The sequence below is a fragment of the Diabrotica virgifera genome, chromosome 8 (assembly GCF_917563875.1).
Source record: "Diabrotica virgifera virgifera chromosome 8, PGI_DIABVI_V3a".
Classification (NCBI taxonomy): Eukaryota; Metazoa; Arthropoda; class Insecta; order Coleoptera; family Chrysomelidae; genus Diabrotica; species Diabrotica virgifera.
The window spans coordinates 121632515-121776693 of record NC_065450.1 but is presented as its reverse complement, the minus strand read 5'-3'; the positions used below and the strand labels follow the sequence as shown (position 1 = coordinate 121776693).

The 144179-nt window shown below is 32.7% G+C and overlaps 1 protein-coding gene across 1 annotated transcript; it reads right to left on the bottom strand.

Moving 5' to 3' along the window:
• Nucleotides 1–95305: 95305 nt before the first annotated feature.
• Nucleotides 95306–96067, bottom strand: LOC126890252 (micronuclear linker histone polyprotein-like). The gene has a single exon (XM_050659108.1). The coding sequence runs from the start codon at nt 96065–96067 to the stop codon at nt 95306–95308; it is 762 nt and encodes a 253-aa protein (XP_050515065.1).
• Between the last annotated feature and the right edge of the window lie 48112 nt (nt 96068–144179).

Below are 144179 nucleotides of genomic sequence, written 5' to 3'. Positions count from 1 at the left end.
CTTCTTCTTCTTCAGGTGCCATCTCCGCTACGGAGGTTGGCAATCATCATAGCTATTTTAATTTTTGAGGCAGTAGCTCTAAATAGTTGTTTCGAGCTGCATCCAAACCACTCTCTCAGGTTCTTCAACCATGAAATATATATTTCTCTATATAAATATATTTCTCTATTATACCTAATTCGCCAGTTGTTATTTTCACTTATTGGGCCCAGTATCCTACGTAACACTTTTCTTTCAAACACATCTAATGCATTGGCAGATTTCTGTGTCACCACCCATGTTTCGCAGCCATAACTTACTATGGGCCTGATTATTGTTTTATATACCCGGAGTTTTGTTTTCCGGTGTACGTCTCGCGATTTGAATATGTGGCCCATCGCAAAATAGGCTATATTTGCCAGCACAAGCCTTCTATTTATTTCCGGTTCTTCTTCATTGCTTGCAACCAGATCCATTCCTAGGTACGTGAATCTATTCACATGTTCTATATCGTCAATAAAGTGTTGTTGCGCCGGTCTATTTGATCTGGTTTGTATGAGTAGTTTTGTTTATTTGTATTTATTGCTAGCCCTACTGCTTCTGCACTCTGTTTCAACTCAACGTAGGTTTCTTCCGCTTCATTCATTGTTCTGCTCATTATGTTTATATCATCTGCGTATGCTGCTAATTGGGTAGATTTGTTTGTAAGTATGTTATTTCCGCTCACCGTCAACCGTCTAATTACATATTCAAGAACAAGATTAAAAAGCGTTGGAGCCAGTCCGTCGCCTTGTTTCAGTCCTTGCGTTATCGTAAACGCATCAGTGATCTGTCCTTGAATACATACCTGTGCTTCTGTTTCTGTCATTTTTATTTGCACTAGTCGTATTAATTTTGATGGTATGCCAAATTCTTCCAATATATTAGGTAGAATTGTTCTATCTATTGAATCATAGGCTTGTTTAAAATCTACAAAGAGATTGTAAACGTCCACGTCATATTCCCATGCTTTGGCTAGTATTTGTTTAACTGTAAATAGTTGGTCAATGGTAGATCTATTTTGCCTAAACCCTGCTTGATATTCCCCGATGATTTTTTCCGTGAGAGGTTGAAGTCTTCGATTAAGGATGTTTGTGAATATTTTGTATCCCGAACAAAGTAAAGTAATGCCTCTATAATTCTGACACAACAGTTTGTCCCCTTTTTTATGAATAGGGCAGATTATACTTTTCTTCCATTGTTGGGGGATTTCTTCTTCTATCCATATCTCTCGTATTAGCTCGTACATCTGTTGTGTCAAATTTCTTTCTCCTTGCTTGAGTAGTTCTGCCGGTATTTTATCTACTCCCGGTGCTTTACGGCTTTTTTGTATGTGGATTGCCGTTTGGACCTCCTCTAGCGTTGGAGGTCTAGTTAATTCATTTTCTTCTCCATCTTCCCCCAGCTCTTGTTGTTGTACCTCCTGCCGTGCCAGCTGCTGCCTCTGCTGTTGTAATGGTGGTTGTGCCCCTTTGTTTAATACTTCCTTAAAATATGTCATCCAGGTTATCTTAATTTCGTCCATATCGCTAATGATTTCACCCTTCTTATTTTTGCAGAGGCTAGTCTTCGGTTCCCTATCTTAAATGTTTAATAAGTTGGTATGCACTACGTGTTTCGTTTTCCTTAAACTCCCTCTCTATGTTTAGTATCCGTTGGTTTTCATACTTTCTCTTTTTCTGCCTGCACAATTTATCTGCTCTTCGTCTTTTGTTCTCAAATTCTGTTTTTCTCTCTCTAGTACGTCTGAGTATATAATTCTTATGTGCTTCATTTCTTTCCTGTATAGCTTGTTTGCATTCTTCATCGAACCATGTTTCTTCTCTCCGCTGTGTCTTTGTTCCTAGGACTTCTTTCGCTGTGTTTAGTATGATACTGCTTATGGTGTTCCATTGATTTTCTATTGTGGAGTCTCCTCTGTTTTCTTCTAGTAATTTTTCATCCATTGTTCTCTCAAATCTTTCTTGTACCTCAGGGACTTTTAAGTTATCTAAGTTTAGGCACTAATCAAGTAGCTGATATTAATACGTTTGGATCATGTCCCTTGCAAATTGCACATCCTGCAAAATTGGACGATCCTGAGAAATACACGGGACATGCGTTTAGAGTTTAGATGTACGCCCGCTACAATTATGGCGAGCAGTGGCATGCCAATCTGTATATCAATCCAACGACAAGTAGGATAGAAATCGGCAGCTGGGGTAATTGGTTACGTTGAAGAGAGTATTGCTAATAAGAAGAATGTTTTAAACATTACTGATATCAAATACATACGTAGTTAAATATATAAGTATGTAAATACATACGTGCGTAAAATATTAACAAAAACATAAAATATTCTATTTAGTTGGCTGTAGCACTAAATTCGCAAACATTTGAATTATACTATCTTTATAGTATAATTTTGCTTTGTTAGCATTACTAATATGAATTTTTCTAAAGAGGAACTCATTAACCCATTAGTTCCCAACGTATTTAATTTTATTTTTTTTTTAATATATGTCTACTTGGAATAACGTTTTTATTGCTACATTTTATTTAGAACAGAACATAAAGTATTAATCTAATAAAATATTTTGAAATAATTAAAACGGTATATGTATTTTAATTTAATGAATATTGAAAAAATCTTAAACTCTTTTTTCATATATTTGTCGATGTAATTTCTATACTAAACGTAAAATTGTCCTTCACATTACATTTCGAACATTTGTACTTATGGTAGTGGTATTTTCGGGCCGCTGATCAGAGTTTAATCAAGCAGAAGAAGAAAAAAGAAGATTACCAAGCTTCTTGATACGTGACGTGTGCGCATCACTGTTTTTTTATGTGCGTGACTGATCACAAGTGTTTTCCAAATAGTTTTATAAAAATTATTAGAAAGTGTTTAAAATACCAAAAAAGTCATCAGAGAATAATAATTATGTATCCCGAAAGAGACGGAAATATGAAAAGTTACAACAGAAACTGGTAAAGTTAAGGTATTTATATGATATTTTTGGGTTTTATCAAAAAATACCAAGGTAATTATAAGATATTTTTGAATTATTTTATGTTAGATAAATTAAATTATGTGTGAATAAATCGAACTATAAAAAATATTAAGTATTTACGAAATGACAATTTTAATCAAATTCAAACGTTGAGTCCTTTTTTGTTGTTATCAATATATTTCTCTGTTGTCATAGTTACTACATCTCGCCACCTTTCCTATTCGAAATACTCAAAACACACAGAGATATAACAGGCGCTATGTTGCCACACTGCACTGGTTTTTCTATTAATGTTTATTTTGTAGCAAAATTCGTGCATATCATGTCCGACAGACATGATATGCGAAAATTTATATTTTTTGTGTTAATAAGGGTACCTTAAGGTAGCCCAAAGTAATACAGACTAAATTATTAGGGGTTTAACAATAAAATTAGAGCAGGGGGTGCTGTCTGTATCTGTAGAGTAGGGAGTGTGAGTCAAGTCCCACAGCACTTAGGCCACAATTGACCCATTGTACATCCTCCCAGGGGGTTGTCGTCCTTAGTTCATTATCCATCCTGCCATTTCCAGGAAGGTGGACAAATCACCTGGTGACATATCCCCTATATCGGCAGGTGTAGGCCAAGGCTCGCCGAACGCATACTCTCGTATTGACGATAACTCCGGACATTCACATAGGACATGCTCGACAGTTTCGTCATCTCGTTCACACCTCCTGCATAGAGATGTGTCTACTAGCCCCAGTGTGTGGAGGTGTTTTCTTAGTTGACAATGGCCAGTTAAAAAACCAACGGTCAAGCGTAGGTTTTTCCTGGTCATTCTCAAGTAATTTTCTGATGCTGACTTCCCAAGGTTCCTTAGTGTTACCTTGGCAAGTCTACATCCTGGCCCTTCTTCCCATCTTCTTACGGTTTGCGTGTGGGAGTGACATTTGACAGTTTCCGCGATTGTTGTAGTCGACAAGCTAAAAAGATCACAAGGTCCTAAGAGTCTTAGGCCTGCTGCCCTTCTAGCCAGCTGGTCAGCAATGCGGTTGCCTTTATTTCTGTTGTGTCCTTTAACCCACCTCAGGATGATGTTGTTACCATCCGAAGCTTGGGCTAGTGATTCATGACACTCCATTACTAGCCCTGATATGACGCGACTGATAGTTTCTGCCTTTTCGGAACGATTTTTAAAAACAATTTTTAAAAATACAAGTGCGAGAATTTAATGTATTGCGATCTAATAGTTACAATATAAAAATGCGACTTTACTCTACAAAGAAATATATCAGACTGAATTATATTCAATGAAATGAAATACATTATACATTTGAAAAATAAGCAATAATACACAGGTTGCAGTTTGGAAATAAGGTCGACCATAGTTCAGGTGCTGACACATCGGATTCAGGGTATTGGCCTATATGGGGTCAATGGATATAACTCCTCCACCCTTAGTTTCTGGAATTTTTCATGGAATTGAAAAATGACCTAGGTTGGGCCTCTGGTAGATTTTCTTCAGGATCATCTTCTTGGATGTGAACATTCTCCATGGGACTATCGCCTTTTCTTTGTGATTTCGTTCTTCTTTTTATAAGTTTAATAACAAAATATGCAAGAATTATTATAATCAAAAATATTACTGTTAGGTTCCAAAAATTAGGATGAGTGATTTTTGAGTTTTTAAGTATTACTGTTTTAATTTCTTCTTGTTTCTTCTTAATTAAATTAATCTTGTCCAGTTGAACATCTTGGATATGGACTTCGGGAATCTCTTCTTGGTGGGTATGAGGAATAACTATATTCGGAAGTAATAGTGGCTGACTTTCGGAAATTAGACGATTATTGCTAAATGTTTGATCTTCTGTGCTAAACTGGCATTGGAAAGGAACAGTGATGAGATAATTTCCAGAAATTAATTGAAGGTCTGTGTTAGTACAGTTCATTTGGATTTTGGTTTTGGTTACCAAAACAGCGATGTAGTGGGATTCATCTATTTGCTGGATCATATTTCTTGAAATGTGAACTTCTATTCTTTGGCATCTCGTAGGATTGGATTTTAGTTGAAGGAGTTGAAATAGACAGCCTTCTTCACTTTTGCTTCTTAGAGGATTTTCGGGACAGAAGAATTTGGGCTTCAGGTTTGAGCATGGTACAGATGTGTATTGGTAAAAATTTTCATTCATTATCAGATAAGTGTTAGGGGGCACTATGGTAGTATGATTTACAGTAGGAATCGAGTATAAATGATAGTAGGAAAATTCGTCGGGATAAGCTATTGGAACATGGACAATGAAAACAATCGTCAAGTTAGAGTAGTACGCTTCTGTCTCTAAGATATTATAATAATTATGTATGTCTGATGTGATATTTGGATAAATTAGTTCGCTTCTTGAATGATATTCTAAAATTTGTGATAATATTGACTTTAGTTCATTAATTTTTACTATACTACTATTTAAAATACCTAGTCTCGCAAATGTTATAGAGTTTTCTATATCTGTTAGTAACTGTACTATAATATTTATACTTATACCTAATTGATCTAAAATATTTCTAGTTATAAGAAAATCTTCAAAATTAAAAATAAACTTATTAAGGTTTGAACGAATAGATTCTAAACCAGAGAAAATTACTTGTTGGTTACTTTTTATGAGAGAAATAGTATTATTAAAATTCTCTACAATCTCAGTCGATAATGAAATTTGTTTATTAAGTTTAGTTACAATTTTATTTTGGTTACTTTTTAGTTCTTCTAGTGCGCTATCATAATGTTTTGCGTCTTCTGTATCTAAGTTTCCTGTGATACATTTAATTATTGAGCCTAGTCCGTCTATAAGACCTCTTTTTGCTCTGTGATCAGGTAAGAGTGATTGGAGTTTTTGTTCAGCTAGTTGTAGCTGGAAGAAAAGGGCGCGATCAAAATTTTCTAATTCGGAATAATAAGGACTACTAAGGCCGTCTTTAATTGCAGCTGTTACATTTTGGTAGGAAAGTCTTAGAGTATTAATTTCTTTTTGAATTGGTTCTAAATTAACATAATGGATAAATGAATGAGTACTAGATTTAATTTTTGCAGTGCCTACTTTATAAGGAAGTATTCCGGGATTATCTTTGAGATTCGTAAAGGTGATTTCTTTATTCTCGACTTGTTGAAGGCCCAGGATCATCATCGTTGTCATTAGGAACCTGTAAGAGTTTTTTCCGGTTAGTTTTTGGTCGTCTTAAATTTTGTTTGTGTAAAAGTCTTTTTGGAGTAGCAACTTTAATTTTTGTATCTTCAACAACTTTATCTTTCATAAATTTGGGATTAAGTTTATTTCGTACCAGTGTAGTATTTTTCCTGTAAACATCACTTCCTTCTTCATATGTGAGTGGTTCATGTCGATCTCTATTATTATATTCAATACTTTTGTCTTTTTGTTCGATCAATTTTTTATTAAGTTCTTTATAGATTTCTTTGGTCCTATCTCTATGTTTTTCTATGTAGTTATTAATTAGTTTTTGGTTTATATTTATATCAAAAATTTCTTTAGTGTTAATGTGGCCATTTATAATATCTATCGGCTTTTGTTGAGTTACGGAGTGTATTGAGTTATTATAGCCTAAAATAGCATAAGGCATTTGATTTAGGATATCAATTTTTCCATCAGCTTTGCTTCTAATTATTCGTAGATGTTCTATTAGAGTAGAATGAAATCTCTCTATAGCTCCTTTAGATTGGGTACTGTTTGTAGTTACATAATGAGTTTTTAGTTTATGTATGTCGAAAAATTCTTGTACAACGGAGTTTTTTAATTATGTGCCTCGGTCCATAGTTACAAGATCAGGAATTCCATGGTGTGTCATGAAGTTTAGAAAAGCTTTTACGATTTCAGTACTTGTCAATGCTGAAAGAGGGTATGCTTGACCGTATTTAGAAAATGTGTCTATTATAGTAAGAAACTTTTGGCCTTGGCTTGAAAAAGTGTCTGCAAATATTATTTCGAATGGTTTTGAAGCTGTGGGAGTAATCATTAGTTTTTGACTTGGCGGATTACGATCATATTTATTTACTTGGCAAATATTACAATTATTTATAAAATCTGTTACATCTTGTTTTATTCCTGGCCAATAATAGGTGCGTTTGATCCTAGTTTCTGTTTCTAGAATACCTCGGTGATTGGTTTTTCCTTCGTGAAATGACCTTATTTTTTTATGTTGTTCATCTTTGTTTACTATATCTTTTAAGATGCTGTTACATTTTATTAACTTGTAGGCAGAATTTTTAAAAGTGTTTTTTAAAGTTTCTAATATTTCTGGTATAAAAGTGTCTTTCTTGAAGTACACAGCGTATTTGTATTTTGGGTCAATGTAATTTTTAAATATATTTATAGTTTCTTCTACAATATTATTTTTTGAAATTTGGATATAAAGTCTTTTTCTGTTAGGAAATATTTTTTCAATTTTTGGTTTGACGGCTGAGTGTAAAACGAAATCAATTACAATTTGGTGATCAAAAACATTAAGATGCTTATCAGAAATGAGCATTCCTAGTATTGGATCTTCTAAACTAGTATGTACAGTTTCTCCGTCATCATCATCATCATCATCATCATCTTCTTCAATATCGTTGTCTTGGTTATTTCCATGTTCTGTGTTTTCTTCGTTAATGTTGTCGTCGACATTTACAGCCATCGAATTGCTATCATCATCGTCGTTTTTCGGAGTTTTATTAATTTCTTCCATATATTTTAAAAATTCATTACAATGAATCTCTATTCGAGATAGGGAGTCTGCATTTGCATTGCAACTTCCTTTCTTGTATTCAATTATGTAATCAAATTCCTCTAATTTTAAACGCCATCTCACTAATCGTGAATTCGGTTCTTTCAGAGACATAAGCCACTGTAAGGGTTTATGATCTGTCATAATTTTAAACTGTCTTCCAAAAAGATAAGGTCTAAAATACTTAGTTGCCCATACTATCGCGAGAAGTTCTTTTTCTATAACACTGTAGTTTTGCTCGGACTCATTTAATGTTCTCGAGGCATATGCTACTGGTTTATCTTGACCATTTACTAATTGAGATAATACAGCTCCTACTGCTACATTACTTGCATCTGTAGTTAAAATAAAATCTTTATCAAAATCTGGATATTGAAGTATAGGTTCATTAATTAATAGATTTTTACAATCTTCGAAACATTTTACAAATTCTGGAGTGTGTTCTATCTTAGCATCCTTTTTTAAGCATTTCGTTAATGGTTTAGTTAATCTGGCAAAATCTTTTATAAATCTCCTGTAATATCCTAGCAATCCTAAAAATCCTTTTATTTCGCGTGCAGTTTTGGAATTGGGTATTTTTTGACAATTGCATTAATTTTATCTGGGTTTGGCTTCACACCTTCTGTAGTTACAATGTGGCCAAGATAGGCTACTTCCTTTCTGAGAAATTCACACTTATCTAGTTGTATTTTAAAATTATTTTCTTGCAAACGTTTAAAAACTTTGTCTAAATTTACAATATTCTCTTGAAGTGAGGTAGAAAAAATAATTATATCGTCTAAGTAGACAAGACAGATGTCATCTTGAAGACCTCGCAGAATATCGTCCATAACTCTCTGAAAAGTTGCAGGAGCATTTTTGAGCCCAAATGGCATAGGAACATATTCATAATGACCATTCTCAACATTGAATGCTGTCTTGGGAATATCGTCTGGGTGCATCTCAATCTGGTGAAAGCCACTAGCTAGATCAAGTGTACTAAAATAGTTGCATCTGCCTAATTTATCAAGTGTATCGGTGATATTTGGTAACGGATATTTATCTGGAATTGTTTTTTCGTTCAGCTTCCTATAGTCTACAACAATTCTCCATTTCTTTTTTCCTGACGCATCTGCTTTTTTTGGGACAACCCAAATGGGACTACTGTACGCTGAATTACTGGGTCTAATGATTCCTTGTTCCAACATTTTGTTTATTTGACTATTCACTTCTGGTTTATGAACAAAAGGATATCTATACGATTTACTATAAATAGGTAGTTCATCCTTAGTTTTAATAACATGTTTAACTCTATTGGTAAATGTAAGGGGTTTATCTTCGCTATGAAAAAGATTAGAGTATTTATTGCAAATTCTTAGAATATTTTGTTTTTCTTCAGAGTTCATATGAGAGGTGCGGATTAAATCTTCGATATTAATATTTTCTGTTTCATCGGCAGGCACTATGTCTGCATGGAATAATTCATGACAATTTTCGTCACAAGGGACAGTATCGATTGGAGCATCTAATGTGACAAAAATCTCATCTTGGGTTCGGTTAAAGATTTCTACTAGGGCAAAACGGTCTATTGCATTCGAAAGACATGCAGGGATTACACATTTTTGGATTGTTTGGTCAGGGATAAATATACATCCTGATTTTTGGGAAACTGGAATTTTGGCTACACTACAAGATAAGGGGTCCAATTTTTGTTTGAAGATTATCTTTAGATCAGATTTATAGTATGTTATCGGGATACTGGAATATGGAGTAGTTAATTGGGAATTTACGAAATCCAACTTAGCGTTTAGATATTTTATATTATCTAGTCCTAAAAGACCATCAAAATTTCTATGAAAATCAAAAAGGTGGAATTTAATCTTACCTTCCTGATTGAATTCTGAAAAGATGGGGATTTCTGCACAAAAGTCCTTTTTTGTACTTTGAAATACTGCAGAGACAACAAAGGGTTCGTAATAGATAAAATTTTTATAAAAGAAGTTAGCTTTTTCTGGATTTAAGAAGGATTTAGAGGAACCGGTATCTACCAGTAATTTTAAGGGAGGATCTTAAATTTGGATATAAGGCAGTTCTCTTTTATTTGTGGAAAAATTTAATTCTATTAGGTCTGTTGATTTTGAAAGAGGCTGTCTTGAAAATTTTGATTATGCTCTTCGTTAGCATCATCATAAGCTTCTTGATCAGGGGTATTTTGGGTATTTTGATCAATATAGATGGATTCGTACTCGGTATTATACAGTTCTTCGAATGTGAAATTTTGATTTGGATTTCTGGGGTTGTGGAAATTATTTCTGAATCCTGGTGTACTATTTCTAGTATTCGTACTCATGGGAGTAGATGTATTTGGGGAAAAATTGGGATTTGGTCGCCAAGTATTATTTTGAGCTGGCTTGTTAAAGGTTTGAAAATTATTTTTGAATTGGGGAGTACTATTTCTAGTAGATGTACTCATTGGAGTGGGTCGGTTAGGAACAAAATTTGGGTTTGGTCGCCAAATATTTTGAGCTGGCCTATTAGAATTATTTTGGAAATTAGGCTGAAAGTTTTGGGGAGTGTTATTTTGGAAATTAGACTGATAGTTTTGGGTATTGTTTCTTTGATACTGATTTGATTGCGAAGGTTGAAAATGTCTATCATTGCGAGGATCTGTTTGAGAATTTGGATAAAAGTTATAGTTTGCGTTTCTAGATCTGTTACTATTATTATTATTATTATTGAAATTTTGATCTTTTTGTAGTATTTAATGTTATCTTCTTCTTTAATGAATTGAACAGCTTGTTCAATGGATTTCGGCCGCATTGCCCTAATTATGGGCCCTAAAGGTTCTCTTAAACCTGCTAAGAATGTTTTTAGTGCTTGTTTATTAAAAAATTCTCTTTTATATGTGCGCTCCTGACCAAGATGGTGTAAATCAATATAATTACATATGGAATTTAATAAATCGAGCACCTTCTCATGAAACTGATAAGGTGATTCGTTTGGTTTTTGTTTTAAATTAACAAGATCTTGATTAAGGCAATTTTCATCTCTTTGGTCGGCAAAATTTAAAATTAATGTATTTTTTATACCATCCCAATAGCCGCTAATAGCAATAATTTCTTCAGCTCTTCCTTCTAACTTATTTAAAATTCCGTTCAATAGCAAACATTTTTGAAAACTACTAGGGTTATTTGTATCGAAATAATGTCTTAAGATTGATTCAGTTGCATTTATGAATCTGTAGAGTTTATTTGTATTTCCATCAAAACGAGGAATAATCGCCAAATTGGCAATATCTAATTTAGGTACAATAATAGTACTATTTGAAGTACTTTGTGAAGTCATCCTATTTTTATTTACTACTTTTCTTTCCTATATACTAATCTATCAAAAAATAAAATAAAACAATAACTAATACTACACTTGACTATTATTTTCGCAAAAGGATTCAATAGACAAGGGGAGTCTGATAAAAATGAACAAAAAATTTTTAGCTTACCACATGTATGCACTTCTGCTTGTTCCTGGAATCTGGATGTCCGAATGGAGCCCAAAATCACTGACAGTTTAAAAGTTTATGAAAAACGGAAACCCGGTTCTTTTTTTCGTTTAAGAGTTAAAACCCACGAATATCCGCAATGGAATTCGACGAAAAATCCACTAAGACTGCGCCACTGATAGTTTCTGCCTTTTTGGAACGATTTTTAAAAACAATTTTTAAAAATACAAGTGCGAGAATTTACTTTATTGCGATCTAATAGTTACAATATAAAAATGCGACTTTACTCTACAAAGAAATATATCAGACTGAATTATATTCAATGAAATGAAATACATTACACATTTGAAAAATAAGCAATAATACACAGGTTGCAGTTTGGAAATAAGGTCGACCATAGTTCAGGTGCTGACACATCGGATTCAGGGTATTGGCCTATATGGGGTCAATGGATATAACTCGCGTGGTCTGTTCAGGGTTAGTAGCGCTTGTCTGCTGTCTGTGCAGATTATTACAGTTTTGCCGGCTATACCTTTCCCGATTATCTCTTTTGCGGCTATGGAGATACCAGCCAGTTCAGTCTGAACTACGCTGGCATTTTTGCCCATGCCCCATTTTATACTAAGGTTCAATGATCTGGAGTATATTCCACATCCTGAGCCTTCTTTCGTTTTGGAGCCATCGGTGTAGATGCAATATGCATTTGCCACGTTTGACTCCCTATGTTGTCTTTTACGATTTTGTAGGGTTTGTCGAAGACAAACGTAGGTTTAATTGAGTCGCATCCATGGCCCGCATGCAGCTGGGGCAGTGACTCCAGCTCACCCCGCCAGAAACGACATCTCAATTGTCCCATTCCTACATCAAGGTTTGCACCCGCTGAGCGTACCCTCATCATCGTCATCAGCGCCACCCCTCTGACATATATGTCTAAAGGGGTAATGCCAATGAGCAACTCCATTGCAGCAGTTGGTGTTGTTTTCATGGCACCTGTTATATTTAGGCAAGCCATCCGTTGAATATGGTTTAGTTTGTTGATCGCTGTTGCCTGTAGCACTTTAGGTACCCAAGCAATGGCTCCGTAAGTTAGCATTGGCCTAATGACAGTAGTGTAGATCCAGGCGACCAACCTGGGCGAAAGGCCCCAAGTGCGTCCGACCGTTCGCCGACACTGTTCATAGGCAATATATGCTCTTTTAGCTCCACTATCTAAGTGAGAGTTCCATGTTAACTTCCTGTCAACGGTAATACCAAGGTATTTCACCTCTTCAGAGAAATTCAGACTGCAGTTTAGAATCCTAGGGGGTATTAAGCCCGTGATCCTTCTTTTTCTGGTGAAGAGGACCATCTCTGTCTTTTTTGGATTTATAGACAGTGAGTGTTCCTTACACCATGTTTCTATTAGTCTGAGAGCAACTTGTAATCTCTCGCATAGTGTGTTCTCAAACTTACCGCTTTGCAAGACGGTTATATCGTCTGCATAGGCTATTGTGTAGAAACCGTTCTTGCTGAGTTGGTAAACCAGGGTATCCAACACTATGTTCCAGAGGAGTGGTGATAGCACCCCCCCCCCTTGTGGACATCCCCTCGTAACCATCCCTCTAACCAAAACGTCTTCTACATTTATGCTTACTGCACTATTTGACAGCATAGTGAATATCCATTCGCTCACGGCCAGGGGGACATTCCTGACATTGAGCTGTTGGGTGATGGTTGGGAAAGTTGTTTTATCAAACGCTCCCTCAATGTCTATGAATATACCTAGGGTGGATTCTTTATTATCCAGCGATCTTTCAATTCTTCCCACTACTTGATGAAGTGCAGAATCGGTAGAGCAGGGGGTGCTTTTTAGTACCCCAAAAAATCTTTATGATTATTTGACCTTCTTCTATTCCTCAGAGGTTCTCTACAGTAGCCCACAAGTTTAGAATAAAATAAAATAAAGGGTTTAACAACAAAATTAGAGCAGGGGGTGCTTTTTAGTAGCCCAAAAAATTTTTATGATTATTTGACCTGCTTCTATTTTTCAGAGGTACTCTACAGTAGTTTAGAATAGAACAAAATATATTAATTTACCTGCTTTTGTAAATTTTACTTCGATTTCATATTACAAGCAAGTTTACTTGCACTAAATTATTTGTTCGGTTTTGTGTTTAAACAATAAAACCAGAGCAAAAGTATTTTTAGTAGCCCAGACAATCTTTATGATCATTTGATCTGCTTCTATTTCTCAGAGGTATGTTACAGTAGCCCAGAAGTTTAGAATACAATAGAATTATATTTATTTTACTACTTTTGTAAACTCTACTTCGATTTAAGATTACAAGCAAGTTTAATTACACTAAGTTTTATTAGTTGGTTTGTCTTCAAACAATAAAACTACAGCAGAGGGTACTTTTTGGCAGCTCAGACAATCTTTATGATTATTTAATCTGCTTCTATTTCTCCGAGGTACTTTAATGTAGCCCAGAAGTTTAGAATACAATAGAATATATGTATTTAACTACTTTTTGCACATTTTGCCTTGATTTCATATTACGAGGGTAGTAAGTTTTCCTACACTAAATTTTTGTTTGGTTTGTCCTCAAACAATAAAACTAGAAGAGGGTACTTTTTAGTAGCCCAGAAAATCTTTATTTTGAGCTGCTCCTATTTCGCAGAGTTACTTATAGTAGATCAGAAGTTTAGAATAGAATAGAATATATTTAACTACTTTTTGCACATTCTACCTTGATTTTTATCATGTACCTTGATATTACAAAGTTAGTAAGTGTACTTACAATAAACTTTTGTTTGGTTTTGTCAAAAATATTAAACAAAGATACAAAATCAGCAGCTTTATTAAGTCGTCTCTATTACGAAGCCACAAAAACAACTGTTTATCCAAAGACTGTACCACAAAGCCAAGCTGCTGTTTCCACTCAGCATCCATCAAGAGTTCTTTCAGAATCTAGCAACTTTAATCAGCAGCGCTTAAAATTCAATCCAACCCCGAGCAGTCCAAGATTTGGACAAAGTCAGTACTCAAATCACCCTCAACTAGCATCGAGATACAAACAATCGAACAGACAGCAGTACCAAAACCAAATGAGAACAACCAGGATGTCGTACTAAAGGTAAATAAAAAATTAATATGGTAATATGGCTAACTGTATTAAAATCTGGAAAGAGATTATTTCAGACAAGAAAGTTTTTAGTTGAGTCTAAGGTTTTATTATTTTATTTAAAACAACACCCTCTGAAGAGAGAGCACCAAATTTCTCATAGACCCAAACTGGGAGTATGACTTATAAAAAAAAATTACTTGAAAAGGGAGCTATTTCTCCTTCTTCACATACAAAAGGACAATTTCTTTCTTCGTAGTTTTTGTGCGCAAAAAGGACGGAAATCATAGATTTTGTTTTGAATTTAAAACAATTAAATTAAGACTATAATAGGTCAGTCCTCAAGCTCATTTTCAAGGGTTGTTTTATGGCAAAAATAGATTTAAAAGTTGTTTATTTTGCTATTCCTGTTCTAAAAAATATTTAAAATTTGAGTACAGAACTTTTATAATATATCATTTAAACTGTTTACCGTTTGGTTTGAATAATATCTCGGCTTTTATATTTACAAAAACTTTAAAATCAGCCCTAAATAATCTGACAACAGGAGGCTTTATCTATCTATCAATCGGTTTTAAAACGTCTTGCGACGTTGTCCGATGCCTAATTTCCATGACACTCTATCATCCCATTGACCCTCTCTAAGATCTCTTGCGCTCATCGCCTTCGTTACTCCCTCTCTCCAAGATTTCTTGGGTCTTCCTCTCTTTCTGCGGTTTGGTGGTACCCATTGCATAATTATTTTAGGGAGTCTTGAGTTATCCATCCTCTGGACGTGTCCGTACCATATCAGCTGTTTTCTTTCTATGTCTGTTGTTAGAGAGCCGTCAACCCCCATTCGCTGTCTTATCTCATCATTACGTATTCTCTCTCTGCGTGACACTCCTACTGATCTTCTAAAAGCGTCCATTTCTACTGCCTCCAGTTTTCTTCTGTTGTTTTCGGTTATCCGCCAAGTTTCTGCTCCGTACAATAGACTGCTTTTAATAAGAGATTCGTAGATATTGTGTTTTCTTCTTTTTCCTATTTCATGATTCCACAGTACGCTGTTTAGACAACCTATTGTTTTTCTGGATTGTGTTATTCTTCTCTTTATTTCTTCATCATCTTTCCCCGTTGTGTCAAAAACGATTCCTAGATATGTGTAATGGTCGCAGGGCATGATGATTTCATTATTTTCTAATGTGATGTTCGATAGTTCGGTACCTATTGGCAGGTATTTTGTTTTTTCTGTATTAATTTCTAGTCCCCACTTTCTATATTCTTCTTGTAATTTCCTTGCCATGTACTCTAAATCATCTTTATCGTTTGCTATAACAACCTGGTCATCAGCAAACTGCAATGTATATAAGCAAATCTCTCCAAGGTCTACGCCCATGCCTCTGCATTTTCGTTTCCACTCTTTCAATGCTTTTGCAACATATATTTTAAATAAGGTCGGTGATACACAACACCCCTGACGTAGACCTTTATTAACCAGGAAGCTTTGCGATAATCTGTTTCCAGTTTTTATTTGTGATGTTGACCCTTCATACAAATTTCTTAAGGCTTTTATTAAGGTGACACTAATATTCGTCTGTCGTAACACGTTCCAGAGTTTGTTTACAGGAACTGTATCGTACGCCTTCTGCAAGTCAATAAACATGAGGTGGGCTTCTTGATTTGTGCTTAATTTTTTTTCTATTAGTTGTTTGAGGCAGAAGATATTATCAGTACAGCTTCTTCCTGTTCGAAAACCGGATTGTTCTTCTTCCTCTTGGTCTTTGTACTCCTTCTCAATGCGGTCTCTAATTATTCGTCCATACAAACGGCTGAATGTACTAGTCACTGATATCCCTCTATAGTTTTCACATTTAAGCTTATCTCCTTTCTTATGGATCGACGAAATATAAGCAATTTTCCACTCGTCGGGTATGGGAGAACCATTTATAAATTGATTTATGCACCAAGTGACGGTTTCAAACAATTTTTGTGATCCACATTTTATTAGTTCGGCTGGGATATCGCCTGGTCCTGGCCCTTTATAGATGACCCTTTATTAATTTCAAAATCATATTTAAAATGTAAAGAAAATATTGTTTAAACATTTTCTGTGTTTTTCCGCTTGGGATTTACTATAAATAAAAAAAAAGAAAGAAAAGTCTACTTTCACCCACACAAAATATAACTTTTATTGGTTTTACGTTTGATTCGAACCTGATATATGTTGCACCTGCTGCCAAAAAAGAAAAAATATCTTAATAGTATTCAAACCATCAAAAATAAAAGTACATGTAAAATAAGATCATTTGCAGCCTTAATCGACCAGTTTGTAACAATTTGTTAATATATGAAGTTAAATATTATAAATGTAAAATCATACTAAGAAAAATAAAATAAAGAAAAGTAGTTCTCTTTCTAAAACTAATAATTATAACACTAAAATGAACAGACCATACCTAAATACTTCAAAACGATTACAATTGGTGGTTCAATAACATACCAATTAGTGAGCAAAATATAAAAGAATCCAATTATATATTTGAAATATTTTGCGATGCATGTCTTTTAGCATGGCGGGTATGCTGTAATGATAACAAAACTCATGGTTTTTGGAGTCATGAACAACAACTACATATAAATGTACTTGAGTTACTAGCAGCATATAATAGCTTAAAGAAATCCTTTTTCAAAAAATATAGGAATTATAACATTTTGCTAGGAATAAATGACGCAACAGCTATATCTTGCATTAACAAGATGGGGAGAGTACAGTACTCCAACAACATTTGTAGATAAGTTTAATAATTCTGTGAAAATAGGAATTTCAAAATATTTGCATCTTATATCAGTAAAAAAAGCTTTCGCTGACTCGGAATCAAGATCTTTAAAAATAGAAACAGAGTAGGTATTCTTTAAGTGATAATTGTGTTACTATAATTTTTTAGCAGCTTCTTATTCCAGAAATCGATATGATTCCCACATATCCTAAAAAAAAATGTGCAAAGTATGTAATTTGGAACCCTGACCCCAGATCAGAGAAAGTCAATGCCTTCACTCTAGATTGGCATGGATTTAAATTTTATGCTTTTCAGCCTTGGTACACAACCTTTGACCACCACACCTTACACAACCAAAAAGATCATTTTAGGACCTGATAAAAATTTAATCTAGAACTCCTTTTGGGCTTTTATATCCAGGACATCCTTTGGGTTTCCATATTCTTGACAGGCAAGTTTTTTAAGAAAATGCATTCCTGAGGACTCCATCCCATCTATTACAACAAATCACTAAATTTGTATGATACAGTTTTCAACAGATTGTGGAGGTATAGTATAAAAATAATAACCATTTTGCTTATGAATCATCGAATTTTAATTTTATTAAATCTATCGTAGAACAGAGTTATAATTATAGCTCTATAAACATTCACACCGCTGCATTGGCGTTAATAAAAGATATCCTAGAAAATTATAAAAACATTTTTTTTACAAATGTATATTGATGTGATCTTTATTATTGATATGAGATAATATTCTTATATGTTACTTAATTTAATCAATGTATTAATACTAATCTAATTAATTAACCAGATCACATATCAATATGTTTTCAATCTCAGGGCGAATTATAAATTAATTACTTACTTCCGTGGCTTCTAAATATTTCTTAATGGTTCCTAATCGGGATAGAAAAGAAAAGAGTAAAAAAAATACACCTATGGGTTACAATTATAATCAAAATATTTTTTATTTTATTTAAAAAGGCAATCAATGCTTAATATTTGCTATTTCTTATTATTCTTAAACATAACATTTACAAATGGGAATCTTATTTCCTTTTGGTTTTCAATTGAAAGTTTTTATTAACATTTAACTATTAGGAGTTATTAGGAACAACTCTATTTAAGTTTGATGAAGCTTTTCTGATATTATTGATTATGTTATTCAATTTTTTATGTGGAATTTAATACGAAAACCCATACATTCATGTCCAAACAAATGAGACTGACCTTTTCCTGGTGAACTGAAAATGTCCTCACACAAGACCCTTTCCTGCTATCCTTGGCTGCGATCAAACCTCGTCCTGGCTTCCAGTGCTGTTCTCCTTTGAAAAACTAGCTCGAATAGCTCTCGTTCCTGCTTTTGTCGTGATGCTGTGTTCTACTTTTTTCGAAACTGCTTCTGATACACCGGCTTTCTCACTCCTCGAACACTACCGTCTACTACTCGACTTCACTTCTCGACAGCTCAAAACATTCTGATCTCTATTTCTCATTCATTCCCCTACTTTCTAAATATCCCTTCCAGATTCACAAATCAAACTTCCACCACCAACTCTCATTCGCAGTATTCCTCAAAACCAATTTTTAAACTTTCTAAATATGCTTAATGGATTTCAAAAGAAAAATAGTTAATTCCCATTCTAAAATTACTTTCTACTAATTACAAAATTTTAATGACCTATTCTCTATTTCTACTAAGTCTTATTTAGCATCGGCTAATGATCGAAACCTTCCGCGAAAAACGATAATGAACTATCATCTATTTCACTGAGTTTATTTAGCATAGGCTAATGATCGACCTTCCGAGAAGAACGATAATGGTACGCGTCATTCACTTTGTTTATCTAAGCACATTGTTCCGAGTTTCGTACGCTTATTCTAATCACTTCTTAAAATTAAATATAACAATTTGTTGTATACAGGTTGTTCTAAATTTATATGCCCGAGGTTGAGAAAATTAAAAATATTTTATATTAAAGTGAATTTTGTTTATAATTATCAAATTTTAATTTTTATATCAAATAGAAATATAACAAATCCCCGCCTTGTATTCGATAAAATTTATCTGCATTTTTAAATAAATTTTCTCGAGGCAAAACCAACTCCCTGTATATTTCCTTACTTTAATCTACGTCTTATACCCCTTCTTCTTGTATTACTCTAATTAGTCCCACCTGTAGAGTAATTGTTTCCTTATTTTCAGTGTCCTCATCCTGTATTAGAGTGTCGGCTATTATGTTGTCTTTCCCTTTTTCCCATATTAATCTTCTGTCTTTTTCCTCAGATTTTTCACATACTTTTATCGTGTATTCTGCATCCTCGTTTTCATATGCCTCCTCTTCAAATGCCACTGTTTCGATCATATCTTTTTCGCTTTCATTTTTTTGCTTTATTTCTTCTTCTCCTGAGCTCGTCTCTTCTTTTGAGGAATCCCAGGTTTCCTTTGTTTCTGATACTCTCAAATTTTCTTCTTCTGGGCTCAACTCTTCTTTTGAGGAGCCACAGGTTTCATTTTCTTTTGTCTTTTTCTGACTTTTTCTCCCTTTTCTTCTTTGTCCTTGCTTCGTTGCCAAATTCATTTCCACTGTTTGTTCTTTACCTGATTCGTCCGTATTTTGTTTCTCCTGTTCCTTGTCCTGTTCTTCTTCTTTTTCTTCTGTTAGATTCATCGTATTATTTTTAAAATCTATCACTACATGTTTTTCTGCCAATTCGTCAACTCCTACTATCATGTCATGTGACATGTTTGGCATTATTACACATTGTAGTGCATACATCTTCTTACCCAGTCGTACCATTACTCGTATGCCTTCATTTATAGTTGCCAATGTCCGTTTGTTTGCGCCCACTAAATTTACCCTAGGTATTTTGTAAATTAAATTTGTTAAGTTAACTTCTTCTATTAGTTTTCTGTTGACCAATGTTATTTCAGATCCAGTGTCTATCATAATTTTAATTGGTTTCTCGTTGATAAATCCATCCACAAATTTTAAATTAACTCCATTTTTCTTTTTGTTGTTTCTTGCCAATTTAATAAACTCCTTGGGGTTACAAAAGATTCCTGTTTGATTTTTGGTTTTTAGTGAGCGCCGTCGTGAAAAAACGCCGGTTGCTCATCGTTGTTTATATTTTCGTCATAATGTCTCTCTCCGTCATATCCATCTGTCTGGGTATTATTTACTTCTCTTCTATTTTCTCTTGGTCTGTCGGATCTGTTTCGGTTTTCTTGATATCCCTGTTCATTTTGTCTACCATTATTTCTGTTTTCTTGATTTGAGCGTGTGGTGTTTCTATTCTGGTATTCTCGATTTCTGTCCTCATTCCATTGCCTATTTCTTTGTTCATAATTTCCTCTTCCGTTGTCTCTATTTTCGTTTTCCCTTCTGGGATTAAAATCTCGTCTTGTATAGTCCCTCCTATTTTGATTTCTATCTCTGTAATCCTGTGTTTCTCGGGGCCTGTAATCTTCTCGCGACCTTCTTGATTTTGTTTCTCTTACACGTAATTCTCTTATTTGTAGGAATTGGCATAAACTATCTATGTCTTTGTAGTTTTGCAATGTGATATGGTCTTCCAGCGTTTCTTCGAAATGTCTTGCAATCAGTTCGACTAATTGTTCCGATGAGTAATTATATTGTAAATGTTTTGCGTTATAGTAAATTTGTAATGCATATGTCCTTTCTGATATACCCATCCTATCATTGTATTTCCCATTTTGCAATTCCTTGTTAATTTCCAATTGTTGGACTTTTCCCCAGAAATAATTCAAAAATTTTTGTTCAAATTGTTGCCAACTGTCAAATTCTTCTTCTTTGCAATCGAACCATAGGCTTGCTTCATTTTTGAGATGGTTTCTGATAGTTTCTTTTGCTGTTTCGAAATTTCCGATGTGCTGTATTTTCTTTTTCAGGCTATTTATGAACGGCACTGGGTGTAATCTTCTTACATCCCCGCCAAACCTTATCTTCACGTCATCTGTGCTATGTATAACCATTTCTCTTCTTTCTCCGACATTTTGTTGCGTATTGATTTCCGCAATCTTTCTTTCCACTTCTTCTATGTCTGCTTGAATAGCGTTTTGCAACTTGTTTTCCAAACTTTCCATTTCTTTTTTCTGGCAATTCGTTAACTCCTTCATTTTATTTTGAATTTTCATTTCTTGTTCTTTCATGTGGTCCTTCATTCTCATTTCTTGTTTTTGCATGTGATCTTTAATTTTCATTTCATACTTTTCTATGCGTTCCTCTATTTTCTTATTGTTCTCTTCTATCGCTTGTTTTGTTTCCTGTTGATTGTCATCCATTTTTTTCTCCACTTTATCCATTTTCTGATCCAATTTTTGTTGTGTTTCATCCATTTTTCGATCCACTTTTCGTTGATTGTCATCCAGTTTTTGTGACTGGAGTTGCATCAGTTGTAATATTTTATCTATTCCTGATAATTCTTGCTGTTCTGATGCCATGATTGTCGTGTCTAAAATATCTTCTTGGTCTGAATGTTCTTTTTGTTTTTTGTTGTCCTTGCTTTGGCTTCTTGTCACAGACATTTGTTTTCAAGAAGTATTATCCCCGCCAAATATGAAATTTTACTAGTATGTTACCAAGACGACTTTTTTTTTACCCAAATATTATAAATTGTCAATAAATATATCAAATGTAAATATCGTAAAAATAAAATATTAAATCAGTTATGTAAAATTTGTACCTAAAGAGATCTAAAATTTTATGTTATCAAATGTAAGTATCTCACTTTTTACCACAGGCATATAAATTTTCAAATACCGGCTTTACTCTTTCTATCCTTCAAATTTGCCACTAGAAATACTTTACAATGCTTTCCACGTTGGACGACAGTTGATGTGATCTTGATTATTGATATGAGATAATATTCTTATATGTTACTTAATTTAATCAATGTATTAATACTAATCTAATTAATTAACCAGATCACATATCAATATGTTTTCAATCTCAGGGCGAATTATAAATTAATTACTTACTTCCGTGGCTTCTAAATATTTCTTAATGGTTCCTAATCGGGATAGAAAAGAAAAGAGTAAAAAAAAATACACCTATGGGTTACAATTATAATCAAAATATTTTTTATTTTATTTAAAAAGGCAATCAATGCTTAATATTTGCTATTTCTTATTATTCTTAAACATAACATTTACAAATGGGAATCTTATTTCCTTTTGGTTTTCAATTGAAAGTTTTTATTAACATTTAACTATTAGGAGTTATTAGGAACAACTCTATTTAAGTTTGATGAAGCTTTTCTGATATTATTGATTATGTTATTCAATTTTTTATGTGGAATTTAATACGAAAACCCATACATTCATGTCCAAACAAATGAGACTGACCTTTTCCTGGTGAACTGAAAATGTCCTCACACAAGACCCTTTCCTGCTATCCTTGGCTGCGATCAAACCTCGTCCTGGCTTCCAGTGCTGTTCTCCTTTGAAAAACTAGCTCGAATAGCTCTCGTTCCTGCTTTTGTCGTGATGCTGTGTTCTACCTTTTTCGAAACTGCTATCAGCTACCGGGACACTCTGGGCTCAAGGAGGTTCTTTTACTCTCGACCTGGCCTACTTCTCGTTCCACGATAGATACTCCACACTCACGGAACTACACCGGCTTTCTCACTCCTCGAACACTACCGTCTACTACTCGACTTCACTTCTCGACAGCTCAAAACATTCTGATCTCTATTTCTCATTCATTCCCCTACTTTCTAAATATCCCTTCCAGATTCACAAATCAAACTTCCACCACCAACTCTCATTCGCAGTATTCCTCAAAACCAATTTTTAAACTTTCTAAATATGCTTAATGGATTTCAAAAGAAAAATAGTTAATTCCCATTCTAAAATTACTTTCTACTAATTACAAAATTTTAATGACCTATTCTCTATTTCTACTAAGTCTTATTTAGCATCGGCTAATGATCGAAACCTTCCGCGAAAAACGATAATGAACTATCATCTATTTCACTGAGTTTATTTAGCATAGGCTAATGATCGACCTTCCGAGAAGAACGATAATGGTACGCGTCATTCACTTTGTTTATCTAAGCACATTGTTCCGAGTTTCGTACGCTTATTCTAATCACTTCTTAAAATTAAATATAACAATTTGTTGTATACAGGTTGTTCTAAATTTATATGCCCGAGGTTGAGAAAATTAAAAATATTTTATATTAAAGTGAATTTTGTTTATAATTATCAAATTTTAATTTTTATATCAAATAGAAATATAACAATATATAACCTCAAACCTTAATTGCCCAAATATCAATTAACTTGGGACCCTCCACCAGTATTACTTTATTTAGAAACATTATTTCGTCTCACGAGCCTTTCCCTGAAAGAACTTACTTACAAAATTATAATGTTGATTGCACTTACTTCAGCTGAGAGGTTGCAAACCCTGTACCTAATAAAAATTTAGAATATTTTCATGGATCAAGATATAATTGAGATTTTGATACCAGATGGGATAAAGACTTCCTAAAAAAATAATAATAAATAAACAAATATCAACCTATTAAAAAAACACAGTTTAGAGTGTTTAGAGATTTTTAAAACATTCGTCCTTAATCAGAAGACAATTTGTATATAACTAAAAAAAAAGAGACGTATAAAGCAGCATCTACCCAGGCGTTGAGTAGATGGATATAAGATTTTTTTAAATTAAAAATAGAGACACTAATATTTTTAAAGTGTATAGTGTCGGACATGAATCTACCTCAGCGGGAGTTAGAACTGGATTATAGAAGATATTAAGAGACGGCGAGATGGACAGAAAATTCTCAAGTATTCAATATTTTTTATAATAAACGTCTAGCAAAAGATTACGGACTCTTTGCAAAACCGTATTGTCCGGTGAGTCCATGTAATTGTATGCTTCTTGGTTGGTTTATTTTTGTTATGCGTTTAGTAATTATATTACATGTTTACTAATATTAGTAAGAACATTAATTTTCTTATTATTTTTATTTATACCTGGCTAAAGGTACACATCTCATATAATAGAAACATAAACATTAATCTTAATTAATAATTGTTCTATGTTAGGTATATATTATACATTTGTGAAAAGTTTCTAAAAAATTGCTAAGTATTCATTTTTGGATTGCAATGTTCTTTTGTTTATTTATCGCACAATATTGTTTAATATTTCAACAGCCTACCATAAGTACAAATGTTCGAAATGTAATGTGAAGGACAATTAATTGATTGGTTGACTTACCTGTTAAGGAGGGACAATCATAATTGTCCTATCTTACATTTCGAACATTTGTACCCTCCCCCCCATTGATTCTTTTGAACCCACCCATGTCTTGTGCCATAAAAATAAAATAAAAAAAACAGTGATGCGCGCACGTCACGTGTCAAGAAACTTGATAATTTTCTTTTTTCTTCTTCTGCTTATTTAAACTGTGATCAGCGGCCCGAAAATACCACTACCATAAGTACAAATGTTCGAAATGTAAGATAGGACAATTATGATTGTCCCTCCTTAACAGGTAAGTCAACCAATCAATTAATTATATTTCTAAAATTATCAATTTATATTGCTGTATATATTAGTGAAGAAGATCATGTATCAAATTTCAAAAATATTTTTAAATTTGATTTTTGCATACTTATTCGATTTCAATAATGTTGCGTTTGCGGGACGCGGACGTTGGGATTTCCCGTGAGAAGGAGCCGCTGAGTCGACTGACTAACTTTAGCGCCGACGGATTTTGATATTAATTTATATTTTGATTTTTTTCAGTTTTGTATAATAATTCAAGTGAAAAAAAGTAAAAAGTTTCTCATAGTCTATCAATAGATGAGTAAATAGTGCCATATTTTGGATTATATAGATGTACATAAAGGAAAGCCAATTAGGTTTCGGTTCAAACTATCGTCTCTATGTAGATCAAATGGTTATTTATTCAAATATTTACCTTATAGTGGAAAAACAAGTTCTTATGTAAACGGATTGGAGAAATACATGGAGAATTGGCCAAGATTTTACGCTACTGGAACAATCGGCGAAAGCCGTACTTGTAGTAGTACAATGGAAAGTGTAAACAATATAAAGAAAATATCGTGGTACTTACGGTTTTTCTTACGATACTGAACAAAGTGTATTGTTAGTTAGATGGAATGACAATTATGTAGGGACAGTTGCAACAAATTGTTTTACCATTGAACCCCTCGCAGGCGCAAAAAGATATAACAGAATAGAAAAGAAAACCCAACTAACCTCAGTCAAAATTTATAGCTGCGTATAATCAACATACAGTGCGTCCATAAAGTAACGCATAAATTCGTTATTTCGTAAACCGGCGACTTTAAGGAAAAATCCCGAAACAGGTCGATTTCTATTTTTAAATTATGATTTTTTGGTATATATATCATACTAGTGACGTCATCCATCTGGGCGTGATGACGTAATCAATGATTTTTTCAATGGGAATAGGGGTCATGTGATAGCTGATTTGAAAGGGTATTCAATTCTCTATCCAATAATATAAACATTAACAGTTATTTTTACAGGGTGTTCAAAAAACATTTTTTTAAATTAAAATAAGAGACAAAAAGAAGAATATGTATATGTAATTTATTTAATTCAAAATACATTTTACTACTGTCAGTAAACAGAAAAAAAAATTATTTGACAAATAAACATTGATTTTCGTTTAAACGAAATGTTTAAACTGCCAAGAGACAGGTGGGTGGCAGCTTTAACATTGAATTTAAGCGAAAAACAATATTTATTTGTCAAATAAACATTTTTTTCCTGTTTTCTGACAACAGTAAAACGTATTTTTAATTAAATAAATTACATACATTCTTCTTTTTGCCTCAATTTCTTTTAATTAAAAAAATGTTTTTTTGAACTCCTTGTATAAATAAATATGTTAATGTTTACATTATTGAATAGAGAATTGAATACCCTTTCAAATGAGCTATCACATGACCCCTATTCTCATTTAAAAAAATTATCGATTACGTCATCATGCCCAGATGGATGACGTCACTACTATGATATATATGCCAAAAAATCTGAATTTAAAAATAAAAATCGACCTCTTTCGGGATTTTTTCTTTGTATCGCCTGTTTACGAAATAATGAATTTATGCTTTATGAATGGACGCACTGTATAAGTGGATAGGTGGTGTTGATTTGCATGATAACGGCATATCTACTTACAAAATAAAGGTAAACGGAGAGAAATAATAGTGATGGCCCTTTTTATAAATTTGATTGATAGTGTTATTGTCAATGCGTGGAAAATATATGACGTGATAAATAAAACCAAAATGTCATAATTAGATTTTAAGTATTACATAGCAGTTACCCTTATGAAAATGGAAGCAGGGCCGCCGAGAGGGCGGCACAGCCGGTACATTTTACCGGGGTTCGGCGATGTAAGGGGCCCGGCGATGTAAGGGGCCCGGCGTCGACCAGACCAAAGACGTAATTTTTCCCGTTTTTTTTGCTCTGTATTTTATGTCCATAATGCGTTTAATTAATGCTCGGCTATATTTAATATTATGACCTTTAATCGATTTGGTTTAAAATTTTAACAGCAATAAATCACAGGAGTCAAATACTACAGTGCAGTAAGATAAAACTATGGTATGGATATGGAGATTAAAAATATATCAGAGCTTCTAGAAGGTTTACAAAAAATCAGAAGAATCTATGTTGAAGAATCTAAATTAGTACCAGAAATTATGAATCAAATCCAGAATTTACGTCAAATAAAGAAAAACGGCTCAAAAAGCCTGCAAAATTTTTTGATGATTTGTCTGGGCCTAGTAGTGATGCGATTGATAGTTTTGAGCCCGACTCAATATTTCGCTGGGAAATATTTAATATTGTCATATAATAAGCAATTTAACCAGAATACTTAATGCGGAAAATACAATTCATTCGCTATTTAACATTTTATGGATATTCCGAGATGAAGATGACAATATTAAAAAAAATGATATGATATGTATTGCGCGAGAGCGCGAGTTTTATAAAGAAGACATCAGTGAATAATTAATAGATCAAATTTTTCATTTGAGAGCGATATACAAGGATAATATTGGTGAATCTCAACTTTCTCCAATAGATTTGCGTAATAGAATTAAACATCTCAAATTTGAGTCGTTATTGCGTTAATAATATTTTGCACATTAGCAGTCACAGTCGCAAAAGCAGAAAGATCCTGTAGTTTTCTTTTTCGCATAAAAAATACTATGAGGTAATGATGAAACAGGATCTGTTAGATGCCTATCAACTTTGTGAATTAAGAATGATTTGGCAAAATCATGCGATTTTTCGAAAATAAGAGACATTTTTGCCAATCAGAAAACTCGAAAAGCACCTGTATTATAAATAATTTCCCTATTATAAATATAACCAAAATTTAATAAAATTTATATCTGAAATGTTTCTTATTATTTATTTTAATAATTTTATTTCTATAAAAATTAAACATTTTTTTCGCCCTCCACTTTTGCCGGGGGCCCACCTTCCACTTTTTACCGGGGCCCGCTCACCCCTTTCGGCGGCCCCGAATGGAAGTACCGCTGATCGAATATAACGTCCAAGGAAAGGGATATTGGCTTCAAAGATCAAATCAAGAATCCTACAAGACTCAATTATGAACGACTATCCAGAAACAGTTTGTTTCTGTATGCAGACAAGCAAAAGTACAACTGTATATGTGTGTGTAAAGTGTAAAATCCATTCAGGTACATCCAAACTACCTTCAACAACTTCACAGTAATTAAAAATAAAAAAAAATGTTCTGGGAAATCCCATCGTTGCGTATACGAAACATTTTGTATGAAAAAACGAAGGACTTTTATTTATTTTTTTAACTTGATAGATGAGTTATTAAGTATATGGTTAACAAAAAATGCAATAAAAAAACACAATTTATTTTTTTTCCTAAGCTTAGGAACTAATGGGTTAATATGGTTTTTGTGCTAAGTGAGTATAACAACAATGTGCTACTAGCAATAAGATTTTATCATCAGCAATTCCCTGGTTAGATAGACGAAAACCAAGAAGAGAAACTTTTGAAAGTATACTAAAACGGTTTCAACTGATTAGACACTTAGGTATAGGGAATGCTTAAGAAATAAAAAAGTACCATTAAATATCATTTCATTACAATACTAAAATATAGGGTGTTCCATTTAAGAAAACGCAGAAAATACTCATCTCGCGTCTCGACCAGCCCTGTATATTAGAATTAAACATTTCGCTATATCCATCATGTTTAACAGTAGTACACTATAATATATTTTTTATATTCTCATATTATATATTAGGTTTGTTCTAGCAAACAGTAAAACTAGTCAGAAACCGTCAGCAAACAGTTGGTCAGTGAGAAAACATAATACAGTCACCAGTGCTATCCCCTCTACTCGCGCTGGTCCATATTCGCTGATGGTTTCAAACCGTTTGAAACTGATGCTAGAACAAACCTAACATGTCAATTATGATGTCACTACCTGTATCATAATGAACATACAGATTTTCATTATGATACAGATTTTTAACCAATAGAATCGCGATATGGCATTCGCGATAAAGGTGGTACACGCGCAGTGACCAATGGCGAGTGAAATACATACGCTTTGACAGTTCTCAATATGTAAACAAACCGTCAAACTGACAAACTACTGAATTTATTTGTGTTACAAAATTAATAAATTTGAATATATTTTTTGTTGTGAATGATCATAGAAACAATAGTGTAAACAACTTGCATTTAATTATCATTATGAAGCTCGTACTCTATACGAAACTCGCCGCATACGGCTCGTTTCGTAACCCTCATACTCGCTTCATAATGACCATCATTAAATGCTCGTTGTATAATATTAGTACATTATATACCGCGGGACTGAAGTAGTACATTTAATCCTGAAGGTAAAGTTTATGGCCCGACCGCAGGGAGGGCCATAATTTACCTGAAGGATTAAATGTACTTCAGTCGCAAGGTATATACGATACTTTTCGTACTTCCGGTATGATTTTATTAATTATTTCAATAATTTCAATCAGTTTTTTCTCTCTTCAACTCATTTAATAAACTGTCTTTAAAATAAGTTACCATAGTAACATTGCGTTGTGACAGTTATAATTTAGAAACATTGTCATTACTAGTGTCATTGTAAAGAAACATTGTTATTGATAATTATTGGTATCATGAGTGAAGAAGGTGTATCTGATATTGATAAAAGAGCAGCCGAAGTAGGTGAAGAATTGTTACCACCGAAATCTAGAAAACTATACGAGCAGCAGTACGATGCTTTTAAAAAGTGGTGCCGCTTAAAAAATGTGAGACAACCTACTGAAAATGCGCTGTTAGTCTACTTCGATGATAAATCAGAAGCGGTTTGTGCCTCAACTCTCTGGGCACATTACTCAATGCTGAAATCGGTTATTAACATTAGAGAAGATATTGATATATAAGTAAATTTCCAAAATTATTAGCTTTTTTGAAGAGAAGAAATGAGGGATTTAAGCCAAAGAAGTCAAGAATTCTCACGTCTGAGCAGGTAGATCAGTTCTTACGGGAGGCTCCGGATGATAAATATTTAATGCTTAAGGTAAATTTGGAAATTTGTTTATATTCAGAAATTTTAAGAAATCAATTTTTTTGTAGGTTGCACTTATTTTGGGCGTTGCGGGAGCTTGTCGTGGAAAAGAGTTGGTTGATTTAGAAATCGACGATGTGAGAGATTTGGGCGATTCCTTCCTAATTGCGATTAGAAACACCAAAAATAAAATTGACCGAAATTTTGTGATCAAAAATTCAGAAAACAGTGCCATCAGTTTTGTGGCGATATTTCGGAAATATGTGGCATTGCGAAAGACAGGGACAACTCATTCAAAATTTTTTGTTCAATACATCAACAAAGAATGTACTACGCGAGTAGTAGGAAAAAACATGTTTGGTACAATTCCACGGCAAATAGCAGCTTTCTTGAAATTAGAAAATGCGACGTCTTATACGGGACATTGTTTTAGACGCACATCTGCGTCTTTGTTAGCTGATTCGGGAGCAACAATAGACGTGCTGAAGAGACATGGAGGATGGAAATCCTCCAACGTGGCCGAGGGATATATTGAATCGTCTATTAAAAATAAACAAAAAATTTCAGATAAAATATTTGGTCAAGTCGCCGATTCGTCCACTATAGTTATGCCACAGTCCTCATTCTCGCTTCCTGTTTCCGCAGGATCTTCGAAACAAACACCAGTTCAATATGAAAAGGACCTATCTGTTACTCGTCAGTTACCTGCTGCATTAACCCAGGAAAGACTGGTCAATATGACGAACTGTCACAATATTAATTTGAATATTAACGTTAATTACCATTCTAATTAATTATATTTTTCAATAAAATATCCCTTAAATTCGTTTGTTTGTGATTTAATCGTTCCGGGAGTTTCGTCAATATTTAATCCCGGAGGGATTAAATGTGACACTTTAGTACCTGTCACAAGGGAGTGAAGTTGTCACTTTAGGCCCGGAAGTACGAAAACTACATTATTATTAAAAATTGTTTGAACATAAACAGACATTTTGATGTCAAATCACTACAATTCCATAGGGTATGAACATTGCTACGAATTTAACAAAAAACGTAATTATCTCTTAAAATACCTGATATAATATTACAAAACCCTATATTTTAAGAAAGAAGACATCGAGGAGAATACAAAAAAGTTGAAATATACAGGGTGTTCTATTAAAAAGCAGAAGTTGGTCCCACCCTGTCAATAAAGGTGGGCCTGTATATTTTAAAATATTTTTATATTATGGTCCTATCTGTGCCACAACTTTTACCTGAATAATTTTTTTTCGTATCTCTTCCGACAAACGAGTAATTGGGACTTTCTCGCACTAATGCTCCACTCTGTATATCTACCGCATAGGCGTAACCAGGGGGATTTTGGGGGTTATAATCCCCACCCCCAATTGGGATGTACTTTGAGCTCTATACGCTTAACATCATAGCCCTCAGAGACCTTCCAGTAGTTGTAACCCCCCCTTAGGATCATCCTGGTTACGCCTATGATCTACCGTATATAGTACGTATTTTAGTCCTTTGGAATTTGTTATTATTTAAAGAATTCGTGTATTTCTAGAAACCACAACCAAAAATTATCTTTAATTTAGTTTAAGCACGTAGTGTGGTCAAATATTTTGTTAAAAGGTTTATTACGACTACGAAAATGAGGGCCGTACACAAAGGAGGAAAATTAAGTTATTTGCATGAATTAACACGCCAACTCAAATAAGCAGTACATGAAGTGAGATTATGTTTTGATTACGTGAATTGAAATTTGAAAATTTCAAGAAGGAACTAAATATAAAAAAATGTATGTGTACTTTGTACGCACGTAAGAAGCTATACTTTCATTAGATGATTTCAAAGAAATAAATATATTTTCAATAGTTTATTTGTATTTTATTTAAATAATAAACTAATTTTAAAACTTACTAGTTTTAAAACAAAAATATTAAAACCATACCAAAATTTGAAATAAAATAATGTGTTCCTAAGCGATTACCCATCTAAAACCTTAACCGCGCTAAATATTGCTTGACTATGGTTATCGGGTGACAACCCTGTAAGTCAATGTGCTATAGTTGTAAGATTGATACCAAATAGAATTATTTTGACAGATTGTAGAAATGATATTCATAATGCCTTTTAATCTTCTTTTCATCATATTGTAATACTTATTTTCCTATTCCCGACGAAGACAAAGTCAGACACAAAAATTATAATAAATATATTTAATAAAAACACTAATACGTTTTTTATATACTTTAGTTGCACGCAATATTTTTTTTATTTTTATGTCAATTTTTAACAATGCGTAGAAATAGCAGAATACCAAAAAGACATGATAGTTTTAACACACATAAAAATAATAAAGCATTAACTTAAAACAACAGAAACAGATAACCGGGAATACTGAATAATACAAATGGGAAACTTGTTTTGAATAGGTACTAACGAAAAATTGAAGAGATGGTCAAAATACATAAATGAAGAAAATAGAACAGAGCAGATGGAAGAAGTAGAAGATAACATGGTTTTAAAGATATTAAAAGAGGAATAATTTAAAACTGCAATAAAAACAGCAAAATGGTAAAGTAGGTCCAGACCAAATCCCAGTAGAAAGTTTATTCCAGCTCCAATTTACATCTTATTGGATACGCTGTTATAACCATGCATTTTTTTTAGCCCAATAAAATAAAATAAAATCAAAATGTAATTCCGTACAGGTCGGAATAATTTTTTTATCAAAGTTTAGGTCAAAACAAAAGATAATTTTCAAGAAAGTATATGATTCATATGAGGGGATCATTGTTTAAGTAATTAAAAATTATTAATTTTTGCACAAAATTTACTTTTTTAACTGCTGCGGCAATTCTTGTTTTTATTAAGAAGTTTACAATTTTTTCTGCAAAGATGAAGAAACAATATTTTATATGAGACTTACTAAATTAAATTTGACCTTAAATTTATTTAAATAATTGTAAATCAAAATTGAAAAACAAATTTCCAAAAAAAAAATATTATTTGCAATATAAATAAGCAAATAAAATATTTTGTTTTACAGAAAAAGTTGCGCTATGATATCACTATAAATTGCCAAAAAAATTGGTTGATAAATATTGGGTAGTTATTGAGATATTTAATTTGTTTATAAAAAATTATCATTTTTTCAATTGCAAAAACGCGGTTGTTGCCGATAGGGTATACAAGTTTTAAAGCTCTTATTATGTTTGCTTTTATGTATATTTCCGATAAATATATTGACAAATTAAAATTTTAATTAAACACCCTTTCAAAATGGCGTTTGAAAATTGGTGTAATTTGTTAAAAATTTGTTTTTTTAATAACATCACCGGGATTAAAAATTTTGAAATTATTTTTGGATATTCGTGTTCTTGGTAGTTTTTGACACACTTACAAAAGAAAAAAATTTCTAGACCCATGTTTTGCCGAGATAGCTTTTCCAAGTTTAAAAATTCATAATTTGTTTATTTATCAATATTAATTAACATTTTAAAGTGCGTGAGTACATCTATCAACCCTACTACTTAACAATGTCATATATACATAGAGTTAAAATTTTGGAATATTTTAAAAAATAATCATTTTCGTAGTGACCATAACTGAAAACTTTTTGCATGAAGATTGGTGCAGTAGTACTTTGCAATATCTTCGTTAATAATGAACCAATTATTTCAATATTTATTTTAGTTCATGGTAGCTTGTAAAAATAGTAACATCTAAATGACACTTTTAACAATAAATATTCGTCAATTTGTTATAAACAATTTTTTTTCAATATTTTTTCTCTAGATGTTATAAATAAGTTGACACAAAAGATTTTTTATAAAAAAAAATAATACTGAATTAGCATTAACAATTTGTTAAAGACATTTTTCATTGTACAATGTTAATGTATATATATTTTACATTTAATTTTAACATCTTTTTAACAGGTAATACACTAAAAATAGTAAAAATTGTGTATGTAATTGCTAATTTATATTCACTTATATTATATACATTTATTTATACAGAGAGAGTCTGTAATTTGGAATAAATTCAATATCCCAAATACTAATTGTTTTTTTGACAAATCCTCCGATCCGTCGATTAGATTTCAAATTGTCCTTTTTGACATACAATAATAACGTATACAGGGTGTCCCAATTTAGAGATTTGACGTCATCGTTGATTTTCTTAAATGGCAACACTGTCATTTTGATAGCTTTTTTATACGGTGTGTAAAGTTATACACAACTGCAAAATATCAAATTTTTATTCTCTACCATTTACAAGATAATAGAAAATAACAAAGTTATGCCTGTAATTTGGAATAAATTCAATAATTATAATACTAATTGTTTTTTTTTGAAAAATGCTTAGACCCGTCGATTAGTATTTCAAATTGTCATTTTTGACATAAAATAATAATGTATACAGGATGTCCCAATTTAGAGATATGACGTAATACCTTACGTTTTTATAATCCAGACCCAAAAATGCTTAAAAATTAAAAACAAAAAAGTTATGCGATAATATAACTGTTGCCCTAGCCAAAACGTACGCCTATGGCTAGTACTAGAAATTTGAAATGGATGGAATCGATTTATCTTTGGAAGATAAATATGTGTACTGGATAGTACATAAATATGTGATACATAGTCTGGATATATTTAAGAAAAACTAATTACCAGACGCCCTTTTAAAATAGCTCTAGCTCCTTTACGAAGCATTTTCGGACTACATGAATTGGGTTAAATTATCTTAAAATTATCTGAGGGATCTCCTGTCTTCGTTTGTCGGTAGAGTTTCTGGACACCCTGTATAGAGGTTGTCCCCCATTTTTTTTATATATTATATTTTGTATTCACATTATCTTTGTGAGATTTTGCCAATGATTTGTACAAAGAAAAAAGTTTTTTTGATTCTTTAACAAATTTTTACTTTTTTGTTAAATTTTTACAATAACAATTTGTCTTAATACTCTTTTGTGATTATCTTTGGTGCCAACTTTTATTTATCACAAAACTAGAGAAAAAAATGTTTGAAAAAAAATTGTTTATAACTAGTTAATGATTATTTATGGCAAAAAGGGTCATGCAGATGCTATTATTTTCATATGCTACCCCAAATTAAAAGAAAACATTGAAATTGGCCCATTATTAACGAATATATTGGAAACAATTTCTCCGCCAATTTTCAGACCAAAATCTACGTGTTACGAATATCATCATTTTTCAAAATAATCTACAATTTTTATTATGTGTATAAATGACATTGTTAAGAAATAAGGTTAATAGATGTACCCACGTACTTTTAAATGTCAATATTGATAAATAAACAAATTATGAATTTTTAAACTGGGAAAAGCTATCTCGATCAAAAATGCTTCTAGAAATTTTTTATTTACTTGTGGATATGTCAAAAGTTACCAAAAATACGAATATCGAAAAATAATTTTAAAATTTTTAATCCCTGCAATGTTATTAAAAAAATAACTTTTAAACAAATTACACCAAATTTTAAACGCCATTTTGGAGGGGTGTTTAATTGAAATTTTGATTTGTCAATATACTTATCAAAAATATACATAAACACAAAACAAATGAAACCTTAAAAACTTGTATACTCTATTGGCAACAACCGCGTTTCTGCAATTGAAAAAATGGAAATTTTTTATAAACAAATTAAATATCTCATAAACTGTTCAATATTTATCAACCAATTTTGTTGTCAATTTATAGTGATATCATATCGCAACTTTTTCTGCAAAACAAAATATTTTATAGCGCTTATATATTATATTGCAAGTAATATTTTTTTGGAAATTTGTTTTTTAATGTTGATTTACAATTATTTAAATAAATTAAGGGTCAAATTTAATTTAGTAAGTCTCATATGAAAGACTGTTTCTTCATCTTTGCAGAAAAAGATTGTAAAATCCTTAATAAAAACACGAATTAACGCAGCAGTTAAAAAAAGTAAATTTTGTGCAAAAATTACCCGTTTTTAATTATTTAGACAATGATCCCCTCATATGAATCATATACTTTCTTGAAAATATTTTTTGTTTGGACCTAAACTTTTATAAAAAATTTATTCCAATTGCCAATTACATTTTGATTTACATGTATTGTAATTTTATTTGATCGGTCTATTTGGGAGAATCAAAATGTTAAATTTATGTTAAATTGGTGCAGCATACGTTGTAAATCGTCTTCACTTTAAGAGATTAGTATTGCATCGTATGCACAGCAGATTATTTGAAGTTATTTTTTTTTCATATTTGGTATCCTTTTTTAGTTCTTACATATTTGTTTTGTGTGTACGTTACTTTTAACTGTTCGAACCCATTGATTCTCCCTCCTTCCTGTCATACGTCATATTTATGTCATACGTTATTATTATGTACCAATTATACATACCAAATTTGTATATTTAATATTACACGACATTATGACAAGTGCCCGAAACCAATGAGAAGCGATAAAAAGCCCTATTGGCTTCTTGTATCTGTCATTTGTCAAGAAACAAAAAGAAAATTAGAAGCTGACAAAGATCTGTGATATTTATTTAATATGGTGGGAAATTTGAAAATATGCATAAGTCGACGATATGTTTACACTTTGTTACTAATTGGAAAATACTTATCAAAAAAAATATGTGTGAAAATAGTTATTTTCCTAACTAGTGCGGAAAGTGGTACTTTCACGCATGAGACTGCCGTTGATCCGAACGAAGGGATAGCGGAGATCGGGCAAGCAGTAGAGTGCGGGGAAGACACTTTCCGCATGAGTTAGGAACAATATTTTTTTTTGAGCCTACGTTTGGAAAAAAAGCCACAAAAAATAGAGTTATATCAATTTTTATTTAGAAGTGAAAGTACACAAATTAATTCTTTGACAAGGTTGTCAAAACCAAACTTTCAATATAATGGGTTACCACGACGACGATGTTGGTTTCCATGACGACGATTCAAAACCATTGTAATTGTCTACTGATATGACTTTTAAATATTATGTCAAAATAATTTTATTTCATCGAATTATCAGTAGCAATTGCAAAAGAGCTCTAAAATTCTATATTAATTTTAGAGTTCGAGTGCAATTTGTTGCGATTATTTCATGAATAAAACTGTTCAAAACCAAAATTTTATTGTAATTTATTTATGTAAGTACAAATTAGTACAATTAAACACAAAGTTTTTATAAATATTTGACGATTGAAAGTCATCACTTTTATAATTTTTAAAACATTAATTGTCATTAACGTCACTGAATGTATCTTTTCGTAGCAACGAAGGGCATCTGACGTAATATACTTAACGACGGGCAATTATCAAAAATTATCGATTTAGTTCAGATTTCTGTAGCTTTCTATTGGTCAGAATCTCATATGAATGAAATAATCAGTAGTAATTGCATAAGAGCTCTAAAATTCTATATTAATTTTAGTTTAGAGATCGCGTGCAACTTGTTGCGATTATTTCATGAATAAAACTGTTCAAAACCAAAATTTTATTGTAATTTATTTATGTAAGCACAAATTAGTACAATTAAACACACAGTTGTTATAAATATTTGACGGTTGAAAATCATCACTTTTATAATTTTTAAAACATTAATTGTCAATAATGTCAATGAATGTATTTTTTCATAGCAACGAACCTCATCTGACGTAATATATTTGACGACGGGAAATTATCAAAAATTATCAGCTTAATTTTTATTTCTGTAGCTTTCTATTGGTCAGAATCTCCTATAAATGAAATAATCGCCCTAATTTTATTAAAACATGAACACAATAAGATAAATTTAAAATAAATTAGTAAATAATATCTAAATATTAGTTTATTGCATGTATTATAATATATTATAATGCCATATTACAAGATATTTTACTTTTCCGCACGCCGTGCGGGAAAAAGCGCAACTTTCGAAAACGAAATGCGTGTGAGAAAATGGCTCTTTTAGCACGGCCATAGAAAATAAATATTTTCCTAACTAGTGCGGAACGTGATACTCTCCCGCACGCGATTGCCGTTGACACGAACGACTCGAAGCGGAGTTTGGGCAAGCAGTCGAGTGCGGGAAAGACACTTTCCGCATGAGTTAGGGATAATATTGTTTCTAATGCCACACTTTTGAAAAAAAAGCCTCAACAAATATCAATTTTTATTTACGAGTAAATACAACATACAACAATATTTACGGAATACAAAATTTTAAGTATCAATTTTAAACGTCAGATAAGGGGTTACAACAATTTACATTTATGTCGAGCGATCAGTTCAAATCCATATCATCTTCAATCAATCCAACTACCAGTTTATTACAAGCTAATCTCAATACACAGGCCCAATTCAAGAAGCAACTTGCATCAGTGATAAATTTACAAAATGTCACGAATTGCTCGTTTACATTTTTAATATTACCATACAATAAGTAACCAAAAACATTCTTGTTTTCAAGAATTCAAAACCATTGTTATTGTGCACTGATTTTACGTTAGAATGTTATTTTAAAATAATTCTACTTCAAGGAATTATCGCGTTAATTTTATTAAAACATTTAAAAAACAAAATTTAAAACAAAGTAGTAAATTATACAAGTTATTCTACTTTCCAGCCTTAGTGCGAGAAAGTGCAACGTTCGGAAATTTGAATTAACTTTAGCTATTACCTATAGTAGAGGAGGCAAGTATGCTAAATTTGCAGTTACGCGAGCGTTATGGAGACCTATTGGGTTGTGAAGATTAAATCCCAAAAAAGTTAGGTTTTCTATATTAGTGGGGACTTCTCATTTTTTAATTTAATTTTCCATTTTCAAAAATTATTTTTTCCGATTATAGCGCCATCTATCCATAATTTGAAAAAAATTTCATGAATAAAAGTTACTTATTTTTAAGTAAGGAATCCAAATCTGCAATAAACAATGGGGGCTCTTATTTATAATTTTAAAGTAATCCCCCGCCCCATTTCCGTGGGTGATCGTGTTTGATGTCAATCGATAGATTTAAAAAAATACTGAACACGTATTTTTCAGTTTTTTGAACTGATGATCATTTCGCGAAATATCGCCGGATTCGTATTCAAAATTTTAAATTTACCCCCCACCCCTCTCCGTGGGTAGTCGTGTTTGGTGTCGTTCGATAGATTTTTAAAAAATATGGAAGACATATTTTTCAGCTTCTGTTTCACGTTCATTTCGCGAAATATTCGCTTTTTTTGTGAAAATTTGTGACTAACCCATTTTCTTACGCCCCGCTCAAATTGTCAGATTTTTAATGTATCTTTTATATGCCAATCTTTTGTATGTACAGTGGAACCTCGTTAACTCGGATTAATCGGGACCGCGGCCGATTCGGGTTATCGAAAATCCGGGTTAGCCGGAGAAAATGGTAAAAATTAATAAAACACGGTATACTTACCGATAAACTCCGTTATAATTGAAATAACATGAAATATATATGCAAAGTACACATCTAAATTACGTATCAATTACGCCTTTATCAATTCTACCCAATGCTCTTAGTTTCTTTTCCATTGTCACTACAACATTTTTAAGTTTTGTTGCCATTACGTAGACAAAAAAACACGCAAACACAACATCTGAATAGATTTACGAATGATTACAGAACGAAAGCGAACAATACGACTGTTTTTTTTGGAGGTCGTCTGACATATGTCTCCGATGGCACTGCAGCCTCATGGGCTTATTGTGCCAACCATCCTACCTTTTATGTCACCCAGTCCACAAGCTTGGTTCCACGTACCAAATTGTACATCCCTAGCATTGGTTGGGTGGCATATTCTGCTGGACTTAATTTTGGTTGTCCATAAATAGCATGCCTCTTGTGATCCAAAGCCTCACAGTCGTACAGTACATGATATGCTGTTTCAGTTCCCCTATTGCACAGTTTGCAGTTAAGGTTCCCTTCGTACAGCTCAATTCTATTCAGATGTCCTTTCAGGGCACAGTGACCCGTGAGAAGACCTGTAATTATGCGGAGCTGACTCCTATGTAATTTTATTAGTTCCTCAGCTCTCCGTTTTGAGGGTTTCCTTATTAAGGGCCTCCCGTGTCGCTGACCATGTACGTTCCCCAGTATTCTTTGTGTTTGTTTTTGACCCATTCCCTGACTTGTCCCCTAATTATTGTTTTAGGTACTCCTAGAGCAGGTTCTGGGCCAAAATATGAAGTTGATGAACCGTTCCTTGCCAGCTCATCTGGTTTCTCATTACCGTCTATTCCGGTGTGTCCTGACACCCAGAATAGAGTTACACTATTTCTTTCAACCAGTTCTTCCAGTTCTTACCGGCATTCCCATACCAGCCATGAGGTCACTTTCGGGCTCATTAGTGCCTTCAGTGATGCTTGGCTGTCTGTGAGTATATTGATCCGTCTATTTTCATAGGCCCTCAAGTTGTTCATTATGACACACTGCAGAATTGCGTACATTTCCGCTTGAAACACAGTTGTGTATGTTCCTAGTGAGAAACTCAGTCCTACATTCTCTGTTTCACTAAAAATAGCGGCTCCAGTGCCTTCATCGGTTTTTGATCCGTCCATATACCAGATCGTTCCCCTGATTTTGCTACTGATGCTGTTCCACTCCCTTCGGTCATTGATTTCTATTCCGAAGTTCCTATTAAATGTTTATTTTGGTACCATGTGGTCAGTGTATGTATCAGATATACTTACCCCACCTTGGTTCCAAATCTGATTATGCCTAAGGTTCTCGTATTTATCCCTTGGTTTTCCTTGCAGCCTCTATGCTCCCATCCTCGCTTCCCCTTTGATGAATATATCAAGAGGGGGTAGGTCTAACAGGGTTTCCAGTGCCGCCGTACGACTTCCTAGTGCAATACGACTGTACTACTCTCTCAATCGCAACTACAAATAAAATGGCACCTTTGGATGGTGAAATGATTGTGAAAAGCAATAGTTTTAAGTACCTAGGATCGGTATTAGAGAGTAATGGAGAAATAGATAGAGATGCATGCAGTAGAATTAGGGCTGGATGGATGAAGTCGAAAGAAGCGAGTGGTGTGTTGTGTGACAGAAAAATTCCAATGAAGCTGAAGGGAAAATTCTATAAAACAGCCATAAGACCGGCTATGATGTACGGAACTGAATGTTGGGCAGTGAAAAAGAAAGAGGAACAACGAATGCATGTGGCGGAAATGAGAATGCTTAGATGGATGAGTGGAGTGGCAAAGAAGGATAAAATTAGAAATAAGTATATTAGGGGAAGTCTAGGTTTGGCACCAATTGATGCCAAAATGAGAGAGCATAGGTTAAGATGGTTTGGTCATGTTCAACGTCGAGACGTTAATCATCCAATACGAAGAATAGCTGAAGTGCAGATTCCTGGAAGGAGTAGGAGAGGAAGACCAAAGAAGACCTGAGGGGAGACGATAAGGCAGGACATGTTGGTAAAGGGGATTAACATTGATATGACCCAAGATAGAATTGTGTGGAGAAATGCAATTAGGGAAGCCGACCCCGCATAGGGATAAGGCAAAGAGAATGATGATGATGATATGTAGTTCAAATTACACAAATACCCATTATCTCTCGAATATTATATTACATACATTTTTATTGTTGAAATATTTGTCTGATAAAGATCGGTCCAGGTTAGCCGGACTTCCGGGTTATCGGGGGCAGACTTATCGGGGTTTCACTGTACTTAACTTACTTTATCTTAATCTGACGATTTCGAGTATTTCTAAGGATATATTTTTTTCGGACCGCCTTAACGAACTCCCCTGTATTAAGAGCCAATATATAGGAGAGGTACATTTTCAGGGTAAAAGGTTTCTCCCCATGTAATAATCTGACCCGCTCGAGTAACTGTAAAAATCCTCGCTTGGGCTCCCCTACCATAATAGCAAATAGAATACCAAAATGTTAAACATAAAATAATAAAATAATAACCAAATCTACTCAACTTCAAAGAGAGCTATGTAGTTTTCGTTCCTTGTTATAAAATGATGTAGTTCCCATGTATTTTGCATCAAATTACACCCTTTGTGTATTTTTAATTATATCCTTATTGTTAAAATTAAAGGACAATTGAAAAATTACACTCTTCATGTTGCTCAGAAAAATAGGTCGCCCTAAGTCCTGGATAAAACCGTGGAACATGCTGTAGTGTTTCTGTCATATCGATTTTTGTATACACAATGAAAAATAAACCGGTCTCGTGTTATGGCTGTTTACAAAGCGAAAGTATTTTTAGGAAGATTTCAAATTATACAAAACGTAAGACAGACAAACGGAATTTTAAACATAGTATTTTTATTATCCTCTCGCCAAGAAAGGGATTATGCAGTGGGAAATTAACAAATTTTTTATTGGAATGCCGAAAAGCAGGGCCGCGTTTAGGTCAATTGACGCCCTAGGCAATTCTCTAGTAGCCGCCCTTCAAGCATGTACAATTTTTGCGAAAAAATATGCCAATAGATTTTTTTATTTAAATAAGAATACATAAAAATTGTCATTCCAGTTCGATCACATCAGATTTCTTTCTTGATTTTTCTTTGGAAAAATCATCTATAATGTCGTCATAATTTATCGTCTTTGTTACGTCACTTTCTATGGACAAAATCGACAAATTGCTAAGACGTTCTTGCGTCCATACTTGATCGGAAATTATTTTCATGACTACTTATTTTAAATTCTTGACATTTTCCAAAATGACCTTTCAGCGGACACGTTGGCTGAAAACTAGGAGGCAAAAATAAATGCGCAAAGCAATATCAAAACTAGGAAAAATATCTTTATAGATATAGATATTTATTTATTTATCATAATAGATAATACACAAAACAGAAATATTGCACTCCACACCTGTACAAATTACATAAGAATTGTCAAGGCAAGGGGCGCTGTATAATTATCATAAAGTATTACAAAAATTTTTACAAAAATTACAAACATGAGACTAAACAAATAAAGAAATAAGCATTGTCAAATTAAATTAATCAGAAACATTCAATATATAAATAAAAAAAGAAAAAATAAAATAAAAATAAAAACACTGGAAGTACAACAAACATTGCCAATTGGTTTCTAGGTCTTAGTTTTAATATAATGGACTAATAATCTCTTAAAGATAGTTGCATTATGGCTATTTTTAATGTGATAAAGTATATTATTGAACTGTACAATTCCTTTATGAAGCAAGCTTTTAATTGAACTGGACTTGTTGGTTGTTCTAACATAAAAATTTATTGAATATGCAGCTCTAGTGCTATGCTCATGAACATTTGTTATCGGGACCAACTGACTGTTCAAATACTCAGGCAATAAATGGTTTACCATCTTAAATAAGAATGTCATAGATTGGACATACATAAAATGTTCAACTTTTAACCAATTTAAAGTTTTCAGCATATCTTGAATTCGAGTATATCGATTGCATCTCAATATTACTCGCATAGCCTTATTTTGGAGAATTTGAAGCCTGTCATAATTAGAACATCCTGTATAAATCAATGAACAACAATATAAAAAGTGAGGTAATATTAACGAATTATAAATTGTTAATTTAGTTTGAAATGTCAAAAATGGTGATACTCTTCGAAAAAAACCTATTCTTTTCCCTATCTTTTTGCAAATGTAATCAACATGTTTACTAAAAGTTAGTTCCCTATCCAATATGAATCCCAAATACTTTATTTCCTGAACCATTTCAATTTTTTCATTATTTAATTTAATGTGAACATCCAAACTTAAGAATTTCCCGAAAAGAGTATTATTACCAATAAACATGTATTTGGATTTTAACTCATTGATTTTCAATTTGTTTAACTTGAATCTTTCAGTTAATAAATGCAATTCACGATTCATCGTATCCACTACATCAACAAAATCTTCCCCATAAAAATATATTAATGTGTCATCAGCAAAAAGATGAATTTCACATTTGCTTAATACGTTTCCCAAATCATTAATGTATAATATGAAAAGTAGAGGTCCAAGTACACTGCCTTGCGGCACACCAATATCATTTAACTGTGGATTTGACATTTCACTATTTAATTTAGTCCTTTGGTACCTATTTGACAGATAATTTTCCAGCCAATTAAAAACTGTCCCGTTAAAACCATATTTCTTTAATTTCAAAAGAAGTATATGACGATCTATTGTTTCAAATGCTCTTTTGAGATCTATAAAAACTGCGCATATACCGACCCCTGTCGTATCTAAAATACTTTTCTTTCATTTCTGAGACAACTAACTGTAATGCGGTCTCACATGAATGAGAATTTCTAAATCCAGACTGGTAATTATACAGGATATTATTTGAAGTAATAAATTTAATCAGCTGATTGTACACCACAATTTCTAAAACTTTTTCACAAAATGGGAGCATATTTATTGGACGTAATTGATCAAGTTTATTAGTATTAGGAACTTTTGGAACAGGAATTATAGTTGATATTTTAAATTGCTTGGGCACCAGGCCCTTCTCTAAACTCATATTAATTAAATTTAATAAAGGATAACCTAACACATGAAATAGATTTTTGATAATATCAAGACCTACTTCATCCGTACTATTTTTTTATATTGTAATTTGATTATATCATATAGTTGGTTTAGTGATATGCTCTCAAAAGTTTCAAAATTTACATCAGATGAAACAACTGTCTGCAAATTTAAATTAATATCACTATTTTGGTCAAAACTTACAATAATATCTTTAATACTATCAACATAATATTGATTTAATATGTTTGCCAAATTTACACTATATGTTACACCTTCATGTTCAAGACTTTGAAATTGTGATATAGTTTTATTAGTTCCTACTAACTGTTTGAGATGTTTCCACATTTGTTTAGAATTACCCCTATTCCCATCAATATTTGACTCATAAAATCTAATTTTAACTTGTTTTAAAATTCTAACACAGTTATTTCTTTCAATTTTATAGTTATTCTAATCTACGCAGTCGTTTGTAAACAAAAATCTTTTATAAGCAATATTTTTATTCTTAACTGCCAATTTACAAGTGTTGTCAAACCATTTATTACCAAAGTTCTTAACTTCCACAGTTTTAACTGGTGACACTCTATTCAAAACATCTACGATATTATTGACGAAAGTATCAGTAACTTCATCGATGTTTACCGAAGAATATGCCCAATCTTTTTCAATCAACATGTTTACCATATTATCATATATTATTTTAGAACGAATTTGTTTTGTTTCAATGACTTCACTTTTAGTTACTTTATTATTGAGCACATGGACAATACAGTGATCAGATATTATGTAATTTTTTTCTACATGAGCAGTTAACGTATAGTCATTACTTATGACAAGATCAATCATAGATTTTGAATCTTTAAAAATTCTTGTATATTCATTTACAAGTTGCTGCATTCCATTATTTTCTATTTATTCTTTCAATTTACTTTTACCCTGACAATTTTTATCATAATGTATTTTGAAATCTCCAGCAATGACTATACTACAACTACTATGTGATTCATAATAATCATCCATCCACTTGAAAAATACATCAATGAATTCACTTATACTACCACTTGGCGATCTATAAATACCCTCTATTCCATAATATAATCCATTAATTACAATATCCAAAGACTTAACCCACAAACTCTTGTCAATAATAAATGTTTTGATATTATTGACTTTTATGTATTCTTTCGTATAAATTAGAACTCCTCCTGTATGACGACTACTAGAATCACAACGCGCCATTACATATTCAGGGATCTGTAGCACAGAATCTGAAAAATCGCTAGTGATACAAGTTTCCGTTAAACATAAAATGTGTGGGTCATATACCTGAACATAAATTTTGATTTCATCGCAATGTTTATAGTAACTTTCAGCATTAATACAAGAAAGAAGAAGATTATCTATACACTTTTTACTTGTGCGTGTAATATTTGAAGGCGTCTTTGTTGGCTAGATATTATACCCTATTCTTTCTTTGGCTTTTAATAACTGTCTTTGATAACTACTACAATTTCTATCAAATACATTATGGTTATAATTAACATGTTTAAGTTTAATAATTTCATTTGCATATTTACAGTTAACACAAGTAAAATTATCATTAGTAATTCTGCACTCATCTTTTTTGTGTTGACCTCTACATAATGGACAAACATCCTGTGAAGTACATTTATCTGCAAAATGTCCAAACTTCCAGCACCGAAAACAACGAATAATATTTACGTGTTCAAAAAATCTGTAGCTATTCCATCCTATATGTATTTTTTCCTTTTCATTAACTAGATAATTAAATATATCTGCTGAAATTTCCACTATTACATTAAGTGCATTACGGTTATTAGTTTTCGATTTATATTTACGTAATATTTTAATGTAAGTTTCTATACCGTCAATCAAATTTTGTTTTTTAAAACTATCAACAAAGCTGTCAATATCTTCAATGTCTTTTTCGTGGACATTTATGATCTTGATCTTAGGTTTAGATATACTTGCAATTTTGATCTCATAATCTGCTTCAAGAACTTTTTCAGCATTAATTTTCAAATTATCCAAAGACTTCTTAATATTACAATGAATTGCAATCGACCCTTTAGCACAAGATTTAACATTTTCAACCGACACATTTATATCGACTGGACTAAATTTTTGTGCTAATACAGTTTTTGTTGTTAAACAATCTTGATTTTGATTTTTTGGTTTTATAATAAGTGGTTTGGTTTTTTTCGTTTTTACAACATCGCTCCATTGACGCTGACTCTTTGTTAGTGTACCATTATTTTCAATAAGATCAATTAACTTACAAGTTTTTTCCAATACTTCTTTTGTTTTCTTTTCATTAAGTTGATATTCAGACTCGTTTTTGTTAAGTCTATTTTCAGCTATCGTGAAACAATTGCCACAAAACCACTTTAAATTAACACAATCTTGTTTAATTTTTAACACTTGATCTTTCACTTTAGCACATTGCAAATGATATGGTTTAATACACAAATCGCAAACGATATATTTATTATTTACAATAAAATTATCAGCACATTGGACACACGTCTGTATGCCCGGCGCCATACTTTGACTACTTCTTTGACTACTACTTTCAATCCATATCTTCTTTAAATATTTAGATATGTCAATTATTGGTGATTGGTGATTTTATTGTAGTATCCAAATGAACCTTTAAGTGAATGCATTCATGTATGAATGATGTAGGTATCTATTAGTTCAGTCAGTGAGGATATTTGGCTCCGAATTCCATCCTATTGCATAAATTTACTTGATATTTTCACTGTAAGTAGGGAATAGCTCAAGAAAGAAAGTCTACGCTATATCCTATGACGCTTTTAACTTAGGGGTGGTTCCTACCCGTTCACGGTGGTGGAATTTTTTTTATCAAACTAACATTGAAAGTTGCCAGATAACCTAATTCTAAGCAATAACTGTTTTATAATTTTTTTTTGAAAACTCAATACTTTTTGAGTTATTCGTGGTTAAAAATTTGCCAATTTCATTGAAAAATGACACTTTTCGGAGACTGTTTTTTGGGAGTACCATAAAAATTGTGCATCTAACGAAAAAACTATATAAAACATATTTGTAGTTTATGAAAAATCAAAAAGATTCATTTTTTCATAAATCTTCTAGTTTTAATAAAAAAGAGATGGTAGAAAAAAAAGATTTTTTTGGTGCATGCTGAAATCGGTGTATTCAACTTAAAATAACAGAAATTGTCAATTTTAGGAGTATAATGCTACGAATACCTTTTATAGTGCTTGAAAAGACCTCTACAAAGAGAACTGTTAAATGTCGGTTACAGGCACGTAGCCAGGAAATGTGCTTGAGGGGGTTCCAAACACAACTCAAATTTTGGCGCTCTCTGAACTAACTAAAATAAGACTGCTCTTATTTCGATTCACAACGAAATGATTATTTATTATTTGTATTAGTTCTACTCCTATTCTGAGTATTGGGAACTAATCTTTGTTTGAATTTTGCCGTGCTGGACAGGCGGGTAGTGAGATGCAACTTGATAGATCTCCCTCTTCACTCCGGCGATTCGTTGGCTTGCAAATTTTAGAAGCCACGAATTGTGTAACCAGAAGATTAGTTCTGATAAAGTTTTATTTTTAATATTGTTAATATTAGTAAACTTTCCTTCGTCTTTAGCAAATGCCACCACGGCATGCATATCATCATAATCTTTCGTGTGTGGGTAGAGGCTCACAGCAAGAATTTTAGTGGTTCAGAGAGAATCAAATATGTGTTTTTTGAAGAGACTCTAACAAGAGTCGAAACTAATTAGAGCACTTTTGGCGCTCTCTGAACTAACTAAAATAAGACTGCTCTTGTTTCGATTCACAACGAAATGGTTATTTATTACAACTCAAATTTTTTGTTAGATTAGACGGTAAAATTTTTCAAATTTCACCTAATTTCACCATTGTATCTTTAATATCATTTAAGCGGTTCTGATGATGTTAGTCATCACATATAACAGGGTTAAAGTGGAGATTTGCGGTCACAATACGAGACAGGAAGATAAAAGATCAAATGCTACAATACAAAACTAGAGGCCGTGATAGGAAGAAGAGGAAGAGGAAGACCTCAGATGCGATGAAAGAACGATATTGTATAAGCTACAGGAACTCACTGGAAAAGCGCAGCCAAGGACAATTTATATGGAAAGATTTGGGGAAGACCTATGTCCAAAGCTGGATAGAAGAGGGCTAAAGAAGAAGAAGATAATGATCTTAGAGACTACTTTGCATAAAGAAATATAGGATTCCATAGAAAAGAGTACATCTGGTCTTTTATTCAGTTGTCGACCCAGTCATTTTTGGTTATTTGATAAAAAATGTACTTGGCTTTAACTCAACATTCCAATGAACGGACCAAAGAGCCAATGAATGAGTCTTTCGCTTTCGTTTCCCATCTTGTTTCCGGGTGAAGTTTTTACTCGATTCATTGTTGAGAACGAACGTTTTACACTGGCCGTTGTGACAGGGATAGTTGCCAAAATTGTAAGGAATTTGTAAATTTTTGGAAAAAAATCTTTATTACAATGTTCATTACGCGGAGACTTTCGGTATTTGGTTCCAAAGATGATATTGTGTTACAGTTATACCATAACATATTATATTCAGCTTTTATTGCTGTAAGAGAAATGTCGTGGGAGTAATAGGCAGACAAATTTTCTAGCAATTTTGCTTTTTCTGTAGAGGCAAATCCAGGTAAAATAATTTAAAATGTTGATAGAATACTTTTCCTCGTGGTAAATCTGATTTTTAAACTGAAACGTACACGGAATAAAAGCAAATAATCCTAGTAAAAAATAATAATAATTTCGTTTTTTTTTCAATAATAATAATAATAACTTGGGGATAAACTTGCTGCTTTGGTACCAAAGCCGAGACAGTTTTGGGAGGGGTCCGGACCTTATGGACCCCCCCCCGTTGGCTACGTGCCTGGTCGGTTACATTCAAACTAAGCGAGATATGATGAACTATTTAGATGGGAAAAAAATGCCACAAGGAATAGCTTCAGAATAACATTAAGCGAGATACTTATGACGAACGTATTTGAAGGAAAAATGAGAAGTATATTTAATTTAACCCCTCATCCACCAGAATTTAAATGCATCGTTTTTCTTCTAGAATACCTTTTACTATAGTGTTATTTCTATATTCAAAAAGTTGGACGGGTTTAGAATGAATGGATTTTGAAAAGAATAAGATATCAAATTATAGAGTGCATTTTTAAATTTTCTTAAAAATCTTCTTTTCTCCATGCAATTCGAAAGTGATAAGAGATACGTAAAAAAATACCTTACAAAAATGTAGGTTTTCTTTTAGATAACAATTTTATTTTTCTTTAATTACTGTATCTCATTATCATTTTCGAGTTACATGGAGAAAAAGGAAGATTTAAAAAAAATTTAAAAATGCTCTCTATAATCTGATCTTATTTTTTTCAAACACCGTACATTTTAAACCCGTAAAACTTGTTGAACATAGAAATAACACTATAGTAAAAGGTATTATAGAAGCAAAACGATGCATTTAAATCTGGTGGATGGGGGGTTAAAATATACATAGTTCGCATTTTATCTTAAAATAAATTAGTCATCCTTTTTTGTTGCACCATATCTCGCTTAGTTTGAATGTAATCGAAATTTAAGAGTGCGGTCGTTTTAGAGGTCTTTTCAGGCAGTACTTACAAAAGATATTGATAGCATTATACCCTTAAAATCGACCATTTCTCTGTTATTAAGTTGAACACACCCATTTTACATTTGAGCATGCTCAAAAAAAAATTCTTTTCACCTACCATATATCTTTTTATGTTATCACTAGAAGACTTGTGAAGGAACGAATATCTTTGATTTTCCATAAATTACAAAAATGTTTTATATAGATTTTTTCGTTAGATGCATGATTTTTAAGGTATTCGCAAAAAACCGTCCGAAAAGGCGACATTTTTCAATGAAAATGGCAAATTTTCGACCACGAACAACCCAAAAGGATTCAGTTTAAAAAAAAATTATAGAACAGTGTGCCCGCCACCTTTGCCTTTGCGGTGCTGCCAACGGCCCAATAATCCCTAAATTTACGACTACTGTCCTTTTTGAATTGATAGTGTTAAAAAAATGCAATTTGTTTTCTAGAAATGAATGCCCACTTATATTCCATTGATGGATGTACGATGTACTTAAAATGTTATTCGATTTTAATTTTTATATACAAATATTTTTTGTTCAGTATTTTTGCCGCCCCCTCATAATTTGCCGCCCTAGGCAACTGCCTATATTGCCTAATGGATAAAGCAGCCCTGCAGAAAAGTGTATATTTTCTACAAAAATAAGTTTCAAGTAAATATTTTAATTTGAAAATGTATATTTTAACGTTTATACATCACAAATTTATGAGTTTTAGAAAATTATCATCATCATCACAACCCTTTATCCTAGTGGATTATGGCAATATCGAGGCATATAGTAATCCTTTTTTCTAGGTGGATTATTGCTGTTTAGTAGTTTCTTTATTATAGCTCTATATTGGTCCTTGCAGCGTCGGTTATGTATTTCCAATCTTTTCTGTTTCTGCATCTTATCTTCCAGTCTTTTATTTTCATTATTTTTATGCCTTCTTCTATCTGGTTCCACCATTTTATCTCCGGTCGTCCTCTTTTTCTTTGTCCCAGGGGTGTCCAGTTCGTGATTATTTTTATCATTTCTGTGGGTGCTCTTTTCATTAGATGGGCTTGCCCATTCTAGTCGTTCTGCTTTTACGTATCTTGATATGTTCTCACCTCTTATTTCTTGTTGTACTTCTCTATTGGTCTTCAGTTTTGTTTCTCCTTTGCTCATTCTTTTTGGTCCCAACATTGATCTCATTATTTTTCTTTCTACTATTGTAACAACTAGCTGATGATTTTCTGTTGGAGTGAATGAAAAGGGAGTGGTAAACTCCAACAGAAGTAGTAAAAAGAAGAAGATCTACTTAATGTAGCCAAAGGACAAAAATGTGTGGCTTCTCCGTTGAAGAAGCTGGAGTAACTAAAATACAACTTTGTAGTAGTATTTGTATGGAAGGATGCCAAGACAAAGAATATCGAATTGATACAGGACTAGAGATGAGAAATCATTAATAGATAGATATAACTTGAATGGCTAGCTAAATATGTATGAGAAGGGCCACTTGACACTCAAGGAAGGATTCGGCCAATTTGCACGGCTATTTTTGGCCAGACAATAGATTAAAGGAAGTGACAATGATGGCTCGAAAAGAAGATATGAAGATAATGTTCAGAAAATAGATAGAGTAAATATAATAATATACTGAAAATAGAATGAATTTTTGGGCGCCAGAAGAAGGATAACTAGGTTAACGCTCTTCCAGGTATTCTACGCTGCTATAGAGTATGTTAAATTTGTAGTACAAGTATGTGAAAAGTTATTAAAGATTATTAAATTATAAAATATACTACTAAAAATAAAGGAGTAATAAGAAAAAAAAAATCACAATAAATGTATATTTATTGAATGTAACTACTAGATCTTTTTAACAATCTCTGAGTTAGGACAAGTAACTAGTGTGTAACTCTAACATGACAGGAAAAAGTGATACTAGTGAAAGTCAATTACAAAATCATCATACAACTATGATCTAAGAATACTCTTTATAAGGTTAGAAAAACTGACTACGGGTACCTCTAATACAGGAAGTACAACTTACAACTAGGTTAGTAGAACCCTCACCAAATAATAATTGTACGTTTATAATACGTACACCTTAATTAAATACTACCTGATACTATATATAACATATAAATACCTCACTGTGAGTGGGACAGGCACAAGCCTTATTGAATAAATAAACCTACGAGTGGATACACAGATCCTTTTCCTAACTCGTGGTTTATAATAGTAATAATAACAAGTGAAACCAAAAACTAATCTGAGGGATTAGAATCCAGAAGTTCATATGAATTTAATAAATTAAAGTTAAAGTTAAATAAAGTTAATAAGTTAAAGTTAAGTAAAGTTAATAAGTTCAAGTTAAATAAAGTTAATAATTACAATTTTGACTAATATGTGAAGTTAATTTTTAAAAATTTAATTAAACATATACTAAAATAATGGAATGAGTTTAAATAATTCTACAAAAGTGGAACACAGCCTAAAAATAATCAAGATAAGAGTACCGACTACTATTATCAGGGAAAATATCTGAGCTCAGAAATTTATACCTTTATAGATTGCAGAGTGTTGGGGAACGCTATCAATTAAATATTATGTTGTAAAGAAAAAAACCTATAAAAAATATAAAGCAGGAAAAATGTGTGTGCAATTGAACTATAAAAAAAAAATGTACTAAATATCACAAAACCAGTCTGTCTTTAATAAGAGCACAGTAAATGTTCCCAAACAAACCACTCTTTCCTAATCTTGAAGTTGATGTAATGAGCACCCAAGGGTGCTAACTCTCGCTAGCAGCTGTCCTGCTGGAGGTACAGGAGAGGAAGACTGGTAGAAAGCAGCTGAAGGTACTCAAAACTGTTGGAAAGCAGCTGGAGGTACTCAAAAAAAAGAAAATGTGGAAATAATCCAGGCTGGTCGCCTATTGATTGTTTCTCTCTGTGTGGTCTGGCCTTGGTGTTGTTGTAGGGTGGCTTTAAGATTTCATGGTAGGTGCTAAAAAAAAACACAGTGTGGTGTTACTACCAATCTACCAATGTCAAAAAAAAGAAGCAAGAGATACGAGGAGGTGTTTTTATTCCTATGGGAATAAGAAGAAATAGGTCATTAAGTCCAAAAACTTGAATGACTAGACAGCTTGACCTTTTATCAGGTTGCTATCAGATGACCTTGGTCAAATAACACAAGTAATTTCCAATTGAAATACAAAATATAATTACTGTGAAAGAATATTTTATTATAATATATACACCGGTATATAGATATATTATACAAGGATGAAATATAGTAAGACTAAGCGATGGATACTTATTTGATCATCGTTCAAAAGATAGGAGTTCTGTAGACTTGAAAGGAATATAAAAAATGGAGTTTAAATTAGCTCTATTTTCCAACTGGAAGCACAAATTAACAACGAATATTGAATTATCTCTAGATGAGTTTGATCCATGAAAATAAAACATAAAAACCATGAAAATAGACTATGTGAAACTTAGTTAGCAAATGTCAAGGACTTCCAAAATGGCTGAATAAAATACTTAATAAAATGTGTATTTACCGGGGTAGAACTCATTGGATATAGTATGCTCTAAAATTCTTCAAATCCACTGCTGCTGGATAACTTCACTATACTTTTATTGTAATATTTAATCAATTTGGAACTGAGAATTAGAGGTGAATAATTGAGTCTAATGACCCCGCACACTACGATTCAGACCGAACACTCGAGAAACAATGGCAATCCAAGGCTCACGTTCACAGCTGAATCCTTCGTACCCCTCTACTAAGCATTGGCTGTCAAAGTGGGGAAACCAATGTTGCCACGTTTTAAATGTGACGTCATCAAGCATTTAAAAATTCTGAGATGGGTTTAAGTTCTATTTGAATAAACATTGAAAGAAAATAATTCTGAAAATAATTAAATAATATTTTGGATAGTTAAATAATATCTTCCCATCAATAATCGATTCTATAAGGGGCGGAACGTCACATTCCCTTTCAACCACCAGAAAAAAAATTTTATTTAAAAAAAATTTTTTTTTTTTTTTTTCAAAATATTAAACTAGAGTAGTAGTGCTTAGTGTATCATTCCCCGTTGATTCGCAAGATTACAAATAATCACCACTAATAATCAAGGGAAAGTAGGATGGTCACTGCAGCAAATAACGGAAATTGCAAAATATGACCCGAAGTCCTAGTAAAAGTGCTAAAGATGAGACATAATTTATAATGACAAATAAGTGTCGAATTGGCAGTAAATCCAAAGTTGAACTATCCATGGACATCAGATTTATAAGGAGTATATCCAAGGACGAACAACCAGGCAAAGGTGATAGCCAATTCATACCATAACGCAAGTACATATACTAAAGTCACCAATGAAATCAATAACTATAATAAGTGAAGAATCAAACACTCAATCCTAAATTGGACTAGCAATGGACACCAGATTCGTAATAGCATATCCAGAGAAGAACAACTAGGAATATTTATAGAATAATTTTCACCAATACCAACTAATATAAATAGTGAACATACCAAAGGAATGCAAACACATTAACCAAAATAAATGTGGAATCAGACACTCAATCCAAAGTCAGACTATCAATGGACAACAGATTCACAAAAGCATATCCAATGAAGAACGACCAGGAAGATTTATGGACCAATTCACATCCATACTAAATCATATAAATAAATTAGGTCTACGTACACCCACATCCGGTAATACGAACCTATACAACCAAATAAACAAAATAAGTGAAGAATCGGACACTTAATCCAAAATCGGACTAGCAATGGACACCAGATTTATAGGAGCATATCCAAAGAAGAACGATCAGGAAGATTTATGGACCAATTCTCACTAATACTAAATAACTAACTAAATTAGCTCTAGATCTACCCTCATCCGGTAATATGAGCCTATCGAAACTAAATAGTAAAAATAAAGGATGAACTTATAAGTTCTATGACTCCATGGTAAATACAAAATATGACGGGAACGAGCTCCCAATCTTTCATAAGACTGTATATTCATGTGAACATACATAGGATTATCCAGGAGATATTCCTGAATCTAAGCAACAATTAATGCCTAAGGAAAGAAGAGGGAATCTACTAAAAAGAAAATCAATAATTTGTCCCAGTGGGTTAATCACTAACATTACGACTCTACGTCTATGGAAAGTCAAGCATCAATATACTATGAACTAAGAGACATAAAATAAGCAAACTAGACTTCCCTATTATCGTGTGAAAATGTGCCTGGAATATTTGGAACAATTGCACAAGAATGGTTAGGAAGTGTTGTACACCATTTCCCAACCAGAAATATTATCATGGATAAACATCTGCCTACTCTGACAAGAAAGACATGGATTACGAAATCGGATAGCAGTGATCAGTTGCTGAACTTCGAACCCACGTATTCACCAACTTTGAGCATTAACAGACTAGTTCATAAGAAGAAATATGAAGGACTCAAGAATTCATTTATAAATCAAAATTCCAAATTCATTCCAGAATCATCCTGTGGAGGAAGTAAGAATCCGAATTAATATAAAGTATTTAAGGTACCTGTGACAAATATCAATAAAGTAACCCAATAACAAATTAACAACCACAACTTCTTTCCAATATGGCAAATCCAATGACATGATATAAAAACAATAAAAAAAAAAAATAGGTATGTAATCAAATATCCAAGATATAACACATAATCTAAGATATGGTAGTGTAACATAGCTCCATCTATATTAAGCAAGAATACTTGTATGAGCCCACACATCCAAATATCTTAATATATAATAATCAACAGCCCTTTTATTCTGAGAGGTTGAGTACAAAACTAAGAGTACAAGTGGTGGTTATTAACTTGGTAATACTACTGGCTGGATTAGTATTTGAGAATATTTGTCGATAATGACTCAAATGCAATCTATAATACAAAAAAAATAATAATAAACTCATACAAGCGGTATTACCCAAGAATTCGGTACCTAATAACTAATACGTGAGAAATCATCAAGCCATGCCGAAGGATAAAAATTGCTATGGTCAGGCATTATCTGGTGATTAACAATTTAAACTAAAATACTATACCATAATAAAACTAATTAAAGGCAAACACAGGAAGATATTAGCTTAAACAACCCTGTTAAGCTAATCTTCTTCCGATGAAGTTGAAGAATCCACATCGTCCATGGTGTTGTCAGGCAGTAAATCCTTTACATGAAATTGACCAATTCGCTTATTAGTCGAATTGTCCTTTAATTCATAAATCAAAGGAGATATTACCCTTGAGACAGTACATGGGACATATTTCTGGCAAAACTTTGCAGAAATGGCATCACCCTTATTGGATTTGACAAAATTGCGCTTTAAGACTCGATCACCAACAAAGAATCGCAGATCTCGTTTCCTCAAATTATAGTGCTGCTGGTTCCTTAGGTAAGAAGTTTTTAACTTCTTCCTAATGTCTGCGAAAATATGAGGTAACGTCTGGAGATCATCTAAGCGATGAAGTTTCTCAGATATTTGAGGAAGATTTTCGGAATTGTCTGAAATTACACCAAAATAATCACCTGATAAAGCCACATTCCTACCAAAATTCAAATATGCTGGAGAGCACTGGGTAACTTCATGGACAGAAGTCCTTATGGCTTGAGCTATGGAATGAATATATTGATCCCAAGCTCTGTGATCAGGGTAAGTATAGGACCTTAGAGCTGTGACAATACTGCGATTTACTCTCTCAGTATGATTTGCTTGTGGATGGTAGGCAGCATTATAAAAGGTCTTTTGAACCTTATATTTAGCTAGAAGATCTTTAAAGGCCTTCGATACAAACTGAGGACCGTTGTCACATGACACAATTTGAGGAACACCATACACCAAAAAGACTTGTTCCTCCAAATATTTTAAAATTGCTGGAGTTGTGGCCTGGCGAAGGGGACAAACTAAAGGAAATTTAGTGAAATAATCCACAACTACCAGGCAATAGGTATTACCCTTGTAACTCCGAGGATAAGGTCCAATGAGATCCATTGAGATCATCTGCCAAGGAAAATTTATGTTCCTGAAGGAACCCATAAGTCCAGCCTGTGGTAGGTTACTTGGTTTACAAGTAGCACAAACCATGCATTTAGAAATGTACCTTTTTATAGACTTCCGCATACCAGGCCAATAATATAATTCGGCAATACGGTGATAAGTCTTATAAAAACCAAAATGACCCGCCGTAACTTCATCATGATACATATGCAGAATATTTTCCCTATTTGGCGTAGGTACAACTATTTTCCACTCCGACATATTGGATAAGGACTCTATCGGACTTAAGATGTGTTTGTACAGAATATTATTCTCTACCTTAAAATCAGGATATTTTTGTGGGTCTTGAGTGACCCTATCAATCATATTCTGATACCACATATCAGGACTTAAAGAGGACAGATCTAGGACATTAATATCATGGACACGTGAAAGAGCATCTGCGACCACTACCCCGTTTGCCTTTCTATGGACAATCTTATATGAATAGGCAGCCAGTTTGCATATCCATCGAGAAAGCCTCTGTGAAGGGTTTTTCATACTATGAAGCCATACTAAGGAACTATGATCAGTAATTATAGTGAAATTACGACCTTCCAGATAATAACGAAAAGCTTCTAACCCATGGATGATAGCTAAGAGTTCTTTCTCCGTAGTTGAATAGTTTTTCTGGGCCTTGTTCAACTTCTTACTAGTGTACGCTATGGGGTGTTCGGAGCCATCTTTCAACTGAAATAATACGCCTCCAGAAGCTGTATTAGAGCAATCTGTCATTAGATAAAAATGCTCATCAAAATTAGGTGACATCATAACCGGAGCGCTCGTTAAAGCATCTTTAACGCGCCTAAAAGCTTCGTCAGCCTCAGGAGTCCAAGTAATGGTCTGTCCCTTTTTCCTGTTCTTCAAAAGATCAGTAAGAGGTGACAACAAAGTAGAGTAGGACGGTACAAATCGCCGATAATAGCCACACATTCCCAATATCCTACGGACTTGGGTGGTGGTCTTTGGTATAGGAAAATTTTTGATAGCAACTATTTTCTCAGGATCAGTCCTCAGCCCCTGGTTATCCACAACATAACCCAAGAACTTAAGACTAGGGCGACAAAACTGACATTTATCCAGATTGACCGTTAGATTAGCTTCCTTAAGACGTAAAAATAACTTATCTAAAATTTCCATATGAAGGGAAAAATCAGGAGTGACAACCAAAATATCGTCTAAATAATAGAAAACATAGGGCTCTAACGGTGGACCAATGACTAAATCCATCAGACGACACATTGTCTGAGGAGCAGAAACAAGACCGAAAGGCATGGTGACAAACTGGAATAATCCTTTACCACTGACAGCAAAAGCAGTATACTTCTTGCTCTCTTCACTCAGTGGGATCTGTAGGAAGGCCTTAGACAAATCAATAGAAGAGATGTATTTGGCATTCTGAAGTTTGCTCAAAATCACATCTATTCTGGGAATAGGATAAGCATCCCTGTTAGTTGTGATACTGTTTAGTTTTCGACCGTCAAAGCAGATCCTGAAGGATCCATCCTTCTTCTTCGTTAACCAGAGCGGAGAACAGTAGGACGATGTTGAAGGTTCTATGATATTTAAAGCAAGCATCGAATCTACTTCCTTTTCTAAATCTGCCTGCCAGGCTTGAGGTATGGGGTACTGATATAATCTGAAAGGAGTGGGATTTCCCACTTCGATAGTGTGAGAGATTAACGACGTACGACCTAGTTTGTCTTTTGAAGAAAGAGTAGTAAATTTAGAGATCATACTCTCTAATTGCCTTTGTTCAGAGCTTGATAAACTAGCAAAATCGTGAATAGCACTAAGGGTAGATAAATTAAATTCAGATATGGAAAAAGAAAAATCAGAACAACTTAAGGTACTATTGAAAGCATTGAAAAAGTCCATACCTAAAATTATAGAATTCTGCACGGAAGGAATAACATAAAATGTAATTTCCCTACATAAATCTGCCACTGTGATTTTAATTTGGAGTTTGCCCGTAATGGACTGAACTGTACCATCTGCAGTAGATACTTGCAAAGATGAAATGGGCATAATGGGAATACTAGAATTTTTCAATAAATTTAACGAATGTGCCCCTATCAATGAAATATTAGAGCCACTATCTAACAAAGCTAAACACGATTGTCCTAAAATTTGAATAGGAAGATATGGCCTATTATCATTTTGTTTCCTAACTAATAACGAATTAATATCTAGATCTAAAGTATTTGGTTGTCTACAACCGTTATATGGAACTAACCCAGACGTATCATCATCATTAACAAAACTAGAATCTAATATAGATAATGGAACCACATTACTATCACAATTATTATTGTTACGTTGAACACTACCAATCAAAGAAGCGTTTGTAAATGACCATCTGTGATCATTTGAATCAAGCGAATCTAACGTATTATCTATAGAAATAAATTTCTGGTTTAATTTTGTTTTGTGGTGTGTGCTGCTTTCTTGAACGACACCCCTTTCCCTTTTCGTGAAGATGGGTTTGGGTTGCTGGATGTGCTTGGTCCAGCAGTTTCGTTTGACGATGGGGTTTGATTCCCTGATTGGATGTTGGACGGAGAAACGTTCAGGGGACGGACCTCCGACGTGTCGTTTCCCGAACACTTAGAACAGTTTCTTTTAAGGGTGTTCTCTCGGCCACAACCATGGCAGAAAATACGATTTTGAGGAATCCCACAATTGTAAAATGGGTGACCAGGCTGATCACAATTCCAGCAGACAAGAGAACTAACAACCGAAACATTATGTTCATGACCCTTATTTAGCCAAGAACGTTGCCTAAAGGAAGTTGGCTGAGAAGAAGAGTTAGAAGAGGATCGAGATGTGGATGGAGGTTGAGAAGACCAGGATAACGTTTCCTCCAAACGTTTGCATTTTATAGTAAGGTCATCAATGTTCTGAATGTCCATAAGAGCTAATTGTTGATGATAAAAGGGCAATAGACATTTAAGGATGATTTTAATTTTAGCTAAATCTGACAAAGGAGTGTCTAAACGACTACACATACCTAATATAGTATTAATAAACATAGTAACAGATTCCCCAGGTTTCTGCTTATGATTCTTAATTTGATCTAATAAATCATCCTGGAATGAATACGGAAGAAAATCCGACTTCAACTTTTTAATCAGATCAGACCAACAAGAAAAATTACCCCTGTTATTCATAAACCATGTAAAAGCGGTCCCGGTGAACAACTCAGCAGAAGCAGCAAACAAATCCTCTTCAGAAACACCTCTAGATATTCGAAGACATTCAACCCTTTCTAAAAATGACATCACATCAGTGTGCTGTTTTTCACCTGAAAATGAAATACCCCATTTGTGTACTTGAACAGGTTTGGAGTACGTAAAGCTAGGTACATTGACTGAAGCATTAGGAGTAGAGGTAGCAATGGGGTTAACTCTAGAATCAAGTTCACCCTCTAGTGTTAATATTTTAAGAGAAACAGACCTCTTGAACGGTTCCTGTTCTTCAGAAGGACAGTGTAGCAAGTGTACACGGGCAGAAATATGGCCTAGACGAGATGTTAATCGCGCATACTCTGTATCCTTTACAGTTCCCCTAAACTTTTCGATTTTTTTAGACAAGCTGTCCAATGTTTCAGTGATTCCTTTTTGTTGTTCCTCAAAAGGAAGGGATACAGCTGAAATTTGGAGAAAACTTCTATTGCCAGCTTCTTGTTTCAAAGCACCTCTCAAAAGATTGCGTTTTTTATCGACAGTTGTCGACTCCTCTGGCATTATGTCCCGAATCTTTAATTCATAATCCAATTCATCCACCAGAAGATGTTCAGCTTTAAAAGCACACATGATGAGAGCAAAGTTATTGACAAATAGTCCAAAGAACAGAAATATGAAAAATATGAAAATATGAAAGTTTGCACGCAAAATATATATAATATAAACCGAGAAAATATCAGCAACACACCAACAAAATCAAAATAGCCAGCAAAAAAAAAACATATATATATAATGCAGTATATAATCTAATAAATAAGATCAAATAAATATATAAGATCAAATAAATGGATAAATAATCCAATAAATATTGTATACTCAAGTAAACCTACTACCTAAATACTGGAAGTAAATTTTTTTATTTATATGTAACTTACCACCACTCTAGAAAAAATATATATCTATAATAATAATAATAATAATCAACACTTAGTTGTACCTCCAACTATACCACTATTGACTGAAGAAATAAAATTGTTATATGAATTATATTATTAATAGCAATATTAAATATAAGTTCCCAATAAAAATTCAAAATCTAACCCAGAATGTAAGCTGCACAAACATATACTATAATGAGGTCCCAAAATATAAACAAAAATCAAAACAGCGTTTAAGAATACCTGATATGTATCAGAAATTAAAAATAAAATAAATAAGTAACAATATGTGTATAGGATACCAAACGGAAATAACAAAGAGATTTCAGATAAAAGAGAAGAATTGACCTAAATGAATACTGTCTCAGACCAAAAATAAAGCCACCACGTTGGAAAGCCGATGTAACAACTAGCTGATGATTTTCTGTTGGAGTGAATGAAAAGGGAGTGGTAAACTCCAACAGAAGTAGTAAAAAGAAGAAGATCTACTTAATGTAGCCAAAGGACAAAAATGTGTGGCTTCTCCGTTGAAGAAGCTGGAGTAACTAAAATACAACTTTGTAGTAGTATTTGTATGGAAGGATGCCAAGACAAAGAATATCGAATTGATACAGGACTAGAGATGAGAAATCATTAATAGATAGATATAACTTGAATGGCTAGCTAAATATGTATGAGAAGGGCCACTTGACACTCAAGGAAGGATTCGGCCAATTTGCACGGCTATTTTTGGCCAGACAATAGATTAAAGGAAGTGACAATGATGGCTCGAAAAGAAGATATGAAGATAATGTTCAGAAAATAGATAGAGTAAATATAATAATATACTGAAAATAGAATGAATTTTTGGGCGCCAGAAGAAGGATAACTAGGTTAACGCTCTTCCAGGTATTCTACGCTGCTATAGAGTATGTTAAATTTGTAGTACAAGTATGTGAAAAGTTATTAAAGATTATTAAATTATAAAATATACTACTAAAAATAAAGGAGTAATAAGAAAAAAAAAATCACAATAAATGTATATTTATTGAATGTAACTACTAGATCTTTTTAACAATCTCTGAGTTAGGACAAGTAACTAGTGTGTAACTCTAACATGACAGGAAAAAGTGATACTAGTGAAAGTCAATTACAAAATCATCATACAACTATGATCTAAGAATACTCTTTATAAGGTTAGAAAAACTGACTACGGGTACCTCTAATACAGGAAGTACAACTTACAACTAGGTTAGTAGAACCCTCACCAAATAATAATTGTACGTTTATAATACGTACACCTTAATTAAATACTACCTGATACTATATATAACATATAAATACCTCACTGTGAGTGGGACAGGCACAAGCCTTATTGAATAAATAAACCTACGAGTGGATACACAGATCCTTTTCCTAACTCGTGGTTTATAATAGTAATAATAACAAGTGAAACCAAAAACTAATCTGAGGGATTAGAATCCAGAAGTTCATATGAATTTAATAAATTAAAGTTAAAGTTAAATAAAGTTAATAAGTTAAAGTTAAGTAAAGTTAATAAGTTCAAGTTAAATAAAGTTAATAATTACAATTTTGACTAATATGTGAAGTTAATTTTAAAAAATTTAATTAAACATATACTAAAATAATGGAATGAGTTTAAATAATTCTACAAAAGTGGAACACAGCCTAAAAATAATCAAGATAAGAGTACCGACTACTATTATCAGGGAAAATATCTGAGCTCAGAAATTTATACCTTTATAGATTGCAGAGTGTTGGGGAACGCTATCAATTAAATATTATGTTGTAAAGAAAAAAACCTATAAAAAATATAAAGCAGGAAAAATGTGTGTGCAATTGAACTATAAAAAAAAAATGTACTAAATATCACAAAACCAGTCTGTCTTTAATAAGAGCACAGTAAATGTTCCCAAACAAACCACTCTTTCCTAATCTTGAAGTTGATGTAATGAGCACCCAAGGGTGCTAACTCTCGCTAGCAGCTGTCCTGCTGGAGGTACAGGAGAGGAAGACTGGTAGAAAGCAGCTGAAGGTACTCAAAACTGTTGGAAAGCAGCTGGAGGTACTCAAAAAAAAGAAAATGTGGAAATAATCCAGGCTGGTCGCCTATTGATTGTTTCTCTCTGTGTGGTCTGGCCTTGGTGTTGTTGTAGGGTGGCTTTAAGATTTCATGGTAGGTGCTAAAAAAAAACACAGTGTGGTGTTACTACCAATCTACCAATGTCAAAAAAAAGAAGCAAGAGATACGAGGAGGTGTTTTTATTCCTATGGGAATAAGAAGAAATAGGTCATTAAGTCCAAAAACTTGAATGACTAGACAGCTTGACCTTTTATCAGGTTGCTATCAGATGACCTTGGTCAAATAACACAAGTAATTTCCAATTGAAATACAAAATATAATTACTGTGAAAGAATATTTTATTATAATATATACACCGGTATATAGATATATTATACAAGGATGAAATATAGTAAGACTAAGCGATGGATACTTATTTGATCATCGTTCAAAAGATAGGAGTTCTGTAGACTTGAAAGGAATATAAAAAATGGAGTTTAAATTAGCTCTATTTTCCAACTGGAAGCACAAATTAACAACGAATATTGAATTATCTCTAGATGAGTTTGATCCATGAAAATAAAACATAAAAACCATGAAAATAGACTATGTGAAACTTAGTTAGCAAATGTCAAGGACTTCCAAAATGGCTGAATAAAATACTTAATAAAATGTGTATTTACCGGGGTAGAACTCATTGGATATAGTATGCTCTAAAATTCTTCAAATCCACTGCTGCTGGATAACTTCACTATACTTTTATTGTAATATTTAATCAATTTGGAACTGAGAATTAGAGGTGAATAATTGAGTCTAATGACCCCGCACACTACGATTCAGACCGAACACTCGAGAAACAATGGCAATCCAAGGCTCACGTTCACAGCTGAATCCTTCGTACCCCTCTACTAAGCATTGGCTGTCAAAGTGGGGAAACCAATGTTGCCACGTTTTAAATGTGACGTCATCAAGCATTTAAAAATTCTGAGATGGGTTTAAGTTCTATTTGAATAAACATTGAAAGAAAATAATTCTGAAAATAATTAAATAATATTTTGGATAGTTAAATAATATCTTCCCATCAATAATCGATTCTATAAGGGGCGGAACGTCACACTATTCTTAGATCTTCTTCACCTTTTTTTGTCATCGTTGTAATTTCCATTGAGTACATGATAACTGGTCTGATTAGTGTCTTACATATTCTGATTTTTGTTTGTCTGCTGATGTTTTTGGATCTGAGTAATTGCTTATTCCTTCCAAAAGATTGATTACCCTTCTGGAGACTCTCTTGTATTCTATCTTTGCTGCTGTTTCCTATTGTTACACCCATAGGTGTAACCAGGATGATCCTAAGGGGGGTTACAACTACCTGAAAGGGGGGGTTACAACTACTGGAAGGTCTCTGAAGGGTATGGTGTTAAGCGTATTGAGCTCAAAGTACATCCCAATGGGGGGGTTATAACCCCCAAAACCCCCTGGTTACGCCTATGGTTACACCTAGGTAGTTGAACTTGGTTACTTCTTCAAATTTATATTTTTCCGTTATAATTAGTCCCCTTCCAGCTTTCCCGTTCAATTTCGTGTATTTAGTTTTGTTTTCATTATTTACTAACTTCACCTTTTTTGCCATCCAGCTTGTTTATGGCTTTTATTAAGGCTTTTTTTCTGTGCTACAACTGTTAAATCATCCACATAAGCGATAATTTGTGTTCCATTTAGGATTATGTATATCCTTTCCGTTTAGTTTTGCTTCTCTCAAAACATGCTCCAAAATTAGGTTAAACAGCGTGGGAGAGATTGGGTCTCCTTGCTTCACACCACTAATGATATTAACTTTGTCTGATATTTGAGCCTGAAATTTGATTTTTCTTTGGGACTTCTGCAGGCATATCTGCTGTAATTTTATCAGTTTGTGTGGGATTCCTATCTTCTAATGCTGTATTTGGTTCTATTTATGGAGTCGAAGGCCCTTCTAAAGTCAATAAAAGTTATATGTGGGTTCTTATTATATTCCCTATATTTCTCTATTATTTTTTGTTCTACTATGTCTATTGCGTTTATGGTTGATCTTCCTGGACGGAAACCGTTCTGATAATCTCCTATTATATTCTTTGCCTGTGCTTTTAGTTGATGGTTTACTAAATTGGCTATGAACTTGTTGACTGTATTAGGTAGTGTAATAGTCTTATAGTTGGAATATTTCTTTTTGTCCCCGTTTTTGTGTATTTGAGTGATAATTCCTGCCTTCCATTCTACCGGAATCTCTTCCTTGTCCCATATTTGTTTCAATTGAAAAATTACACTCTTCACGTTGCACTGTGGTTCCAGATGCCGAAAACGTGGTCATGAATCTTTAAAATTGTATATTATTTTTATTTTTATAGACATTATTTTTTTGAAAATCAAATTGGTCGATCCAACATGGCGGATAAAAATTTCAAATATCAATCAAAATGCATATCTATTTGTTAAATTTGGTAATTTAAGGTCATTGATTACAAACCGAACATTATTTTTTTGAAAAACAAAATGGCGGCTCCAATATGGCAGAAAGAAATTCATCATCATCATTTGGATCTACAACTCTATGTGAGTCTTGGCCGTGTTTATTATTTCCCTCCATTGTTGTCGGTCCTGAGCAGCTATTTCCCATTGCTGTACTCCCATTTTGCGTAGATTACTGGCTACTGCGTCCTTCCATCTATTTCTTGGGCGACCAACTGACCTTTTTCCATCGGGCCTTTCCCATAATGTGGCGTTCAGAAATCTTTCGTCACTTGATCTTAGCACGTGACCCGCCCATCGTATTCTGTTTGCTTTAATGTAGCGTACTATATTTTCATCTCCATATATTGTCTGGAGTTCATCATTGTGTCTTCTTCTCCATTCTCCTGCTGTTTCTTCTCTGCAAGGCCCACAGATAGTCCGCAGTATCTTTCTTTAAAATACCAGAATTTTTGTCGTTTCCCGCTGATTCAGAGTCCATGTTTCGCTTCCATACGTTATTGTGGGATGAATTATTGTCTTATATACTCTTATTTTTGCTGGTCTTCAGAATATTTTTGATTTAAGTAGGGTCCTTAATGAGTAATATGCCCTGTTTCCTGCAATGATCTTGGCTGCCACGTCCTTTTCATATTTATTTTCAGATGTTATGATTGCTCCCAGGTACTTAAATTCTTTGACGAGTTCTTTGATGAAAGAAATTCGAAAATCTTATTTAAAACGCATATTTTTTGAAATTTTATATTATTAGGGACTTTGGAAATTGCTGATTACCAATACATTTTCTTTTTGAAGTACAAGATACACAACCCATTAGTTATGTACAACCGCCCACACATACGCAACAATCGCCAGCATCATGTAATATGCGACATTTCACACTATTATATTTAAATAACTGCCAGCAATGCATAGGCCAGGGCTTCCCAAACTTATTCGTACTGTGACGCCCTTGAGACTTTGCTATTTTTTGCGACGCCCCTCAACCCAACCCACAATAATACTTACCAATTTCAGTACTAGCCTAGTAGCAGGTTATTTATAATTTTTATAGAAATTAAGAAAGAAATCAAAACATAGGCACAAAAATAAAAAGGGATATTTATTTATGTAACTGGTTGGATAATGTAAGGGATGTGCTTGCTTTTTTTAACCATAGCTTATGAAACCGGGGCTGCAATTTGGAAATTGTCACTCTAATTTCTTTTTCTAAGTTTATGTTTGACCTGTACTTGTTTTTAATTACTGCAACTGCAGAAAAGCCCGTTTCGCACAAGTACGAAATCGCAAATGGTAATAAAACCTTTAATGCAGCAGTGCTGATGGCATGATAATTATGAGAAACTGAGCTCCAAAATTCAAATAGGTCCTTGTCGTGTTGAAGCTTTAGGCTGGAATCACTGGACAATTCTGGCGGTTGTTCTTCTTCCTCTGTTGAAAGTGTCGATGGTGTGAATGACTAGGGAGGGATTCTGTCTGACTCAGTCCTATTGCTCCAGATTTTTGGGAAAACATTTCTCAGTGTTCGTTCAATGATAACATGTGTTGTGTAAAAATATTTTTTAAAGAGGAGCCGAGGATTTCTATCGATTGTTTTGTAGAATACCTTGTAAAGTAGGAAAACAGTCAATTTCTTAATCTTCTAATTTTCTCTTCCATAAGACAACTTCCGAAACCCAGTAATTTTATCTGCCAATTGCAGGATATGAGTATTATTTCCCTGTAAATACTTATTAAGATCATTTAATTTGTTAAATATATCACAAGTCACAGGGGTATGCTAATTTTATTATAAACTCTGAATTAATAAAGTTTTGCGCATCATTATGCGATTCTGCATGACATGCAGATACATGTAAAATTTCATTTTTTTAATTCATATACACGTGCGAGTACATTGCCTTTGGACAGCCAACGAGAGTTGCAATAATAAATTAAAGAGGTGAGTTCGGCCCCCATTTCTTCACAATGTTTATGGAAAAGACTCGATTTCATGAGTCATGTTTTAATGTAGTTCACCACTTTAATAATGCTATCCATCACAACACTTAATTCAGGTGTAATGTTCTTTACTGCTAAGGCCTATGTATGACGCAATGTGTCCATTTTACACTTGAAGCCTTGGTTTGGATGAGAGCTTGTAGTCCTGCATACCATCCAGACAAATATATTTTCTGTATTAAAAGTCCGCGCTGACACGCGACGCCCCTGAGACAACGCCGCGACGCCCCAGGGCGTCGCGACGCATAGTTTGGGAAGCCCTGGCATAGGCAATTAAAGGCAGCTGATCCAATGTGATTCTGTATCTTGTGACTATACATTTTGGGATTAACAAAGATTTATCGCAGATTTATGCAGAATTATGTAGGTACTTTTTGAATGTGTTTTTACAAAATTTTGAATATTTCAAGATATTTGTACTGTTTGTTCATTAACAAATTTGATGCGTTTACTGTTATCAAATCTTTAGTCAACCTGTATCTTACATTTATACTTACTAGAAAAAGAAGAATCTGCTTTACAGCAATAAAATTGATAAACTACAAAACGTTTTACAGGGTTTTTAATATACGCGTTCTTCTTGACTTTCACTTCCGGCCAAATAAAGGTCATACATTTTTCACTTGTCCCGGAGTTATGAATAAGCATAGATCCGGTCCGTTCCTTATACCTGAGTATTACGATTCTACGATAGTATGAGAAAATAACTTTAAACATAAAAATCCGTACGTAAGGACTCCTTATTTTACCCCATGACCACGTTTTTTAGCATTTGGAACCACAAGTCCTGGATAAAACCGTGGAATATGCTGTAGTGTTTCTGCCATATCGATTTTTGTATACATAATGAGAACTAAACCGGTCTCGTGTTATGGTTGTTACAAAGCGAAAGTATTTTTAGGAAGATTTCAAATTATACAAAATGTAAAACACAGACAAAAGGAATTTACGAAAAAATAATATTTTTATTTTTCTCCCGCCATCAAAGGGACTATGCAGTGGAAAATTTCCAAATTTTTTATTGGAATGCAGAAAAGCGTATATTTGATACAAGAGTAATTGTTTCACGTAAATAATTTAGTTCTGGAAATGTATATTTTAACCTTTATACATCACAAATCTATGAGAAGTAGAAAATTAAAAAGCTTTTGCAATAATTACAAGTTTTAAAATTACTGTTATAAATCTGTTTAGAGCAATGATACAATGATTACCAGCCATTATTCTCGCTTGGATATCTTCTTTCTTCTGTCCATTCCATATATTTAGTCTTTTCTTCGTTTATGTATATCCCTTTCATTCTCGCTCCCGCCTCTAGTCTTTTTAATATTTCTTTTAATTCTTGTTTACTTCTGGTTATCAGTACTATATCATCAACGAATGCCAAGCATTGGTGTTTTCGTTGACATACAAGTCCTCTCCTGTTAATTTCGGCTTCTCTGATGACACTGAATAAGAATGATTACAGTCTGTCACTCTGTCGCACCCCTTTATCTACCTCAAACTTATCTGTTTCCTTTCCAATTATTTTAACCTTATTCTCTGTTTCTCTAAGTGTCAATTTTAGCATTTTTATTAATTTTTCACTAATTCCAATTTCACATAGTCCTTATATACAGTCGGAAAAATGAAAGAATACCCATGAACGATCATATCAATCACATATTTTGTATTTGCTGTTTTTTTTTCACACATAACAAACGAGAGAGATAGATTATTAATAATCTGAATAGTATGTGATTGATGTGATCGTTCATGGTATTCTTTCATTTTTCCGACTGTGTTTCTTTTCGTTTTACTCTGTCGAAAACTGGTTTCAGGTCGTTGGGCCACTGTAAATGTCCCGATTCGTAGTTTTCCGCTTGTATTTCACGCAGCAAAAAAATTTTATCTACTGTGCTGCTCACTCTTCGGATACACATTGATATCCTATGGCATTATCTATCTTTTGTGTTATCTTGTCTTTTATTTTACTGCAAGTATTTTATATGCAATGTTTAGTAGCGCTATTCCCCTGTAATTACGGCATATACTTTTTTCGCTTTTTTTGTGAATTGGGCACAGTGTGGCTTCAGTCCATTCTTTTTGTATGTGTTCTTCCCAAATTTCTTTTAATAACTTTTCTAAATGCTTAATTAGTACTGCTCCTCCATATTTAAATATATTTCAGCTGTTATTTCATCAGTTCTTGTTTTTCTTTAGTTTCTCTATTATTTCTTTTATTCCTTTTTCATAAGGCGGTCTTTCCTCTGTTTTTTCTTGTTTAGTATTTTCATTCAGTTCTTCCTCTTCTTTTTCTTCTTCTTCATATTCTGTCGTGGATATTTTATTTAGAAACTCTGCGAAGTATTCTTTCCATATGATTAACTATTTAGATGGGAAATAAGCCACAATTAAATTGAAAAAATAATTTTATTAACGTTTCGAAACCCAAATGGGGTTTCCCATCTAAATAGTTAATCATAAAAATGCCACAAGGAAATAGCTTTAGCACAACATTCTTTCCATATGTTCAGTATTTCCTCGTCGCTTACTAAATTTCTTCCGTCTTGGCTTCTGTAGTTTACAGGTTTTATTTGGTAACCCCTTTCTCATTTTTTACTCCCTGATACTTACTTAATTAAGCCGTCCCCTTTTACCTTACAGTGTCGAGGTAAGTGAAGATATCAGACGTCTCCATGCCTTTCGGTCAGTAGCTAGTCTCTCTACTTCTCTCCACCCCATATTTCTTATGCTACTCCTGGATATAAGTTTCTAATTTCTCCATTTTTAAAACTTTCCTCTATGTTTTTCAATTTATCTTCATTTCATTTTCTTTTCTTTGATCTTATGATTATTTTGGCTCGTTTTCTTTGTTCGTTGTATTTTATCTCAATCTGGTGTTTTTACTTGAGTCATCAAACCTAGGACATCTTTAGTATTTGCCGATAGCGCCACAATTCGAATGCTTCTAATTTATTTACCATTATGTGCTTAACGTCCATGTCTCACAACCGTACAATAGAATAGACCACACATTTCAGGACTTTCTTGCGAATATGCATTGACAGGTTTTTGTTACAAGAAATTGGTTTCCAGGTCATAAGAGTTTTATGGGAAATTTCGATCCTGGTTATTATCTCTTCATCAGATTTTCCTCTCCATTAAAAGAAAGCAGACTTTGATCTATATTAATCTTTCTAACCGCCATTCACTTTGTAAATTATCTGCAAGAAGAGCTGTATCGTCAGCGTATCTGATATTGTTAATTACTTCTCCGCCTAGTCTTTTACTCCCTCTTGACATTCATCCAAAGGCTCCTTAAATATTTCTTCAGAATATAGAGTTAAAACACTGGGTGACAAAACATACCACGTCGTACTCCACGTTTGATGGGTAGTTTTTTAGTACCCAGACTTTGAATAGAAATTATTTTATTGTACTATAAGTATTTTAGCAGTCTTATAACGTAGAGGTCAAGTCCTGTTGCCCGCAGGCAATCGAAAACTGTGTCCTGTTGGACTCGGTCAAATGCATTGTCGAAGTTGATGAAACAAACATAAACACGTTATATCGTAATTCTGAACATTTTTGTAAGAGAACGAGCATACAAAATAGTACCTCTTATTTCCTAGACCAACCTGGACCAAATTTATAAATTCAAATTGATTATTACCCATTCTACTTTCACACAGAAGAATAGTCGGTTTTGTATAATTACTAAAAGTATGTTAAGTATGTGGCTCAACAAACTGATTAGTTTAAAATTGCTACAGTTGGTGGGCCTGCTTTTTTTTGGTAATTTTAAAAACAGTGACTCCAATGACTAACGGAAACCGCCTTCTTCACAACCTATTAATTTAAAAGGGAAGTAATGATTTGGGCTTCGAAACGTTAATAAATTCATTTTTTAGTAAAATTGTGGCTAATTTCCCATAGAAAATACTTAGTTATAAAAATGCCACAAGGAAATAGCTTCAGAACAAAAGTAAAGATGGGTTAGATCTGATTACATAACAGGGCCTCTACTATGTGCTTCTACGTATTTCGGCTTTAACTTAGCCTCATCGGAGCACCTTTATAGAGCACATAGTAGCTCTGTTCTGTAATCAAATCTGAATCATTTTTACTTTAATTTTATTTTTATTCACTTCTGTGGGTATAAGCTAAAAATTGTTATTATGGTGAACGACAAGTCATGGAAGCAATTATAGATCCCTTTGTCGACTAATTCACCACTGTTCTGCTTTGTATTTTCCATCTTAATAAACGTAGAAGATAATAATTCAAATTTAAGTTACTGCCTCTTTTGGCCAACTATTAATTTATTTTGGTTAAGAGATCTACAGTTTATTATTTTTTACATTATTCTATATTTTTTAGCTATACTGCTCTATATGTATAAATATATTTTGTTCTAGGTATGTCTGCTTTTGCTATCACAATTATGGCTTCATGACAACCAGGAGGAACTATTTCGTTAATTATTTGTTTATATTATGTAAGTACACAAATAGAGTATGTATTTTTTGCTTTTATCCAAAAAATGTAAAAATTGGCTGGTGTATTTTCTGCTCTTTAGTGTATAAATTATGGTAAATTTTAAATTAATTAGATGGTACAAATCACTTCTTGTGTGAGGTTGAAATGATTTCCATGTGGCATGTTTTAAACATGTCTGTGTATAAACTAAATAAATTATGAAAGATGAAGTTAGTTTTCAATTCTAATAGCAAAATTAATAATATTGAAAATATTAAAAATATTACTAAAAGATTTTTAAATTGAAAACTTATTGGTACAGGTACAGAATAAAAATGGTATATATTTTTATTAAATAAATTATGTTTATATGGGATTAAGCCAAAGTTATTGATTGTAACGAAAAATGAAAGGTATACCTAACCCCCTTCTATATTAAGAAAAAACAAACATAATTAAATGTCAGAAACTGAGAACTTTATTTCAACTTTAGACAAAGTTAAAATTTTAAAGTTTGAATCCATTGTCAAGACAGTGTTTCAAAACTTTTATAAAATCTTAAAACTGTTAAGGGAACGAAGTATCACAATTCAGATTTATTTTGAAATGTAAAGCTATTGTGTAAACATAATACCTGAATAGAAACGTTGTCGTAACAAATTGACATACGAAACATTAGTAGGTTAAAGCGCTTTGATGTCGGTATTGCCAGGATAATTTTGTAGTAAGGAGAAACAATCTAAATTGGCTTCAAGATACATGAATAATGCACGTTGTTATTTTGGTACTAATAAGAAATGACCTCTGAGCATATGGTCGATTACCGATAAAATAAAATTTAATATAAAACTTAAAATCGCAACAAATATTCGCACGAGTATTACTATAGAGTATGCTGCAAATGTCTGGAATAAATTCGATATTTGGTAAAGCGGCGACTTTAAGGAAAAATTCCGAAACAGGTCGATTTTTTTTAAATTGCGATATCTTGGCATATATTTCACATGAGTGGCGTCATCCTTATGGACGTGATGACGTAATCGATGATTTTTTTAAATGAGACTAGGGGTTGTGTGATAGCTCATTTGTAAGGGTATTCAATTCTGTATTCATTCGTATAAATATTAACATAATTGTTTATACACAGTGTCCAAATTTTTTTTTAAATTAAATTAATTGACAACAAAGAAGAATGTATGTAATTTATTTAATTCAACATACATTTTCCCGCTGTCAGAAAACAGAAAAAAAATGTTTATTTAACAAGTGCGCATTGCTTTTCGCTTAAATTAATGTTCAAACTTCCAAGAGACAGGTGGTTGGCGGGAGCTGATTCGAATATTGAGTTGAATATTGAGTTTTCTGACAATTAATTTAATTAGGAAAATTATTTTTTGGGCAGTGTGTATAAACAAAAAATATGTTAATATTTATATTACTGAATACAGAATTGAATACCCTTTCAAATGAGATATCATACGACCCCTAGTCTCATTAAGAAAAATCATCGATTACGTCATCACGTCCATATGGATGTCGTATCACTCGTCCATGACTCGTATGAAATATATGCCAAAATATCGTAATTTAAATATAAAAATCGACCTGTTTCGAGATTCTTTCTTAAGGTTGCCGGTTTACGAAGTATCGAATTTATTCCCAGATATTTGCACCATACTGTATAAATAGAATAATATACAGTGTGGACCAAAGAAAAGAGTTTACCTCGATATTTGACAGTATTTATTAGATTTTAAGGAAACGAAGAAACAGGTCGATTTTTGATCTAAGGGGGACATAGTTTTACGTTACATACATCTGTCATTTGTGAACCCCCTCCCTTCCACTTCCCCCTCCCCTTATTTTTAAATTGGGAATAGGGGTCGTGTGCTAGCTCATTTGAAAGGTTATTCAATTCTCTATTCAGTAATATTAACATTTATATAATTATTTATACAGGGTGTCCAAAAAAATATTTTGAATTAAATTAATTGACACAAAAAGAAGAATGTAAAATACATTCTACTGCAGACAGAGAACAGAAAAAAATGTTTATTTGATAAATAACCATTGTTTGTTCCTTAAATTCAATATTCAACCTACCAAGAGGCAGATGGGTGTCAGCTTGAACATTGAAATTAACCGAAAAGCAATGTTTATTTATTAAAAAACATTTATTTTTGTTTTGTGACAGCAGTAGAATGTATTTTGCATTAAATACATTACATGCAATCTTCTTTTGGGTCAATTAATTTAATTAAAATATTTATTACTTGGACACCCTGTATAAATAATTATGTTAATTTTTATATTACTGAATAGATAATTGAATAACCTTTCAAATGAGCTAGCACACGACTCCTATTCCTTATTTAAAAATAGGGGGTGGGGAAAGTGGAAGGGAGGGGGTTGACAAATGACAGATGTATGTACCCCCTTGGATCAAAAATCGACCTATTTCGTCATTTCCTGAAAATCTAATAAATACTGCCAAATATCGGACTGTTTTCTTTGGCCCACTCTGTATAGTAATATAATTAGGTCAGATGGCCACGCGCTTTGAGGTGCTCGAGGGACAAATATATTGGAATTACGTTTGAGTGAATCTATGGCTTCGTCTGGAATAAGCTGGTGTCTGATCGGTCTTGGAGGAGCAATATGGCAGCAGTATGGAGCTTGTATCAGAAATACTCCTTTATAGATCCCTACAGGAAGGGTAATAATAATAATATCGTATGGCATTTTTGCCGGGGAGATCCTTTCGGATAGTTCCAGCGCCAATTACATCTTTAACCCTGTTTCAAGTAACTAGTGTCGATGTACACTAGCCCAGGGGGACCGACGGCTTAACGTACTCTCCGAGGCACGGTGAGACGGCTCGTGTCATTATTGGAAATCAAATGGTTTGTCTTTGGCAGGGATCGAACCCACGTCTACTGGCGTATGAGGCCAGCGTTTATGCTGTTACCCACGGCCGCTCGAAGGGTGTTGACGTCTAATAACGTCTATACAGGGTGTCCCCGAAAATAGTGCGTTCCTTAAAGGTATAGATAGAAGGCACAATGTAGAGCAAAAAAGTTTTATAACATTTTTTTCTAAATTCAGCCGTTTGGCCAAAAAACGAAAATATATTTTGATATGCAAATTGAAGTCTGGCAACACCGTTGACACATTTAAAAATAGTAGGTTTGTAGCTCATTTGTATCTGGTAGGTAGTAAAGTAAAAATGTAAATATCAACCAAATGGCTATAGGCCATTAAAATGTTACATTCTTTAGGCCATACCTTGCATTTGTTAGAGGAGTCAATTTTATTTCTTTAATATGTAGGGGGATCAGTAGAAGCTTAAGTTTAAGTTTTTGGGGTCGCCACCCTTGTCCGCCGGCCGCCATCTTGGAAATGGAGTGCAAAGGGATTTCGCGCTATATCTCGTAAACTACCATCCCTACGGAAAATCTAATTCAACATAATATATAGCAAATTAAATTTTCTACAATATTGTTTTTATTACTTTTTATCGTCAAGTGACCAACAAAAAAGATATAAACAAAAATAAATAAAAATTTTTTAACAAGTTTCCTTTTGGAGGTTATAACTTTTTTTCAGTTCATTTTAAAACAAAATAACAGTATACCAATTTTGTAGAGGGTTTTTCAGCGAACAGTTTCCACTATAAGGTTGTTTAATTCTATTTATTTATATTTATTTTATTTATTTATATATAGATTTGACAGCGCTCCAAACTTGACCAGATGCTCGAATGCTCATAGGAATACAATAAAAACAAAATATTAGGCTTACTTTTCTATCTATATATATTTCTTATTTATACAATTTATTATGATTTAACATTCCTATCCTATTATTAATCTATTTTTAAGGGAAAATGAAAATGTAGTATGTCAAAGTGTGTAAAGTTTACAAAATATTAGGCTTACTTTTCTATCTATATATATTTCTTATTTATACAATTTATTATGATTTAACATTCCTATCCTATTATTAATCTATTTTTAAGGGAAAATGAAAATGTAGTATGTCAAAGTGTGTAAAGTTTACACACTTTGACATACTATATTTTCATTTTCCCTTATTCATTCAAGTGTGTACAAACTTATCAGTCTTTCAACTATTAATCTATTTTTGACCTTTCTCCCCACTATAAAACATATAACCCTAAGCATATATAGAAAAGGCCCAAGAAGTTGTTTGAGGACACATTCGCCGGTCCAGAAGAAGAATGACGCAACCGCAAAATGCAAAATTCTTAAGAAGAGCGAAAAACGATTTTTGATATCAAAGTCATAAAGTATGATCAAAATTAGCCATCCACCACACCGTGACCAGGAAATCGAAATGTAAGCATTTTTGGGGTGTGCCGCTTGTCTATGAAGTAAGATAACTTTTTTCCTATTGTATATTTTGACTTAAAATTTTCCAAAAACCTTTTTCATCAATCATATTTTATTGTTTTGTTGGATAAAATTATAAACTAGCAAGTTTGTCACTTAACTTTTTTAATAAACATGAAACTAACGGAATATGATGACACAATGTTTAAAAATTAACAACTCCTTTTATAATGTGTTTAAACATTTTGGACAAATTTAAGTGTTATCTACATACTTCAACAATGACACAGTAAAATTTTCAAAAGGAAATATTTACAGCGAACAAAGATACAGCGAGGTAAATTTGAAAAATCATCAAAATTGACTGTTGACATTTTTGTATAAAATTTGATTTTTGAACATGTTCCACCAACTTTAGATAAAAATAAACTTCATATTCGTATTTAGCGACCTCAAAAACATAAAACATTACCAAAATTAGTCATTCACCTTAAATTTGATTTTCGTGGTCGGCATAAGGTAATTTTAATTAAAGTATTGTTTTTATTGTAATCCTACGAGAATTTCCGAATCTGGTCAAGTTTGGAGCGCTGTAAAAACTAGATAATAAATATAGTTAAAAAACTGTATAGTGAAAATTGTTCATTGAGAAATCCTCTACAAAATCGCTATGATGATATTTTATTGTGAAATGAACGGAAAAAAAGTTATAACCTCCAAAAGGAAACTTTTTACTAAATTTTCTCTTATTTTTGTTTATAACTTTTTTGTTGGTCACTTGACGATAAAAAGTAATAGAAGTAAAATTGTAGAAAATTTTGCGCGAAAGCCCTTTGCACCACTTTTTCCAAGATGGCGGCCGGGGGACAAGGGTCTCAACCCCAAAAACTTGAACTTAAGCTTCTACTGATCCCCCCTATACATTAAAAAAATAAAATTGACTCCTCTAAGAAATGCACACTAAATGTAACATTTCAATGGACTACTAGTGTTTACATTTTTTTACCCCTTGGTTTGTTTGATGTTATTGACATTCCAAAGAACAGGTATTTCTTAACAATGAGGAATTTGTAAAGGATACAGAAAGGGTAAAGGGTGCAATATTTTATGAATTACCCAGAACACTAAACGTAGAGGCCTATAAAACTATAAATTTTTTTCAAAATGTTTTGCGGGTACTTCTTGAAGACGTGCCTTCGCAAACACGACGCGACGTCAAATGTGGTTTCTTCACGACAGAGCCCCAGCACATTTTACCAAAGCTGTGAAAAATCTTCTAGATACTACTTATCCTCGTCGTGGAATTGGTAGGACTGCACTCATTCTGTGGCCACCGTGAGTCCCGAATTAAATGTATTGGATTTTTATTTTTGGGGACATTTGAAATCGTAAGTGTATGATAACCGACATAAAATCCAAACAGAAGCTGAATTACAGAAACGCATTTTTGGTGCTGCAGAAACTATCCGACATAATTTAGTTAACTATGGCATTACTAACAACCGGATTCGTCGTATCGATGCATGGTAGAGCTCACTTTGAACATTTAAGTATTATAAAAATTATTGTCAATTAAGCACAAACATTTAATTTAATTTTTAGACCACAAGTAAACAAATTACTGATAGTCGGAGCAAACTGTAAAAAACTAAATTAGAATCATGAAACGTTAACTGTTGTATTTAATTTCCACTGTAAACTATGTAATTCGGTTAAAACCCTTGCATTCAACACCTTTAAAGCTTAATAAATACTTAATACTAGTTTAGTCAAAAGATACAGTGTTTTTTATTGTAAATGATTGACATTTTATCAATTCGTTTAAAATTATTCCATATTTCAATAGATTTCAGAAAAACATTAGATAAAAATAATTTTTCCACTAAGAGAATTAATTACATTTTAGGAATTAAACCATAGTTACTGAAGTAAAAGTTAAAATTTATGTAAAATTTCGAGCCTTAATCCAAAACCTTAATTCAGATATTAATAACAAAAATGCCACATTATTAAAGCAAGAAATAATTATTTTTCAGGTACATAGGTACCTACATCTAGGGTTATCAACCCTAAAAATCACACATCAAACAGTAAATAAACAAGGGGTTCCATTAGATGAAATTTCTACAATCACAGGTTCTTCTACGTAATGTTGCCAGGTCATTAACATTTATGAAAATAAAAATTCACTCGTATTTAGAACAATGTAATTTTTTTTTGGAAACGGTTAACTTAAGGAAAAAATGTTATAGGAGTTTTTTGTTCTAAATTGTGTATTATATCCACACCTTAAAGGAACGTACTATTTTCGGGGACACCCTGTATATATAGTGTGTTTCCGTTAATGGGGTTAATATTTATAACTTATTCCACTCAATAAACTAGGGTTCAAACGAAATACAAAGAATTGACTAAAGTTTGAACCAAGACAACTCTATTTTTAAAAACTATACTTTTCCCTATGGTTCTTTTTAATTCTCATTATTTAGGTAACTAATATGGAAATTTATTTTGGTCTTTTCATACCAATAGAAAGAACATCAGTACTAAATATTTAATAAATTTCTTCAAGTATTTTAATCATAGGCAAAATAAGGAAGATTATCTATATCGTTGATGAACCACAAAATTTAAACGATTTAAAAAATAGAATTAGATTGGAAGTTCCTAATATTACTTCAGAAATGATCGACACAACAAAAATATACAACAGCAGTAGTACCTATGATATATACGAATGTTAAAAAATCATAATTTAAAAATAAAAATCGACCTGAAAATGTTAGGGTACAAACAGTACAAATAGTCTAATGCTCAAAATCTTATTGAGGGTAGCAGAAGAATTTATAACAGTTTGCGGGTGACTAGTTTCAGTCTGCATTCACAATATATTATGTACATATATGCAATCGTCAGGCCCTTCAGAAACTGATCAAACTAAAAAATTAATATAAACTACGTTACAGCTCGGTTGCCCTAGGTTAAGTTCTAAGTTTATGTTTAAAAATAGGTAGGTAGTAAGTTACAGAAGGTGTTATAGAATAGAATATGGTGGCCAGGTTGCCAGGTGGCCAAATTTCCTTATTAAATAATAAGTTAATAGATGTTTTACATTTTACACCTACTTTGAACGAAGAGCCAGTTTTTGTGTCGGCATCTTTAAGGAGTGCATAACAGCCAATATATCCCTTAATGCCTAGCTTCTCTTTAATTAAAGTGAACCACTTGTATAGGGGTGTACATTGGGGTCAAGTTACTGATAACTACAAAGTGACATTTATCTTCTGTAATTTTTGGTTTTTGCTCAGGACTTGGTTCGAAATGTTGGGGCTCTTCAGTTAGGTACTTGCGGTGGCGTAAGATGTTTTTTGCTTCAATATCTCTGTTTACGTTGGTATAGTAGAAAGATTTTTGGTAAGACTGCTCATTTGACTCGAAAAATTTACCGATATTTGAAGAGAGCATTTCTAATCCCAACTTAATCTCAGTTGAATTTGTGTCTTGGATTTCAACCTTGATACTCTCATCTAAAGAGCCGAAAAAAACTGACGATATATTTAAAATGTCGTATTCCATCTTCCTTACAGATTTTAAAACCTATTGTTATGAAAGGTGTAAAAGGTGTTCGAATAGACCAGTGCTAATCTGATGTTAACTGTTTTGGTCAGTACATATTAATATATGATATATAAAGTATTAATAATAGCATTATTGATACTTACATACATATAAGGACTAGAACTGTACAGTATACAATGTGGTGTTAAATTATAATTTAGAGCTAAGTTACACTATCTAAACTCTAAATTGTCTAAACTCTAAATTACAAAATAAGTTATCAATCGAAGTAGCACAGAAATCGACAATAAATATCTTTCTCATACCACCAGATTGACAACAGGTGGAATACTTTATTTGGTTAAAACCTCGGGAGATTTAAAAAAATTATAACCACACAGGATGCCGAGGAAATAAAGATGAGATAATTTAAAAAAATTCACGTCCCATCTGCTCAGCGTGGTAAAAGTTCCAACAAGAAAGATTCCTTAGTACTCAACAAAAGAGTAAATAAATTAAAAATATATAAACATTTTCAATTTCTTTGCAACACGAAAATGCAGCAGCTGCATAATACTTTGGTTAAATCGGAGAGTGCAGGAAGAGTCTATACCGATTTCGGAGGTTTTTCCTCCTCATCAGTAGTCCCATATCCTCTTCTCTCCGATTTCCTCAGGTACCATACTTTGGGCCTTTCCGAATTGCAAAGAACGAAATGCCGCGGATGAACTAGAGCCATCTACCGAAAAACAAAATAAGTTATCAATCGAAGTAGCACAGAAAACGACAATAAATATCGTTCCCATACCACCAGATTGACAACAGGTGGAATACTTTCTTTGGTTACAACCTTCCGAGATTTTCAAAAATTATAAATCATACAGGATGCCGAGGAAATTAAGATGAGAGAATTTTAAATAATTCACGTCCTGTCTGCTCAGCGTGGTAAAAGTTCCAACAAGAAAGATTCCTTAGTACTCAACAAAAGAGTAAATAAATTAAAAATATATAAATATTTTCAATTTCTTTGAAACACGAAAATGCAGCAGCTGCATAATACTCTGGTTAAATCGGACAGTGCAGGAAGAGTCTATACCGGTTTCGGAGGTTTTTCCTCCTCATCAGTAGTCCCATGTCCTATTCTCTCCGATTTTCTCAGGTACCATACTTTGGGCCTTTCCGAATTGCAAAGAACGAAATGCCGTGGATTCGGCTAATATTCGGAATTATTCAGTTTCTGAAGGGCTTGACGATGGCATATATATTGTGAATGCCGAATCCGGTCGCTCGCAAACTGCTATAAAACACCTTCAATAAGATTGTGAGCATTAAAGTCTTTATACCCTAATATTTTCATAATGTGCTCATACCAGCAACAATAATTTCATCATTTAAAATATCGACCTGCTTCGAGATTTGTCGCCAAAATCTACTAGTCCAAGTAATAAAGCTTAAAATAGGACAAAACCTCGCAATTTTTACAGAATGGATCGATTTGCTTGAAAATTTGAGAATAAGTAGTGGATAGTCCAAGGATCAAAATCTATGTGATGCCAAAAGGCGCTTTTACCATGGGGGTGGTTGCCACCCCATGTCGGGGGTGAAAATTTTTTATTATATTTTGACCGCAAAAGTTGGTAAGAACATTCATTCTAAGCAAAAAATGTTCTATATATTTTTTGGATAAAATTAATAGTTTTCTATTTATTCGCTATCGAAAGTGTTAGTTTTATATTAAAAAAATTAATGTTTTTAATCACTTTTCTGCAAATAACTCAAAAAGTTTTTGTTTTATCAAAACAACTTTCCTAAACAAAAATGTACCTTTTGAAAAAATCAACAAAACCGTTTTTTTTTATTTTCTTTAAGACCAATAGTAATCGAGCTATACTTTATTAAATGTTAGGTCTTCTTCGGCAAATGCTAAATATTGTAGTTTCAAAGTCAAAAGACGGGAAAACTATGCATATTTCGAGGAACACTTGTTTAAACTAATTTGAAGTATTTAAAAATATCTATCTCCAGAAATAAAGAAAAGTCTTTAGCTCAAAAATTAGGTGGTATATAATGAAAAGAATGTCAGACCCTATATTTTTCAGCGAAAAAGTGATCGAAAGCAAACCCCTAATCACCACCCTGATTAAAATTAGTCATTGACCTTATTTCGTCTTCTTTGCGTATGTATTATTAATAATTTCTAGAAGTTTAACTGGTTTAGAATGATTAGTTTTTAAAAAAATGGAGTCAAAAGCAAATATTGAATTTTTGAAGTTTGTTAAAAAATTCCCTTTTCTTCAGAATAGAAAGATTATCATCAGAGATACAAAAAAATATTTAAATATAAAATTGTAGCTTATTTAATTCCCAAGAACTTGGTTTGCAACAATTTTCTCTACGGTAAAAATTGAGTGAGCTATTGACAATTAAAACTTGTAATAACATGCAAAAATCACCTTTACCAACCCTTTCAAAGTCACCACTTTTTGCGACTGAGGATTTTAAAAGGATTTGGTATTAATAGTCTTATAGATCTTGTAAAAACCTACAAAATTATTTTTTAACAAACTTTCTAAGATAAAAATTAAAAAGGTTACGGTTAAAAAATCAATATATTTATTTCAAAAAAAAAAAAAAAAGAAATCCAATTGGAAGCATAATAATGTAAGTTAGCTTTGCTTTTAGTCATTGGCCTTATTAATTCTTCTTTATTTATGTATTATTAATAGATTTTAAAAGTTTGACTGGCTTAAAATGATTAGTTTTTAAAAAACTAGAGTTAAAAGCGAATAACGACTTTTTGTAGTTTGGTAAAAAATGCCATTTTCTTCAAAATAGAAAGCTTAGCATCAGATATACGAAAAAATGTTTTTGTATGAAATTGTAGGTTATTTGATTCCCAAGAACTTGGTTTGAAAAAATTTTTTCTACGGCAAAAATTGAGCGAATAGTAAATGAGTATATATATCGAAAATCATTGATTTTTTCTATATAAAACTAACATTTTCGATAGCGAATAAATCGAAAAATATTAATTTTATCAAAAAAATGTATAGAACATTTTTTGCTTAGAATGAATGTTTTTATCAACTTTTGCAGTCAAAATATAATAAAATATTTCCACCCCTAAGATGGGGTGGCAACCGACCCCATGGTAAAAGCTCCTTTCGGCATCATATAGATTTTGATCCTTGAACTATCCACTACTTATTCTCAAATTTTCAAGCAAATCGATCCATTCTGTAAAAATTGCGAGGTGAAATGCTTCGGTTCCTGGACTATACTCCGATCCATCAAACTCCATTTTCAAACAAATTAATCTATTACATAATTTTGCCCTTCACTGTATAAATATATAATATTTATATAAATTCTAAATTTAGAGTGCGTAGAAATTAGTAAGTACAAAAGATTTTCGGTTATTTAATTAATTATGTTTTAATTCAAAATGGAAATGTTCATTTGTTCGATTCTGTATTATATACGTACATATTTGGATTATGAGCGTTCCTATTGTTCGTTTAAATATTAATTTTATTGTGCTTGGCAATAATAATAATTGGTTACATGAACTAATAGGAATCCACAATTTTATAAGCATTTTATTAACAACTATTCAGTATTATTAATCTATGAAATATAAAATGTTATTTTCGCTGGTGTAAGCTGGTGTAAAATGTAAGTATTCATTTATTCAAAAATATCCATTGTGTCTGATTCAAATGTAAATATGGGTCGCGTAGCATATTTACAGCCGTTTGCTTAGAAACGGTTATAAATTGAAATTACAAACGTCAATAAATGAATAATATTTTTTGGACATTATTATTTATCCTCAACAATCAAAAATTGGAATTTTAGGAAGGAGTTTATATCCTACACAGAGAAAAATTGTCGAAAATAGTAGAAAGTTATGGGATAACGGACAAATTCTTAAGAATGATGAAGTTAAAATTTGCCATTAATTTTTTTTGTAATTAATGGTATACAGCCAGCTACAGGAATTTCTTCCTTGTGGATTTTAATGATGGAGTTGTTTTATAAAAACACCTCAGCAAAAGTATTAACAGCGGTGTAAAACAGGGTTGTGTACTGTCCCCCACTCTATTTATTGTCATAGACTTGATAATGAGAAAATGCAGTAACGGTAAAATTTGAATACACTGTAATACCTTTAAACAATTGGAAGATCTTGAAGAAATTATCCAAACAAGGTAAAGAAGTGGGTATGGAGATAAATATGAATAAAACTGAACTATTGAAGATTAACTCACCGAGAGACATTGACATACAAATAGAAAACCAAGAGCTGAAATCAGTGGAATGAGTCAGTTTTCCAAGAAGCATACTGAACACGACAGAATGAGCAGAGGAGGATATTCAAACACGAATTGGCAAAGCACAGACAGCATACTACACTATGGGCCAAAATTAACCGCCCATCTTGAGCGGTTAACCGCCCATATCTAAAAATGGGTCATATTTAATGTCTCATATTTCCTAAACTTGTTGTCCGATTAAAGTGAATTTTTTAATGTGTTATAGCCTTATAATATCGCTGTAATAGCATTGTTGCTAAACAGGTAAATTTTCATTGTATACCGGCTGTTTTTTTCTCAAAATTTGCATCATCCTGTGGAATATTCTAGCATTTGTAAAATACTGAAATTAAAACCCAACTATAACCTCATGTAAGTTTAAGAACACACTATGCGAGAGATTATAAGTTGCTCTCAGACTAATAGAAACATGGCGTAAGGAACACTCACTGTCTATAAATCCAAAAAAGACAGAGATGATCCTCTTCAACAGAAAAAGAAGGATCGCGGGCTTAATACCCCCTAGGATCCTAAACTGCAGTCTGAACTTCTCTGAAGAGGTGAAATACCTTGGTATTACCCTTGACAGGAAGTTAACATGGAACGCTCACTTAGATAGTAGAGCTAAAAGAGGATATATTGCCTATGAACAGTGTCGGCGAAAGGTCGGGCGCACTTGGGGCCTTTCACTCAGGGTGGTCGCCTTGATCTACACTGCTGTCATTAGGCTAGTGCTAACTTACGGAGCCATTGCTTGGGTACCAAAAGTGCTACAGGCAACAGAGATCAACAAACTAAATCATATTCAACGGATTGCTTGTCTAAATATAACAGGTGTCATGAAAACAAGACCAACTGCTGCAATGGAGTTACTCATTGGCAGTACCCCTTTAGACACATATGTCAGAGAGGTGGCGCTGATGACGATGATGAGATTGCGCTCACCGGGTGCAAACCTTGATGTAGGAATGGGACAATTAAGATGTAGTTTCTGGCGGGGTGAGCTGGAGGCACTGCCCCAGCTATATGCGGGCCATGGATGCAACTCAATTAAACCTACGTTTGTCTTCGACTAACCCTACAAAATCTAAACAAAACAACATAGGGAGTCAAACGTGGCAAATGCATATTGCATCTACACCGATGGCTCCAAAACGGAAGAAGGCTCAGGATGCAGAATATACTCCAGATCACTGAACCTTAGTATAAAATGGGGTATGGGCAAAAATGCCAGCTTAGTTCAGACTGAACTGGCTAGTATCTCCATAGCCGCAAAAGAGATAATCGGGAAAGGTATAGTCGGCAAAACTATAATAATCAGCACAGACAGCAGACAAGCGCTACTAACCCTGAACAGACCACGTGTCATATCAGGGCTAGTAATGAAGTATCATGAATCACTAGCCCAAGCTTCGGATGATAACAACATCATCCTGAGGTGGGTTAAAGGACACAACGGAAATAAAGGCAACCGCATTGCTTACCAGCTAGCTAGGAAGGCAGCAGGCCTAAGACTCTTAGGACCTGGTGATCTTTTTGGCTGGTCAACTGCAACAATCGCGGAAATTGTCAAATGTCACTCCCACACGCAAACCGTGAAAAGATGGGAAGAAGGGCCAGGATGTAGACTCGTCAAGTAACACTAAGGAACCTTGGGAAGTCAGCATCAGAAAAGTAATTGAGAATGACCAGGAAAAACCTACGCTTGACAGTGGGTTTTTTAACTGGCCATTTTCAACTAAGAAAACTCCTCCACACACTGGGGCTGGTAGACACATCTCTATGCAGGAGGTGTGAACGAGATGACGAAACTGTCGAGCAGGTCCTATGTAAATGTCCGGATTGATTGTCAATACGAGAGTATGCGTTCGGCGAGCCTTGGCCTACACCTGCCAATATAGGGGAGATGTCACCAGGTGATTTGTCCACCTTCCTGGAAATGGCAGGATGGATAATGAACTAAGGACGACAACCCCCTGGGAGGATGCACAATGGGTCAATTGTGGCCTAAGTTCTGTGGGACTTGACTCACACTCCCTACTCTACAGATACAGAGAGAACCTCATGTTTTCTCAACATTCAGATTTTTGATTAATTCGCTTATGTTGGATAATAAAAAATTTAGGTGCTTTAACAACTATCCATCTTTTTCATCAATACAGAGTGTTTTTAAATAAGTATGGCAAACTTTAAGGGGTAATTCTGCATGAAAAAATAATGAGAGTTTGCTTTATAAACGTATGTTTGCAAATGATTCGTTTCCGATATAGAGAGTGTTGAAATTTTTCTTACAAACTGACGATTTATTTATTGCTTTAAAATCGGTTGAGATAATATGCAAATGAAATTTGGTGGGGTTTAAGACGTAGTTATTGCACATTTTTCGACATACAATTAAGAATTTAATATCCACCATTGGCGCGCACACGGGTAATATGAGCCGTCATATTACCCATATGCGCGCCGATGGTGAATATTAAATTCTTAATTCTATGTCAAAAAATGTGCAATAGCTACCTTACAAAATCTTACAACCCGTCAAATTTCATTTGCATATTATCTCAACCGATTTTAAAGCAATAAATAAATCGTTGAACCAAAAAAGGAAATGTTAAAGAAGACTAAGGCTACAATTGAGTTTTAATTTCAATATTAATTTGATCTATGCTATAATATTCCACAGAGTGTTCCGAACTTTAAGGAAAAAACACAGTATGATTGTTACACCCGGTATAAAGTATCATTTATTTCTTACAGTGATATTCTTAAATAATAAGGCTATAACATACTAAAAAAATCACTCAAATCGGACAACAGGTTTAGGAAATATGAGACATCAAAAATGACCCATTTTTAAGGTGGGCGGTTAATTTTGGCCCAGAGTGTATAATATGTTAAATACACTATGGAAATCTAATTAGATAAAACTAAACACCAAAGTAGAAATCTTAAACAGTAATGTAAAGCCAGTATTATTACACGGAGTTACTTGGGAATAACAGAACAACTCTGGAAAAATTCAATCCTTCGTCAATAAATGCTTAAGAAAAATCAAAGGAATATTTTGGCCCAGTCGGATCACAAACTCAAATTTATGGAAAAAAACTAAACAAGAACCAATACATAAACAAATAAGAAAGAAGAGACAGAAAAAAGAAAAGATGCGGAAACCGGATAGAGGCATAACAAAGAAAGCATTGGAATTTCAACCTCCAGGAAAACGAAAAGGAGGGGAGGCCGATAAATCTTCTTCTTCTTCAGCCTGTTTACATACACTCCTGAACAAAGGCCTCCCCATGAGGTCTCCATTCTTCTCTGTTTTGTCGTGACAGTTTCTCCCCCCCATTTTGGCTTTGTTGTAGTCTAACATCGTTTTTGTGATCTCCAATGTACAATTTGTCTCGTCCACCTTTCGATGTTTGCCGTGCCACGTTTTTTACCCATTTCCATTTCATTTGCGCAATTATTCCAATTACATCTTCCACCTGCGTCTTGTTTCGCACGTCCTCATTTCGTAAAAGTCGATCAATAAATGCAATAAAACAATTAATAAAGAAGCAAAAAACGTCGCGTCGGTCTAAACTGGAAAAAGTCAGAGAAAAAGCACAAAATCGACAAAAATGGAGAGTGGTAGTAGATGCCCTATGTTCCAATGGGAAAGAAGAGGATTAGTAAGCAAGACAACCACATGCAATGAGGACTTTACTTTGACCTGTTAGTGATCCGATAGTAAATCATGAAAAAACAATCAGCAAACAATATCATAATACTATCCCTACATTGTAAGTATTTTTGATCTTGCGTTTAGTATACTCTCAAAATTAATACCAAAGTCTGATTTCACTTTATATGTATGTTATTTTACATACATCATTTATGTTTTAATAATAGTTTTTTGTTTTCTCCCACTTCGAACATGTTATTTACGTTCCATAACATTTTCATCATTAATCGAGTTTTATTGCAGTTGTCTTCGCAGTTATACTTAGCACCCTTTGACCATTTCAGTTCTGCCGTAGACTAGGGGCTAATATTTAAGGAGAGTCATAATTTGATAAGATTTATTGATTAGGAATCTTCTTCTTCTTAACTGGCTTTACAACTCGGGGTTAGTCTTCGCCGCATCCACTACAGCCCTCCATCTTCCACAAACTTGCGCTTTTATTTGCCATTGTTATACACAAATGCTAGATAAATGAGGCCCTCAGAGTAACATTGGCTTAAGCCAAAAATTGAGCATTGAGCAAAATTAAATCTTCGGATTAACAGGGGCCTACACAACCTTCATCTATTATTTGGCGCTACATAATTTGTAGCGCCATCTCATAAAGATAATGGAAATACGAATGCAGAGATTGCATTTATCTCAAAACTTCGTTTTTGGACTTAGTCCTACTGATCTTCTACCGTCTGGTTTCTAGAAAAATACCCCCTTTAACACTCTGTCTTTCTTTTATCTCACCATATGACTTGCCCATCTTATCCGATTAGCTTCTATGTGTCTAATGATGTTTTCAGTACCATACAGAGTCATCAATTTAACTTTACATTTTCAACAAAAAATTTTTATAGAGTCGTTTACTAGGATCAATTTCTTGATCCAAGTAAAACGTAAAATTAACGCCGAGAAAAAACTTTTTTTTTGTTTTCCACAAAATTTATTAAAAATCGTTAAATGTATTAGTATTCTGTACCAAACCTAACAAGAATTTTTTTTGTAAACGAAATAATTATTGAGAAAAAAATTGTTCCCATATGGGACCATTAGGCGCAAACCCGATAGATGTTCGTTAAGAGTTACTTGGTAAGAAAATTGCGAAAACAGTCAATACAAAGGACCACATCATATTTGCAGCACATTGTTCTCCCTCAACTTAAAAATCCAATCCGTGCGCATCTTCTTTTTTTGTTTTGTGGTACAGAAACCACAAAATATTTAATCCCTCGTACCAAATATCTCCAATTCGAGACTCACTTCTTGCAGTTGCGGACACTCTTCCTGGTGGTTTCGGTGGGATTTTATAATATCTAATTAGATACATTTGGATAATTGCCCGTGTAAATTCCAATTGGCTAATGGTACGACCAGATTTACTATACAACTTTTATGCATTTTTAATGATCGCGTCCACTAGGTATGTAAAAGTAGGCCAATACCATTTTTTTGGACGGATTCCAATTTGATAACAAGATAAATCGCTAACCATTAAATCAGTGCCACCCATATTATTATTGTATTTTGAAATAATATTTTTGGAAAAGACTAAGTTTTCACTCTAATGGTATATAAAACAACATAATGTTGCTCTACATCCCACCAGACTGAAAAGTCTGGACATCTATATTAATAACCTATATGTTTCCTGCAGCCGATTTTGATGATATATGGCGTTCGCTGAATATGTCTATCCTTATTGATTGCTTAGAAAATAGCCAAATAAATCATAAATTTTGAGTTTTTATAAATATTCATAACTTATGTAAAAATTAACTCAGAACCTTCTTATTCCACGAATTGCTGAGACTTCTGGTGCTTAAATTACAATTTAAATTTCAAAACAATTGGTTAAATAATTTAAAAGTTATTTAATTTTTTTATCCCAAATTCATTTTTTTGCAACACTATAAGTCAGAAAATTATGAGGTTACAGTAAGACTTCTGACAGTTTACGGAAGAAGATTTATACTATTGACTTAATTTAAAAAAATGACAAAAAGTAATTTTAAACAGTGTAAAATTATTTTGCAAAAACACGTTGATTTTTTGCTTAGAAAACTACCCGTAGTACACACCCGTAGAAAAATTATTTTTTCATATTTGGAAAGACTGAATTTTTATACACATTTAGAAAGAAAAACAATTGTCCTAGGACAATTAGGGACGAAGTTAGTCCCCCCTTTTTTTAATTCATATGTTTTGCAAAATAATTTTGCACTATATAGAAGTATTTTTTGTCATTTTTTTAAATTAAATTATTATTATAAATCTTCTTCTTTCATAAACTATCCAAAGTATTACTGAAACTTCATCATTTTCTGACTTATAGCGTTGCAAAAAAATTAAATTGGGATAAACAAATTAAATATCTTTTAAACTATTTGACCAATTGCTTTAAAATTCAGGGTTTTATTTAAGCACCAGAAGTCTCAGCATTTCGTGTAATAAGAACGTTCTAAGTTAATTTTTACATAAGTTATGAATATTTATATAAACTAAAAATTTATGATTTATTTTGCAATTTTCCAAGCAACCGATAAGGATGGACATATTCAGCGAACGCCATATGAGTCAGCGAACGTCTTTTATACGATTTATGAGTTTCTCACTCTCAAATTTGTTTAAAATACTTAACTTTTTGGTTGTAGACCAAAATAGCGAAAATTTACCGTTTTTTGATCTTCATTTGTTTATAACTATGTATATCATCAAAATCGGCTGCAGGAAACATTTAGGTTATTAATATAGATGTCCATACTACTCAAAAAATTTGGTTTCGGCCTGGAGGGGGTTGCGTCACCAACATGATATTTTTTTTCCTTATTTCTCTGAACTATTAAAACAACTGATACTTATATTAGAATTAGTTTCGTATCCGTGACGACCTTGCGAATGAACTAAAATATCAAATTAAAGAGTCTCAGATGCAGAATCCACCAATTTAATAAGAATTAAAATGGTAAATAGTGATTTAAACCTGAGACTTTTCGCGTTGAAAGTTCTTACTGGTACATCCTTAATCTGCGACTTTTTCAATTAATAAGACAGCAGACGACGAATATAGAAAACGAAAGGGAAACGATCACATTCCGCCTTCATTCGTCTAGGAAAAGGACAGCAGAGGAACTTTCAGTACTCAACCCGAGTAAAGGAAATAAAATAATAAATGATGGTTTTGCTTGTTTTTGATTCAAAGGGTTGCACACCCGCTAGACAGGCTGTTTCTACCATTTCAGGCGTCCTCAGCAGCTTTTGTTAGCGTGCGTTAGAAACAGCCTGTCTAGCGGGTGTGCAACCCTCTGAATCGAAAACAAGCAAAACCATCATTTATTATTTTATTTCCTTTACTCGGTTTGAGTACTGAAAGTTCCTCTGCTGTCCTTTTCCTAGACGAATGAAGGCGGAATGTGATCGTTTCCCTTTCGTTTTCTATATTCGTCGTCTGCTGTCTTATTAATTGAAAAAGTCGCAGATTAAGGATGTACCAGTAAGAACTTTCAACGCGAAAAGTCTCAGGTTTAAATAACTATTTACCATTTTAATTTTTATTAAATTGGTGGACTCTGCATCTGAAACTCTCCAATTTGTTATGAGATGTCGCTGTATCGCGTCTAATAGGAAATTTGAATTATTTTTCAGATTCCCTTTAAAATGATGGTGGAGCTATTTTTAGATTCAGAGGTGTGCACGCTAACAAAAGCTACTGAGGACGCCTGAAATGGTAGAAACTGCCTGTCTAGCGGGTGTGCAACCCTCTGAATCGAAAACAAGCAAAACCATCATTTATTAATTTACTATTGAACTAAAATATCTTTAATGTCCTTTGCAGCCACTTTAATAAACTCCGCTTCTTCTCGACTGGTAATCTAATAAATATTTCATTGGGGATTTTAACGGTTTTAATTTAACAGAACGGTATTAAACAACACTTTCATAGTATTTATTTTATTTTCCATAGTAAAAATACGCACAATTCAATACTCTTCAAAAACTGTGTTAGACCTCAAAGTAATCAAAATTGTATGTAATTTTAAATGAGACGTTAGAAATGTCACACAAAATACGAAAGTATGACGTCACAAGGGTTCACGTGATTTTTAGATCGTTTGAAATGATTTAAATACATAGAAGATTTTAAATTTGTACTTCCAAATTATTATGAGGTTTTGAGGCATGAAATTTTGCGTTTGAAATTTAAATTTCAGTTGACTATCTTAAAAAATGTGAACCATCAACCTGTATGACTGTACAAAATTTCAAATCTGTATTTATATATTTTGATAGCTGAAATATAGATGTGTCTTCATCTTAAATGCGACACACGGTATATTATCAATTTGATAATGTATTGCAACTAATATATTATGTAGTCGTATTTTTAATAGATTCAAAATATAAATTCAAAATACTGACTAACTCACTAATTTTATCATAAAAAGTTCAAACTGATTGCATTGAGGTATTGGACCAATTGGACCGCGTTATGTAATAGCGGATTAAGTGCCAAAATAAGTTTTGAGATAAATGGGTTTTAAAGATTTTAAATTTGGTTTTGGTGCTATTTCTAAAATGTGGAATTGACATATTTCATATTTTATAGGTTAATGCAAATAATAAAAAACTCTTACATGTATTTTAAATTTATTAAAAATAATTTATATTTTAAAAGTTATTCGATCAAATGTCGCTTAATTCATTAATGATTTTTTGATATGCATGAGTTAAGATCCAAATACAGGATTAAAAGACATATTTGGCGCTTATTCTGATGTTTCAGAATAAAAAGTAACGTGTTATATTATAGTTTTATTAAATTTTTCGCTTTAATACATATAAAAAGTTATATCCTTTACATAGAAAATACACCAAAAACAATACACTAAGATTGGTCTTCAATATCGAAATCAAATGATACATTAAAGCCGTCAATGTCATCTTGAATGCCTTCATTCCCTACGATATTTCCATAAAATTTTTTAACATCCAATAGAATGAGTTCCAATAACGACATTATGTCATTAAATTTTGGGATAGAGACAGGTTTTCCATTAGGCCACAAAATTTGCAGTTTGGAGGAATACAAAAATTCTGTACTTCTGGTTGCATTTCTTCTGACTCGTTTACTTATGTCTACTTCTGGAAAATTTCCATAGTGATTTTTGCTAAAATACATTTTAAAAGGTTTTTCTTTCAAGAGCTGTATAGTCCTAGGGCTCAGTGGAGGCTGTTCTTCAGATAAGGGGAACACCAATAGCGATAAAAGAATTTATTTATAAAACCGACACTAGGGTAATTACCCCGGGAGAACTTTGAATACTGACTTGTTACTGGTACACGTTTAGTTGAAGGCTCTATTTGAAGTTACATTTTGACAGCTTGAGTTGATTCTTGAGAATGATTCTGAAATGTATTATTTCTTATAAAAATAAAAATAAAAATGTATACCATTTTTATTCATTCAGTTGCGGTGCGAAACCAAAACTGTCTTAATTTTTACTCAGATCAGAGAGTGCAGCCAGCACTCTTATCGCCGATTTCACCTCTTGTTAGAGGTTCATCAGAGACCGTATAGGCTGCTTTTCTCTGGCCCAGGTAAAAATTTTCGACAAATCCATCTCCCACCGCAACTGACGAGATGGTAGTAGGTGCCTAGCGGCATCTGCTAAATAAAAGACTAAGTTTTTCAACCTAATAAAAATATTTGTAAATTAAATATTTTTAAAAGATTTTTATTTGAAAAACTTTATTGGCCCATTTCCTGGTGACAACCTCCAAGGCTTCTACAATATGCAAGCCAAATGGATGCTGCAGTGAAGACTAAAGGGAAGGAATTCTACACTATGCAATTCACAACCCCCGTCTGCAGCGTGGTAAAGTTCCAACGGAAAATGGACCTAGTTACTCTATAGGAGTAATACTAATATAAAAATAAAAATGTATACCATTTTTATTCATTCAGTTGCGGTGCGAAACCAAAACTGTCTTAATTTTTACTCAGATCAGAGAGTGCAGCCTTGTCTTGTATTATTTCTTGTTGGCAACATGAATTGGGTCATGGGCCACACGACAACAAAGTTAATTAGTCAGCTAATTTAATGTTCATTGCCAAAATATAGTTTATAAATTACGACAAATAAACAAATGAAATATCCCGTACATGTTTGAATATGATAACAAATTGGCTCGTGTGATATACGGGGTGATAAAAGTATACTGTTCAATATCGAATATGAATTTTGAATATTTGTTATTGGACATACAGCCCGCCGGCCAATCTGGCACAAGTGTCAGTGCTCAAAGTTTACAAGTCATGAAACATTACTTTACAAAGATAGGTTAATATAATGTTTGATGTAAAGACACTAGTCTTTGAACAAATAATACTCTTCCAACTGCAACAACTTAGGTAATAAATCAAAGTTTAGTTTAGGAAATGAAATGAAGGTAAATGCAAGGTGTTGAGTGGGATATATTTTTCAATCTGTTAAGGATCATATTATTATTGTATTCTCTTACTATTATACTCGTATTGTTGGATTGTAGTATTATAAATTTTATTAATAATATTATCGAATTGTATTACGAGCTCTCTGTCTATAATTATATGTAGACATTTTTAATTGTAGTTTCTTTCATCCAAACAAACCTGAATGGAATTTGCAGTTCGTGCAGAATGATATGTTTTCTGTTACTCGTTTTATATTACATCATATTATATGTGTAATGAAAATATAGTCATGTTTTCTAACGATAAATATTTTGAAATACGTATAGTTATTAGATTTTATTATTAGGGTATTTAATATTCTTCTTATTATAGCATTATATGTGTGTGTTTAAGTATTAATTATATTGGTCACCTTTTCGTCTTAGTTTCTTCTATGACCATAATCGAATTATTAATTTATCAACCCTGTAGTTGTGTACAACAGTTGTATAAGTTTTGTAGAATAGGGTAAAGTGTAAATAAAACCTACTGTAGGTAGGTTCCTTGGCGCGGGACAAAAAATCCCACCATTTGCAGCGTTATATTTAATTTCCAAAAAAAATATCCTAATTCCATAATTCCCAGTCCGGTTTGCTTATTTTCCTTCGTGTAAACAATCTATTTTCGTGTTAAATATGCAGGTCCTCAAACCAAGTGGGATTCGAATTACCACTCTAAGCATACCTCTTTAGCATCATCACACACGACTTAGTTTTCAACCCTTAAGTCAATCCCTATCTAGTTTGCATACATTCCTGAAAAATTTTGCATCAGGCACCGAATTTTCCTGTTGCTCACGGTGGTTGTAAGTCACCTGAGTCCATTGTTTATTTCTTCTTCCTTGTTGAGCTTGCTGTGCTCCTCTTCTTCTCTGTTTCCTCTCCTTATTACGATAAGTCCTTCTTTCATATGTTTCATGTTTCTTCATATTTGTATAGTTTCGATATTGATACCTCATCGTACAATTTTCTCTTTCGTATTTATTAGTATTCTTGTAATTTTTCTTCTTGTTTTCGTTTGTTATAATGTAAGTTTGACCCCGATACATGCTAATATCATGACGGCTATTTTCTTTTGTTTTTGTATAACTTTTATCACGGTACATCTTCGACCCGTGTGGTTGGTTTTGTTTTGAATTTCTGTGATCATGATAAGTCCTCGTGTCACATCTTCCGTTTGCGTTAGCACTATTGTATTTGCTTCTGCATTTCCCTCGTTTTTCAAGGTTATTTTTGTAATTTTCCTGTATTACCTTTCCGCGTTTGTTCCGTCGATCGACGTTTTGTATTGAACTGTATTGTTTTGTGTGTGTATTCTTGTATTCGTGTCCGTTTGGTACACTTTTTCTTCTCCCTTTATACCTACTGCTCCTTCGGTTTTTGGAGTTTTCTACGTTTTCTGTTTGGACAAGTGTTTCTTGATCCTTAACGTATGTAGTTGCCCCTGCCCCTGATAAGGAGCTGAAATTTCCTGCCTTTACAATTGTCATAGTGTTATAATTTGTTTCCTGAGAACTGGATTCTTTTCTTTGTGTCGTTCCTGACACTATCCATCCTAGTCTCGTGTTTTGGCTGAGTAGGCCGTTACTTAGTCGGTCCATACCCTCCGTCAATATGTGGCTATATTCTTTGACCCCTAGTAGTAAATTTATTTTCCCTACCCTGTAGTATCTTGGGTCTGCCAGTAGTGCATTTTTCTCGTTATAGTCCTGTAGGATTATGTCCTGTTCCGGTAAATCCCTTGTTATGTTATTTTTGGTAATACCAGTGCCTCTATTTCCATCTCGAAGTCACTTTGGAAATGAGTTCCGATCAAAAGTTTCATACTCCAGTTGGCTGTCTTTTCCCCTGACGAGCCTATTCCGGATATGGTCGCCTGTATTGGCTGCCTTTTTGTTCCTAGCGCCGTCGCTGCTTGTTCTGTTATAAATGCGCATTGTGACCCTTGGTCGATCAATGCTCTCATTATGTGTGAATCTCCTTTCGCATCTCTTATGCGTACCACTGCTGTGGCTAGTAATGCTTCACCTTCCTTATGGCTTGCACAGTTAACTGAGTTCTGTCCTCTTTGTTGTGTGTTGTTGTTTCTTTGCCCATTGTTCTCTTGCGTGTTTTCTCGTCTTCCGTTATTTTGTTCTCTGGCGTTGTTGGAATCATTATTTCCTCCTCTGTACCTGTCCGATTGGTACCCGTTTCTTCTACTATTCGATTCTCTTCCATTTCTTTCTTGTGTTTGTTCTCCTTTTGTTTCATTTGAGCTTCTTCTATTGCCCGTGTTTCCTCTTTCATAGTGCAACGTGGTGTGGTGCTCTCCGCCACAATGTTTGCACCTCATCTGCGTAAAACATTGGTTTTCTTTCTTATGAGCTAGGCAAATCACACACCATCATTTTTCTCTTATTATTCTGTTTCGGTTTCTTATACTGAGTTCCTGAAATTCTCTACAGTATGCTACTCCGTGATCTCCGTTGCAAATCACACAACTTATTCTAGTTTTCCTACCCGATGCTCCTTGTTTCTCTTGTCGCTTTTCTGATTCCAACAGCTCCAATATCTGGAATCTTCGCTGTATGAATGTTTGTGTTGATTTGTACGTCAGTATCTCTCTACTGTCTCCGATGTGGTTTTCGTATAATCTCCTTGTTTCATTATCCCATTTTGTTATGCTTATTCGAGCTATCAATGGGCTCCACGCTTCCGTGTCTGTTCCTAATCCTCCTATGGCTTCCAGACACTCATGGAAGGTGTCATGAAGTGATTTCAGTGCTCTAGCAGAAGATTTCTTTACTTCCTGCGCTAGTAGCATCCTATCTATTAGTTTAAACAATATCATCCTCGGGTTTTCATATCTTTCCTTTAACATGTTCCATGCCACTTCGTAGTTGGTCTCGGATATGTGTAAGTGTTGTATCATTCTGTTGGCTTCCCCTCTTAATTGAGTTTTTAGGTACTGCATTTTTTCTGCGTTCGACAATTGGTCGTTTTCATGTATTATTTTAGTAAACAGATCGTGGAAAGTTCTCCACGTTTCATATCTTCCTTCATACACAGTGATTTTCACCTGCGGTAATGTCACACCCTCTCTTCTCTGTGTGCTGTCTGGCCGTTGCATTCCTGGCCGTATTTTCTTTAAAGTTTCCCTGACTTTCCTCCTTAGCTGATTTATTCTCTCTACTTCTCCATCCTTAGCTGATTTATTCTCTCTACTTCTCCATTATCTAAAACGTCTAGCTCCTCATTTACTGTTGCTTCGATGAAGAGTGTATTTATTTTCTCCATGTGTTCTTTTAGCTCTGCCTGCAGTTCTTCATCCTTCTGCAAGTCTTGTTCATATTCTTGTAATAATTCCTCGATTTTTTGTTTTCTTATCTGTATCTCCTTTACTTTTGTTGTTTTTCCTCTTTTCAGGTTTCTTCCATATTCTTCCAATATGGTTTTTCCATCAATATATGTCTTAAAGACCTGATCGTAGTATTTTGTTTCGAAGTATTTGCCTTTCGTTACTCCACCCTCTATTAATTTTTGGTGGTTATGCAAAAATCTTGTCCAATAATCCTCCAACCTATCCTGACGCTCTTTAATATATTGTTGATTCTTTCGAGATCCAGAATCCTTTTTAAGATTCGATACCTGTTTAAATATCTCTGCTCCGATCTCTGCCTGCTTGCTGTATACAGTTTCCATGTTTAAATTTACCAACTTTTATCCAGTAGTAAATGTTTTTATTGTATTTTTATAAAATGTTGTTTATATTTTCAAGTACTATGATTCACGTTTCCTGCAATAATGTGATGGGGAAATTTGATTCTGTTTGACCTTGCTGACGCTAAGTTTTACTGTAGGTCAGTTGTAATATGTAGGTGAATGTTATATAATATTATGTCACACACATATAAATTGAAAACTCTTGGCTACGATGTTTTAGTAAAATTATGCAATATGAATGAACTACAAAATGCAATATGTAACTATCAAAGTATACGTTTTTTTCTTAATCAAATTTTTAAATAAAATAAATATGTAATGAATATTTTTAGAGATAAATACCGTTTATTATTATTATATAGGAAAAAAATCTATGTATGGGTATAGTTTAGGGTTAAATGAAAAATATTGTATAGAGTGTAATTAAAAAATATATATCTATGTATAAGTTGAATAGTTTGGGGTTAAATGAAAAATATTGTATAGAGTGTACTAAAAAAATATATATCTATGTATAAGTTGAATAGTTTGGGGTTAAATGAAAAATATTTCGGTATACGATACGTAACAGTTGGAAAAATATTAACTCATTCAAAAACTTACGGTTTTTTTTTCTTTGAGCGTTGAGTCGCTCCTCTGGTTGTGGATTCTGCTCTGGATGCTCTCCGGCTCTTCTGATTCTATTTTCTGTTCTGGATGCTCTCCGGCTCTCCTGTTTCTGTTTTCTGTTCTGGATGCTCTCCGGCTCTCCTGCTTCTATTTTCTGTTCTGGATGCTCTCCGACTCTCCTGCTTCTGTTCTCCCGGGCCTAGCGTCGTCTATCTGCTACTGGGTTTGTTTGGTGTGGACTGTAGTTGTAGGTTTGTCGAGTCTCGTTTCTACTTCGATGTCTTCTTTTTTCTAGATAAGGACCATGTATAATCCTAGGGCTCAGTGGAGGCTGTTCTTCAGATAAGGGAAACACCAATAGCGATAAAAGAATTTATTTATAAAACCGACACTAGGGTAATTACTAGGCTTGAGTTGATTCTTGAGAATGATTCTGAAATGTATTATTTCTTGTTGGCAACATGAATTGGGTCATGGGCCACACGACAACAAAGTTAATTAGTCAGCTAATTTAATGTTCATTGCCAAAATATAGTTTATAAATTACGACAAATAAACAAATGAAATATCCCGTACATGTTTGAAGATGATAACAAATTGGCTCGTGTGATATACGGGGTGATAAAAGTATACTGTTCAATATCAAATATGAATTCTGAATATTTGTTATTGGACAAGAGCAGTATTTTTATATATAGAGCAGTATATCAAGCCACAGCTGCCTTTTCTAAAATACAATGTTTGTTCGTTAAAATTCAGGGTAAAGGTAGGGTTTTTTCCAAATCAAAAGTCAGTACCTCCACATTTTGTTCATTTTTAGCAACCGCTTTTGCTTCATCTTGATGTGTCTCGATCTCTTAAATTGCTTTTTCTCTTCCTCAAATGTAGAGGCTCCACCCGTCGAGGCATTGGAATTCCCGGCTTGCCGCACGCGTCACAGCGACGCTTCTATAAAAGCTGGCGGTTCCAATCCTCGTCTGAGGAAGTGCCTCAGAAAGGAGAGGTGGTATCCGTCTGCATTAGTACATCCACTCGCCAACATCCCCAAAATTGTCGACAGAATCCGTTCTCTCGGCAGCAAGTATACAATGCGCACTATCAACGGCTCTAACATCAGAGCCAAAAGCATACTCAAAACACCTTGCAATAGGCGCGGTTTTAGACTCACCAGGGTTCCCAAAAAGAAAGTTCCATTCCCTCCGGCTAATCTTCTACAATTAGCTAGAAACGAACTTCCTGATGAGTTCCACGAAATATTAGAAAATACTCCCCTACTATATGGCAGATAATCAAGCTGCATCCCTAAAAGCTGAATGCAAGAGCCGTTCCTACCAGTAACAGCTGCCTTCGCTGTGTGTCGGGTTGTCAGATCGCAAAGATTAGCAAAGTATAAAACATAACACTTCTCCTTGCTCCTTCCAGTCCAGCACTACAGCAAAATCACCGTCTTAACCCACACTCCGTTAGCAAGATGCTTCTCCATTTGGAAACAAACCAATGTTCCACACACTCCCGCAAAAAAGGGAGTTCCAGTACCCTGAAGAGGGCAAGGCCTAAACGGGGGTAAAATGACCTCTCTCGAGTCGATCCTCGATATCGCAGTCCGCAGTCGTCCTCCGGCCTGTGCAGGCTTGTCCCGTCAGCCTGGGGCGCTGCACTTGCCTTTCCCTGACTCTGTGGTCTGGGGTCATTTCTACAAGCAAGAAGTTGTTTTACTTTTAGTTTAGTTCCAGTAGAAGTACTGCTTTTCCTTTTAGGGTTCATATTTATAATATTTTTTTTAAACATCCTTTATTTACTGCAATCTGTTTTTACAATTAAAAAAAAAACAATAAGCAATAGGTTTATCACATTAACATAGTGGAAATCCATCCAGTGATTAAAATCCTTTGCGATACATTTCTGATAAAAATATTTGAGATCTAAATAACAATTTACAAAAACATATTTTACGAACATATAAAAAAAACATCAATAGTTAAAATACACACACATTAAATTATATAGTGTATGTTTCAGTAATTACAGGTACAGAAAGGTCTAATGGGTCACGGCGTTTTAGTCTTCCTCTCCTGGGTCGCTTAAGTAGGTCTTGCGCAAGCGATTTGGATGCTTCAGTAGTCTATTTTTGTAGGTTCCACTGAGTGATACAACGGTGTCTTTAATGTTTTGGATCTGAAGGTCTCGATGTATAACATAATTAGGCACATACCACGGAGCGTTGGTAATATGTCTCAAGACTTTTGATTGAAAACGCTGAAGTTTCAGTAAATGGGAATTAGATGCTGTACCCCATATCTGAATACCGTAAGTCCAAACTGGCTTTAGGATAGACTTATACAATAATAATTTATTGTATAGACTTAATTTGGAGTTTTTGTTCATGAACCAATACATTTTCCTGTATATTATTCCTAGTTGTAGTCATTTTTTCCAGATGTGCTTTCCCCAATTTAGTCGGCTGTCAAAATGTATTCCTAAGTATTTAACATCATTCTTTGTGGGTATGATGGTATTGTTTATATGCACAGATGGTACACTTTCCCTGCATAAAGTGAATGTTATATGTGCAGATTTGCTGCCATTTACTTTAACTCGCCACAGTTGTAACCATTTCTCTAAACCATTTAAATGATCTTGTAAATTGTGGCATGCTGTAACTGGAACCGAGCTAGAGGCCATTATAACAGTATCATCTGCGTATGTAGCAATTGTGCTGTTTGCTGTTGTGGGAATATCTGCTGTGTAGAGTAAGTATAAAGTTGGCCTGCCCAATATACTGCCCTGGGGGTACTCCTGATAGAATTGGAGTTATGTTTGATACTGCTTCATTATGTCTAACCTGGAAGTATCGATTGGTAAGATAGGATCTCAGAAGTGTATAGATAGGATGGGGAAAATGAGTTTTTATTTTAGATAGCAGCCCATCATGCCATACCTTATCAAATGCTTGTGAGACATCCAAAAAGCTGCAGTGCAGTATTCTTTCTTTTCAATTGCATCGCTTGCTACCTTGGCAACCCTATGTACCTGCTCAATTGTTCCATGTTGTTGCCTGAATCCAAACTGGTACTCCGGTATCAACTTTTTTCTCTCGATTATAGGATTCATTCTTTGAAGGAGTAACCTTTCAAATATCTTAGATATAATGGGAAGCAAACTGATTGGACGATAAGATGGTAGTTCGTAAGGATCTTTATTTGGTTTCGGTATTAGAATAATTTGTGCCATTTTCCATTGAAACGGAAAATAGCCTAACTTTATTATAGCGTTGAATATGTACATAACCAACCGAAGTCCTTCTTCAGGAAAGTTTTTGTAGATTTTTCCCGATATTAAATCATACCCTGGAGCTTTTTTGATATTAAGATTTTTAACTAAATCTTTAATTTCATTTATTTTGATATTTTCAATCGGAGGTGACATCTGGTAGGGAACCTCTAAGCTCTTATGAATGAATTCTTCTTCTTCCGTAGGGACCATTCTGGGATGAGGTTGAAAAACTTGCCTGAGATGATTAGCAAAAGCTTGGGCTTTGTCGTCATCTGCCTTGGCCCAATCACCATCTTCCTTTCTAATGGGTCCATCATGCTTGATCTGATGTTTAAGTGTTTTTGAGAGTTTCCAAATAGAGTAATTTGTGTCATCCGTCGCAGTGAGACCTTCCAGAAATTCATTTATGCCTTGATCTTTGTATTTGTGTAGTTCTCTTTTAAGAATGCGAGTAGCCCTATTAAGTTGAGTTTTGTCCCCAGGAGATCTGGAAGTTGGCCACTGTTTTCTTAGTTTTCTCTTTTGGTTGATTAGGATTTTTATATGGTGTGGATATGGTGCATAGTTATTCCTCTGATTTAGATCTGGAGTTGCGCTCCAAGCTGCCTGTTGTATGATTGTTGTAAGGTGATGGACTGCTTCCTCAATATTTTCATTTGTTTTAAGAGGAAGATTTAAATTAATTGCATTTTGGATGTTAAGTCTGAATAGACCCCAATTTGTTTTATGATTTGAAAGGGAGGGGTGTTTATTTGTATTGCATACATGTTCCATCACATCAATAAATATGGGAGAATGGTCCGAGGAAAGGTCAAAGGATGGTTTAATATTTAAAAAGTCACTACTAATTCCTTTTACGATAGCAAAGTCGATGAGATCAGGAATTTTATTTCTATCCGTAGGCCAGTAGGTTGGTTGTCCAGTAGAAATTGGAGTCAAATTATTGTCGTTTAAGCTTTTAATAAGTTCTCTTCCGCGTGTTATCAATCTTGAACCCCAACTTGTATGTTTTGCATTAAAATCACCGGCTACAATGGAATGATGACCAAGCCCATTGAAATAACTAGAGAAATGTTCCTCTTTAATTATTTTACCTGGGGGACAATACGCAACTGACATCGTTATATGTCCCTTGCTAAGTTCTACGGATATCGAGGTTGCTTGAATATTTATTTCACATACTTTATTTATTTCGTGATGTTTTATATTACTTCTAATGATTAACGCAGTTCCACCATGACCTTTTCCCATTGGATGTGGTGTGATATAGGTGCAGAAGTCTGGCATACTAAAATAGCTCCTGTTTGTCATATGAGCTTCAGAGACCATCATGATATCAAGATTATTTAATTTTATAAATGCCTTAATCTCCTCATTGCTAGAGTCCCGTCCGATTTTATTGATTCATTTACTCCACTCTCTTCTGCTCCTTGCAAGATTTTTTGCTTTGTTCCATGTATTTTATTTTACTGAACTGTTTACAGTGAAAGAGATAACTTCTATAAGCACGAAAATTTACTTAATCTGTGTTACCAACATTAGTGTGAAAATAAAAGAGTTTCCAGGATGAGTAAACAATACATCTGGGCAAAGTAATAGTAAAATCCTGTATAAAAGGTATATTTAAAAACCCTCAAGTGGCCCTTTTGAGGGTTTTTAAATATACCTTTTATACAGAATTTTACTGTTTTTTTGTATTACATGGTATACAGCCAACTACAGGAAAGCTTTTTCCTTGTGAATTTTTACTTATTGAAAAAATATAAAAATTTTAAAATCACACAATGTTGTACTATTTTTTGCTAATAAAAAAATCAAAAACAATGTTAACTAGTTAATACTTACTGCTACTTGTTGTATTGTCTTTCACCTTCAATTACCGGCATACGAATAAAGATCTCTAATTACTAATTAAAATAATATTCGTCGTTCACGAATTACTGATGATAGAATGTGCATTAACCTAAGCTCTACTACAGTAATCTTCATCATCATAAACGATTCATAAATATATTCTCCGAGAATTATGGCTAACGTCAAGGCGTTTTGAAAAGGAATTTTAAGATACTGGATTTATTCCTCTTTATCATTTATAACTTGCTGTGTATTTTGTGGCTGTTTTAACTATTTTTCACTTATTTCTACATTAAACTCTCCTGTCCTTGATATTAGTTACTTGAATGTCTCCGTCTAGTTCATTCTCAAGGTCTTCATGTATGTGAGGATAATTTTAATGTAAGTAATTAATATCTGTGGTCTGCTTAAGAGTTTATTTTAATAAATCAAGTCTATATTAAACAAAAAGAAAATAGAACTTTTGGTAGATGTACATTATATATTGAATGATATTTAACTATAAACTGTTTTTCTGCAACTGTTGTACTATAAAATTCAACGTGACTTACTCTAAGTGCACCACATATATTTGCAAGGGTGATATAAACTTGTATTTTTTATAATATATAATATAAAAATATTATCAAATATACTCCTTATTGAAAAAATGACACAAACTTATATTTTTTTAAATGACAGACTCTGTATATTTTTAAATTTTTGGATTCTTCTCGATGTCTTCTTTCCTAAAATATAAGGTTTTTTAATAATATACGAAGTAGTTTAAAAGATAACTATGTTTTTTGTAGTGATTTGACATAAAAATTTCCATTTATGTTCAAACAATTTTTAATATAGTCTACTATGGTTAAGCAATATTAATATAGAGAAACGATTAGTTTTAATACAAAGGGTTGGTCAAAACTCGAAATGAGAATTTTCTTAGTTTTCTGTAAAATAGTATTTTAGTGAAATGATATTGTATAGTATTTTTTTATTTCTTAAGCATTCCCCATCTCTAAGACTTCAATTTGTGAGTTATTCCTGATTCTTTAAGTGAAACATTAATTGCAACAAAAAATTAGTGAAATTTTAGTAGGAGGTCGTGAAAATATTCATCCCAAAATAATTTTTCGAAAAAAAACATAATAATTTAGATTGATCGTTAATTTATTAATAAGGGAAGATATATCAAAATACTTTATAAATTTACTTTATTACGCAATACTATAATATTAAGGGAATAGTACTTAAGATTGTTGGTGCGTATAATATTAATAAAAACATATAATATTCTACCTATCCTAGTTGGTAGGTAACATTTGACATTGTACTGTTTTTCCAGTTGCTTTGTTACCATTACTAATATGAATTTTTCTAATGAGGAACTGATTAATATGTTTTTGTGCTAGAACTGTATAACAAAAATGTGCTACTAGCAATTAGAATTTATTATCAGCAATTTTCTGATAGATGAGAACAAAGCCGAGACACTTGAAAGTTTACTAGAACACGGTTTCAAACTGAACACTTAGATTATGAGAAATCTGATCGAACAAAAACTGTTGTAAATAAATAAAATGAATTAAATATATCTCATCCTTCGTGTCACTGAGGATCTGGATATTAGTACGACCGTTATTATAATCTAAGTGTCTATTTCATCTTTCCTGTCACTTACACTAGGTATGTTGCGAAATTGTTCATCAACTTATTACGGAAAAGGATAATATCAACGAATATATTAGATGCTTGCGTCTATATTTGTTGATAATAGATTCTTTTCTAACAGCGCGATCGATCCTCGGTTAAAACGTAGGACTTCTTTATTAACACAAGGCCATAATTTGGTTCAAATATCTGAAGACCAGGTACTTACCAAAGGCAGGTACTTTCTAACCTGAACCAAATAAACACTGCCAAGAAAGAGGGGATTCATAAAGCGATCTTGCAAACTAGATGGACACTATTTCTGCTTAAAATATGCTGTAGGACAATAGTATATTGTAAAAAAAAGTGGGAAATAAGACATATTTCTCACGAGCGCAGAAGTTTCGAAGTTATCGCAAATCAAGCGAGGGAAAAATATGTCATTTTGTCTCGTGTTGTACACTGTACACTGTTTTTCTATGGATACGTTTTTGTCAAGAGTTCAAACTTTAAAATGAGATAATTTAGGTAATTGTAGGTATATTACACTCCTGGTCAAAAAAACTTGGACACCTTAAAAATGGGTCATTTTTGATGTCTCGAATCTCATAAACCTGTTGTCCGATTTTAGTGATTTTTTTTAATATGTTATAGCCTTATTCTCTAAGAATATGGATGTAGTAATAGTGTTGCTGAACATGTAAATGTCATTGTATACCGGGTGTAACAATATTACTGTGTTTTTTCCTGAAAGTTCGTAGCACCCTGTGGAATATTCTAGCATTTAAAAAATATTGAAATTATAATTCGATTGTAGCCTTAGCCACTCTTAACATTCTGCTTTTTGACTCATTCACTTATGTTGGATACTAAAAAAGTTAGGTACTTTGACAACTAGCCATGTTCTTCATCAATACAGGGTGTTCCTAAATAAGTGCGACAAACTTTAAGGGTTAATTCTGCATGAAAAAATAATGACAGTTTGCTTTATAAACATATGTCCGCAAATGCTTCGTTTCCGAGATACGAGATGTTGAATTCTTTCTTACAAACAGATGATTTATTTACTGCTCTAAAACCGGTTGAGATATGCAAATGAAATTTGGTAGGTTTTAAGAGGTAGTTATTTCACATTTTTTGACATACAACTAAAAATTTTATATTCGCCATTGGCGTGCATACAGGTAATATGACCGGGTAATATGACCCGTATGCACGCCAATGGTGAACGTAAAATACATAATTGTAGTCAAAAAATGCGCAATGACTGCCTCTTAAAACCCTCCAAATTTCATTTGCATATCTCAACCGGTTTTAGAGCAATAAAAAAATCGTCAGTGTGTAAGAAAAAATTGAACACCCGGTATCTCGGAAACGAAGCATTTGCATACATATGTTTATAAATTAAACGGCCATTATTTTTTCATGCAGAATTGCCCCTTTAAGTTTGTCGCACTTATTTAGAAACACTCTATATTGATGAAGAACGTGGCTACTTGTCAAAGTACCTAACTTTTTCATTATCCAACATAAGTGAATGAGTCAAAAAGCAGAATGTTAAGAGAGGCTAGGGCTATAACTGAGTATTAATTTTAATATTTTTTAAATGCTAGAATATTCCACAGGGTGTTCCGAACTTTCAGGAAAATACACAGTAATATTGTTACACCCGGTATACAATGACATTTACATGTTCAGCAACACTATTACTACATCCATATTCTTAGAGAATAAGGCTATAACATATTAAAAAAATCACTAAAATCGGACAACGGGTTTATGAGATTCGAGACATCAAAAATGACCCATTTTTAAGGTGTCCAGGTTTTTTTGGCCAGGAGTGTATATGCATAAATTGAACTAAAATACATACATAATATACATACAGAGAGGATCTAAATTATGGAATATATTCATTTTCCCTAAACTGGACGGCTTTAGAGAAAAATCCCGAAACAGGTCGATTTTTATTTTCAAATTATAATTTTTTGGCATATATTTCATACTAGTGACGTCATCCATGCGAGCGTGGTGACGTAATCGATGATTTTTTAAATAGGAATAGGGATCGTGTGGCACCTCATTTAAAAGGGTGTTCAATTCTCTATACAGTAATATAAACATTAATATCATTATCTATACAAGGTGGCCAAAATAATAATTTTTGAATTAAATTATTTGACGAAAAAAGAAGAATGTATGCAATTTATGTAACTCAAAACACATTCTATCGCCGTCAGAGAATATAAAAAAAAATGTTTATTTGGCAAATAAACTTTGCTTTTCGCTTAAATTAAATGTTCAAACTGCCAAGAGGTAGGTGGGTTGTATGCTGTTTGTGATTTAATTTAAGCGAAAAGAAATGTTTATTTCTGAAATAAACATATTTTTCTATTTACTGACAGCCGTACAATGTGTTTTGAGTTAAGTAAATTACATACATTCTTCTTTTTGCGTCAATTAATTTAATTCAACAATTATTTTTTGGTCACTCTATATAAATAATGATGTTATAGTTTATATTACTGAATAGATAATTGAACACCCTTTCAAATGTGGTGCCACACGATTCCTATTTCCATTAAAAAAACCATTGATTACGTCATCACGCTCAGATGGATGCCGTCACTAGTATGAAATATATGCCAAACAATTGTAATTTGAAAATAAAAATCGATTTATTTCAGGATTTTTCCCCAAAGTCGTCCATTTTAGAGAAAATGAATTTATTCCATAATTTAGATCCTCTCAGGTATTTAATACATATTATTAAAATTTATATAGGTTATTTATTTATAATTATAATAATTATTAAGAGCAAACAGTAGCGATCAACAGGTAGCAACAAACGCGTTCCAAGATTGCGGCTCTAATTTTGAATATTTTGTCGAGATATTTGGCACACATATCCGTAATATAATAAGGAATGGCGGTACAGAGCCCAATTTCAGAAATATGTTAGTATGTGGAAATTACTCTATAACCAAATAAAATAGTGAAAAAACGAGCCTGTACCGCCATTAATAAAGACAAAAAATACACTTTCTTCAAATATACTTTTTATCCCGTGTCTAGATTTTGTGTCACATTGGTACTACTAAAAATCGATTTTTTTATAACAAGAAATCGAACGTCACTGACTTGGCAACATTTCGCGCCTATGTGTATAAAAATGATTGTTTTTGATAGTTTAAACGTCACTGTCAGTGTCGAATTACCGATGCACTGTTGCCTCACTTTTAAAAGTTCGCAGAACTTTCGCAATCTTGGACCGCGTTTGTTGCTACCTGTTGATCGCTACTGTGTGCTCTTAACAGTTATTTTTAACAGTTTGGGAAGGTAATTCCTGGTCAGTTTTGCTTTAACACATTTTGTTTGACAACATAATTTGTGTTTGTATTGTGCATGTTACCATGGAAATATGTATGGAAAACCGGCGGAGAACCAATAGTCCAAGTAATGAAGCTTAAAATAGGACAAAACCTCGCAATTTTTACAGAATAGATCGATTTGCTTGAAAATTTAAAAATAAGTAGAGGATAGTCCAAGGATCAAAATCTATATAATGCTGAAAGACGCTTTTACCATGGGGGTGATTGTCACCCCATCTCGGGGGTGGAATTTTTTATTATATTTTGACCACAAAAGTTAGTAAAAACTTTCATTCTAAGCAAAAAACGTTCTATACATTTTTTTGATAAAATTAATAGTTTTCGATTTATTCGCTATCGAAAGTGTTAGTTTTATATCTAAAAAATCAATGTTGTTAATAAGTTTTCGGCTAATAACTCCAAAAGTTTTTGTTTTGTCAAAACAACTTTACTTAACAAAAATGTACCTTTTGAAACAATAAACAAAACCGTTTCTTTTAGCTTTTATTAAGACCAATAGTAATCGAGCTATACAATATTAAATGTTAGCTCTTCTTCGTCAAATGCTAAATACTGTAGTTTCAAAGTCAAAAGACAAGAAAACTATGCTTTTTTCGAGGATAACTTGTTTAAACTAATTTAAAGCATTTTAAAATATCTATCTCTAGAAATAAAAACAAAGTCTGTAGCTCAAAAATTAAGTGACGTATATTGAAAAGAATGTAAGTCCCTACTCTTTTTCAGCGAAAAAGTGATCCGAAGCAACCTCCTAATCACCACTCTAATTAAAATGAGTCATTTGCCTTATTTGGTCTTTTTTATTTTTATATTATTAATAGGTTCTAGAAGTTTAACCAGCTTAGAATGATTAGTTTTTAAAATAATGGAGTTAGAAGCGAATAACGAATTTTTGTAGTTTGGAAAAAAAAATGGCATTTTCTTCAGAATAGAAAGATTAGCATCAGAGGTACGAAAAAATGTTTAAATATGAAATTGTAGCTTATTTAATTCTCAAGAAACTGCAAAAACCACCTTTACCAACCATTTCAAAGTCAACTCTTTTTGCGACTGAGGATTTTAAAAGAATTAATATTAATAGGCTTATAGACCTTATAAAAACCTACAAAATTATTTTTTGCCGAACTTTCTAAGGTGAAAAATAGAAAAGTTACGTTTAAAAAATCTATATATTTTTTTTGAAAAAAAAAAAGGAGAAATCCAATTGGAAGCATAATAATGTAAGTTAGCGATGTTTTTAGTCATGGGCCTTATTCATTCTTCTTTATTTATGTATTATTAATAAATTCTAGAAGTTTTACTGGCTTATAATGATTAGTTTTAAAAAAACCGGAGTTAAAACGAATAACGAATTTTTGTAGTTTTGTAAAAATGTCGATTTGTTCAGAATAGAAAGATTAGCATCAGAGATACGAAAAAATGTTTAAATATGAAATTGTAGGTTATTTAATTCCCAAGAAATTGGTTTGAGAAAATTTTTTCTACGGCAAAAATTAAGTGAATCGTAAATTAGTAAATTATTGAAAAACACTTATTTTTTCGATATAAAAGTAACACTTTCGATAGCGAATAAATCGAAAACTATTCATTTTATCAAAAAAATGTATAGAACATTTTTTGCTTAGAATTAGTATTTTTATCAACTTTTGCGGTCAAAATATAACAAAAAATTTCCATCCCCGGGATGGGGTGGCAACCACCCCCATGGTAAAAGCGCCTTTCCGCATCATATAGATTTTAATCCTTGGACTATTCTCTACTTGTTCTCAAATTTTCAAGCAAATCGATCCATTCTGTAAAAATTGCGAGGTGAAAAGCTTCAGTTCCTGGACTACAATGAGAAAAATTATTTCTCACTGCAATGGCCGACTTTTTCACTGCGTGAGAAATTTTTCGTTTTGAATGTATGTAAGTAGTGAGAGAAGGAGCACATTGTATAGCATCCATAGAAAAAAATATTTGATTCACGCAATCAGTGTCTTCAAATTAATTAAGCAAGGGACAAACATTCTTTTACCGTATTGTATTCTGCATGGCCATGAAAAAATGACCTGTGATATTTGCTCTAAGAAATCTTTTTTTATGCCTCCTCTTATTCCAAACCGTGTTTAATTTTAACCAAAAAGAAAATAGTATATTGTTCAACAAGTGAGAAAAAAGACGTATTTCTCACGAGCGCAAAAGTTTGTTGGAACGAGCCGAGGCACGAGGCGAGGGCTGCTAATCAAGCCAGGGACAAATATGTCATTTTCTCATGTGTTGTACACTGAACTTTTTCTATGGATGCGGTTTTGTCAAGAGTTCAAACTTCAAAATTGAATAATTTAGGTGATTTTAGTTATATTATAATATGTACATAAATTGAAATAAAATACATATACATGTAGGTATTTAATATTCTTAAAATTTATATACGTTATTTATTTGATATTTTAATTAACAGTTATTTTTGAGCAGTTTTGGAAAGTAATTCCTGGTAAGTTTTGCTTCAACACATTTTGTTTGACAACATTAATTGTGTTTATATTGTGCATGTTACCACGGAAACGGCGATCATATGTTTGTAAACCGTAGATGAACCCGTGAGAAAAAATATTTATCACTGCAATATCCGGCTTTTTTCACTGCGTGAGAAATTGTTCGTTTTGAATGTATGTAAGTAATGAGAGAAGTTGCACATTGTATAGCATCCATCAAACTTGTTTTATCGCCAACCGTCACTAAAGTCATTCATTATTGTACTCATTTGCCCTCATTTGCAGCAGTAAAGTAACACTTTATTGTACTGAAAGAAGAATTTTACTTTACCTGCCGCGATTAGGTAATCAAATTAACCGAGATTGAATATAATTGGTCGATGGCAGTAATCGAATGGCGAGTATTTGAGTGGACTTAAAATTTATTTACTTTAATTATTAAAAATATTGTACGTAATTTGCGATATTATCAATTAAATTTATGTCAAAAAGTGAAATTCTGTAGTATTTTGTAATTATATTCATATAAAATAAATTAAAACTTTACCGATTTAGTAATTATTCAATATTGATAACTATCGATTAAAAAGCGAAAGCGGCCATCTTGCAAGTTATCTGTCATCACTGTCATGAAATTATTATGACGTCTAAAATTTAAAAAGTTCTTAAATTGTAAATTGCAAGTAAGTGTTAAAACCAATATCAAATTACGTTGGCAAATATTATTTTATATCAATAAAAAATATCTTAACCGATTGTCAAAAAAATATACCAGCAAACGAGAAGTAAACTCAACCTTCCCAGGGACATATTCTGCGCTTCTTAGAGACAATACAAATATTATCAACAATGTCGTACAGTTTTTAACGTAAATAGGAATAAAAGACATTTAATTGTATCACAAATTTTTCAGGTATACTTTTTGTTAGTACATACGTATTTACTTAATATTACAATCTCTTTTTATTAAACGCTTTTATTTAGTTCAATAGTTTGCGTCAAATCTTTAGATGTTAATTTGACTGCCCTTTCTTTAATGCAAATGCATGAAAATTTGCAGACATATACATTCGCGGGAACAATACACGAATAGTCAATAAAAACAATTTTTTCATGTTTATTAATTGTTTAAATAAAAAAAAAAACGATTTTAATGGAAACCGCTTAAATTCTCTTGTTTTTTACCATGTAAAAACTTGAAACTTTTACGGATTGTATAGCTAGTGATATGAACAATACATAATTTCACTTTTTACGTTAATTGTTTACGTTATGCTTCATTAATAAACAATAAAGTTCAAATTTTTTGCCGATTCCGACTACTTTTCATGTTAGAACATCATATCGTCGGCTTACTGCCAAAACCAACTAACTCCACTTTTTAAAGTTTTGAGGAATCGACGTTTTAAACTTTAATTTGAAATGAAAAATCGTTTGAATTTAAAAATGATTTAATGACTGAAAAATATTAAAGTAAATAACATTATAAACGAAAAATGTTGTTAAAAACTTATTAAAATGAAGTGAAAGTTTAAAAAAAGTACAAAAAATATTTTTTTTCGGCACTTGTCGGGTTTTGGCTGTACAAAGTTAGTCAACTTCTGGGTAACTTTGAACATCACTGCCCTCCATATCAGGCACTTGTCTTGTTTTGGCAGAACTAGAATACTGTAAATGATAAAATACTATTTTATTTAAACAGAGATGTGCAGACAACTGCACATATCTGTTTTTGGCTGAATAAAAGTTTCATCATTGGAATTAGTTGTTTTGAGACCCTTCTGTTTCCCACATTTAAAATCTGCTTTTGAAGTGTCTGGTTTCATCAGTACATTCTTTGATAATTATTAATTACAAAGGCGTACTTAACTCAGAATCGACAAAAAGTGGAGTTAGTTGGTTTTGGCAGTAAGCCGACGATATATTTTATACATATTTTAATAAACATGACAATATTTATATTTTAATGTTTGAAAAGTGTAAGACTAAAAAGTAAAAAATAAAAAAATATGAAAAAAATTTTTTTTAAGAAACGCTCTTCTTTAGTTACGAGTGACTAAAATTAAAAGTATAAAAAAATCAACTAAAAAGCAAAAAATAAAAAAAAAAATGAAAAAATCTAACACATTCGTTAAAGAAAAGCGTGGGGCGAAAACCGTTTATTCGGTGAACACGCGCCACGCTTTTCTTTGACGGATGTGTTAGATGTTTTCAATTTTTTTTTATTTTTAATATATATTTTCCATTGTTGTCGTTTATAACCCCAGTGGTTTGGATGAATTAAATTTAAAACATATATATTGGCGACAGAATTTTTTATTCACCACATCAGTAAAGACTCCTTATCGAACTCTTCTGTTACTCGCCTCGCTCGCTCTTCTCGTAATATCAGACTCGTTCGATAAAGAGTCACTTTACTGACTTGGTACATAAATAACTATTATTTGGAACTGATTTCGAGCCTATATTAACAATTTGCAAAATTCTAGTGTATTAATATTTATTGTTATAATTTATTTTAATTATCATACTATTACTTTTGTTATACTAAATAATACAAACCTGGCATAAAGTGAACTTCAATCAACTAAGGAACGTGTCCGAAAACAAAGTTTAAGTGCGAATTAAAACTTTGAACTTTAATACTGTTGCCTTCGACGAGTAGACTCAATTAGTTTTCTGAGAATTTAATATTATGGGTAAATTTTATCGATTCATTTTGCAGAACGTGCTTTCCTCACAATGAAATCGTCTACAATTAAAGGCGTTATGTGACTTTAAAACAAGTTATTCCTGTTCATAAATACCATGAATTTATGTAGATGTTAATAAATATGCCATATTTTTTAAAGTGGTATATACCAGGATTGAGAATGAAAAAGGATTTCATCCAAATATATTTTCATATTCTCACACAAATTTACAACACTGGAAAGAAAAATGTTTGGTCTATCTTGAACCACCGAGTAAGAGTTTCATCCATTCTTTGAATTCATTGTCGCTTTGGACCCGTTGCTTCTTAAGAATTATTCATGTATTATTTAACATTTTATTATTCAACATAGTTGGAAGAAAAATCAAAAACCAATGATTTATTATGATGATAGAGATATATTACCGTGTTCGGTAGAAGAACTGGAATAAATTATACCTAACTCCGAAAGTGCTCCGAAGGGGGCAAAGGTGTGATCTATATTCACTTCCTGTCAAAAGGCAAAACAATTACAGAGCTTTACTATGCCGAATTATTGGCCCGATTAGATGCCAAATTTCATAAAAACAGCTCCAATTAGATAAGAAAAAATACTCTTCCACCACGACAACGGTCCGGCTAGCACCTCTGCCATCGCCATGGCAAAATTTGGCGAATTGGACTACAAACTGGTGTTTTATCCAACGAATTCTCCAGATTTGGGCCTGTATGACTTTTTTGTTTCCAAACTTGAAAATGTGACTCGCTGGGTAGAAATTTAAGTCGAATAAAGAGTTCATCACAGCCACGGAAGCTTACTTTGTAGACCTCAGTATTTTTCAGACGGTGGTTAAAGAAGGTGGAGAATCGTTGGGTTAGGCTGCACCTACATTGGATCCGTATTTCTCCGATCCGATGCGACGTCGGATTGAAAAATAAACCCATGGTATTAAATGGCTGTGCCTACACTTTTCCAAGATTTTCAGTTTTCTTTTGAAGGCTAAGTACTTATAAAAAGTTAATGAAATTACCGAGTAAGTTTGGAAGCTGATACATCCGATGAATTCCCGAGTGACAATTTTGAATTAATTTAAAAACATCAAATCCGAGCACAAAGGACTTTCACACAAAAAACCACGTTATATACATATAACGAATATTTGATCATGGTAAGGTCAAGAAACCCTACCATCTGAAGTATACGGTGTCAGCATGCAGAATGGTGGCATGTGGCATGTAGGATTTTAATGACAGCCGACACAGGCAGGGTGTGCTCGTTAAGGTGCTTTCATTTTTTCTCATATCAAGCTACAGTTAACCTATGACATTTTAGCAATCGAATTGAATAACTTTTTAACAAAGTCTGTAGTTACATAAATCTGTTTTGTAAAAAATAATGAAATACATGTTAAGAAAAGACTTAAGGTCCAAGATAAATCAGTTGACAGTTATCCTTCAAAAAGTAAACTCGAATCTTTTTTAAAAAATTAATATATGATGTAAAGAAACTTGATGGTGAAATTTGTGACTTATCCAATATTATGAGAAAACTTCACCATCAAGTTTCTTTACATCCTGTATTAATTTTTTAAAAAAGATTCGAGTTCAGTTTTTGAAGGATAACTTGTCAACTGATTTATCTTGGACCTTAAGTCTTTTCTCAATGTGTATTTCATTATTTTTTAAAAACCAGTTTTATTTAACTACAAACTTTGTTAAAAACTTGTTCAATTCGATTGCTAAAATGTCATATGTCAACTCTCACTTGATATGACAAAAAGTGAAAGCACCTTAACGAGCACACACTGTCTGTGTCGACTGTCATTAAAATCCTCCATGCCACATGCCACCATTCTGCATGCTGACACCGTACACTTCAAATGGTAGGTTTTCTTGACCTTACCATGATCAAATATTCGTTATATTTAATGTAATTTTTTGTGTGAAAGTCCCTTGTGCTCGTATTTGATGTTTTTAACTTTTCCGGCTACAAAAACCAACAGCAAAATTGAGCAATTTTTTCAACAGACAGACACAAGGTTTTTTCTATCTTAAAAATAAGATAATTCCATTCTGCATAAGAAATAGAAGTATTTTTAAATCGTACATGGAATCCATCTCTCTTCATAGCGGTATTTTGAACTTTTTGACGTAAGTTAAACTTTTGAATTCTAAGATCAATTATTCATTAGAGACCTTTTTATTATAGCATAGCTCTGAAGATGGGTTTATAAGCCGAAAGCACTCAGCTAGGAATTATTTATTTTACACACTTCAAAAGCATACTTCGCTTACCTGTAAAAGCAAGTTTGACATTTAATAATGCGTTAGTTAGATGGCTCTATTCGAGTTACTTGGGAACAAAAATGAAGAAAACCATGGGAAAGTGAGAAGATGCATTTTTTTAACGTACACCTATTTTGAACTTTAATGTTCCATTTTTTCCAACCTAATTTTTGATCAGAATTTTGCTATTTTTGGTATTTTTTGCTCGTAATACCGATAGTTTTTATTATTATAATGTATGTTATGAGTCCTTTAAAGAAAGCTACATATTTATCATTACAGACAAGTCCAAGAGCTCTTGTCAGTCGATTAACCTACTGGTTAGAGTGAATTTTTGTAAAATATTGCAAGAAAGGACAGCCCTCAATTCAAATTTTTAAAACACATGCTTCTTACGGTTGAGGCCACCTTTACGCGACAAGGTATGCTTAACTCCCATAATGGACAGTATGCACATTACTGCTGTGATGAGAATCCACGAGTCAAAAGGGTATCACATTAGAAACACTTACTTTAATGTTTGGGCAGCAACTTTAGGTAACAAATTAATAAATTATGGATTGGTAGAGGTACAGAGACTGACTCATTGGCCGTCTCGATAATGTGATTTTATTCCTTTGAACTAGACAGGGTGTTGTTATGTTAAAGAAAAATCTATGCCACAGAGGTAAATTCACGTCAATATTTAGAGGGGGCAATATTTAGAAGACATAATTAAATGTCACTTTAAAGAGATCATAGCTAATCCCAATCATTTAGAGGATTAATGGATTCTTTACAAGAAAGGATAGACTAGTTCTATTTATAATTTTATTTTATATTCTTAGTCTCTGTTTAAATTTTATTCTTGTGATTTTTTTAACTAATAACTTTATCTTTACTTTATATCAGCATCGGCTACTACTTCATAATTTTCAGATCAAAATAATCCGAAAACGGTACGCAATATCGAATTTTACCAAGTTTAAGTTCACTTGGAGTTTTGGTTAAAAATTTTATTCTTAAAAAAGTATGTTGAATAATATTTGGTACGATCCTTGTAACTAGCGCCCTTTATGAGAGTCAGATACAAAACAAATTAACAAATTCGTTTGATGTATCAGCTTCCAAAACATATTCGTATAAAATTTCATTATAATGTTGCCAGTAGTTTTGGTAAAATCGTAAAAAATGTATATAGTTCAGAGAAATAAGGAAAAAAAATATCCTGTTGGTGACACAACTCCCTCCAGGCCGAAACCAAATTTTTTGAGGAGTATGGACATCTATATTAATAACCTACATATTATGTTTCCTGCAGCCGATTTTGATGATATACATAGTTATAAACAAATGAAGATAAAAAAAACGGTAAATTTTCGCTTTTTTCGTCTATAACCAAAAAGTTAAGTATTTTAAACAAATTTGAGAGTGAGAAACTCATAAATCATATAAACAACTTCAATATGGCGTTCGCTGAATATGTCTATCCTTATTGGTTGCTTAGAAAATTGCAAAATAAATCATAAATTTTGAGTTTTTATAAATATTCATAACTTATGTAAAAAATTAACTTTCTAATAACGTTCTTATTACACAGAATGCTGAGACTTCTGGTGCATATATCATACCCTAAATTTCAAAGCAATTGGTCAAATAGTTTAAAAGGCATTTCATTTGTTTTCCCAAATTAATTTTTTTGCAACGCTGTAAGTCAGAAAATTATGAAATTAGGTACATTAATACTTTGGATAGTTTATAAAAGAAGAAGATTTATGCTATTAATTTAATGAAAAAAAAAGACAAAAAATAATTCTAAATACTGCAAAATTATTTTGCGAAAACATGTGAATTAAAAAAAGGGGGGCTAACTTCGTCCCTAATTGTCATAGGACAATTGTTTTTATTTCTAAATGTGTATAAAAATTGAGTATTTCCAAATATGGAAAAATAATTTTTCTACGGGTAACGGTCAAAAAGTTATTCTAATTGTTTATAAGTAAGCAAAAAATTGACGTGTTTTTGCAAAATAATTTTACACTGTTTAAAATTTCTTTTTGTCTTTTTTTTTAATTAAGTCAATAGTATAATGTTCTTCTTCCATAAACTGTCAGAAGTCTTACTGTAACCTCATAAATTTCTGACTTATAGTGTTACAAAAAAATGAATTTGGGGTAAGCAAATTAAATATATTTAAAACTATTTGACCAATTGATTTAAAATTTAAAATATAATTTAAGCACCATAAGTCTCAGAAATTCGTGTAATAAGAAGGTTTAAAGTTAATTTTTACATAAGATATGAATATTTATAAAAACTCAAAATTTATCATTTATTTTGCAATTTTCTAAGCAACCAATAAGGATCGATATATTTGGCGAACGCCATATTGAAATTTTTTAGACGATTTACGAGTTTCTTACTCTCAAATTTGTTTAAAATGCTTAACTTTTTGGTTATAGACGAAAAAAGCGAAATTTTACCGTTTTTTGAACTTCATTTGTTTATAACTATGTATATCATCAAAATCGGCTGCAGGAAACATATAGGTTATTAATATAGATGTCCATACTACTCAAACAATTTGGTTTCGGCCTGGAGGGGGATGTGTCACGAGAAAAATCTTATTTCTCTGGACTAATAAAATTATTTTTTTAACGCCCTTATCTTGAAATTGGATGAGGTTAAAAAAATTTTTACTAAGAAAACTTCAATTATTTTTCAGTTCTGTACCTATCTAAACACCCTGTCATATACTATAACTAAATTTCATGTTAAAATTTCTACAAATTTCTAAACATACGTTGTGTTTAAATTTATTTCATGCAATGATTTTTATCTTACATTGTAGCAAACCTCCGCAAATTTTTAGCAACTCTGAATGCATAGCTTTGTTTTAAACATCTGACAAATTCCAGTAAATTGGATCTGTGTCTACCCATTGTTCAATTCAATTCTCTATCCCAACTGTGCAGTCTATTGATTGTTCGATGTTTTTCTCTAAAACAAATCCAATTTTCTTCAAAGAAAGGTGTCGTTTTCCAACCACGGGTCGGCAAAATAATCAGAACATTGTTTTAATATACAGGGTGATCAGGATCAGGGATATTTTTGTTAGGAGAGATGCAGAAGAGAGTTTTGTAAGAATTGTAGGGACATAGTAAGGCTTTATATTTTAAAATTATACTATAGATATAATATGTGATACTCCATACAGTTTCAAAAAATTGTCTTGGGATATGGCTAAGTTAAATGATACATTTACATCGCATTAAGCTTCAACTGATTGTAATTAAAATTACATTTATTGCAATTTATATTTGAAGTTACGATTTCGACCCGAAAATAGTTTTCAAACAAATATTCTATCAAAGTCTATAGTCCTGTCGCCAGTGGGGGTACCTACAACGGCCTCCTTAATTCAGATGGACTTACCCAAGTTATTTTTATGTATTTTGATCCGTAGAACACGAATTTTTTTGGGTAAGAGTCGATCCGAATATCGATAAAATTGTTATAAACAAAGAACTTGAGGAATGACATAACAGCGATTTTTCGCAAAACAAAATATTTTTTGTATTTTTTGGGTCATTCTAAGCAAAAAATGTTTTTACAAGTTTTTTCGTAGATGCATAGTTTTCGACATAAACGCGGTTGAACTTTCAAAAAATCGAAAAATTGCCATTTTTGAAGCCGAATAACTTTTAATTGAAAAATAAAATAACAATTCTGCTTACAGCATTTGAAAGTTCAGGTCAAATTCTATCGGTTTTGATTACTTTCATTGCTAAACATTAATTTTTTTATTGTTAAACAAAGCTATAAACACATAGTGATTGAGTGATATTTTCAATGCATTTCTCATTTGAAATCCAACAAGTAGGCGCGCATACAGAATTTCTACGTATATTAGGTACATTAAAACGCATGCATTTGGCACGAAAGACACTATGTGTTTATGGCTTTGTTTAACAATTAAAAGCTTAATTTTAGCAATGCAAATAATCGAAACCGATAGAATTTGAATTGAGCTCTCAAATGCAGTAAGCAGAATTGTTATTTTATTTTTAAATCAAAAGATTTTCGGGTTCAAAAATTGCACTTTTTCGATATTTTTGAAAGTTCAACCGCGTTTATCTCGAAAAATATGCATCCTACGAAAAAACTTGTGAGAATATTTTTTGCTGAGAATCACCCAAAAAATACAAAAAAATGTTTTGTTTTGCGAGAAATCGCTGTTATGTAATTCCTCAAGTTCTTTGTTAATAACAATCTTATCGACATCCGGATCAACTGTTACCCAAAAAATTCGTGTTCTACGGGCCAAAATACATAAAAAAACTTGGGTAAGTCCATCTGATTAAGGAGGCCGTTGTACCCCCCTAAGCGACAGGACTACTAAGTTTTCCAACCTAATAAAAATATTTGTAAAATATTTTTAAAAGATATTTAATTGAAAAATTTTACAAATATTTTTATTAGGTTGAAAAACTTGGACATTCATTTAGCAGATGCCTCTACGCACCTACTACCTTCACGTCAGTTGCAATGGGCGGACTAATAAATATCGAAAATTTTTACTTGGAGTAGAGACAGCAGCATATGCATTCTCTGAAGAGCCTCTAGCAAGAGGTGGAATCGTCGATAAGAGTGCTCGCCGCGCTCTCTAACCTAAGTAAAAATTAAGACAGTTTTGGCTTCGCATTACAACTGAATAAAAATGGTATATATTTTTATTTTATATTAGTATTACTCCTATAAAGTAACTAGGTCCATTTTCCGTTGGAACTTTACCAAGCTGTAGACGGGGTTGTGAATTGCAACTTTTTAAAATTCCCTCTTGTTTTCAATGCAGCATCCATCTGGCTTGCAATTTTTAGGACTTTCATTTAGCAGATGACGCTACGCACCTACTACCATCACGTCAGTTGCAATGGGGGGACTAATAAATGTCGAAAATTTTTACCTGGAGTAGAGATAGCAGCCTATACATTCTCTGAAGAGCCTCTAACAAGAGGTGTAATCGTCGATAAGGGTGCTGGCCGCGCTCTCTAACATAAGTAAAAATTAAGACAGATTTGTCTTCGCATTGCAACTGAATAAAAATGGTAAACATTTTTATTTTTATTAAAATATTCTATTACTTTATTTTAAAACCCATAGGTCGGCCGCACATTGAGACGCAGGTGACGCAGAGTAGGGCAGCACAGGTTGCTGTTTTCAGTAGTAATAACCCAAGGACAAGAACAGATTTCGAAAGCTTGTTGCTTGGAAACAGACCGACGCCGTAGGCGGAGGTCTGTTGCCTGTAAGCAACAAGCTTGAGAAAGTTGTTAAAAAATTTTTGAGCATTTATCAATGTTCGAGGGTTATTCGGATAGAAAATTTTTTGCTGGTTATGAAAAAAATACAGAAAAAATACATTGCAAAAGTCCATAAACGCTTTCCATACAAATTTTTTACTGTAAACAGTATTCTTTGGTATATTTGATTCGATAATTTCATTAATATTCTCATCAGTATTACAACCAAATCGTGACATTTTGAAATATTGAATATTTGAAATGTCAAAATCGAAATGAAACGAAATGTAGGTATCCATAGCTACATGATTGAGTGAAAACAGCCCATGGATCTGTTTTCAGTATAATGTTGGTTTTATTGGTTGTATTCAATCAGATGACCACAAATTAATTGATTTCATTGGATTTCTAATTAAGCAAAAAATATTGAGTAGTAATAACCCAAGGATATTGATAATTGTTCGAAAAAATTTTATAACAGATTTCGAAAGCTTGTTGCTTGGAAACAGACCGACGCCGTAGGCGGAGGTCTGTTGCCTGTAAGCAACAAGCTTGAGAAAGTTGTTAAAAATTTTTTGAGCATTTATCAATGTTCGAGGGTTATTCGGATAGAAAATTTTTTGCTGGTTATGAAAAAAAAATACAGAGCAGAAACAATTTATTTAAATGTGCAATTAACAAAGGAACAATTAGAAAAATTTAATGAAGATCCAGACATGTTAGTTAATTTCATAATTTCATTAATATTCTCATCAGTATTACAACCAAATCGTGACATTTTGAAATATTGAATATTTGAAATGTCAAAATCGAAATGAAACGAAATGTAGGTATCCATAGCTACATGATTGAGTGAAAACAGCCCATGGGATCTGTTTTCAGTAGTAATAACCCAAGGACATTGATAATTGTTCGAAAAAATTTTATAACAGATTTCGAAAGCTTGTTGCTTGGAAACAGACCGACGCCGTAGGCGGAGGTCTGTTGCCTGTAAGCAACAAGCTTGAGAAAGTTGTTAAAAATTTTTTGAGCATTTATCAATGTTCGAGGGTTATTCGGATAGAAAATTTTTTGCTGGTTATGAAAAAAAAATACAGAGCAGAAACAATTTATTTAAATGTGCAATTAACAAAGGAACAATTAGAAAAATTTAATGAAGATCCAGACATGTTAGTTTCTATAACTGATGAAGATGTATTTCCACTACGCATGCTGTTAATAATTTTATTATGATGTTCTTCGTCAATGTTCAAGTACGGTTTTATTGAGTTTTATCTAATTCATATTTTCTATCATTGCAAAAGTCCTTAAACGCTTTCCATACAAATTTTTTACTGTAAACAGTATTCTTTGGTATATTTGATTCGATAATTTCATTAATAATCTCATCAGTATTACAACCAAATCGTGACATTTTGAAATATTGAATATTTGAAATGTCAAAATCGAAATGAAACGAAATGTAGGTATCCATAGCTACATGATTGAGTGAAAACAGCCCATGGGATCTGTTTTCAGTATAATGTTGGTTTTATTGGTTGTATTCAATCAGATGACCACAAATTAATTGATTTCATTGGATTTCTAATTGAGCAAAAAATTTTCACTAGTAATACCACTAGAGGTCAAATTATTTCCGGAAATTTTCTAAAAATATTCATGATCAAAAAAAAATTTCCGGATATTAATTTGACTTCGCGTGGTATTCGGTAAGAAAATTCCACACCAAATTTGCATTTGAAAATCCAAAGCTGCATGAACAGATTAATAGCGCGCCATAGCTTTGTCAGCAATTATTTAGGCTTTCAAATTCGTAATTTCTACTCATTGTAGTTGCATGGGAATACCATTTCAAGATATAAAATAGTATATTCTTCAATTTTACATAAGTTTTGAGTAACTACAAGTGATAGAAAATGAATCAAAACTAAATTATGTAAACAAATAAAAACCAGTCTGTCAAAAATGTTCTGTTATTGTAAACGTCAAAAAATTTCCACTATAATTCGCTGTTGGGTACCCCACGAGCAAAAAATTTCCGATAAAATACCTCCGTTGCCATGGTGATCTGTCAAAATAACGTATTTTGATTGGTTCAAAATTACAGGTGTGGAATTTTCAGTATAATGTTGGTTTTATTGGTTGTATTCAATCAGATGACCACAAATTAATTGATTTCATTGGATTTCTAATTGAGCAAAAAATTTTCCGTACAATTAAATTGTCCCACGCGAACTGGAACGCAGGGTAGCACAGAACTGTGTTCATAAACCTGCTAGCGCAGTCTTCCGGACACAGTTTCCTACTTCATGAAATTGTTTTCTGCTTAACCTAAAATAATTTAAAAAAACAGGCTCTTTGATAAATAATGTATGATAAAACGGTTTCGTCTAATTCTGCGTTCGACTCCGAGTCGGAACCTTCCAGAAACAACGCCATAATTAAAATAAAAAAGTATCTTTATCTACTCTATGTCACATTATGTATAAGTTTTTAGTTTGTGAAAACTGTCATTATAGATAGCAGTGGGTGAAGGATTTAAAGTGTGCGTGAAGTAACAATGTATTTTAAATGGGATTCACTTTTTCGCACACTTTCAATGGGTATTTGGCACACTTTCATATAATCAAATATCCTTAACTTTCGCGTTGTCATGGTGATGATAATATGAGCAATGACTTACAACAAAATTTTTGACAGTTTTGTGGTTTGAAAGTAGTTAGGATTTTTAAATGTCAAAGTTCTAAAAATTGTAGAATATAAATGAATTCCAGTGACGAAGAGTTACAGCTTTTTTATTTGTTTATCGTTGATAAAATATTGTATGAAACTGTGCGTGAAGTACTTTTTGAGAACTTACGCGATGTATAGCACTCGCTCCGTTGTCGCTCGTGCTCTAAAAATCGCGTGCGTTTGCAAAGAGAATACTTCACGAACTGTTTCATAAATAACTATTTTATGTTCAAATAATATGTTTGCTATTCGCACGTCAAAACTTTCGTGAGGACTGCTTATAAATATATGCTCCCACTCTGCGTGACACCTATATTTTCTGACCTGCTCTGCACTGAGTTGTCTGTGTCACCTGCTTCCCAATGTGCGGCTTACTTTAACCATTGAAATACGGTATGCCATACCTTACCAAAAATCATGTGTTTTAAAATGTGTTTTATAAAAGATTTCTAGAAAACCATCTGTGTATGCTCAAGTGTTGTAAATTGTACCTGTTCCCAACTGCCGCAGTTTTAGTATGGTTTAATCTTTGAGCTACGTTGATGTAAAGTTTTCTTGTGGCATCACGTTAAATTATAGTTAAAAACAGCCCAGTGTATTATTTCGCTATTGGGCCAATCCAACCCAAGTGGTCCAAAGATGGTTGCTTGACTATTATTAATTTTTTTATTGTTCTACCTTTTAAAGTTTAGTCTGTAGAGAGTACAAAATGCATTCATATTATTGTTTAAAAATTTATGTTGCCGATGGCCGCCATTTTTGTTTCAGCATATCGATCATTTTCATGGTAAACATGGCTTCACTCTTTAGCCAATATTTTTACCTATATTTTATAGGTTTGTCGTAGAACAATAAATCAAAAACCAAACTTTTAAGAAAAGTATGCTCCAAAAAACGGTTCTGTACATTATTACTTACAATCTAGCGTTAAAGCCTTAATTGAACCTTAAAATTTCTTCTTCTTCTTCTTCTTCTTCTTCTTCTTTTATATAGGCAGTACTGCCTGTTTTTCTTCAACGGTGCCTTTCATTCTGCCCCTAAGTTGTCATTCCATCTTTTCCTTGGGCGTCCTATACTTCTCCTGCCTAACGGTGACTTGTCCCTGGCTATTCTTACTATCCTTAATTCAGACATCCTGCGTATGTGCTCATTCCACTCTTCTTTTCTGTTCTTTACCCAGGTATTCATTTTGTCTACCCCACATATGCGTCTGATTTCCTCACTTCTTACCCTATCCTGTAGTCATTTTCCAGCAATCCTTCTTAAGATCTTCATTTCGTTGGTTTCCAGATGTCTTCGTGTTTTCCTTGTATCTGTCTGGTCTTGTTTCGGCCGTGTAAGTCATAACTGGCCTAATAACTGACTTATATATTCGGGCCTTTGTTTCCAATCTTAGGTGTTTGTTTTTCCAAATTGTGTCGTTTAGGAATCCGGCCGTTCTACTGGCTTTAATTATTTGGTATTTTACCTCTTCTTCGATATTGTTGTCGGTTAATAGATTAATTCCCAGATATTTGAAAGTCATTACTTGTATAATTTGATTGTCTAACTCCAATTTGCATCTTATTGGTTCTTTGGCAATTACTAAGCTTCTTGTTTTTTGGGCTGATATTTTCGTATTCATTTCTTTTGCGTTAATGTCAAACTCGTGCAATAATCTCTAAACTACTAACACGGTGTCATCAGCGTAACAGAGTATTTTTACCCATTTTGTACCCTCTTTTTTTCTTCACTTGTTTTATTATTGCATCCAATATTATGTTAAACAGTAGAGGGCTTAGTGAATCTACTTGCCTGATTCCTGTGTTAGTTTCTATGGGTTCTGTTATTATTCCATTGACTTTCGTTTCTATTTTATTTCTTACATATATATTTTCTATCAGTTTTATGATATCCAGTGGTAAATTTTTCTCATATAGTAGGTGTATCAAATCATTTAATTGAATTCTATGAAACGCTTTCTCTAGGTCTACGAAACAGAAAAAGGCTGGTTTGTTATATTCTAATGATTTCTCCGCTATTTACCTTATCACAAAAACTGCATCGTTACATGATCTTCCACTTCTAAATCCTTGTTGTTCATCCGATATATTTATGCACGCCATTATTTTCTCCATAAGTATTTTTGTTGTGAGTTTCAGTAGAGTGCTCAGTAAATTTATCCCTCTATAGTTACTGGGGTCTGCCCTATCACCTTTCTTAAATAACGCTATCATTTGAGTGGTTCTTCATTATTCTAGAATTCTTCCTGTATTTATTATTTTACTTATAAGAATATTCAGTTCTTTGTGAAGTCTATCTCCTCCGTATTTTAAAAGTTCATTAGCTATTCCATCTTTCCCAGGAGCTTTTCAATTTTTCATCTTTTTTAAGGCGTTCGTTATATCTTCCTCTTTAATTTCTGTTTTCTCATCCGATTCTAATCCTGGTGTTTCCAGTTCTTTGTGATTAGCTGTTTGATAGAGGTTTTTTAGGTAAGTTGTCCATGTATTTGTATCAATATGTTTTACTTCTACCAATTCCTTCATCTCTACTCTTTGACCTCTTATCATTTTCAACATTTCCTTTTGAATCCCATAAAAGTCGTGCTCCATCTCTTTTGAAAATGTTTCCCAATGTTATGTTTTCTTCCTTCTTACTATTGAGTTTAATTCATTTCGTACTCTCTTATATTCTTCATATGATTGTCTCGTTCTTTTGGACTTGTATTCTAGGTAGATTTTCTTTTTTTTTGCATTTTATTTTTATTTCTTCACAGAACCATGGAGTTCTCCTTTTCTTTCGTATCTTCTTCTTCTTTATGTGCCGTCTTCTAACGAAGGTTGGCGACCATTAAACGATAGGTTTCTCTGTTTTGTGCCGCATGTAGTATGTTCGCAGCTTCTGGTATTTGAAACCATTCTCTCAAGTTTCTCAGCCAGGATTTTTTCTTTCTGCCGAAACCTCTTCTACCTTCAATCTTGCCTTCCACGATAAGCTGTAGCAGACTGTACTTATCATTACGGAATACATGGCCCAGGTATGACGCTTTCCTCCTTTTAACAGTTGTTAACAATTCCACCTTTTTACCCATTCGTCTCAATACCTCTGTGTTGGTCACTCTGTCTGTCCAAGGTATTCTCAGTATGCGTCGATACAGCCACATTTCTAGAGCCGCTAACTTCTTTATAGTTGCTGCTGTTAACGTCCACCCTTCTACTCTGTAAAGTAGCGTAGAGAGTACGTAGCATTTCGTGGCACGCCATCGGAGGTTAATGCTTAGGTTGCGGTTGCTTAAGAGCTTTCATTTTTATGAATTTGGACCTTGCTATTTCAATTCGGATCCTAATCTCTACGTCTGGGTCCCACTTATCATGTACTGTATATCCCAGATATTTAGATCGGTGTACTCTTTCAATAAGTTCGGCTTCAATCAGGTCGACATATTGAATGTTCTGTTTACTGATTTAGTGATAAATTTAGTTTTATTTCTATTGATCTTCAGTCCAAATCGGTTGCCAGTTGTATTTACTCTATTTAGCATCATCTGCAAATCTTCGATGTTATCGGCCAGTATAACAGTATCATCTGCATATCGAAAATTACTTATTGGTACGCCATTAATCTTGATGCCCTCATTGTACTCTTCCAGTGCCTCTAGAAATATTTGTTCCGTATACAGGTTGAAAAGCAGTGGCGAAAGAATACAGCCCTGTCTAACCCCTCTAGAAATGGTTATGTTTTCACTCATCATATGTCCATTCTTTTTGTTTGGTTGAGAGGACGGAGGATTTTAGTGGGTAGGTTCTTGCCCCGGCGGGGATTGCGGTTTAGCGTACCACACGTGGTGGGCTGTGCAGCCATCATAGCGGCGGCAAGGGAATCCCACATAACCAGGCATAAGACCGGTATCTTAAGAAGATTTCCCACCCACCTCTAAAAATATGAAAAAAAAAATGTCCATTCTTTATGTGGGCTCAGGGCCGTAACTACGATGTTAGGGGCCCCGGGGCAAAGGTGATCTAGGGGCCCGTTCCTGCAGCTTTTACAATATCGTCCTTCCATCGCATCTGAGATCTTCCTCTTCCTCTTCTTCCTACCTACGGTCTACATATTGCTATTTTAGTTGACCAACACAAAATAATTTTGAAATCACCTTATTTTTTATTCGCTTTAAAGAATTTAAAAGAAAAACAACAAAATAAACAGATAGTAAAACAAAATAAGATAATAATATAATGAATCACTAAAATAGTTATTTATGTACCAAGTCAGTAAAGTGACTCTTTATCGAACGAGTCTGATATTATGAGCCGAGCGAGCGTAGCGAGCATGGCGAATAACAGACGAGTTCGATAAAGAGTCTTTACTGACGTGGTGCATACAAAATTTTATCGCCAATCATAAAAAACATTAACACTTACTTAACACTTACTTAATTATATCCTTCTAATGAAAAAAGAGTGTGTGTACTTAGTCCTTATAATAGTCTAGGTATGTCAATAACCATTAATATTAAACAAAAAAGGTTTCCTTACGGGGGATTCGAACCAAGTACTGACACGTCCGTAGCTAGAAACACATACCGCTAGCCTACGCAACCACTTGCCAGACCCGGCCGATAATAGGTATAAAAAGAACAAATAGGCAAGTAAAAAATGTAAAAAAATAATTGACATCAAATGAAAAGGCATTATACATAAATCATGGTAGATTCAAGGATATGAAAAAGAACTTTACGTACAATATAATATGTAATAGTAATTTTATTTTTGTTGAATTACCTTCATCATTAAAAATAATCGTTATCAGGTGCATTTAATAAGAAATTTAGCACTTCTTCTTGCGGCAGGGTTTTTGATTTTTTGGGAATGTAATTCCTTCCTTTTTGTTTCAAAAAATCTGTAATTTTTTTATAATTGCTTATATCTGTCTTTATTTGTGGTCAAAGTTGCCTTTAACATTGAATAATAGGACCACATAGTCGATGGAGAATATTCTTTAGGCAATTCAGAGGAATATGCTAGTAAAACACTTCCACTATAATTTGTAATACAATTTTTTCACGCCGTGCTTCAAATATGTCATATTGCCTATTGTATTTTTCGATGGATTTTGCTGTGAGAAGCTCTGAAATTGCCTCTAACGATTTCTTGCGTATTTCAGATGGCGTTCATGTAATTTCTTCCATTTCCAAAGCAGCACTACTGTACTATAATTTGATGTTCGTTTTAACACGTTTATTACAATAAATACAATTTTCAATTTAAATTTTTTAAATATGACAGTGATGACAGGTGACTTCTGCATGCCGCTTTCGATTTTTAATCGATAAATAAATATTAATATTGAATAATTACAAAATCGGTAAAGTTTTGATTAATTTTATATGAATATAATTGCAAAATACTACAGAATTTCACTTTTTGGCATAAATTTAATTAATAATAACGTAATAGTCCTGTCGCCAGGGGGGGTACAACGGCCTCGTTAATTCAGATGGACTTACTCAAGTTTTTTTTATGTATTTTGACCCGTAGAACACGAATTTTTTGGGTAACAGTTGATCCGGATGTCGATAAGATTGTTATAGACCAAGAACTTGAGGAATCAAATAACAGCGATTTTTGGCAAAACAAAACAATATTTTGTATTTTTTGGGCCATTTTAAGTAAAAAATATTTCTACAAGTTTTTTCGTAGGATGCACAGTTTTCGAGATAAACGCGGTTGAACTTTAAAAAAATCGAAAAATTGCAATTTTTGAACCCGAATAACTTTTGATTAAAAAATAAAATAGCAAGTCTGCTTACCGCATTTGAAAGTTTAAGTCAAATTATATCGGTTTTGATTATTTGCATTGGTAAAAATTTATTTTTTTATTGTTTAACAAAGCTATAAACACGTAGGGTTTCCCGTGCTTTTACATGCGTTTTAACGCATGTAACGTAGAAATAGTCTTGATTGCACTAGTACCTATTCTACCTACTCGTTCGATTTTAAATGAGAAATCATAGAAACATCACTCACGCACTAGTTGTTTGTAGCTTTGTTTAGCAATAACACAATAAATTTTTAGCAATGCAAATAATCAAAACCGACATAATTTGACTTGAACTTTCAAAGGCGCTAAGCAGAATTGCTATTTTATTTTTTAATCAAAAGTTATTCGGGTTTAAAAATTGCAGTTTTTCGATTTTTTGAAAGTTCAACCGCGTTTATCTCGAAAACTGTGCATCCTACTAAAAAACTTGTAGAAATATTTTTTGCTTAAAATGACCCAAAAAATACAAAATATTGTTTTGTTTTGCCAAAAATCGCTGTTATTTGATTCCTCAAGTTCTTGGTCTATAACAATCTTATCGACATCCGGATCAACTGTTACCCAAAAAATTCGTGTTCTACGGGTCAAAATACATAAAAAAAATTTGGGTAAGTCCATCTGAATTAACGAGGCCGTTGTACCCCCCCTGGCGACAGGACTATAAATTATGTACAATATTTTTAATAATTAAAGTAAATAAATTTTAAGTTCACTCAAATAAATAATCGATTACTTCCATCGAACACTTACATTCAGGGTCGGTTGTTCGAACGCTAATCAACAATGATCACTATCAAATATTTAATTACTGTCACAAACTGTCAATGTCAACTTTGGTTGGGTTGCTGAAAACATAATTGATTATAATTATGAGATTAGTTAATCAATTAACATAACAATTATTAACATAATTGATTAACTAATTTCATAATTGTAATCAATATTTATGTTTTCAGCAACCCAATCAAAGTTGACATTGACAGTTGTGACAGTAATTAAATATTTGATAATGATCATTTTTGATTAGCGTTCGAACAACCGGCCCTAAGGGCCGGTTGCTAACCAACATTGATCACTATCAAATATTTAATTACTGTCACAACTGTCAATGTCAACTTTGGTTGGGTTGCTGAAAACATAGTTAATTATAATTATGAGATTAGTTAGTCAATTAACATAACAATTATTAACATAATTGATTAACTAATTTCATAATTGTCATCAATAATTTTGTTTTCGGCAACCCAACCAAAGTTGACATTGACAGTTGTGACAGTAATTAAGTATTTGATAGTGATCAATGTTGATTAGCGTTCGAACAACCGGCCCTAAATCTCGGTTAATTTGATAAATCGCGGCAGGTAAAGTAAAATTCTTCTTTCAGTACAATAAAGTGTTACTTTACTGCCGTAAATGTGGGCAAATGAGTACAATAATGAATGACTTTAGTGACGGTTGGCGATAAAGAAAATTTCTTGAAACTTCAAAACCGAATAGAAAAATATGAAGATATGAAGGTTTATGTAGAGAAACTGCAGGAAGACGTAAACCAGATTGCTGAGGTGATACAGAAAATTGAAAAGGTGAAAGAAAAATTCAAGAATGCGGTAAAATTCGATATCGAAAAAGTGGAAGAAAAATTGAAGGAAATAGGAATATGTCAAAAAGGAGGAGACCGTCGGGAAGTAATTATATACAGCTCTAATGAGATCTGAATCCTATTTGACGAGGATATTACAAAACGAAAATTTCAATATGTGGTACCATGTGGTTCCGTTCACGTTCCAAGATGTGGTCTGGGGTAAATTGGTTAAGACAAAGTAGCTGGGACCGGCGGTCCATATTCCGGTTACATTTTAGCTTTTATTTTGCCAAAATAACTAATTTCCCCAGTAAATAACAAATTATATCTTTACGATAGGTTTCGGGGGCCCCAGCTTAGCCCGAGCCACTCTTCCAATGGCATTTTAGGTTTTATTACGCCGAAATAACTAATTTTCTCAGTAATAATTTAAATTTTTATGTTAAGGTCTCGGGAGCCCCAGCTTAGTTCAGGCCTCAGGGGCCCCTTCTGAGGGTTCTGTTCCAATTGCATTTTAGTCGAAAATACCAATTTCCCCTACGAAAAAATAAAACTTTATATTGAGGTCTAGGGTGCCACTGTAAGGTCTTTATAAAATTGTGTCATTTGAAAATATTTTGTTGGGATCAGCTTTTAAAATACATATTTTTATTTTCCTCGTTAAAATCTATGCACGGTCAAAAAGGGGCATCTGCGGGGCCCCCTTGGGCGGGGGCCCCGGTTTTTTATAATCTGGATTTTTTATAATCTGGATGTCCTTAGTGTCAAGTCCTGAAAGATGTAACAGTTCTACGAGTTTGTCATGTTTGACAGTATCGAATGCTTTCTCAAATTCGATAAAACAGGCGTAAACATCTTTCTGTTGATCCAGGCATTTTTGAATCAAGACTTCTTTCGTATATGTTTACTTATCTTACGTTCTCCAAGTGCTTCCGTTGCTGCCATTTTGATATTATCTCTGATCTTCGTCCAACTTTCTTCGATATCTTCATCCGGTGTAATGTAGTTTTCATTCAGTACTCTTTGCAGTCTTCTCTGGTATAGATATCGTGTTGAAAAGTCTCGTAGTTGTTCTACCTTTATTCTTATCTCACATTCAACGGGGTCTTCTTTCCTGTTTCTTTGTAGCTCTATTCTGATTTTTCCAAGTACTAGGTTGTGATCGCTTTCAATATTAGCTGCACTTAAGCATCGTATGTCTAGTACTTGAGAGTGGTGGATTTTTCTGTTTGTCTTAAAATTTGAGAAGGTAAAATGAGAAAATTCAATTTTCAGCATTTTTTTAACAACATAAGGCAAGCAGTTAATGATTTGTAATTTTTTCTGGAAAAAAAGTTTGAGCTTCGAGACTAAAGTAGATTTTTTCAAAAAAAATCTCAAAAATGTAAATTTTTGAAAAATTTCAAAGTTTGACCCCTTATATCTCTGATGGACACGCATGTAAAAATTTGAAATTTGGCTGAATGTTAGCCCTAACAAGTAGAATAAAAGGTGAACATTTGAAGTTGTAGACTTAAGGTATATAGAAGTCACGGGCTTGAGAAAATGGTAAAAAATCATTAATTTAAGCGTTTGAAGGCACAGTAATTAAAATTCAAATAAACTGTCTAATGAAATAAAAATTATTGTATTTTCACCACATTTTACAATGAATACAAATTTGTACTATTTTAGTTAATATTTACTCTTTTTATATTTTGCAGCTCCAAAAATTTCAGGATATTTTCATCACATAAATTTTAAAAAACTAGTTAGTACTTAACGACTTAACCCATTAAAATTAGACTTACTTAGGCTTGGTAATTAATTTAAATCACTAAAATGTGATTGGTAATACATATGAGCCCATCAGAATCAAAACCTGCTAAATCCTAAATTTTTTGTACTCGTAAATCCAAACTAAAATTACAAATTTTTGAAGATGTATGGAGCATGCCGAAGAATGACAAATTAGTGTGCCATTTTATGATACTTCTTGATGCTCTTTTAATTGAGAAATGTTGGATACTTTTTGGAAAATTTACATTTTTAATGATTTTTTAGCCTCCTGGCAAAATTTCAAGACATGGATCTAGCAGGTTTTGATTCTATAGGCTTCATATATATTTGGTCAAATATATAATTCAATTTGCCACGGGGAAAAGCTGCAATCTCTTCTTTACTGTATAGATATCCTATATCTACTGGAGAAATTCATGTCTTTGCAGGCACATAATATATTATGTCTCTGCAGGTAAACATCTGCTCTGCTTGTAGTGACAAGCTACATTCAGTCTAATCTATAGTGTTGTGCAGTACACGGTATCATGTATTTTTACACCTTTTTTATTCACAATAGATTCAATGAAATGAAAAATATAGGTATACAGTGATGAGCGCGCTAATAACCGGCAAAATAGCTCAGAAGATGGAAAACATATTACATTACGAAACAAAAAGAGATGAAACTAGTGGAGGTGGAAATTATCGTTATAAGGTGTAAAATAACATTACATTGCATAGTTTAGACTTACCCACCTTTAGACGTATCAGAGGAGTATAACAACGGTCACTCTGACATTATAATTTTATAAAATACTCCTGTCACAGACGTTTAAAGGTGGGAAACTATGTAATGTAATGTTAATTAATATGTTTATAACGATAATTTCCACCTCCACTAGTTTCATCTCTTTTTGTTTCGCAATGTATTGTTTTCCATCTTTTGAGCTATTTTGCCGGTTATTAGCGTGCTCATCACTGTATATTAACCAGTGTATTTTATATTAAAGCTAAAATAAAGTCAAATGTTTTAAAACATCCCAGGCAACTAAATATTTAGAAATTTTTAAAGCGATATCTTTCGCTAAATGAAAATGATGTAACAGCCGGTGTGTAGGAGGGAAAGTGGTGGCTAGGGGCAATACAAACTGTCATTATTGAACATAATGACTTCTATGTGCACTGTTTTGAACCTTGAACATCAGTTAAGTGATTTTGATGAAACTTGGGTGCCGTTTCATAAAATATTGATGAAAATCACACCCTTAGGAATAAAAACAGCAACTGGATGCAATCATAACCCATCTCAAAATTTATGCGATGAAATATCCCAACTTCTGAACTGCCCAAGGTTCAAAATGTAGGTAAATATTTCTATAATGTAGTATAAATTTGTATTCATTGTGAAATTTGGTAAAAATACATTAATTTTTATTTCATTAGACAATTTATTAGCATTTTAATTACTCTGACCGCAAACGCCCAAATTAATAATTTTTGACCATTTTCTCAGGCCTGTAACTCGTATATGCCGTAAGTCTACAACTCCAAATTAACCCCTTATTTTACTTGTTAATGGCTAACATTCATCAAAATTTCAACCTATTACATGCGTGCCCATCAGAGATATAAGTGGTCAAACTTTGAAATTTTTCAAAAATTTACATTTTTGAGATTTTTTCCATTTAAAGTAGGTGTGAATGTATTTTCCAGAAAAAGTTTACAAACCACTAATAGTGCAGTCACTGAAGGTTTTCACCTCCGATTTCGTTGAACCTCCATCGATTTTCATAAAAATTGGTGAGCTGTTAGAGGATATCTCAAGCAACAAAGGTGACATGATGCCAACTTGCGCTTTTACCCTGGGGGTGGATGCCACCCCTTTTCTAGGGTGAAAATTATTTTATTAAAAATAATACCATAAATTGATAGAGGAACAAATTCTAAGGAAAATTTGTTATATAAGTTATTAACATAAATCAATACTTTTTGAGTTAATAAAGATCAAAAATTTTATTTTTTCGTAAAAAAATGCATGTTTTAAAGCTGTTTTTCACGTATAACTCAAAAACTATTAGCTTTTGCAAAAAAATTATTCTTACCAAAATTGAAGACAATAAAAAACTGAATACACTCTTCGCTCAAAGTACTAAACTAATGTTAATTCAAAGTCGGTTATGGGTAATTGAATTTATATTTTTCTTTGGATGAGTACTCAAATCTAAGTATTCTAGCTTAAATAACGGGAACACGATGCAATTTATAAAATATACCTGCAAAACACTTATCAAAGTACTTCAGAATGCCTAACAAATGAGCTTCAGAAGGAGTTAATAGCAACAAAATTAAGTAAGTAATGATGAAACTAAGAGAAACCTTTCGAATTTTTTAGGAAAAAGTAAAAAATAAAACATATTCCATCTCCACAAAAATTAAAATTTATAGTAATCCTTAAAAAAATTTCTTTGTATTAGCATTGTGTATTAGCATAAGTAATGATTTTAACAATTTTCACCGGTTTAAAATGCATATTTTTGAAAAAAACATATGATTTAAAAAACTCAAAACGTTTAAAATTATCGTCATTTTCATTTTTTTTGATAATAACTATAAAAATATTCAATATACGTAAAAAATGGTAAATAACCAAATTTTATTTTTTTATATATAAAATATTATACTGGTTTTACCATTTCTGTAGGGTGAAAAATAACCGAGATAGAAACGTTTAAAGCTTAAATTTTGCTGCGAGAACCATGTAACCGTGGCCATTTAATCTTTGATTTTTAAAAAAGTAAGGTGTCTAAAAGATTAATTTCAAAGCGTTTTATTAGCCTTTGGAATTACCTTTCAAACCGTTTTAGTCTGGGCTGATTATCGGAGAATTGGCCATTTTTGGGAAAAGTTATTTACCAGCAATTTTATTGCTAGAATCGAATTATAAGATCCTATATATTAATAACATAGGTATGCAAAGTCCTCAGATAGTGTGCTACTTTTTTTATAAACAAAATGGCGCACGAAAATCTTGTTTTTTTCAATTATTGCTCTATAACTTCGAAGATTTTAACTTTACAACAAAAACACCAAAATAAAAATTCACCGCGATTAAATTTTGCATAGAGACGCGTTTTTTTCGATCTGCTTCGATGAAAATTTTCCTCGGAAAATGCGGGTTTTCCCAACAAAATCTTTAATTTTCAAATAAAGTTTTAGATAAGTAATTATCTACCAATAATTAAATAATTTGGTGACTTAAAAGCCTTTTTGGTTTAGATTATAGTTCCAGAAGCTGATGAAAATTAAACGAATATTTTAGCAACAATTCAATTGTAAATTAATAATTTACGGTCGCAATAATAACCAAAATAATTATGATACACTGATCAAGCTTTGAAATCTTATAAAGATGAGATGCCTATTTAATATTTTGTCGACAAAATATATTAATTTTTTATTTTTTTGCATAATCTTTAAATGTTTAAAAAAAATAGTTATAAACAAATTAACGTTTCTCAGAAAGTTTTTATTATATTGTAATTTTAAAAAATAACTAAAATGGGCATTTTAAATATCTTTAAAATTAATGCTTTAAAACTTTTTTGCAGCCATTTGTAAAAAAGTTATGAAACGGCAAAATAATCATACGATTACTACTGTGTTTATACTTTTTTTTAATTTTTTCAAAGCGTAGAAGTGAGTTTAAGGTACAAGCTAATTATTTACAAAAAAATATCGATTATCAGTTTAATAGTTATATTTTAATTAAAGATTATAAATACATTTTTTTGTAATTTACACGCGCGAAAGTAGAGTAACACAGTACTGTAGCTAACATTTTCACTCGGAGTGACGACCGGCCGCGTGATGTACACTTTTAATAAATAATGCATGCTGCGTGTCAGTCGCTTCGAGTGAACATTTTAGCTCCGACTCTGTATCAGGCTTACGTTTGCGCTAAAAATTACAAAAAAAAAGTGTTTTTAATCTTTGACTAAAATATAACCATTGCAGTAATTTTTGACATTCTTTGTGAGTAATTAGGTTGTACCATAGACTCACTTTTAAGCTTTGAAACAATTAAAACTAATTATAAACAACGGAGATTTCGTATATTTAATTTGCTGTTTCATAACTTTTTTGCAAATGGTTGGAAAATTTTTTTAAAGCATTAATTTTCAAGACCTATGAAATACGCATTTTAAGTATTTTTTTAAATTAGAATATAATGAACAATTTCTGAGAAATGTTAATTTGTTTATAACAATTTTTTTAAACATTTAAAGATTATGCAAAAAAATGAAAAATTTATATTTTGTCAACAAAATATTAAATAGGCATCACACCTTTATAATCTTTCTAAGTTTAATCAATGTCTAATGATTATTTTGGTTGTTATTGCGACTGTAAATTGTTAATTTACAATTGAATTGTTGCTAAAATATTCGTTTCATTTTCACCGGCTTCTGAATTTATAATCTATAACAAGAAAGCTTTTATTTCACCAAGCTATATAATTATTGATAAATAATTACTGGCCCAAAAAATTTATTTGAAAATTCGAGATTTTGTTGGGAAAACCAACATTTTCCGAGGAAAATTTTCGTCGGAGCAAATCGGGAAAAACATATCTCTATGCAGAATTAAATTGGGGTGAATTTTTATTTGAGTGTTTTTGGTGTAAAGTTAAAATCTTCGGAGTTATAGAGCAATAATTGAAAAAAATAAGATTTGTCGGCGCCATTTTGTTTATAAAAAAAGTAGCACACTATCTGCGGACTTTGTATACCTATATTAATAATATATAGGATCTTATAATTCGATTCCAGCAATAAAATTGCTGATAAATAACCTTTCTTTGTACTTTGCTAATTAGACCAGCGTATTATAATTATTTTTTTTTTCAAAGTTTAAAGATTATGCAAAAAAAAAGAAAAATTTATATTTTGTCGATAAAATATTAAATAAGCATCTCATCTTTATAATCTTTATAAGTTTGATCAATGTATCATGATTATTTTGTTTATTATTGCGATCGTAATTTGTTAATTAACAATTGAATTGTTGCTAAAATGTTCGTTTAATTTTCACCGGCTTCTGGAATTACAATCTATACCAAGAAAGCTTTGATGTCACCAAGTTATTTAATTATTGATTAATAATTACTTACCTAAAACTTTATTTGAAAATTAGAGTTTTTGTTAGGAAAACCCGCATTTTCCGAGAAAAATTTTCGTCGGAGCAAATCGTGAAAAACATATCTCTATGCAGAATTTAATTGCGGTGAATTTTTATTAAGCTGTTTTGGTTGTAAAATTAAAATCTTCGGAGTTATAGAGCAATAATTGAAAAAAATACGATTTTTCGGCGCCATTTTGTTTATAAAAAAAGTAGCACACTATCTGCGGACTTTGCATACCTATATTATTAATATATAGGATCTTATAATTCGATCCCAGCAATAAAAATTGCTGGTAAATAACTTTTCCATGAATTTTGCTAATTAGCCCAGAGTATTTTTAGATTAACCTGATATCTTAATCTTAAAAATTAACGAAGTTATTAAAAAAACGATAACATTTTTTGGAAAATTTTTTAAAAGATAAAGTTTGAAAAATTTTTGTTCGGTATCTCATTTGATAGATATTTCTAAGTACTTTCACAAATGTTTTATAAGTTTATTTTATAAAACGCATCATTTTCCCGTAATTTAAGTTTGAATACTTAGATTTGGGTACTTGCCGAAAAAAATATATATTTAATTATCAATAACTCACTTTAGTTTAACATTAAAAGGTTTTTTTAGTAAGAAGTTTATTTAATTTCTTATTAGCTTCAATTTTGGTAATAACTTTTTTTAAAAAACTTATAGTTTTTGAGTTATCTATGAAAAATCGGTTAAAAACATGCATTTTTCTTACGAAAAATTAAAATTTTTGATCTTTAATAACTCAAAAAGTTTTGATTTATTTTAATAACTTTATATAACAAATTTTGCTTAGAATTTGTCCCCCTATCTAATTATGGGGTTATTTTTAATAAAATAATTTTCACCCCGAGAAGGGGTGGCATCCACCCCCAGGGTAAAAGCGCAAGTTTGGACCATGTCACCTTTGTTTCTTAAAATATCCTCTAACCACTCACCAATGTTCATGCAAATCGATGGAGGTTGAACGAAATCGGAGGTAATAGCTCATATCCACCTTCAGTGACTCCCCTATAACTGTTTGCCCTATATTGTTAAAAAAATGCGGAAAATGGAATTTTTTCATTTTACCTTTTCAAATATTGAGGTTCAATTAAGGCCTTAAGAGTTATTTGCAATATAATGCACCAAAGCATTTTTTAGGGCATACGTCTCTAAAAAGTTTTGTGAAAATATGGGCTAAAAAGCGAAGCAATGCTTTCCGTGATAATGATGGATAGGCTGAAACATAAATGGCCATCATCAGCAAAATAATTTTTTTAAAAATAAATTTTTTTTTATTAAGCTCCATTTAATTTACAATCTGTTATCACTCGTAACCATAAGTAAATTTTATGACAATTATTAGAAGAACAAATGACATGTAGGAATTCTCTCCAGTGAGAGGCTTCCTTTAACATATAATTAACAAACAAAGTTAATAATGTAGTGGTAAATGTTAAATTTGTTTAATAAGTCTGTAGGCTTAAAACGCTTTAGTCGACGCACTTCATCGTTATTATTACACAGTTCGCGCACTAAGTGATTAGAATGAGCACTAGTTTTGTTTTTGTATTTTTCACTGTACTTTGTGACTTCAGTTTTTACGGATTGAACTTGTAGGTCTTTTTCTATTATGTTGTTCGAAACATACCACGGAGCATTGACTATAATTCGAAGAACTTTGTTCTGGAATCTTTGTAGGATTTCTAGGTTTGAATTGCTAGCAGAACCCCATAATTGAATTCCATACGTCCATATTGGCTTCAGTACGGCTTTATACATTAAGAGCTTATTTGTGAGATTGAATTGTGATTTTCTGCCAATAAGCCAGTAAAGTTGTCTTAGTTTGAGACCCAATTGTTTTCGTTTTGTAAATATATGTGCTCTCCATGTTAATCTTCTTTCAAGGTGTAAACCTAAATATTTGACTTCATTTCTCTGAGTAATCATTTGATTATTTAATAACACTGCTGGACATATACCTCTTCTTAGTGTAACGGTAACATGGGTTGATTTGGTCTCATTAACTCGAATTTTCCATTTTTTTAACCATGCTTGGATATTATTAAGGCTGGCTTGTAAGTTTCTTGAGGCAGTTACTGGATCATGATGTGAGGCGAGTATTGCAGTGTCATCTGCGAAGGTTGCTGTTATTGTATTCATTGTGAAATTTGGTAAAAATACATTAATTTTTATTTCATTAGACAATTTATTAGCATTTTAATTACTCTGACCGCAAACGCCCAAATTAATAATTTTTGACCATTTTCTCAGACCTGTAACTCGTATATGCCGTAAGTCTACAACTCCAAATTAACCCCTTATTTTACTTGTTAGTGGCTAACATTCATCAAAATTTCAACCTATTACATGCGTGCCCATCAGAGATATAAGTGGTCAAACTTTGAAATTTTTCAAAAATTTACATTTTTGAGATTTTTTCCATTTAAAGTAGGTGTGAATGTATTTTCCAGAAAAAGTTTACAAACCACTAATAGTGCAGTCACTGAAGGTTTTCACCTCCGATTTCGTTGAACCTCCATCGATTTTCATAAAAATTGGTGAGCTGTTAGAGGATATCTCAAGCAACAAAGGTGACATGATGCCAACTTGCGCTTTTACCCTGGGGGTGGATGCCACCCCTTTTCTAGGGTGAAAATTATTTTATTAAAAATAATACCATAAATTGCTAGAGGAACAAATTCTAAGGAAAATTTGTTATATAAGTTATTAACATAAATCAATACTTTTTGAGTTAATAAAGATCAAAAATTTTATTTTTTCGTAAAAAAATGCATGTTTTAAAGCTGTTTTTCACGTATAACTCAAAAACTATTAGCTTTTGCAAAAAAATTATTCTTACCAAAATTGAAGACAATAAAAAACTGAATACACTCTTCGCTCAAAGTACTAAACTAATGTTAATTCAAAGTCGGTTATGGGTAATTGAATTTATATTTTTCTTTGGATGAGTACTCAAATCTAAGTATTCTAGCTTAAATAACGGGAACACGATGCAATTTATAAAATATACCTGCAAAACACTTATCAAAGTACTTCAGAATGCCTAACAAATGAGGTTCAGAAGGAGTTAATAGCAACAAAATTAAGTAAGTAATGATGAAACTAAGAGAAACCTTTCGAATTTTTTAGGCAAAAGTAAAAAATAAAACATATTCCATCTCCACAAAAATTAAAATTTATAGTAATCCTTAAAAAAATTTCTTTGTATTAGCATTGTGTATTAGCATAAGTAATGATTTTAACAATTTTCACCGGTTTAAAATGCATATTTTTGAAAAAAACATATGATTTAAAAAACTCAAAACGTTTAAAATTATCGTCATTTCCATTTTTTTTGATAATAACTATAAAAATATTCAATATACGTAAAAAATGGTAAATAACCATATTTTATTTTTTTATATATTCGCGGTGTGCAAGTACTTGGAAAGGGAAACGAGAAACGACCCTGCGCGAGTCGCGGAGAAATATTGCAACTATCTTAAATAATTCATATTGTCAATTGAAATTGTCAAATTGACGTATATTTCATACCTTCTGTCAATGAAGCAGAAAAATTATATATTGCTCCACAATATTGATATGATATGCAATTATTATATAAAGGTAAATTTAATTAATTGTATTTTGCTTGCAGTACTGCATTTTAATAACTAATTTTATTTACTACATACAATTGTTGATGTTTTCATAACATAACCTGAATCTTAGTTTTTCTTCTTATTATTTTTTTTTGGACTATGGCCTTGACAATTATCCAGTAACCAGGACTAATATAATTGGCCAATATAATTAGAAGTGCGAATAATAGTACAGAGCGTAGAAATAGGGGTCGCTTTGCCGAACTTGCACGGTCCCAATAAAATATTATACTGGTTTTACCATTTCTGTAGGGTGAAAAATAACCGAGATAGAAACGTTTAAAGCTTAAATTTTGCTGCGAGAACCATGTAACCGTGGCCATTTAATCTTTGATTTTTAAAAAAGTAAGGTGTCTAAAAGATTAATTTCAAAGCGTTTTATTAGCCTTTGGAATTACCTTTCAAACCGTTTTAGTCTGGGCTGATTATCGGAGAATAGGCCATTTTTGGGAAAAGTTATTTACCAGCAATTTTATTGCTAGAATCGAATTATAAGATCCTATATATTAATAACATAGGTATGCAAAGTCCTCAGATAGTGTGCTACTTTTTTTATAAACAAAATGGCGCACGAAAATCTTGTTTTTTTCAATTATTGCTCTATAACTCCGAAGATTTTAACTTTACAACAAAAACACCAAAATAAAAATTCACCGCGATTAAATTTTGCATAGAGACGCGTTTTTTTCGATCTGCTTCGATGAAAATTTTCCTCGGAAAATGCGGGTTTTCCCAACAAAATCTTTAATTTTCAAATAAAGTTTTAGATAAGTAATTATCTACCAATAATTAAATAATTTGGTGACTTAAAAGCCTTTTTGGTTTAGATTATAGTTCCAGAAGCTGATGAAAATTAAACGAATATTTTAGCAACAATTCAATTGTAAATTAATAATTTACGGTCGCAATAATAACCAAAATAATTATGATACACTGATCAAGCTTTGAAATCTTATAAAGATGAGATGCCTATTTAATATTTTGTCGACAAAACATGAATTTTTTATTTTTTTGCATAATCTTTAAATGTTTAATAAAATAGTTATAAACAAATTAACGTTTCTCAGAAAGTTTTTATTATATTGTAATTTTAAAAAATAGCTAAAATGGGCATTTTAAATATCTTTAAAATTAATGCTTTAAAACTTTTTTGCAGCCATTTGTAAAAAAGTTATGAAACGGCAAAATAATCATAAGATTACTACTGTGTTTATACTTTTTTAATTCTTTCAAAGCGTAGAAGTGAGTTTAAGGTACAAGCTAATTATTTACAAAAAAATATCGATTATCAGTTTAATAGTTATATTTTAATTAAAGATTATAAATATATTTTTTTGTAATTTACACGCGCGAAAGTAGAGTAACACAGTACTGTAGCTAACATTTTCACTCGGAGTGACGACCGGCCGCGTGATGTACACTTTTAATAAATAATGCATGCTGCGTGTCAGTCGCTTCGAGTGAACATTTTAGCTCCGACTCTGTATCAGGCTTACGTTTGCGCTAAAAATTACAAAAAAAAAAGTGTTTTTAATCTTTGACTAAAATATAACCATTGCAGTAATTTTTGACATTCTTTGTGAGTAATTAGGTTGTACCATAGACTCACTTTTAAGCTTTGAAACAATTAAAACTAATTATAAACAACGGAGATTTCGTATATTTAATTTGC

What these genes read in the sequence shown, in the direction of transcription:
- LOC126890252 (XM_050659108.1), bottom strand. Translation starts at nt 96,067, where the DNA reads ATGACAATTGTAAAGGCAGGAAATTTCAGCTCCTTATCAGGGGCAGGG.